This window comes from Cervus elaphus, chromosome 17 (genome assembly GCF_910594005.1).
Source record: "Cervus elaphus chromosome 17, mCerEla1.1, whole genome shotgun sequence".
Lineage (NCBI taxonomy): Eukaryota > Metazoa > Chordata > Mammalia > Artiodactyla > Cervidae > Cervus > Cervus elaphus.
Genome location: NC_057831.1, coordinates 26,167,468 through 26,311,646, shown reverse-complemented (window position 1 = coordinate 26,311,646; position 144,179 = coordinate 26,167,468). Strand labels below are relative to the sequence as shown.

General features: G+C 41.6%; 1 protein-coding gene across 2 annotated transcripts; it reads left to right on the top strand.

Moving 5' to 3' along the window:
- Positions 1-85,241: 85,241 nt before the first annotated feature.
- DAPP1 (dual adaptor of phosphotyrosine and 3-phosphoinositides 1) lies at positions 85,242-140,632 on the top strand. 2 transcript variants are annotated; one of them, XM_043871430.1, is made up of 9 exons: positions 85,242-85,534; positions 107,404-107,526; positions 109,908-110,041; positions 126,977-127,107; positions 131,891-131,938; positions 133,512-133,574; positions 134,266-134,351; positions 137,477-137,564; positions 139,076-140,632. In XM_043871430.1, the coding sequence occupies exons 1-9, from the start codon at positions 85,434-85,436 to the stop codon at positions 139,130-139,132; spliced, it is 831 nt and encodes a 276-aa protein (XP_043727365.1). In that variant the 5' UTR covers positions 85,242-85,433; the 3' UTR covers positions 139,133-140,632. The 2 variants fall into 2 exon arrangements, with proteins under 2 accessions (XP_043727365.1, XP_043727363.1); XM_043871428.1 differs by having other exon boundaries at positions 138,896-140,632.
- The last annotated feature ends 3,547 nt before the right edge of the window (positions 140,633-144,179 follow it).

The following is a 144,179-nucleotide window of genomic DNA, read 5'->3' as shown; positions in this document are numbered from 1 at the left end:
GCATCAATGCCATTTACTGAGCAGTTTTTAGGAGCCAGCAATGTGCTAAGTGTTTTATATGTGTTATCTAATTAATTGTTATATCAGTCTTCTGGGTTAAGTTCTTTTTATAATCATGATGCTGACAGATAAACTGATGCACATCTTTCCTAAGGTCATATTGCTAGCAAGTGGTATCAGAACAGTGATTTAACTGAACGTAATTCCAAAGCCTAATTTCTGAATCACTAAGCTCTATTGCTAAACTGTGGTAAATGTAAAAGTAAAGGGGTAAAAAGTCCAGGAGTCAGAAAATATTTTCAAATGGGAATTCAACTGTACATGAGAGGCCAGACAAATAAAGTTGATGACTTTTTAGCGCTGTAGGATTTGAGGGAGAATTCAAGTTCTAGGTGACACTGTGTTCACTATCAATTGTGGAGTAACATATTCTGCCACAACTTAAGGGCTTAAAACAATACATGGTTATTATTTCACACCATTTCTGTGTGTTAGAAATTTGGAAGTTGCTGAGTCCAAGTGTTCTGGCTGAGGATCGCTCATGAGATTGCAGTGAAGATGTTGGAGAGAGCTGAAGATGCACGAGGCTGAGCTGGGGCTGGAGAATCCACTTCTAAATGGCTTACTCACCCATTGGGAAAGAAATTTAGCTTCTCACTGGTGGTTGGTAGGAGGCCTTAGTACCTGACCACGTGGACCTCTCCTTAGAGCTGCTTGAGCGTCTTCCTGACATGGCACATGGCTACCCCAGAGCAAGTGATCCAAGAGCAAGAGAACAAGGCAGAAGCCAGGATGTCTTTTATGACCTGGCTTTGGAAGTCACATACTGTCACTTCTGCCACATTATATTGATTACAATGTGGGAGAGGACTTCTCAAGAGTGTGAATTCTAGGAGGGAGGGATGGCTGGAGACCACAGACTTCTTCCAAAATTCCCCATCACTGTCCACTTAAATAAATAGTGAATTTTACACACAGTTTCTATTAAGATGTTTAACCTAAACACCATGATCATTCTCAGGTATTATCATGTTTACTTTTAGGAAGCTTTCATAAAATATTTGGACTAAAGATCATGAACAAAGAAAACTCATTTGAATGTCTTCTCTGGATATCCTTTAGCAGTCATTATTCAACAACCTTCCATTTTTAATGCATTATTACTTTATTTTTCAAGGATGTTTAGTCCTGGGATCTACTGCCAGCATTATCATTATGGTTTTATCTTGGTATTGAATGAAACTGTAATAAACATAAAGGCTAACATAAGACACTGGCAATTACTCCTTATCATGCTATTTTGGATGACAAATATCTATGAGGACTCCTCTTGACATTCTTTTCATTTCTGTGTCCCTGGCATTACAGTATATTCTGCCACATAGTGATGCAAATAAGATATAAGATAGAGCTGATCTTGGTGACAAGAAATTTGTGGATGTTCTTATATGAGATAATCTTTGAAAGAGCAAGTTCCAAATTAGCTTCAAAGATATTCACAGGCAGATAGGCTAATAAGGGTATAGAACTCTCCATGGAAGTCACATGACTTTGAAGGGAAGCTAGGCCTTGTGCCAGCTCAAGTCATGAAGGGTCCCAACTTCATGGAAAGGTTGGGCCAACTATTACTTCTGGGTTGGCGAGTGTCAGGAAAAATGGAACAGACTGAGTTGAAGAAAAAAAAAGAAATGTGATATGATTCATGTACCAGGGAAGCTTTGCCAACAGTCCAGGCTATGGTAAGCTCTTTCATGCTTGTACAAAACCAGGACAATTCCAGTAGTAATAAATCATGAGGATAATGTCCGAGTGGAAAGGGTCAGGGTCAGAGAGCTGGGAGAGATTTGTATTAGAGGCTTCTAGAGGCAATGTCCTGGAGGAGGAAATGGCAACCCACTCCAGTATTCTTGCCTAGAAAATTCCATGGACAGGAGTCTGGCAAGCTATAGTCCATGGAGTCACAAAGAGTTGGACACTACTGAGCGACTGAGCACAGAGGTAGTGTGGCAGGGACACAGAGTCCTTGTTCAAAGGAGTCAAAGTTGTTACCATGGAAATGGGGCCAAGCAGAAAGCCCAAACTTGGTATGAAGACAGAAATGAGAGAACAGCAAGGTAGAACAGCAGAAGAATAAGATGCAAGGCAGAAACAAGAATAGTTTGGGGAACTTGATTCTGAAACAGAGACTGCGCATGATTTACTCTGATCAAACTTTACAGTCACCACTCCATCAAAACTGCTCTTTTAAGAGTCAGCAATGAGTCCTTGGCTTTAACATGAAGCCTCACATGGTTAAATACAAAGATCAGCTCTCTACTTATTTCAGCTACATTGGAAAGAGTTGACTATCTTTTCTCCCTTGATTATATTGATAACTTTCTTCATTTGGCTTCCAGGAAACTATATTACTTGGCATACTTCCTACCTCGTTGATCACTCCTTTTAAGTGCTTGTTACATTATTTTTTTCTCAGTGCTTGGTCTTTTCTCCATATATACACATTCACTTGTGATTTCACCCAGTACCATTCAGGACTTTCAGTATGATTTACATACCAATGATTTCCAAATTAATATCTCCATTCTAACTTCTCTTGTGAGCTCAGATTCATGTCTCTGCTGGGGTGTCTAATAGACATCTCAAACTTCATACATCCCAAATGGAACTCCTTATCTTATCCTCAAATCTGTTTTACATGTAACCTTTCCCATTTCAGCTGTTGGAAGCTCCATCCTTCCAGATGCTCAGGTCAAAATCCTTAGTGTCATCTTGGAATCCTCTCATTCTCTCACCTTATGGCCAAATCCATCAGCAAATCCTATGGCTCTTCCCTTAAAGTATATCCAGAACCCTACCTCCCTCACCACTTTTCTTGCTTATTCCTTTCCTTTTGGCCTCCATCATCTCCTCCCTAGATGACTGAAGCAGTCTCCTAAGCATTCATCCTGTTTCAGTCTCCCCACTCCCCACCTTTGCCGGCAATCTATCCCCAACACAGCAACCAGATGGTTTCTTTTAAGTCAGAGCAGGTCATTCCTCTGCTCAAAACCCATTTCCCAAAAGAGTAAAAGCCAGATTCCTTATAATACCCAAATAGACCCTTATGAGCTGACCTCTCCCTTATTTTTCTGATTTATCTTTATTTCTCTCTCCCTTACTCTCTGTTCTAGCCATAATGGCCTCTTTACTGTTTTTTCAAAATGTGAGGTACTTTGCACTTTTGTGGATCACATTGGTGATTAGTTCCCTCTCCTTCTTCAAGTTTTCGCTGAAGTGTCAGTTTCTCAAGGTCTGACACTTGAGGTCTGCCTGGCCATGCTGGTCAAAATGTAAACCTGCCCCGAACTCTTTCACCCCTAATGACTTTTCACCCCTGATGACCTGTCACCGCTGATGACCTTTCACTGTTCACGTTATTAAATAGTACTTACTACTTTCTAATACACTACGAAATTTAGTTATTTATGCTTATTTATTGTGTCCTTCATTGTCTGACTCTCTCCACAGCTAGATGGAGAGAGAGCAGGGGTGTCTGGCTGTTAAGTTTACCCACATTCCCAAGCATTTAGCAGAGCATCTGATGTGAAGTAGGTGCTCTGTAAATGTGTTAAGGATATAAATGATTTTACATATTAAAGGGATGAGAGGTGAAGAAGACCAAGTAGGAGCCTAGCTTTCCAGCTCAGGTGAGAGGTGGCAGCAGCTGGGTAATCCAGTTTCTGGCCCAGTTGTCTGGCCCGAACAGAGCTGGCCTCACTGGGAGTGATTGCTCACTGTGTCCTCATTTGGTCCTGGCCTTACTCTTAAATCTTGATGGATAGCATCTCTTTAAAGCCTGGCTTAAATGTTAATATCTATGTGAAGCCACAATCAACTTCTCCCCCATCCCACGCCAAGTTCATTACTGCTTCGCTTGTTTTCACAACAACATGCCCATCCCTTTTATATAACACTAGCTGCACTATATGAAAATTCAAATACATGCCTTTACATAGCCGTGACTGTATGCTTTTCCTGCCAGACTGTGAGGCTCTAGAGAAAAAGTGATTAGTTTTTTATTTTTTGGTCTTTATCTTTGTAACTAACCTGAGAGTAATACCTGACCATTGTAAATTGTCAGGAAATAAATGACAATTATTTTCAATCCAGCTGAATTAATTTTACTTTAAAGACGAATGTATTTTTGTCTTAAATAGTATTAGTGTTGTCATGTAGTAGCATAGATGCAAAATAATTCTGAAAGAAGTTGTGCAGTTTTACAATTTTTAAAATTTTTTTAAGCAAATAAGAGGGGCTACAATTAAAAAAAATTTTTTTAATGTATAATAGTTCAAGCTTAATAGTTTGTGTTTTGGTTTTGTTATTTTGCCAGGGGAAAAAAAATAAGAATTTCAGGTGATCGCTCATTAAATCCCAAGTTTCTGGTCTGAAAGGTGAAGCATGTCTTCAGCTACAAAGAAGCAAATTAAACCAGCTGTGCTGTCAGCTTGAAGCATTTGGAAGCTGGCCAGAATTGCCTAAGATTTTTTTTTTTTCCTTCTTACTCTCTTCCTTTCTGCCAGGCTCACTCAGTGAATCCATTTGCAGAATCAAATGAAAATCAATCCCTTTTATGCAAACCTTCCTGAAGCAACAGGGCTATGTTTGGTCACAAGAGTGGAGGTTCGTGCAGTGAAAGCCCTCGTGGTGATTTCTCCCCACCCAGGGCTTGCCAAGGTCCACTCCACCACGTAGTGATGAAAGGGAGGATCAAGCAGCTTTCTCAAAGCCCAGCTCCATCAGACAGGCCTTTTCTAAATATAGCAGACTTCAGTAAACAGCACTGTGAATGTGCAGTGTGTTTGCTGGAGAATATATCTACCCCCATCAAAATTTTATGCATGCATGTACATATCTAGATCTTGTTGGGCCTTTTTTTATCAATTAAAATGCTAAGTAAATTCTCTTTTTATTAAAAAAACTGACATTTGATCAGTTTCTGCTCAGCGCTTTAGATCAATTAACTCGAGGGAAAGGGCTCTAAATGAGGGAAGGTTGACTAAATGAAGCTTAACCACAGACAAAGCTGAGGTCTCTGGGATTCTTGAAAGTATCACCATAGACCAGGTTACTGTGTCCAGGATATGAGACTTCCACCAGTCAAAAGAGGACTGGGTTAATCAGATTAAGACATTGCATTGCTATAGACAGATTCTCCTGAGCAGTGACTCTGATATAATTACAAAAATGTATTCTGTTTTATTGTCTGAAGCCCCCAGTGGTGAAGGTACCATCCTTATTTTTGGTTTGTGTTCACCTTTGATCCTGAAGGAAATTACAGATCTTTGTTCTGGAGCCAGCACCTGATCCTTGGGCTTCAGTTCACCCTCACCTGAAAAAAGATCAGTAGAGAAAGCATACCAAGTGCAGAGCTCAACAATGGTTTAGGACAGGCACCAAGGACATGATCTCTGAGGGATCCCTGGGGATCACCACCAGAGGATGTGAAGGTTCAAACTGACTTTGGCCCATGAGGCCTGCATGCAGGTGGGAGAGACATGGAAATCTGAGCGATAACGCTCTCCGATATCAGCTTCCCTCACCACTGAGCTCAATCACTTCAGCTTTCACATAAAAGAAAGTTCAAAACCTCAGTGATTCATGACTCCTTCCATCTACTGTTTTTAATACTTGTGATTTGGGGGTGGGAAGTTTTTCATATACATCAACTTCTACTTTATTCATCTATCAAGTCAACCCAGCAAATTAGGATCCCAGTTTTAGAAAACAAATCTTTCAGTTTTGAACCAGATAGAAAAGGAAATAAAACATTAGATAATGCTACCAAATATGAGAGAGGTAGATTCTGATAGACAGGACCAAAGAGGAAAAGTTAAGAAGTTTAATTTCTTTTTCTTGCACTCTGCTTTTATCTTTTTTTCCTTTTTGTGCCGACCAACTATTTGTGTAACCTTTATGTGCTTCAGTTACTCCATCTTCAAAAAGAGCACAAAGTAGGGATTTATGCATTTACAAGGTGAGAGGTCCACTCTAGGAAAATCCAAAATAACACCTAAAAAAAAAATAACTGACACTATATACATTAATCGTGGTTTTTTTTTGTTTATAAAAGGATTCCTCAGTAGGTTCCTTTAAATCGGAATTACACAGATCAGAGCTTTTACACACAGCTGTTAGCAGTGGAAAGAATCAAGAGGCCTCAATTAGAGTCCCAGCTACACCATTTATTAGCTGTGTGACCTTGAACACTTAAGCCAGTTAACCTTTTTGAGCTTCTGTTTTCTCTTCTGTAGACGGAGATAACAACACCTACTTCACAGACTGGTTAGGATCAGATGAGATAATTTGTGTAGAAGCTCTTGGTTAACATCACTCATTTATCTGTGAGTTCAGTGAACATTCAGGGAGCGGGTCCCACGTGCCAGGCACCATTAGGCACTGATATTGTGATCAACAGTGTGTGGCACTTTCACTTGCAATTTTCATCTCTTAGAGACTTCTGACTTGATTTGTATGTAGTAAAACCCCAACTTCTCAGAATTATATCAACTGGGTAAAATGAAAGACAATTACACATATTCATTTACTTCCTTGTATGTTTCATATGCACCATGAATTTATGAACCAAAGACCTACTTCTAGAAGACTTATTGTCTTGATTGGCTAATGTGAATTAAGAGAAGGTGTGGGACCCTCAGCCTTTCCCAAACAGAATGGAAGGGAAATACCTCTGGGTATGTGGATGCAGATGTTACTGAAGGGCTGGCCATTCTGAAGATTCTTCCAAGTTTCTCCGCGGCTCATATCTGGGGCCCTGGAATTGGGCACTATGGCAATGTGTCCTTGTTTGGGCTGGTTCCTATGTTCCAGAGCCAGGGTGTATTGGTGGAAGTGCTCCCTCAGGCTGTTCTCATGCCATTGCCTTGTATCACCTCCTTTGTCCTTCTTCAACCACCTGAGGGCCCACTGCCGTATGCCCTCCTCTTCTCTCTCAGCTCCTGTGTGAAGCAAGGACGGTCTCAGTCTTGCATTAGATCCTAAGAGCAACTATCCAGAATCTTGCATTACCTTCACCTCTTCTATTTAGTGGGACTTGTATACCTCATATAGTATTCTCAAGCAGCTGTGTAGACTATCTCTAGAAATGTTTGTTTGCACAGCCATAGGGAGCAGGAAGGTAGCGCTGCACAACTTCAGGAGGCTTTAAACACATCGTGGTCTATATCAGCAGCATCTCTGGGAGTTTCTCAGTGAACAGCCTATCAGCCACATCTGGTAGCCTTGATAGGAAAATTAGAAGCTTGGGAAGAGTCCCTGAAGTTGAATCTGAAGCTTGATCACATGTGAGGGCCACACTCTTTCATGCTCCCCAAATTGTTTTGGCCACTTCAATCTAGCTTTCTAGTCAGCAGTCATGTCCTGTCTAAGAACAGACATGCTTAATGTCTTGGAATCTATCTCCTCCACTCCATCCAAATTGTCACCACCTCAGGGCAGGTCTTCTGTCATCTCTCGCCTGAATTCCTATAGCCACCTCTTCTCTGGTCTCCCCTGCTTTCTGTCCCCCCTCCCACCACCATCCATTTGCTACTGTTGACAGGGTGACCCATCTCAATCACAAGTCTCATTTTGTCATGCCCCTGTTTGCAGTCCTTTAATATCTTTCCATTGCCCTCATGATAAAGCCCAGAGTCCTTGGCACGGGTACAGAACCCTCCATGATTCTAGCTCCTGCTCTGGTTTTCTGCTTCTGAAATACTGTACTGGCCCGAGTCAAGTCCAGGCCTTTGTGTCTAACATCTGCTCTGCCTAGAACGCCCTTCCATCTCCCGCCCCCTCCTCCTGACCAAACCCAGCTCAGTGTTGAAAACAAAAGCAGGGACTGTGCATTTAACAATGAAAATACCTCTTAAGCCCCAAAAGTGTGGAACCTTGAAGAAAGGTCAGGAAGAAAAATCATGGCCACACCTGCTAGTTCACAGGGGTTAGATGCTGGTGGCAGGAAGTTCAGAGAGCCCTGCGGAGAGCAAGTCCATGCTGAGTCTATGGCTCTCCACTCCTTCCTGGCCTCTGCACCACCATACAAAGATAACCAGGTGGTGGAAAGGCCCCATGAGTGGCAGCCTCAAGTTGCCTGGGAAATAAGTCAGAAAATGCAGCAGAAAAAGTTCAGGCTTAGGAACCAGAAAGACTGAGTTCTGGTCACAGTATCTTCAGATCTCAGCTTATCACTTTATTGTGAAAGAACTGGACTCTGTGGGATGTTTTCATATTGTGCTTTGTAGAGCCCTAGGGGTTCCAGATGCTTTTCAAGGGCCATCTCAAGGGAAGAGAAGGGATGTAGAGAAAAAGGAAGCAAGCCCCCCAGAGTACCCACCTCTTGTCCTTCATTCTCTTCTGTGTAAGAGTGCCTCTGAAAGAAGGGTTATGCTGCTTAAAATGCATTGGAAAGCCCAAAAAGAGGTGAATGAACAGCTGACATTCCACAAACTAACCTATGCTTGAGCTTCTCCCAGGGTTAAGTTGGACTTGTTGACTGATGCGGTCAGTAGGAACCAGGCAGTGCTCATGACTACTCCCCAGGCCACCTACCCCCTCTGCTAACTCCAGCTGGGCTGCTTATGGTTCAAGGATCTGTTGGATTTTGTCCCCAAACCAGTCAGCACCAATTATACTTGTTATTTTGATTGTATTTTTTTCAGTTCAGTTCAGCTCAGTCGCTCAGTCATGTCCAAGTCTTTGCATCTCTATGGACTGCAGCATGCCAGGCTTCCCTCTCCATCACCAACTCCCAGAGCTTGCTCAAACTCCCATCCAACGAGTCAGTGATGCCATCCAACCATCTCATCCTCTGTCATCCCCTTCTCCTCCTGCCTTCAATCTTTCCCAGCATCAGGGTCTTTTCTAATGAGTCAGTTCTTTGCATCAGGTGGTCAAAGTATTGGAGATTCAGCTTCAGCATCAGTCCTTCCAATGAATATTCAGGGTTGATTTCCTTTAGGATTGACTGATTTGATCTCCTTGCAGTCCAAGGGACTCTCAAGAGTCTTCTCCAACACCACAGTTCAAAAGCATCAATTCTTTGGCGCTCAGCTTTCTTTATGGTCCAACTCTCACATCCATACATATGTGGAAAAACCATAGCTTTGACTATACACACCTTTATATTCTTTTAATTGCATATTATACAAGCCAGCAAAATACAGTGAAATGAGTTTCATGAGTATTTCTGTGAATACTAAGGAGAATGATTTGGAAAGACTTTTTAAAAAGTCACTAACAATATTGCTATGAAATTACATGTAGACAAGTTAATTCTTTGTAAACATCTAGATGGAATCTACTCTCAGATGGTTTAAGTCTCTTGGAGTTCCAATTCCATTCTAAAGAAATTCAGCCTGGGAATTGTGCACAGTGCATTGGAAAGTGAGTTTCACCCACAAGAGGCAGCAACACAGCTCCAAACAGTGTTTCCACACTCAAAACAGGACCTGGCCTTCCATTAGACACTGGAAAATAAATAGACATCTATGTTTTAAGACAACATATTTATATATATGCATATTATTTTTGTCATTCGGCCCTTTGACTTTTTCAGTTGGCTGTTAGCCCAACCACCTATGTGCATATGTGTGTGTGTGTGTGTGTGTGTGTGTGTGTGTGTGTGTGTATCTAGAGATAGACTAGAAAATATTCTTTCTGCAAAAACAAACAAACACAAAAACAAAACCAGAGCAACAGCCCCGGATCTGAAGTTCTGTTGGCATTTTTCCTCCAAACAGAGAAGACACTTGTATTGAAGTGGACCCTGACTGGCCTTGCATTTGTGCAGCTGCCAGGCTTGGTGGCCACTACAACGCAGACAACACGGTCGTTTCCAACTACAACAGGTGTCCCTGATTTTCAGTCTTTCTTAAATTTCAGCAGAGACTGCAGTATGATCACGGAAAAAAAAAAACATAGTTGGACAAGAGGAAGAAAGATAGTCCAGGGTGCGAAGTGAATGGTGTGTCCCGGGGGCCTCTCTAACTGGTTAGTACATTTGTGGTGCCAGAGGGCTCTGCTTGGTGAGTTCAATATTAGGAAGATTTACTGATTCTGCTTTCAGCTGTGATCAGTCACTGAATGGTTTAGTTCATTTGGGTCAGGTAGTGACAGCACATCGGCCACACGAAGCCATCTTTGCCCAGTGATAGTTGTAACTGTTTCCAGCAAAATCAGCATTACTAGAGGTCAATAGAAATGTGCCAACTGGGTGTCTTAAAAAGAGTAATACATTAGTGCGAGAAAGATGCCCTACCTCCATTGGTGGAGGTATACATATCCTGAAATCTGAGTATGGATCCCTAGTGTGCGAAGCAGTTTTGTGAAAGACTAATAATTAATTTTATAAGGAGTCTCTATGACCTGTAATTAAATTACAACCTTTAGTAAACAAATCAAGAACTTAGTTTCTTAAATTACAAATATGACAGGAGCTTTCAGAGTGGAGGGACTTCCTTGGTGTCTCAGGTGGTAAAGAATCTGCCTGCAATGCAGACCTGGGTTCAGTCCTTGGGTCAGGAAGATCCCCTGAAGAAGGGAATGGCCGTCTACTCCAGTATTCTTGCCTGGAGAATTCCATGGACAGAGAAGCCTGGAGGGCTACGGTCCATTGGGTCGCAAAGAGTTGAATATCACTGAGTGACTAACACTTTCAGAGTGGCATCTTGGCCCATGTAGAATTCCACTTGGGAATGTAGACTAGGTCTTTTAAAACCTCCGAAAAGTAAATATCTCCTACATCCAACAACTCTCCCACCTCCTCAGCCTCTCTTCCTCATGATGGCCATTATCTCAGTCCAGACAGATTTTATGTGTATCAAAATGTATTTTCTTTTTATAACACAGTTGAAATCACATCTTATATACTGTTCTGTGACTTGCTCTATGCATCTTATTTTTAAAGCTATGCCACAGTGGATAGTTCTCTTAATAATCATAAATTATTTAGCTAGCTAGCTCATGTCATACTTTAGAGAGGGAATATGGGCATAAAGGAAAAAACATGATACAACACAGAAGGATATAATTTTTTCAAAAACTGCTGACAATATAGGAACTACAAGGGGATGGGGAAGGAGCTGACATCTGAGGGTTAGACATACCTTTTAAGAGCAAAAATAGGCCTACTGTGATGAATTGTACCACCATCTATAAATTCAGAGCTAACTTCAGTCTCAGTGAGAATGTTTAATTTTCCAGGGGGAAATCTGTAGAACAGAACTTGAGTAATATCAGGACAAGCCCTTTGCATTGTCATTATCCCTAACTGATCTCTGCTAGCTTATAGCAATTCAGCTAAGGTACTAATTAAATAGGAGTCAGAGTTTTTGAAAGCCAGCCTTTCTGGTGGAGGAGAGTCAAGCTGTTACAAAGGCTCTTTATTCCTTTGGTTAATATTTTTCCTTTCATCCAGGACTGTGCTTGCTCTTTGAGGGTAAGTTCAGTGAGCTTAATGGAGTTCTCTAAATTAAAGGAGCCAACTGGAGCACAGCTCTTGGGGGATGAACAGTTGTGGTGGTCTACAGCTTCTATCAGTAGGATGTAGTCCTTGAGTTCCACAAGAAAGGCATTGGGTTTGGAGTCAAGTCATGTGCTGAGTTCAAATCCGGGATCTACCATGTACCATCCATGTGACCTAGGCATGACTCAACCCTCCGGCCTCTATTTATTCATGTGTAAGATGAGTATATTCACCCCTCCATTATGGGCTGTTGGGAGAAGTCACTAAGATAACATTATCACAAGCCAGATCAATGTGCACACTGTTTCAGGCACTATGCTAGATTTAGAGAGACGGGATACATGCTAAGCATGTGGTGGGCAGTCATTAGAGACTTGTTGAGCTGACGTGATCCCATAAAGTTATAGGGAGACTCAAAAATAGTCAAAACATAAGACAGTCATTGAAAGGGCTTTGGAACTGTGCTGCAAGGTAATAGATTAAGTAACTCTTTCCACATAAGCTCCATAGGTCTTGTTCCCTAGAAACAGAAATGGAGAGAAAAAGCAGGGAGAATAAAAGTAAGACACTTCTTGAGACTAAAAGAAATATTCATAGAACTAATATCTAATCTATCCACTGCAGCATAATTATTAATGAAAAATTCTGTAGTGAAGGGTCACAGCTTAAGCTCTGTCGTGTCTGACTCTTTGTGACCCCATGGACTGTAGCCCACCAGGCCCCTCTGTTCACAGGGATCCTCCAGGCAAGAATACCGGAGTGGGTTGCCATGTCCTTCTCCAGGGGATCTTTCCGACCCAGGGATCAAACCCAGGTCAACCACATTGCAGGCAGATTCTTTATCATCTGAACCACCAGGGAAGATATTAAACCCTGGCCCTATTCTCCTCAGATGCAGATATCAGATCTGTATTTCTCAACCTCAGCATTATTGACATTTGGGGATAGATAATGCTTTGTTGTGGGGAGCTGTCTCTTGCATTTTAATGTGTTTAGCAGCATCCCCAACCTCTGCCCTCTAAATGCAGTAACACCCTCCACTGCATTGTGACAACAAAAAATGTCTCCATACATTGCCAAATATCCCATGGGGAATAAAACTGCTCCCACCTGAGAACCACTGCTCTAGGGTCTATTTGACAAAAAAACTTAAGCAAAGATAATGTTCCCAAAATACATCCCCAGTGAGGAGACTCAGTACCCAGGCTTAGCTCTACACCAGCACCTCAGTTGCTGGGACACTTCTGAGTGCAGATGCTTCTGCCACCTAGGTTTGACCTCCGGTCCAGCTGCATATTTGTGCCCAAAGGGCAAAAAGACTACAAAAATGGAAAGATCTGCTTTCACTGAAGTCTCTCTGAGACACTGAGATATATCCCTTCTTGTTACTTCCTCTTGCTAACCTTCCTATAGCCACTTTGCCCCTTTGAGACCACAGTGTCAAAGTAGTACTGTAGTGATCATATCTTCCACACTGTACTTTGGATGCTTTGGCATCTTGGAGCTTGCTGGCCCTGAAGGGACTCCTATCCCAGGCGTAGGCAATTTCTAGAGGTATCAAACAGCTTGCATGAGTGTGCCTTTCAAATGTAAATCAATCAACCCAGAGCTCAAACTACCAACCACCTCCTTGCACGTGCAGGGTTACTATTTCCCAGCTCTAACCATCTCAGGACCAGGTACCAGACAAGCAGGGACAGCCCCCGTTGCCCAGAGCCCACTGTTGGGCTGAGCCATTCAAACCAGTCAATTCTAGGCTGCATACCCTCCTTGCCCATTCCTTCCCACAGAAACCATGACAAAGGCTCTTGCCCACTTTCCTCCCTGGCTCCCTCAGCCTCTGACCCTCAGGCTTCCCCATGTGCCCCATCCTCTTGGAATCTGTGAGTGTAAGTAACGATCTTTTCAATGGCAATTGTCTCCTGACCTGTCAGCTCCTCCATACCTGGAAAATAAAATCCATAGTTTAAAAAGTTAAAGTGTTAGTTGCTCAGTCGTGTCTGACTCTTTGCGACCCCGTGGACTGTAGGCCTCCAGGCTCCTCTGTCCATGGGATTCTCCAGGTAAGAATACTGGAGTGGGTTGCCATCTCCTCTCGGGATCTTCCAGACCCAGGGGCTGAACCCAGGTCTCCTGCATTGCAGGCAGATTCTTTACCACCTGAGTCACCAGGGAAGCTGTGTAAGACTGAGGGTAGGAGGAGAAGGGGGTGACAGAGAATGAGACGGTTGGATGACATCACCAACTCAATGGAAATAAGTTTGAGCGACTCCAGGAGATAGGGAAGGACAAGGACACCTGGCACGCTGCAGTCCATGGGGTTGCAAAGAGTCGGACATGACTTAGCCACTGAACAAGAACAGTTTTAAAAGACATCATATGGCACACACTCACAGCCTCAGGAAAGTGAAAGTGAAGTCGCTCAGTGAGTCCGACTCTTTATGATCCCATGGACTGCAGCCTACCACATTCCTCCCTCCATGGGATTTTCCAGGCAAGAGTACTGGAGTGGGTTGCCATTTCCTTCTCCAGAGGATCTTCCTGACCCAGGGATCAAACCTGGGTCTCCGCATTGTAAGCAGACACTTTACCATCTGAGCCACCAAGGAAGTCTCAGCCTCAGGGCCTTTCTTCAGTTCAGCAAGCATGCTGAGGCCCCACCTTCCTTGCCATTCCTTCTGCCAGAGATGACCCTCTTGCTTCAGAAAGACTTTCCCCCAGGCCTAGCAAGCTTTTGCACATCCAAATCTCATCGCAACGGGATCTACCTCAGAGACCTTACCAGAGGTCCAGCCGGGGTCAAATCCCTTTGCCATTGTTCTCAGTGCTCTCTACTTTTTCTTCATGGCACTTCTCATAGCATGCGTTTGATTCCCTGGTGATTACACGATTAAGGTTTGGTTTCCTGCAAAAGATTGAAAACACCTACATAGCTATAGTCATGCCTGATTTTCCTCACTATTGCATCGTTAGGGCATTGCCTGGTACATGCTATGTGTTCAATATTTGTTGAGTGAATGAAGATGAATCCCTTGGGGCCTCCTAGAAATGAGAGAGAGAGTCTTTGAAGAGAGCCTGAAGCCCAGCAAAAGAAAGTTGGAAGAGAGTCAGAGAAACATATTTTATTACCGTTAACATGGCTTCATTTTCCCCAGGCAGCATACAGTTGGCAACATAAGGTGTCAAATAAACTGTGGAATATCATACAACCATTAGAAATCATCTTCGTAACCCAAGTGTTTCATACATATGTCATAGTTATATAAAAAAAAACACTACGTAGTTATTCAAATTATATTGCAGTTTGATGTTTGTTAACATATGAAAAGGATCCTATGTATTATTTGCTTTTTTTAAGAAAGCAGGTTTTAGAACAATTTATAGAGATTGAAATTGCTTGGTTTAGAATTAGTATAAGGTTATATGCATGTGCCTTTTATATACCAGACACTATGAGAAACATTTTGTCTTTATATGAAGTATCTTATAACAACCCTGTAAGGAAAATATTATCATTAGTGAAGATTTTGAAGATAAAAAAATGAGGTTTTTAGAGGTAGAACACTTGTCTATGGCTTAGAGCCAACTAGATTAAAAGTTCTTGTCTCTGGTTAGTTAGGACTGTTTATTCTATACTTGCTAAATTTTTTCAAATAAACATGCATTAATTTAATTTTGCAATAAAACATATTTGATTTTAAAATATATTTAAATGGTTTTAATGGCAAAAAAAATGTTCCTTTTTTTTTTTTTTTTAAAGTTGAGCATGTGGGATCTTTAGTTGCAGCATAAAAACTCTTAGTTGAGACATACGGGTCTAGTTCCTAGGCCCAAACCTGGGCCCCCTGCTCTGGGAGCATGGGCCCTTAGCCATTGAACCACCAGGGAAGTCCCAGAAAAAAAATGTTCTTTATGCCATATTAATTGTCAGATAAGATAGTAAGACAAGTGTATATATATATACATATGTATATGTGTATATATGTGTATGGTGTACTTTCAGTTATATTTTCTAAAATGCTGAAAGAACATACTGGAAGGAAATGGATACAAATGTTATAAATGAGTCTTTCTTTTTCTCTTTATTTATGTCTTTTTTATTTCCCAAATTTCTTACAATGACTTTGCATTTGCCTTCACTATTAAGCAATTTGCCAAAGTTGCCAGTGAGCCCTGAGATACTGCAGCTTCAGACCAAATCCCCAGAAAGTGTCTGAGCCAGTTTCAACTCTCCTCCCACAATGCCAGGTATGCAAGAGAGAGATTTAAAAGGTTTTCCTATAGCAATGTTAATTTTTATTTCAAATCTTCATTTTCCAAGAATGGAAAATCTTCGTCTCAGTACATTTGACTCTCCTTCCTTCCCCCACCCACCTTTTCCTTCACCCCTGTCCATGCTCCCATCATAAGGATTTACCACCGTGTTTTAGTCCATCTCAAATATCAGGGAAAGAGTACCTATGTTAATATCAGAAATATTATCCCCTGTCACATCAGTGGTGCTAAAACACTGAAACAAGCAATCTGATCCCAAACAGACCACGCTGGTTTACCCATCAGAGTGACTGGCCTTTGCAAGGCCGACTAGGTTGTAAAATCCACCCTCCTGTGACTTCAAGTCAGCCAGGCTGACAGAAGATCTCTTTCCTCAGGTTGAGGATTTATTGTCAAATGGAGATAGAATCCTCTTTACCTAGAAAGGGTGGTCACCCCAGGTCATCCTGGAGGGAACTGAAAGAGTACATTGAAGCCTCAGCTGGCAGCTGCTGTTGCCTGGTAAGTAGTCTCTCTGCTCTAGAGCAGATGGCGTTGGCCACGCCACCTAAGTCATTCTGGAAAGTCACAAACACATTTAAATGCTGGCTTTGATTTTCTACGTTGAATGTCCTTTGAGCTTATACATTCATTTAAAATATATATATATTTTTAAGTTTACATATCTATATCTTTTAAGTTCAATATATGCATGATATCATATGCACATATCACTAGCATTTACGCGGTGTTTCCTTGACAGGCTGGTCTGTCAGTGAATTTTCAGTATCTGCCTAACCCAGCGCTTGACGGCTCCTGCCTGTGTGCTGAGTTGCTTCAGTAGTGTCCGACTCTGTGTAACCCTATGGACTGTAACCCGCCGGGCTCCTCTGTCATGGGATTCTCCGGGCAAGAATACTGGAGCCGGTAGTCATTCCCTTCTCCAGGGGGTCTTCCCAACCCAGGGACTAAAACCAGGTCTCTTACGTCTCCTGCATCGGCAGATGCTTTATTTACCATAGCGCCACCTGGGAAGACCCCTGGCGCCTCTTGGGCACTCACCTCTCTGTTGTATTGATGATAAATAAATGAACGGTAAATGAGTCCACCCTTTCACAAAAGGGAAATATCCACAGATAACATGCACACACCTAGGACACAATTCAAAAATATTTTATCTATAAAAATGACACCTGGAAGTCTTAGGGATAAGAGTGTAACTAGCTGCTTTTCTCAGAGCTCCAGAGCTGGAGCGGACTCATCTGGCTGTGGGGATCCATCTGGAGTAAAAAATACTTAGAGCTGAGCCATGCTGAGTGTGGGGAGGAGGTAGATGCTTCTTCGTCCTCAGGTGTACTAGGTTCAGATCAGAATGGAGGCAAGCCAGGGAACCTGCAGAGAGTCAGCCTCAAGCTTAGCTTATCTCACAACTCAGGAAGGCCTCAGGTAGAAAAGCATCCTTAGGTACCCAGGACCAGCCAGGCGTGCCCAGCTGGCGACTCCTCATAGTGGCTGTAGAGTATGGAATCAGCCAAGAATCCAACCTCAAGTACAGATCTCATAAGAAGTTTGGGAATTTGTAACTTGGTGCCTGTGGACATCCTCTGTTTTTGTTATCATTGTCATGGTCATTGACTTTGCAATCACATTTATTTGAATACCTACACACCAGTCACTGTACCAAGTCCTTTGGCTCTAATCGTTGCAACCTCTCGGGAAGGTTTTATTATCTCCACATTACAAAGGAGAAAATAAGCCCCAGAGAGGGCTCACAGCTAGGAAAAATCTTGCCTTCTCAGCTCAAAAATCCATTACTGACTCCTCATTACCTGAAGTTCCCATTTACATGTATATTTCAAAGAATCCTAGAGGGTGCCACAGAGGCACTTCCGGAGCCATCTCAAGGCAAGTTACAGGGTTCTGCCCTGAAGCACACATCTGATGAAGCTTTCCTGATTTCATCTATTCTCAATAATAAGCAGTCACAAAAGATTTAATTTCATTTCTTTAGGGCTGTATTCTGATATTTGAAAAAAAAGAAAAACAGAAAGAAAGAAAGGAAGAGATTGAAGTAGAAAGGGAGGGACGGAAAGATTCAAAACCACCAGCCTAAACAAAGAAGAAAATCTAATCTTAATTTTGGCATTTCTAGACCTTCAAAAAATTTCCCCAGGATATCATTCCTTAAGGAATCACAATGTCTATTCTTGAACACTTTACTCCCATTTTAAACATTGTAAACTGAAAATAACTTTGAAGTTCGAAGAAGTGTAGAGTAAGAGAGAGGGTTTAAATTCGTTGTCCTGTCTGATCTTCAACAGATCGTGTCCTTTATTTTCAGTTACAATCTGTTTAATTCATCCCACTGTTTCCTGAGAAAATCCAAATGTTAAACCAAGGTAGACAGTCATGTTTCCTGTAAAATTAAAGGACTGTTCTGCTGGTATGGCCAAGAAGCTATTATCTGTTGATGCAGAAATAAGAGGGCTACTCATGTTATTTACCTTTAGAAAGTATCCCTTAACCATTTGCATGCCACACATGTCCTTTGACTACCACTGCCCTGCACTCATGCTCAGGGCTGCCCTCATCACAGCTGACACTGGTGGACACAGAATCAGTTCTGGCTGGCTAACTGGCTATGTCGACTCCTCAAAATATGGAGCCTCTAATCTTTCTTAAGAAAATAATGTGGCAATACAGAATGTTCTTCAATTAAACCAATTGCAAAAACATAAACGACCAGAGAAATAAATTTTCCAAAAGAAAATAAATCTTAGAATTATAGATCATGCTTGTGGGTAAATTAAACCCCATACACTAAATAGGTGCAATGTCTAAATGATGCCAACACTGTGTGCCAGAGGTCAAATCTATTCTAAAATAGATCTTACTTTCCCTGAATCATTCCTTTTGCTGTTGTAAAACAGTGGGGATTAGAGGATTCCAGAAAGTGACATCTTAGAGTTTCCCCAGTGATGAGTCACCGAGCAGAACCTGGAGCTGTTTACAGGAGTTTGGTCACTCATTGAGAGCCTCTCTTTTCTGATAAGCTAAGATTTAAAGGCCTCTTTTAGAAAGGAAATAGGGAATTTAGTGGAGACCCAGATGAGAAAAGAAAAAACAGAGGTTTTGCTTTTCACTGTTACAAGTAACTGATAGAGATTTGAAACGAGAATAGATGGGAGCAGTCATTAAAGGCAGATAGATGATACTACTAGGATCTGATGCTAACTTGGGATAGTAGGTGAGGAAGATAAGCTTATTTTGAGGGTGAAGTGAATCCTGGCATATCACTATCTAGTGAATACGTGTCAAATAAATCACTCGAGAGAATGGATGAGGACTTGAGGTGGAACATCTACGGCCCCAAGTTCACAGAGCCCTTGCTGAGTGGAGTTAATGTAGTGGTGATGGCGCAAGAGTGCCTGAGGGCACACAGACCCTGAGAAATGTCTTCCTCCCCAGGGGCCGGTGAATAGGCAGAACCGAGGACAGGGCGACTGAGCTGCCGGGGACCAAACCTGGGGATGCCATTTGGAATCAACTGTGGGGGAGACGATCACCATATTTTAGTAGGGCTCATCCAAATGTGTGTGATTTACCCTAGCCAACTCGGAGTGGGATCAGGGACAAAAAGAAAAAGATGAGGGCTTCCCTGGTGGCTTAGTGATAAAGAATCCGCCTGCCAGTGCAGGAGACACGGGTTCAAACCCTGATCTGGGAAGATCCCACATGCCACGGAGCAATTAAGCCCATGCACCACAACTATTGAGCGTGTGCTCCAGAGCCAGAGAGCCACAACTACTGAAGCCCGTGTGCCCTAGAGTCCGTGCTCTGTGCTGACAGGCCACCACGAGAAGCCTGCACACCACTCGGGAGTATCCCCCACTCGCCACAACTAGAGAGAAGCCCACGAAACAGTGAAGACCCAGCTCAGTCAAAAACGATAAATAGAATTATTTTTAAAAATAAAAATAATAAGATTTTTAAAAGTTGGATTGTCTAGCTAAGACATGTGGGATTCGCTTTAGTCAGATTAAGGGACGAAATCTCCACTTTCTGTGTGAGCCAATTCTATGCTAGAGTCAAAGAGGACCCCTGCCCCAGATGGACTAAAAGATGAGGTCATTCTCCAGCCTGGTGACAGTGAGGATGAGGAGAGGAGGGTACCATGTACTGCAGATGCTCTGTGCAGGTGACAGGGGCCATCCCAGACAGGAGGCTGGAAAGAGACAGCAGTATAGCAACAGGAAGGGTGAAGGTCGGGAGGGAAAGAATCAGGACTGCTTGAGGATGTTTACCCTTGCCCAGTCTGGAACTTCCCCTGTACACATGTTGATGTATTTGATCTGGTCATTCAGTAGCTGGTGGGAAGTGTGAAAGCTCCCAGAGATTTCCAGTGATTACCTCTACCGTCACACAGCAAGGATGAAAAGAGAATTTATATAAGCAACATCTTTGTGAACAGAGCAGTGGCCCACAGCAATACTCTTCTTAACTCTACCTCAAGCCTCATAAAAGATATACAGATTTAATTTATAATAGAAATCTTGAAACAGGATGTTCTCTTGAGCAGAAGGATGAGTGATACACAAAGTTCTGCCTAACTGCCCCCTATTCAGCGAGGGCCTCTTTCCTGGGATAGTTTTCTAAACCCAATCTCTGAATTTTTACTTTTTCAGTGAGGATCGAATGTCATTTTTTCAAATATAATCCTTGCTGAGATTGTTGCTACTGGCCAGTTTTATACACTTTAAGTGAAGCCATAACCACAGATGGTTTTGAATGAAATAATCCTTTATGCATAAGTTATGCTTTGTATCACATGACAGTGTTTGCATGAGTACAACTAACTGGTCAAGGGCAGGCCTTTGAGCCAAAGGCAGTCATCTATAGTCTGATCAGCAGCTTATGAGTTGGCTGGAGCCAAAATGATGCATGATAAGATTGTTCCCTAGGTGTTCCAGGCACACTGCAGTCAGTTGCTCTCTCTCAGGGGCTTTAACTTAAAGAGAGATGGAAAGGAAGAGAACATGAAGGATGCAGAAGTAAAGCTTTACATAGAAGCCTAAGACCTAAAAAAAAAAAAAAAAAAGAAGAAGAAGAAGCCTAAGACCTCAGGATGGTAGAGGCTGTCAGTGGCAGCAGAGACAAAATGCTGAGTCACCAAAATGGTGGAATGCTGGGATAGACAGCGAGAGATGTGTCCTGTTGATGGAATGTGGACATAACCGAAGGACAACCCAATGAGAGCTAGCAAAGGGTATTTACTCTGAGTGTGCTGTAGCAAGGGAGTTTGCCACTGTCACTTGCATTTTGGCAGATAATCAAAGGCAGGCAGAGGTGTGGGAAAGCTTCACAGTGGAAAAAAGAAAGGCTTCAGCTAGGCTCTGATTGGAGGCTATGGCATGGAGAAGCTGTAGGTGGGTTAACTATTCATAGAAGTGGGCCATCCTATGTGATTGGTTAGGGGTGCACACTTGACTGTCTCTAATTGGTTCTAAGTTGGAAGCAGGGACAAAAATTAGGGAAGCTGTCAGTTATTAATCAGATTCCGGGCATATTGGGCTGATTGTTACAAAGGTTATCATTTAGCTTCCTAAACTGCTGCTGGAGATAGCAACAGGCTTCCTGCAAGTGTGATTTTTAGCAGATGGGTTGCCTGGGTTGTTTATTGCAGACAAGGGGTTGGTTTCCTGGGCAGGTTGCTGCAGGTTGTGGGTCATGGGTCTGTTTTAATAGGTGGTCTGGCCATTGTCCATTTATGTTCCATCTCACAGGGAACCTTTAGCATTTGTGTCTGAACAGATAATCCGGTTCTCTATAGTATCTAACTCTATGGTTGCTGAGACTATTCCCTATATTTTCTGTTTCTAAAATGCTTTCTGTTTCCAAAACTGGGGCTGTCTCAGGTTTCACATGAATTTGAGGAAAGCCCTTAGTTCCAGGCAAAACCAGGATGGTAGGCCACCTACCTGTATGTACTCTTTCAATAGCCCTAATTAACTGAGTTAATAAGCAAAGCATTGATGGTTTTTAAGTTCTCAGCATACTAGTATTTCTATCTCTTGAAAAATAAAACAGCCTAGCTAGTGCAAGGCAAAATGATATCCTCATGTTGAATAATCAGAATAGTGAAAAGTGCATTAGTCTAATATCATTTGCATGTGAGTGTGATAGCACACGGCCCTGGAAATTAGGAGGCCCGAGTTTGCTGCCAACCAGCTCTGTGACCTTGGACACATCACAGAGGAGCATAATGTTCACCTGTGCATGTCTGGACACAGTGTACAGGTTTGGTTTTGACAACTCCTTCTCTATAGCTTAGGAAAATATTTGAGCTCGTATTTTCTCAATTGTTAAATAGAGATTCTAACAATCTAAATTTAAGATGATTGTGAGAAGTCTATGAAAAATAATGTGTGCAAAACAGTTGTCCCATTGCCTGGCACATAATATGCTTTAATACATTCATGCTCATTGAGAATATATGTTCTTGCTAATACCTCCTATCATGGAGTGAGTTGTGCCCCTCCACTAACCCTCCCCAATTCATATGTTGAAGTCCTAACCCCCACCCCCATAACTCAGAAGGAGACTATTTGAAGATAAAATACTGAAGGAGGTGATTAGATAAAAATGAGGCCATAAGGGATGCCGCCTCATCCAGTAAGACTGGTGTCCTTATAGGAAGAGATTAGGATACACACAACTACAAAGGGAAGGTGATGTGAACACCAGGGAGAAGATGGCCACCTGCAAGCCAAGGAGAGAGGAAACCAATTCTGCTGACACTTTGATTGCATACTCACAGCCTCCAGAGTCATGGGAAAATTCATTGTTTTAGCCATCAAGTCCATGTTACTTTGTTATGGCCATCCTAGCAATCTAATGTACCACCTAAAGATGATACCATCCTGATTCAAATAAACAACTTAAGATAGAGTAGCAACGTATTGTAATCTGCCATTTGGTTGATTATTGCCTGATCTGATCCATATCTGATTTTTGTACATCACAAAAAAATATAATGCAAAATGTTTCTATTCAAGAGATCTCTGTAGCAAGCAAACATTTGAATGTCTCAGAATGAGTGGGTTTCTCACCATGCTGACTGAAATTACATCAATTTTGTGCTATATAAATCTTTAAGTCATCTCTTGGGATGTGAATTTCAATTTTTTCATAAACACCTGATTCCTAATCTTAATAAAAGAGAAAATCTGTGTTTCAAAGAGCAGTCTACACACTCCATGACAAGATAGAGTGTCCACATCACCAGAGGCAGTAAGATGCCTCTAGAAGAGATGGCTGCTGTCAAGAAGGATTCCCTCTTCCTTACCTGACACCCTCTGTTGCCAGGACTATAGGCTGGCCTGGTGTAGTCTTGTGAATCTTTAGGTACTGATGAGTTCAAGTGCATGACCAACCACATGTGGGGTCCTTCCTCCAGGGGACTGCTGGAGAGGGCCAGGGGTGGCCACTGTCCTGAATCTGTCACCCCTGTGATAGATTAGCTTCTGATAAAGCAACGAGTTAAGGGAGGGCTTAGCTGGCGGCTCATATGGTAAAGAATCTGCCCACAGTGTGGGAGACCCAAATTTGATCCCTGGGTCAGGAAGATCCCTTGGAGAAGGGAATGGCAACCCACTCCAGTATTCTTGCCTGGAGAATTCCACGGACAGAGGAGCCTGGTGGGCTATAGTCCATGGGGTTGCACAAGTCGGACAGAACTGAGTGACTAACACTTTAAGGGAGGGCAGACTATTTCAGTGATTCCAATTAAAAAGTCAAGGCTGCAACTTCATTAGACTTCTCAACCTTAAAGACTTGAATCCATTTCTTGCACAGGTTATCTGCAAATACCTGACTGGTTTTCAGAGAGACCAGGGCTGCTCCATTTCCTACATTCCCAGAGGACAGTATGAGCTACTCTCACTGAGGAAACAGCTATTTTCCTGGCTTGGGTGCCAATTTCCTTCAAAAAGACAGGACCAGAGCAAGAGAGTAAAATACAATTGAATTAAACATAAAAAAACACAGGCCATACAATGTCGTAACCACGACTAAAGCAAAGTAATATCACAGCAAATGTGCTGTAAAACACAGCAAGCACACCCTCTCAAGAAATACACATGGTAATTTGATGCCTCTCATTTGGAACACACACCAGAGCTTTGAAAAGCAAAACAAAAAAACCCCTGAGGAATCCAAACTGCTGGAAGTTTTTAAAAAAATAAAACAACAACATGGAGTGTCTAGAAAGGATTTCCCAGGCAAGAATATGGGAGTGGGTTGCCATTTCCCTCTCCAGGGGACCTTCCCAACCCAGGGATTGAACCCACATCTCCTGTATCACCTCCATTGGCAGGCAGATTCTTTACCACCAAGCCACCAGGGAAGCCCATCTAGGAAGGAAGAAAATGTCAAACTAGTATATGCAGAGTGCCAAAGCACCCCAGTGATTTGAAACCCCAGTTTAATCAGTCATCTATAACCATATGGGATGCCTTGACTGACTACAGTTTGGGATGTTTGTAACATCCACCTCTGTGTGACTTCTGAGCTCCCTTCCCTTCTGCTCCCCTGATGCTTGCTGAGGAAAAGGAATGACAGCTGAGGCTGGAGGGAGCCTGAATTTCTTTTCAGGCTGTCAGAGGAACAGCTATTCCCTGCTAGCAGGGACTAAACTTCAGTCTGAAAATTTTTGTCACAGTCCTCTTTACCTTTTTTCCAGCCTTTCAAATTTGAATTCTATAAACATTTGGGTGTTTTTCATTACTACAGAAAACAGCTACGCTGACTTACTTGTTAAAAATTTTAATTGGAGGGTAATTGCTTTACAATATTTATGTTGGCTTCTGCCATACCACAGTGTGAACAGCTATAAGAAAACATATGTCCCGTCCCTCTTGAACCTCCCACCCCTCTAGGTCCTCACAGAGTACTGCATTGAAATCCCTGTGTTATATAGCAACTTTCCATTAGCTATCTGTTTTACATATGGTAATGTATATGTTTTAATGCTACTCTTTCAATTCGTCCCACCCTCTCTAACCCCCTCTGCCCTTGAGTCTGATTTATTTTTAAATAGCCTTTCAAATATTTTGAAATCACTTAGTGCTATACTCTGAGAATCCTTAGTTTGGGAGATGTTCTGTTTTCCAAGGAGCCAGACGGCAGTTCCCAACCCACCATTACAAAGTTAAGCGAAAGTTGCCTGTGACTTTGAACGCCCCAATTTTTTATCAAATGAAAAGGAAAGTCGGCGGGGGGAAAGGTGTAACTCTTTGGTCTTTAGAATGTTCACGCTGTGGAGAAGGAAATGGCAACCCACTCCAGTATTCTTGCCTGGAAAAGTCCATGGACAGAGAAGCCTGGCGGGCTGCAGTCCATGGGATTACATGACTGAGCATGTGTGCACAAGGGTGGAGGGAGATGGGTTGGTAGCAATAAAGTGGTAGAACTAAAAAAAAAAAAAAAAAGAATGTTCACGCTGCCTACAAAATCCCTGCCGGTCTTTTCCTTTTTCCAGGGACTGTGGCAGTGAAGTGCCAGGATGATATTCTGTGAGCTGCAGCTGTGGGTCTCTCCACTCTTCTAAGCATAACTATAACTTGGAACAGTTTTAATAACCTTCTCCAAAAGTATAATGTTATTACAAATGTGAACTTCTGCTCTCCCAAACACTGAGTCTTTCACGCTTAATTTCTTTCTTACCTTGTGATGTTGTAATTATTTTAATATGAACCGAGGGCAAAAGGATCGAATTTTCCATCACATCCCTCTACTTGATAAAGTCCGACTCTACACCCAACTCAGAGCCCTCTAACAACCTTGAAGAACCTTCTCCAGGTGGATCTAGTTCCATCCTCTCAAGTGTCTTGCAGCACCATGTTTGTCCACCTATAATAGCACTCAACACATCAGAAATGTCTCTCAACACTGGCTTACACACTTCTTGAGACGAGATATGATTCTTCTGTGCATTCTCAGAGCCCAGCACAGTCCCTGGAATCCAGGGGAAGTAACTCTTTATTGAGTTGGATTTTCAAGACTCTATTGAAGTCAAAGACACCTTTGGACACCTCTGTTTTATGAAAACTGTTCCATGATCAAGATCTAAAAAATAAAGACAGCCCCAAGATAATGCTAACACTTGATATTCTGTCTTTTTGACAATTTTCTTTAAAATTACAGAAACAACCTCATATCTGTTTGTGCGTCCATGGGATTTCCCAGACAAGAATACTGGAGGGGGTTGCCATTTCTTCTTCTCTGGAATCTTCCCAACCCAGGATTGAACCCACATCTCCTGCATTAGCAGGCAGATTATTTACCACTGAGCCAACTGGGAGACTTATCAGAGTCATTGTCCTTGGGATTCATAAAAATTATTGAGGGAAGAGCTGATGTCAAGATCCTTGCAACTCTGAGAGTTACACTTACTAAAGGGAGAGCTGAAGTATGTTAAGGACCTTCTGAGTTCTCTTTCAATTTCATCAAGAAGGGCAAGATTCAAAAAGAATTAAATCAAGTTTTGCCTTGTATGCTTACCTCCATGATCATGAAATTTTCACAGTCACAAATATTAGTGACCTTGAAAAGAGTTTATTATTTTAGACTTAGACCATGCCTTTTCTTAACATATTAAGACCTCATTCAATAAAAATGTACAATTTACTATCTTCTGGGCACAATGATAGACGCTGAGATTGCAGCCGTCACTAATCTTGTCCTACTCAAAATCCAATTGTCTTGCCCCTTACTTCCTTATTAATTTTGTTCAAGGTAACAATGTGCTGGGCTTCCCTGGTGGCTCAGTGGTAAAGAATCCACCTGCCAATGCAGGAGATGTGGGTTTGATCCCTGGGTGGAAAAGATCCCCTGAAGAAGGAAATGGCAACCCACTCCAGTATTCTTGCCTGGAGAATTTCATGGACAGAGGAGCCTGGTGAATTACAGTCCATGGGGTCACAAAGAGTCAGACGCAGCTGAGTAACTAAACAACAACAACAACATGTTGAACTGAAAGTCTCAGCTTTGTGGAGTCTCAGAATTAAGGGTGGCAGAGCCACACCATCATGGACAATAAAATATAAACTAAAGGTTTCTGGGAGATCATCGTTATGCTCTTAAGTCATTTGGGGGCCAATTCTTTGTTACTTGCCGCTGAGTGAAGTTCTGACAATACAGCCAGGCAAGCCCAGTTGAAGAGTGGCAGTTATCTGCCGGAAGAATGATGGGGCTTAAATGTTGATGTTTCATATCCTGAGCCTTTTATCTCCCGACCGACCTGAAATCTTCTCTGTGGGTGGATGAATGAGAAGGATTGAGGAAATATACCTTCCTCTGTTTTAGGGAAGGAAGAGGATTATGGGCCATATGATTACCGTTATACCAAAGACACTGTGTGGGTGTTCGTTGCAAAGTAGCCTGTGTGTGAATGAATCCATTTGGGGGTGTGTTCTGGGGAGGGGTAAAGAAATGAAGTTCAAAATGAAGGTCAGTTCCCACTGTGCTATGAAATACCTCCAGGGCAGCAATCTGGCCCTTCCCAGGGAGGCAATATGATCATTGCAGGAGGATATGTGTGTTTGTAGTTGCTCAATCATGTCCGACACTTTGCGACCCTGTGAACTCCAGCCCTCCAGGCTCCTCTGTCCATGGGATTCTCCAGACAAGAATACTGGAGTGGGTTGTCATTCCCTTCTCCAGGGGATCTTCCCAACCCAGGGATTGAACCCAGCTCTCCTTCATTGCTGGCAGATTCGTTATCATCTGAGCCACCGGGGAAGACCACGGGAGGATACAGAAGGCGTTTATTTCTTATTTCTCTAAATCCAGATTTCCTTACAGACACTGTCACCAATGCCCTTGGAGAGAAGGTGGTCTGGGACAAGAATTTCCATCTAGCAAACAAATAAATTGTAGCTGAAAGCCAAAACCCCTGGTAGGGAGTCCTGGATGAGAGGAGGGGTTGATGTGAAATAGAGTGACAGGACTGCATTTCCTGCCTCTCCTTTGAAGTCACCTCAGTCCTTAGATCATCTTTGTAACAATCATTTACTTTTGCCTGGAGAAGCAGAGTCCCACTGTTACAGGTAAATAAAGACCCTGGAAACGCAGGCCTTTCGGGAGCCAGGATCCTCTATAGGCAGCCGCCTCATCCCGATGACAAAGAGATAATAAAGCGACTCCAGCTGGCCTGATGGGTGTTTAGGAACTCAAACAGCTGCTTCCGGATGGAGCGTTCCCACCTTTCACAGTCTTTCAGCGGAAACAGTTCTTGGCTCACTCGTGGGATAGAAAGTCTTTCCAATCAAGCATAAAGGCACAAGATGAGAGCTGGCAAAGTCTCCCGGAGGGGTCCACCTCACATGCAACCCGAGTCCCGGCTGAGGACAAGGGTGCTTCTATGCACATCAGATACTGTGGTCACAGACAAGAGACCACGGTGCTGAGGATGAAGTCCTGCTCATTCTTTCTGTATTATGTCATTTCTGGTGTTGGAGTCTTCAATAATTTTTTCAATCATAACCATAAATCCTTTCTGAGCAGCTATATGTGTGTGTGTGTGTGTCTGTGTGCATTTATCCTGTATGTTTGGAGAGAATGGAAAATGAGAGGGAAGAAAAAGCCTCCTTGTCCCTGGAGACTGACATATTTGCAATCATGCGAGATGTTTATAAATAAATATATTTACAGTATTTTCTGAATGGCTCACATATAAGAAACATAAAGAAGAAAGGATTGGACTAAATAAAAAGTCTTAGGAAAGGGTCTTGCTACTTACAGAGCAGGCTTTTTTTTTTTCTCTCCATCACCTGCCTTCCCGGTCTGGCCAATTCATGTTGCCAAGGCCAGTGACTCAGCAGAGAGTGCCTCCAGCAGCTACTGGATGACACCCTGTGAGCTGCAGCTGTGGGTCTCTCCACTCTTCTAAGCAGCAGAGTGACCGGCGAGGCATCCTGTCTTTGTTCTTCCTGTTTCCATCTTGACATGCATGTCCACTGCTGTGCGCATTTTCTATATGTTTCTACATTGCCTCCTTATTATAAAGTAACCCAGTAAAGTGCTGCTAGAGAGACTTCCTGCAGTCTCCAGTCTCAAGTCCGCAATTTTCTGATCTGACTTGGCCTTTAAAACAGTTGGATAGCTCCAAGCCCTGGCAAACATTGCTTGAAGCTGTGCATGGGGGGTGTGCTGCTTTATGACACGGTTAAGTGAAAGCATATGCTTTCCTCTGTGTTGGCTCTCTCTGCTCAGAGCAGCAGTCAGCCCAATCAGGTCAACCCTGATAAAGCAGATGAGAAAACCCAAGGCTTCTTATTGTTACTGAGAAAAGCCCATGCCCAGTTTCCTTGATCTCTTTAGGGGAGTTTACCGTTTATCTGGAGACCAGGAATTTCCCTCCATGCTGAAAATCACGGATTTACCATTAGATGGAGCTCAATGAAAGAAAGAATAGAGAATGTGCTATTTCTGTGTTAGAAAGAGGTTTTTCCTGGAAATAGTATTAGAAGTGTGAAGGGGGCAAGTTTCACTCTGGTATATGGTTTTACAGGGGAAACCTCCTCAGTAATGTAAACTCAGCAGACATCTGTATGACATTAATGTCTTAGTGCAAACCCAAGAGCATGAACACCAGAGAGAAAATTGTTAAGTGTGAAATATAAGGCCCTAGGAAATGATATCAAACCTAATAGAATAATCTAGTTTGTATGACAGGGTGTAGTGTATATGAGCAAACACAGAGTCCTCATAATTTATAAAGTGAGATCTATCTACATGTGTGTTCATGTTCAGTTGTGTCCGACTCTCTGTGACCCCATGGACTGTATCTTGCCAGGCTTCTCTGTCTATGGAATTTTCCAGGCAAGAATACTGGTATGGTTTGCCATCTCTTACTCCAGGGGATTCTTTCCAACCCAGGGATTGAACCCACAACTCTTTCATCTCCTGCATTGGCAGGTGGGTTCTTTACCCCTGTGCCACCATCCAGCTCATCCCACTTCTGTGCTTCTCAGTGAACCACACGACCACCTCCCAAATGGAGAAAACTAGTCAAAGAGACATGCAGCCTGAAGAGAGAAAGGCCACTGAGTGTTTACAGTTAAAAGGCAGTTTCCAGTCTGGCTCTGTGTGATGGGGGCATGATGGCTGAGCCAACTGCCCAACCAGGAAAGACTGTCCTCTTTGCTCTGCGGGTGGGGCCAAATCAGGACGTACAGGATTCTGTGTGATAAGGAAAATGTGCATGTCGTGGGAAAAATACAGCACTTCTGAGTGACACAGGGTAAAAAAAAAAAAAAAAAAAAAAACTTGAAGGGTTTTCTTAATACCAAGCCAGTAATATAATTTAATTGTATCATAACTATTTATATTCTATTGAGTGACACTGGGAATTTGTGAAGGACATTTCATCTAAACACCTCTGTGTGATGAGATTTTATATTACCATGAGATTAAAACACCAAGGGAAAGAAAATAAAAATAAATCATGTCACTGTATTTATTTGTACCCACACTAAACCATCATACTATAAGCATTTAAAAGGTGAATTTGGTTCTGTGAACTGATCTGTACCGATCAGTGTTTGAAAAAAGTCATTTTCCTTCTCTTTTCTCATATATACAGGTACAATTCTTCTCTTCATGCAGGGATGGGCCATTTATCCTTTTCTTTCTTCCTGTATGTGTCACTTGACATGTCATAAGAGATGTGCCTTTAAAACTTTTGCAAATCAAAATATGTTTTAATTGCTATGAGATAGTCTACTACGCTTTGGAGAAGGGAATGGCGATCCACTCCAGTGTTCTTGCCTGGAGAATCCCATGGACAGAGAAGCCTGGTGGGCTACAGTCCATATGTCACAAAGAGTTGGACACGACTGAGTGACTAATGCAACGAAAGTCTACTATGCTTTGGGCTTCCCTGGTGGTTCAGCTGGAAAAGAATCTGCCTGCAATGAGGGAGACCTCGGTTCGATTACATTATTAGGAATAATTTCAGAGGGAAAAAACATCTTTTAGGAGGTAAATAATTAAACTGTTGTAAATCTTTTCTCATAAAAAGTTCATACATGCTGCGCATAATATTAACTGTTCTACACAGGGTAATAGATTGTGGTGCTCTCTTTACATATGTCAGGTGTTCCCAACTTGGCCAACTAGCTCTTGTTTTCTAGAAAGATGTCTGAGAGGTCCTCAAAGATTCCAAAGGTCTAACCTCCTTTACTAGACTTCCAATGACAACCTCACACGCCTTCATTTACCTCCTGATTTCCACTCTAAGAGTCTCCAGGAAGATATTTTCTTCCAAAGAATCAGGGAAGAAATCTCAAGGGGCTGAAAGCAAGATGCAAGATTAGGAAGAAGACAAAAAAGCATAATTAAGTGTCATGGCACTAGTCTGTGATTCAACATTAGGCCTATCAGTGAGTACCTGGATTAATTCTATTCCTGTATTTACCCCCTTTAAAAAAGAAAAAAAAAAAACCATATAGATGCCCCAGGACTCAGTGACTGACTGGGAAATGAGACGGGAAAAGGGATCAGAAGGATGCGGGCTTCCTGACATGGATCACCAGTGGGTAATGGGCCCTTCACTGTGCTCACAATGGGCATTTCTACAAGTTCAGTGCTAGGCTGGTAGGTGCAGAACACATCTGTCTGCACTGGGTAAAAGACTGTTATAAAGAATGGCAGGACTAGGGCTAAATTTATATAATGTTTTGTAGTTTTCAAAGTATTTTCAAAAACACTATCTCTTCTGACACAGCAATCCAACAAAGTATGCAGGTTAGTTATCAATAGCCTTGTTTTAGAGATAAGAAAACTGAGGCCCCAAGTGCTGAATGCTTTTCCAAAGGTCACAGGGAAATAGGTGGTGGGGTGGGGCTTGACCTTTAGTCTGCTGACTCTAAATCTTCAGGGCACTGAATTTAGTATTTAATTATTTTTCATAACTTCATGAGTGTTAGGTTGCTGGTTTGCAATTAGAGTATAAATTCTCTGAAGCAGAGGATAATAGTGTATATGTAGTCCTGGAGTTTCTTGATCTTAGCCACAATTTGTCCTGTGCATTGTAGAGTGTTAGGTAGCAACCCTGGCCTCCACCCACTAGACCACTAAGGTCAGTAATGCTCTCCAAGTTGTGGAAAGTAAATATGCAAGCAGTCATTCCAAATATTCCCTGGAGGGCAGATCAGCCCAGTTGAAAATCAGTGATTTAGTCACTTTGCTGTCCTAGGCACAGAGGAGAAATCCAGTAAATTCCTGGTGGTTGACTGAAAGCTTATATGCATTCTGAAATGCTTTTAAAAGAAACCGGTCAGACAGCAAAGTTAAAATGGTATGTAAGGTCAAGGACATTGCCTGTTTCAGAGTTTGGAATGGTGCCTAACAAATCAGGACGGTTGTGGTGGCGACTGTGCTTCTGCTGATTAGCAGATTAGTTCTAAAGGGATCAATTTGGGAAGAGAAGAGGGACCTTGTTTCTCTCCTACATAGGTATGTGCACAATCCCGCGTCTCGCTGCACATGGCAAGAGCGAGTCTTGAGTACAGAATGCACTCATGTATATTGCATTTGTCTAGAAATCCCAGCCACCACAGAGGAGCTCATTAAAAGGCTGTGAGTAGAAGGAGCCCAGGATTTGAGCACCTTGGAAGTGGAGTCTATTTCTATCTACGCTGCTAACCGAGTAGTAAGACCTTTGGCAGGTCGCTGCCAGTCTCTGAACTCAGAGTCCTCATTCACAAAATGAGGTTGGAATGTATTATCTCATAGGCTTCCCAGGTGGCGCAGTAGTAAAAATCCGCCTGCCAATGCAGGAGACATAAGAGCTTCAGGTTCGATCCTTAGTTGGGAAGATCCCCTGGAGAAGGAAATGGCAACCCACTCCGGTATTCCTGCCTAGAGAATTCCATGGACAAAGGAGGCTGGTGGGCTGCAGTCGTGGGGTCGTAAAGAGTTGGACACAACTGAGCGATTGAGCACCCAATGTGAACATTGACTGAGGATTCCATGATAACAGGTTCTTGATCTTCTATCTTCAAACCTGGAGATTGCATGTGTTCCCGAATTCAAGCGTTTCTGTCTTTCAAAGGTAATAAAGTGCATAAAACATTTTAAATAACACTTTCAAGGGTGCTGAGGCAGCATCCTCAAATTAAACACATTAATGTTTCTCCATTAAACAGTAAAATGTTTAGCTGTTCACACTTGGTGAAATAAATGAATATAATGAACAGCATCACATCAATTCAGTTAAGATTTTGTTGACAAATGAGTTTGCCACAAACACAAACAAACAGAAATTCTTTTGGTTTTTACACCACTTTTAACATGAGAATTGTGGGTTTGTAATCATGGGAGTACAAGTCACTCAGTCGTGTCTGACTCTTTGAGACCCTGTGGACTATACAGTCCATGGAATTCTCCAGGCCAGAATACTGGAGGGGGTAGCCTTTCCCTTCTACAGGGGATCTTCCTAACCCAGGGATTGAACCCAGGTCTCCCACATTACAGGTGAATTCTTTAGCAGCTGAGCCACAAGGGAAGACTGTGTAATCATGTATGTGTCCTCAATTCTAATTAATGATAATTCATTACTAAATCAAGTGATAGGTAAGTAAAATCTGCTAAATAAGCCTAAGAATACTTATTAACCCTTTGGGAGACATTTTATTAAAAAAAAAAAAAAAGGTCTTTTCTTAATATTTATTCTTCTGGCTTCCAAATTTCAAAGTTAACACAATAGGCCTTTTTTTCAGGCCTTAATTTTGATTTTAACATTTAATTATAATGCAAAATTTATTATCCCGGGTAATGTGTATGAGAAAAGTATAAATGGAAAATGAAATGAATTCCTTCTTTCCCTTAGTTTTACATATAATGAATTTCATGAGAAGAATAACTTAATGAAAACTTATCAAAATAAAGACAACACAATTTAACATATAAAATAAAATATTATTGCTTTATTTATATTAATTAGGGTCATGTCAACCTGCAGCTTGGCAAAATGAAAAGGGAAGAGAATTCAGTGACTATCATTCCCATGGCAGTGCTGCGAGAAGGCTCAGATGGGTTGGACATGAGTCTCACCCTGTGGAGCTCTGTTTCCCAAATGTCTATTAATAGTGCTGCCAACCATGGCACCTCCCGTCCCCCACTTGGCACTTTCTGTCACGCATTAATAGTACTCTGCAACAGGAAAAACCCCTCTGAACTAAATACACTAAGAAGTACCAAGTAGAGCATGCGTGCTCATGACCCTGAAAGGGAAACTGAGGGAGGTGAGGAGCCAGCAGTGAACATCAGGCAATCTTCCCATCAGGAGCTGAGAGCAGAATACAAGTGTCTTGCGCTTTCCATGAGCCGCCCAGTGTGAAGCTGAAACTTTACACATTTCAAGCCACAGAGAAATGAAAGACAGAAAGTGTTGGGAAAGGGACAGAGGCAGGAAGACAAAGAGGGAGGGAAGAGTTTGTGAAATAGTGCTGGTTATGGAAATTTTCCATGAAATACCTGCCATTTAAGTCGTCCATTTCATCACATTCATGACTCTGCTGTTGATACTGATAAACGTCAATCAGTGTGCAGGGTGTAGGGAGTACACTGGGGAACAAGACGTTTGAAACTTAGAGCTTCGTGATGTAAACAGACAATAAACAAGTAAGAAAAAGGATTTCAGATAAAAGCTGTGAAGGAGAACAATTGTGTAATCAAATGGCACTTAACCTGTATGGGATACTTCTGACGGGATTTTTCCGTGGAGGCCTTTCTAGGAGGTCTTAGAAGGAGGAGAATAAGTCAGCCCTGGGAGGCATTCCCAGTGCCAAAGCCAGAACACAGGAGCACAGGAAAGTGTGCAGAAGAGACGGGAGGTGGGGGGATGAAGCGGGAGAGGAGGAAGGATCCAGGCTGCAGGACCTGTCAGTCACAGTGAGGAGGCTGTGCGTTATGGCAGGGACAGGGAGAAGGCCCTGAAGGGCTTCAGCAAAGGACAGATGATCTGGTTTATATTTTAAAACAAACATGTCAGCTGTCTTGAAAAGGGGCATGGGTGAAACTGAGAGCACTAGTTAGAAGGCTAATGTGGATGAGGATATTGCAAGAATTTAAGAACGCTCTAATACCCTAAGACTAAGGGCTAGTCAATGAGAGGATGAGATATTACCTTTTCACATCATTGTCTTCCAAGCTTATAATTTGTGCAACTTTTACATGTATCTATTTATGTTGTTGACTTGAAACATCTGTATGATTAAAAAAAAAACCATTTATTTCTTGGTGTGGATGCTTTTTTTTATATTCCAAATATGGACAAGACATCCACAAAGACCATCTTATTAAACACCTAAGCATTCACACTATCATCAGATGAACAATTCCTCTTTAACTTGTCCAGCTCCCGTAGGATATTAAAGACTTACATTATATTTCCTTTCAACACTTACCTTCCTAGGTTGAGAAATATCTGATTCATATAGATGCCCTTTATTATTGTAGCTATTTTTAGTCCTCTTGCCTCTTTTTTTTCCAATTGACTAGTGGATTTGCTTGAGGTGTAGAATTAGCACTGCATCTGAAAAGCTGAACATGAATCCTGTGTTTTATTGTGTTTCCTTTAGAGCAAAATTTTCCCTTGTTTTGGCATTTGTGTTATGCTTCAGTGGGTCAGAAGTTTGTTCCAGCTCAGAACCGTGAAAGGTAAGGGGATCAGCTCTGTTCAGTATAACCCAGGCATGAGTCAGGAGATGCGAGTCATCCAGGGCCACCTTGGAGGCCTCCTACCACAGGACAGTAAGCTAGAACAGGGAGGGGCCTACGGGGGAAGGGTACATCAGAGAACCAAACAGACCTCAAGGAGACAAAACAAATGCCCTTTAGGGGACGTCCCACTCGCCAAATGCAGAATCTGGAATGTGTGTCAGCCATGTCACGTCTAGATGTGGAGGGCCATGCATGTAGTGTTACAAGGGCTCAGATCAGGCATCAAAACATGGCCATGATTCATGTCGGAGCAGGAAGTATTCTGATTCAAATGGGCATGGAGCACCATCTGGGAAAATAGTTATCATTCACTTATTTAGTAAGTGTTTACTGAAGAACTATGGGCGAGACAGCAAAAGAGACACAGATGTAAAGAACAGACTGTTGGACTCTGTGGGAGAAGGCGAGAGTGGGATGATTTGAGAAAATAGCATTGAAACATGTATATTATCATATGTGAAATAGATCACCAGTCCAGGTTCGATGCATGAGGCAGGGTGCTCAGGGCTGGTGCACTGGGATGACCCAGAGGGATGGGATGAGGAGGGAGGGGGGAGGGGGGTTCAGGATGGGGAACACATGTACACCCATGGCTGATTCATGTCAATGTATGGCAAAAACTGCCACAATATTGTAAAGTAATTAGCCTCCAATTAAAATTTTTTTAAAAAGAAAAGAAAGTAATTGAATTAAAAAAAAAAAGAACTATGGGCACTAAGGCTACAATGCAAAGAGTGACTCCCTGACATCATGGCACTTAGAATCAGGAGGGACTGTGTCTAAGTGAAAAGGTCACTATAATGCGAGGAGGTCTGTGATAGAACACAGGGTGGTGGAGATTTCATAAGGGGAACATTTGACCAAGAATTAAAGATCAAGAGGGGTGAAAAGAAGTAACAGTGGCCCCAAAGCTTTAGAAGGAGTTGGAAGTGAAAGACAGGGAGACAGAGAATATTCCAGACCATGAGTATAGCACAGGGAACAGAGATGAGCCTGGAGCGAGAAAGAACCAGTTCCCCAAAGCAGCTGAAAGGTGTCCAGAGCTATGCATGCCACACTGAGGCGGCAAGATTGAAAAGAGAATGGCAACCCAGTGCAGGGTCCAGATGGGGCAACGGGGTAGGACCGCAACCTCGGGAGGGAGGAAAGCTCAAAGAGAGGGAAAGGAAGGTGCAGCCCTGGAGTCTTCCAGACAGGAATCATGAGGTTAAAATAGATATTGGGCGGGAGGTCTAGCCAACATGGGTAGCATCTAAGATGGGAGGTCTCTCGTTTGTTCATATCAGAAGCGGTCATTTTCATCAAAGTGCTGGTACAAGGAGGACCAGGAGAGGCAGAGGGGACCCTGAGAGGCAAGGTGGCGCAGGAGCTGAGAGGATGAGGCAGTAGATGAGCAGAGGAGACCTCAGACAGGAGTATCAAGAAGCTAATGCCAGAGTGAACACGAAGCAAATAAGGGTCAGGAGCTAAACTCACAATGTCTCGACAAACTTCCCTTCACACAGAGCCCAGAGCTTCTTGCAAGGAGAAGAGTAGCTTCTCAGAAAGCCCACCCCAGACCAGACAAGATGAGTAAGGGGGGAAATAGTCTGCTTGAAATTAATGTCACAAAGCAAGGCAGAAATGGTGATATTCCTGGTGCCTAAAGTCAGAGCAGACCTGGGGTAGTAAGACTGGATGCCATTGCCTCCATTAAATCAAAGATCTGCAGGAATACATTGGGAGACTGCATGGACTGAGCTTTCAACAAGGTCCATCAGTGGTCCTGATGGTGGAGAAAATAAGCAGGACCCAGCATCCGATGGTTCCTGACCCACAGAAAGTGAGAGGCTGTGCATTATTCCATACCGTGGTTCTTAAATTTTAGTCTGCATCAAAATAATATGAATCCTTGCTAAAATGCAGATTTCTAGGGCTCACCAGATTTCTAGGGCTGCCAATTCAGCTGAGCAGGAGTGAAGTGCGGATCAGTCTGGAGAAGGGAATGGCTACTAACTCCATTATATTCTTCATGTTTTAGTGTTTTATGAAGATTTGTGGGTAATTCTGAGGCCAAGAAGGGGCAGATCACTCTTTGAAAACAGTTATTTGGAACTTGAAATTTAGCCTAATGACTAAGAGTGTGGGCTCCACAGCAAGGCTGCATAGATATCAATGCCCAGGTCTGTCACTTCCCACAGGCTCCCAGAAGGTCAGCCTATGCCTCAGTTTTCTCAGCTAAAAAAGGGGGTGATGATACCTACCTAACTGGGTGGTTGCAGAGGTTAGACAAGTTAATAAATGTAAAGTACAGCACCTAGCACAGTTTGAATTCTTAATGTTAGCAATTAGCTGCAAACTTACACAAAAGTGCTTGAAAAACTAGCAAAATTTACATGTGAAATTCCAAGCCTCATGGATTTTTGCAGGGCTCAAGATTTCTGGTTAAAGAAGAAAGAATAATATTTGCATCAATATCCATCTCTGTCTCCACTGATCAGTCAAATACTTTATTCCTTTCTGCCTGTCCTGAAACTCCTGGACTCAGCATAATTACCTGAAAATGTTAAAAATGGGAGGAAGTCAGAAACAGTATTGGAAACACTGGTCAAATGGTGTAAAGATGATGATTGTCATTTGTGTGCTGTGCTTCTTCCCGGCCGCATTCCAAGGGTGGTGTGTGTGATGAGCACTGGTTGGGCCCCATCATACTGCTCAGTGGGCGATACCAAGGCCTCGCCAAACTCACTGCCCCGATGCTTAGGTGCTCAGATGTCATAATTCAGCCCAGCCCTCTGATTGGCTATGATGAAGACAAAGTTGATGACAATTTCCACCTCCATAATTCTCAGCCATTTCCTCTGTAGGGATAGAAGGCAAGTCATACTGTCCCTGTTCTTATGAATGAGGAAGTTGGAGCCCACAAAAATATATGTGGCTGATGAAAAGGATAGTCAGGATTCAAGCCCAGGCCTTCAAATGCAGTCTAGTCTTAAATATACATATCTACTAAGCTGTCCTTCTATACAATAAAAAGAGAGGCCATTAAAAATAACATTATACCTAGATATTAGAGTAGGACTTCAAAAAAAAAAAAAAGAGAAGGAAAGCAATACATTAAATTTTGCACATGAGGAATAGTAAGCTAGTGATACACAGTCTAAATGTTTAGGTACCCTCACTTGAGTGCATTTGTAGGATATGATTAAGATATATATATATATATAATCTATACCTATAAAATGATTTTTAGCTGTACAGATATGCAGAAGTAAACTTCATGACAGTTGTTCAAATTAGAGTAATATGATATAAGAGGGAGGGCATTTTTGATGGTTGTAAGGTGATTCTGATAGAGTATTTTCATACCTGCTTTTGAGAATTTGTAGGAGAACCATACTCAGTACTGTTTATTGAGCACCTACTCTGTACTAGGGATTTTGAAGAGGTGATTTCATGTAGGTCTGAAAACAAACAGAAGAGCTAGGAGTTGGCTTCCACATTTAACAGAATAGCAGCTGAGACTCAGAGTAGTTTGTCCACTAGGCTGGGACTTGTGATGATGGAGTGAGTTGTTACTTGAAGCCTGTATGTCTGACTCCAGTCCACACAGTGTTGCTTCAACATCAGCTACTGCAAATGAACAGAACTAAAAGGATTCTCATTTCTTTCTCTTCTGATTCCTTAAGGCTGAGTCTGTTAAAATCTATTCTCCTTCATAGACATCTCTCCCAAATTTGCTTCTTCTTCTGTCTTTCTCTCTGTGACTCCCCTGGCATTCATCCCAATTAGTCAGGCTTGATGCTTTTCTTCCATTCATCCCCCATCCAATCTGCTTGCAAGTTCTGGCAATTCTAACCCTGTCTTCATTTTCACATCACTCCCCTGTCTCTGCCTGACAGAAACCACCTACTGCAATGCTGCCCTATTTCTTGTTTACTAGGTTGAAGTAACCCCTCAAATGGCTCCCAATGATCCCTGCCTGCTGATATTTACACCATTGAATAATCCCCTCCACCTGCATGTGGCCTGGGCTTGGGAACTCACTTTGAATGAATAGAATAATGCATAGTAAATAGAATATAGCACATGGGTAGGAAATCATGTGATTTCCTACATGTGACCATGTAGGAAATCAAGCCTTCTGTGATTAGGCTACCAAAAAGACTGGTTTCCATCTTGCTTGCCCTTTCTTGCTCCCTCCCACACTGGCTTTGATGGACACTGGCTGCCATGTATGAGCTGCCCTATGGAAAGGCTTTTGGGCTTCCCTGGTGGCTAAGAGTTAAAGAAACTGCCTGCAATGCAGGAGATGCTGGTTTGATCCCTGAGTCAGGAAAATCCCCTGGAGAAGAACATGACAATCCACTCCAGTATTCTTCCCTGGAGAATTCCATGAAGAGAGGAGACTGGAAGGCTACCGTCCATGGGGCCACAAAGAGTCAACTTGACTTAGCAACCAAAACAAGAACAACAACAATGGAAAGGCTCACAGGGGTGGGGGAATAAAAGAGGTTTCTGTGCCAATGGCATCAAGGAACTGAGATTCCCAGTTCACGTGCCTATGAAGAGCTGAATCCTGCCTATAACTCCATCCAGATTTCTGAGCTACAGAAATTATGAGATAAAGAACACTTGCTCGTTTAAAATGCTATGTTTTGAGATAATCTGTCATGTAGCAATAGAGAGCCAGTACCCAATCCAGGAATAGCATTGTTAGTTTTTCTGCTGCCAAATTAAACTTCCTGAAATAAAGGTCTGATTCTGTCATTTCCATGTTCAAAACCATTCAATGACTCCTCATTTGCCTCTAGAAAATACCTAGAGTATTTTCTCATCTTGGCAATGATGCTGCTTTATCACCAAGCCCAGTATACTGGTTAATAATTGATTAGGGATTAGTTGAAGGCAATAATGTATTATTCAGATATCAACTGAGGCTGCTCTGTTCCCAAAGGCTGAATAAGATTGACTCCAGCCACTACTTCACAGCTTTGTGGAAGATTCAACATCCTTCCCAAGGTTCCTACCAATTCTTGGTAGGTTTTTGTTCCCACAATTACCTCTGGCTTCATTTCACCTTTGCTGAGTTAAGTCAGGGTAAGTGCTCAACTCTTTGAGACTCATGTCCAACTCTTTGCAACTCTATGGACTGTAGCGTGCTAGTCTCTTCTGTCCACGAAATTCTCCTGGCAAGGATACTGGAGTGAGTTGCCATTCCCTTCTCCAGGGGATCTTCCCAACCCAGGGATCAAACCCAGGTCTCCTGCATTGCATGCAGATTCTTTACCATTTTAGCCACAGGGAAGCCCCATGGATTACCTCTCCATCCCTCACCTGTTACTGTTCCACATCATGTCAGCCCATGTGGGACTCAGTCCCTTTCCTTGACACACATACACACACAAAACCACACCCTTATTCAACACTGTTGTGTGAAGCAGAGTTTACCAAATTTCAAGAATTTGCTTCACAGCTCAAATAACTTGAATACTAGACATCACTATTAAAATATATTTGGAAGGCAGAAAATAAAATATAAATTAATTTTGGTTTATATTTGCATAAACACTGGAAAGAAACACTAGGAAGTAAAAAAGGAATCACCTCGTGGGAGTGGTAGGAGTGGGGTGGTGGGTGCATAGGGACAAAAGTTGAACTAAGACATTTCAGTCTGTCCTCTATATTATTTTGATTTATGAATTATGTAAATGGTTTTATTTTTCACAAAATTAAAATTTAAAAATTAATTTAAGAAGTCATTTAGATGCCCTCCATTGGGAATTTCTCAGCGGCTGGATTCTGAACGGCCCTCTCCCCTCCCATTTCTTCTCCTTTTACACTCCCTCCAGAACTGAGTCCTTTTACTGCTCTAATCTAGATTTTTCTCTGTCTTAATTCAATCAAACTCTTTTTTGTCCATACTCTCCAATTCAGCTCCAGGCCCACATTTCCGCATTAAAAGACTCATAAAAGTGCTCATATGAACAAAGTACAAATGGAGACCTAGGAGTGATACTTTTAAATTCAATTCCTGCCCCACCCTTCCATTAGGATACAGAATAAGGGAGGGGATGGGGGAAGAGGTGTCAATGAGGCTGTGATATCACTGAGAAGTTGAAAGGGAGGAAACCCTAGTAGGTGAGGCTTTTGAAAGGATCTCAAAGGGAATCTGTGCTTAGTAAACAATTTTGCTTGTGTCCAGACACACTCAGAATGCCTCTTCCTTCAGCAAACTCTCCTCGAGTTCATCCTGTTGGATACCATCTCCCTCTCCTCTGACATCCTGGCATACTTAATCTATATGTCTCTTGTGGCAAGAGCGTCCTCTACCTTACATTTTAATTATTTGTTTTCATTTTGCCTATTTCAGACTCAGCTCTTTTGAGAGAAAAGTAGTTGCATTGCTTAAATGTACTCTGTCCATCAGAAATGTTTATGAAGGATTTGTTGAACTAATTAATTTATTTAAGAATGTTAATATTATCAAGGCACATCTTACATCACAAAAGAAATCTAAAATTAGAAAATTTCTAATATTAGAAAATTAGAAAAATCTAAAATTAGAAAATTAAATCAAAATATCTGAATCAAATGATCAAGAGGTTATTATTTTACAGATCAATATGTTTCTGCATCAAGGTTTGTCATATACAGTTAAATGGACTGAGTCTAATAATTACTATCCCATGAGGCTTTAATCTGGAGAGGACTGTGAATATCTGTTTAAGAAAGTGTGCATTCATTTCTGAGATGAACCCACACTCCCTTCCTAAGTAGTGCAGCAGGGATGGGGAAGAAGGGCTGACTCTATTTGTCTCAGTTTGGTCTTTTTTCTCTCTCTGGCCTCCTGTGTATAACAGATGCAAAAGAAAGGCTTTGCAGAGTTATAGCTAAGCCAGGAGAACTGTTTCCAGGGAGGGTTCAGTTAACCTTCAATAGTTCATCTTTGGCAGGTTGTTGCTAAATTAAGTTCTGTAGATTAGTGGGTTTCAGTCTGCATCAAGCAGACTGTTCTTGCCCCTGTGAGTAAGCCCTAAGGAAGTTATAGCCATGATGATCCATGCGGGGGTGAGAACTAAAACTCAAGGCTGGAGAAGTTTTCAGGGTAATAGTTTTTTTTTCTTTTTAATGTTAGAATGTAGCAATATGAAGAATGCTAGCAGGTATTAAAACTTGCAGGTATGTTTTAAACAAGAACCTTTACCAAATGATTTACAAAGACAGGTATGTCTGTTGCATTTGTAAAGAAATGATGACATATGGTAATCAAAGACCAGGAAGTAGGTGAGACCCTTCTTCCCCCCTTTTCACAGATTTCACTGTACCTGGGAAGATAAATGTCAGACCTCTTATTCCAGGGGAAGTTTCTTTGATTTACAGCAGAACTTTATCTTGTCTTGAGTCACATTTAACATTGTCAAGGAAGAAACATGATACATACTCAGATATGTTTTACTGAATTTGTTAAAAAGCATCTCAATTTTGAGTTTAGCCTTATTGGAAAGCAATATGAAAATAGGTACTCAAAGTTTAAAAATATGCCTGTGATTCAACCAAGAAACTTCACTTTTGGAAATTTAACCTAAAGAAACTGTTAAAGCTTTGTTCCAAATACATACCTCTAAGAATATTTGTGGGAGAACTATTTGTAAGCATGAAGAGTCAGAAATAACCTAAATGCCCAACAATAGAGGATTGATTAAATCAATTATAGCCCAGCCATATGCTTGAGTATTATCCAACTCTTCAGAGGGAAGTCATAGAAAAAATAGCACTGAAATTAAAAAATATTCACTCTACATGCTTAACTTTAAAAATAATATATGTTACACACTATTAAAGAAAAACTCAACAGCTAAAATGTGTTCAGTGTTTACATATACCAACATTTCCATGCATCTTCTGTATTTAAAACAGTTTTGTATTTAAACTGTTTTTAAAAGGTTTTATATTTTGTATTTGTATTTAAAACAGCAAACTGTACTTAAAATAGTTTTATCAAGTAGATATTACTGTTACTTTCACTTTACAAATGATGGATGTTCTCAAGGTCATAAGGGTAGTAAACAGCAGAACCACAGAAAAGATAGTGAGGGAGAGAAAGGGAGAGTTCAGAAGGTGGAGATAGATGTATACTCCACCACTTTGTTGTACAGCAGAAGCTAGCCCAACATTAATGCTCCAATAAAAAAGAAAATAAACAATAAAAATGGGCAAAATATTTTGACAAAAAAATTATCAGCTGCAAGATGTTAAAAGCTGTTCTTTCTGTTTGTATGGGATTGTGAATTTTTTTGTTTTCTTCTTTTTGTCCAGATCATCTGTAATTTTTTTCTCTAATGAGTCTGAGTTGATTTCATAATTAGGATTGCTTAGTCGCTCTAGTGTCTTTTCTTATCTTTGGTCATTTTCAAGATAGCTTCACATTTATAGGAGGGCACTTTGGCTCACATGATCTCACGGTTGAAGAGATGTTGGGTAAGACATGAATCCATGCAGAATTCTCTAAATTTTGCCATGTTCTGCTGCAGAGTGGCTGGTCTTGTAAGGCATAGTTCCGGCGAGGCAGAAAAGGAAAGACGACCTCAACAGAAGTAGGTTACCTTTATTCAGGCAAGGAGGGGCGACAGTCGGCCTAACGACCAGGCTGAGCGCCGAAAGGGATCAGGGAGGCTTCATACTTATAGGGAGGTTTGTGGAAGCGATAAGGGAAACGTCAATCAGGCTGGATATTTTGAGTGTTCTTTTGTTGAGATGACACTTGTAGTTGGGCAGGGGGTGATAAGTCTTCTGGGCGGGTGTAGGGGGTGGTAGGTTTCCAGACAGGGGGTGATAAGTCCCAGATAGATGCAACTGGCCTGGAGCATCAGGATGGAACTAAAGTTATGCTTTGTTTTCTCCGAAGTTAGATGATTCAGCAAGGGGCCTTTGAGACTGTTGTTCTCTTTTGTAGGCCCAAAAGACTCCTTCAGGTCTCAGGTGTTCCTTGATCCCTGAGGTGCAATGAGTCTTATCTGACTTTTTGGATAAAGTCTTCCATTGCCAGTGACTACATAGTCTTTGGCCACTGGGATCCTCATTCTCAGAGGACTCTTCTTCCCAGTCCTAGCCTCTATAGATCAATGATGCTCTAAGAACAGATGTGCTCCTATAAGTCAGCACCTGGGCCCATCTGCACCCCATGAAATATCTATGTAGACTCAAGTATTACCTCTTTTTTTTTTTTTTATTGTGTTGTTGGTTAGTCACTCAGTCATGTCCAACTCTTTGTGACACCATGGACTGTAGCCTGCCAGGCTCCTCTGTCCATGGAATTTTCCAGGCAAGATTACTAGAGTGGGTTGCTGTTTTCTTCTCCATTTGTTGTGTTAAGAGCAGATAACAAAAGTCCATGAAGTCAACTCAGATGTAAGAGGAACTAAAAGAGATGACCACATGTCACCATTTGCCATGAAAGCTGTCAAGTAGGAGTAGCCTGAGCTTTGAGGTCACACAGAACATAAGTTATAGTGGGGCTTTGCTAGTTCCTGATGATAAGATGACTGGAAGTGACTAAATCTCTCTCATCATCAGTTTCCTCATCTAAAAGGTGGAGATGGTCACACCTATTAAATAAGATGTCCGGAGAATAAAAGTCAGATAATGAGTAAATGAGAGTAAATAATGTGCAAACGGCATAGAATAGATGTTCAATAAACAATGGCTAAACAAAACAGATCATCACTATCAATATCACCATCATTAGAAAAGGCATTGTATGGAAAACTAGAAAGCTGCACCTGGTCCAAGCCTCGAGGAAGCTGTTAGAGGTCATTGCATGGATAATGGGTGAGAGCCAGAAACGAAGATGGGAGATAGATCAACCAGACACTTGATGAAATTTTGCGTGCATGCGTGCTCAGTTGCTCAGCCATGTGTGACTCTACGGACTGTAGCCTGCCAGGTTCCTCTATCCATGGGATTCTCCAGGCAAGAATACTGTAGTGGGTTGTCATTTTCTCTTCCAGGGGATCTTCCCAACCCAGGGACTGAACCTGCATCTCCCGAGTCTCATCCATTGCAGGATTTTTTACCACTTAGCCTCCACTTTCCTTCACCAAGGAACTTGGGGCAAAGGAAAATGAGCGTGTATATGGGATCAGTATAGATACAGAACCTGGCATGGTAGTAAAATCAAACTCCATGAAGCTGAATTTAGAAAGGTCATCCTGTTTCCTCTGCTGAACCACACACAAGCATCAGGGAAGGAGGGGGAGCAAGAGGAGAAAAAATAGCATCCACTATATTTAGACTTTCCCCTGATGGTGGTAAGGGCCATAGATCCTATAAGCATCCTCCACAGAGGTGGCTTCAGCATCCAGGCACAAAGCCCCCTCTGAGCACAGGATGCGTTGCAGCCTGGGTGTTCTCACGCTGCTTTTGCACAGGGCCTCCCTTCTTCATCCCCTCTTCTTCCTGTGCAAGGCCCTCTTAACTAGTGAGAAGCCGTTCCTGACGCCTGTGGCCGATGCTGTCCTGGAGACAACGCTCCAGACACACATAGGTGAGCAAGATGGCTTACCACTCAGGATGGACATTCCAAGGAAAGGTGAGCTGCCACAGTGAGGCCTTCTCTGGGCAAGTGGTCCCTCCCGTACAGGATCTAGGAGAGGTGTTCAACATTTGCCCCTGGTTTAAGCCTGCTCTTGTTCTTATTTCACTGCAGTTCTTTGAATTTATGGAGCTGTCGCCTGTTTCTGGCCTACAGTGAGGCAGGTCCTGGCCCCCATGATGAGTGCACAGGTGAAAGGCTCCATTGGTCTCTGGACTGTGCCCTCCAGGAACCAACTATCTGACCGATGAGCAGACATCTCTGCAGGCTAGATTGTTGTCTACTTCTCTGCTAGGCAGGAGAGCTCTAATGGGGAACATTCTATCCTGGAGTGAGTAAAATATTACTTATCTCCTCCAATATATATGTCTGTGCCCTCACCACTTACAGTTTCACAGCTGGGTTGCTGTAATGATAACAGAGAATTGTTTTTGATCTAAATTGACATTACTATTTGCCTACAATCTGTCTTTAGAAGTGTTTTTTCTTCTTTCTTTCTTTTTTTTTTTTTTAGGAAAAGGAGGCTGAAATATCTCCTCTTAATCTATGCATATCTGATGTACAGAGATTCAGGAAAAAGTAATTTTGCCCATTCAGAGAACTTGGAAAATGAAAGTTTGCATTATTTATACCATAAAAATGCTTTTCTTCCATAATGCGACTCCAGAAATCCTTTATTCAAATCATCTACTGTGATATAAATATTGTGACTAAAAGTACAAGCCTTTGGCTTATTCTTTCCTCCAAGTCTCAAAAGTATCTGTTCATTTAATTAATGAGGCAGTTTCAAATCACATTTATTAGCATATGAAAACACTGGCCAGGCTGAAATCCCCAAAGTCTTATGAAACTCAAACACGACATTAAAATCCAAAGTTGGCTTAATTGGTAGGGTATCATTAATTGTTAAGGATCTGTTAGTTTTGTTCCATTGCACTCAGTTCAACAAGTGGAATGTGCTGAGCCAGGCAGAGGGGAGACAAAGATGCTCTCAAACACTTGAAAGTCTCCTAGGGCAACCACATCATTTCAACTGGATGCCTCACACTAGTTGCCATGGGAACTCAGAAAGGGAACAAGACAAGAGAGTGAAAAAGCTGGCTTAAAACTCAACTTTAAAAAAATGAAGATTATGGTGTCCGGTCCCATCACTTCATGGCAAATAGATGGGGAAACAATGGAAACAGTGACAGATTTTATTTTCTTGGGGTCCAAAATCACTGCAGATGGTGACTGCAGCCATGAAATTAAAAGACACTTGCTCCTTGGAAGAAAAGCTATGACCAAGCTAGACAGCATATTAGAAAGCAGAGACATTACTTTGCCAATAAAGGTCTATCTAGTCAAAGCTATCATTTTTCCAGTAGTCATGTATGGATGTGAGAGTTGGACCATCAAGAAAGCTGAGTGGTGAAGAACTGATGCTTTTGAACTGTGGTGTTGGAGAAGACTCTTGAGGGTCCCTTGGGCTGCAAGGAGATCAAACCAGTCCATCCTAAAGGAAATCAGTCCTGCATATTCATTGGAAGGACTGATGTTGAAGCTGAAACTCCAATACTTTCACCACCTGATGTGAAGAACTGACTCATTCGAAAAGACCCTGATGCTGGGAAAGATTGAAGGCAGGAGGAAAAGGGGACAACAGAGGATGAAATGGTTGGATGGCATCACCCACTCAATGGACATGAGTTTGAGCAAGCTGGGGGAGTTGGTGATGGACAGGAAAGCCTGGTGTGCTGCAGTCCATTGGGTTGCAAAGAGTTGGACACGACTGAGCGACTGAACTGAACAATTTAGAGATATCTGGAGGAAGTGTTCACCAGACCTAAAATGTGAAAGATGTGTAGAAATTGACCTGGCTAGGGGAGAGGGTGGACATCTACTTTCCAGCAAAGTAATTTACCCATGTGTGACATGTGAGTTGGGCTTCCCAGGTGGCTCAGATGGTAAAGAATTTGCTTGCAATGCGGGAGACCTAGGTTCGATCCCTGGGTCGGGCAGATCCCCTGGAGAAGTGCATGGCAACCCACTCTGGTATTCTTGCTTAGAGAATTCCATGGACAGAGGAGCCTGGCAGGCTATATTCCGTGGGACCTCAAAGAGTCAAACACAAGGGAATGACAGTAGGTGAGGACAGAGAAGTTTTAGATTAATCATAAAACATTGCTAGAGTCAAGCATTTTGGTCTACAGAAATGACAATTTCATATGGTTCCACCAACGATCAGGAAAGTCAGTTTCAGACAACTTTGCACTAATTCCTGGTGGAAGAATTTTCATTTCATCTGGCTTGGGGTGGGAAAGTAATGAAGAATTGTAACTCGGTGAGTTTCCAGCTCAGATTTTAGACAGACTATTTTCACTAGTCTCAGATGAAGAAGATGGCCAGGACCACTATACCCCTCGTCTCCAGCTTCTCTCATTTTCTCCCATCTGGTCATAGCCTAGATAACAGATAGCAGAGGTCTTGACTAAGACTGAGGTACTAGCGCAGAGGAGCAAACATGTAATCACAAGAGAAAATCTGTTGGAGTCAGTGACTAATTTTCAGTGGAGAAGATGAGAGAGAAGAAAATCCCAGGTTTCTGGTTTGCTTCACAGCAGGGACTTTGGAGCCATTGGTGTTGATGTTCAGCCACTAAGTCGTGTCAGACTCTTTGCGACCCCATGGACTGCAACACACCTGGCTTCCCTGTCCTTCACTATCTCCTGAAGTTTGCTCAAACTCGTGTTCATTGAGTTGGTGATGCCATCTAACCATCTCATCCTGCCCTCAATCTTTCCCAGCACTGGGGTCTTTTCCAATGCTGGAAGGGATGGAACCTGGGTCTCCTGCAATGCAGGCAGATTCTTTACCATCTGAGCCACCAAGGAAGCCTCTTGGAGCCATTAACTTATACAGAAAAAAAAGAAAAGAGAGAGAGAGAGAAAAGGGGCAGGTCTGGGGTGAAAACAATGAGTTTTGTATATTTGGGTTATGAGGTGCTTGAGACAGTTATCGAGAAGGAAATTGAGTATAGGAGTGTAATCCAGGAAGGATTCTGACTTGGAACTGGAGATCTGGAAACTGTCAGATCATCAGGGGTCAGGGTGTCAGATAAGGCAGGGGGATTCAGAACATGAGAGAGGTTGACACTACTTAGAAGCATGCAGCTTTCCTGGGACTATAGAGATCTTACGTTTTCTTTAAATGCTTTTTAACTGAGGAGGCTTTAAAAATAATCTTACTTGGAAGACCAACATATGAAAAAGAGTTGCTCTGGCTGAAATGGGGGTGAAAGATGCAGAATTTCACTTGCTCAGGCTCCCCACTTCTTTTTGTTTCCTTGAGATGGTCCCAGAAATCTCTGAGGAACACTTGGAAAATGATTGATCTGAACCAGTGGTCAAAAAATACCTCCTGTGGGTCATATTCCACCCCACCCCTGCTTTTGGATAAAGTTATATTGGAGTCTAGCTGCTGCTACTGCTAAGTCACTTCAGTCGTGTCCAACTCTGTGCGACTCCATCCCTGGGATTCTCCAGGCAAGAACACTGGAGTGGGTTGCCATTTCCTTCTCCAGTGCATAACAGTGAAAAGTGAAAGTGAAGTCGCTCAGTCATGTCCGACTCTTCGCGACCCCATGAACTGCAGCCTACCAGGCTCCTCCGTCCATGGGATTTTCCAGGCAAGAGTATTGGAGTGGGGTGCCATTGCCTTCTCTGGAGCATAGCTACACACACTCATTGTCTGCATTCATGCTATAGCAGTAAAGTTACTGCTCCATGAGTTACTAATCCATGAGTGACATGGATTATGGAGACAACAGAGAGAAAATATTTCCTATCTGGTCCTTTACAGAAGTTTACTCAACTCTGATCCAGTTGCTGTTTAGTCACTCAATCGTGTCCAGCTCTTTGCGACCCCATGGACTGTAGCCCACCAGGATCCTCTGTCCATGGGATTCTCCAGGAAAGAATACTGGAGTGGGTTGCCATTTCCTTCTCCAGGGCCTCTGATCTAGACTAAATTCTTTATTTCACAATTGAGAAAGCTGAAATCCTGAGAATTTAAATGACACTTGAAAAGCTTCTTAGGCTGGAATCCAAATCTTGAGATACAGCCTGCATCGTCTTTTAAAAAGAGAAAAGCAATCAATTTAAAAGAGAATTAGCAATCAACTTGCCAAAGAATGAACTGGATACATTGCCACAGTAATTCCAAATAATAATAATTCTAAACAACAATAATAAAAACAGCAAATAGCTCTGAACCTCCTTTCACTCGCTGTTGAATAAAATACAGTTTTTAGCATTTTGCTGTTATTATCTCTGAAATAAATTCCCTTTGTCCTATATTACTAATTATTCTTCCTTAATTCAATGACCAACTTTATGTTAAAATGTGAAGTACGGATGGGGAATAAGTGTAAATCTATGGCTGATTCATATCAATGTATGACAAAACCCACTGAAATGTTGTGAAGTAATTAGCCTCCAACTAATAAAAAAATTAAAAAAAAAAAAATGTGAAGTACTGTGTAAATTTTTTCCTATAGTAAATGAATTGCCTGCATGCTAAATTGCTTCAGTTGTGTCTGACTCTTTGAGACCCCATGGACTATAGCCCACCAGGCTTCTGTATCCATCGGATTCTCCAGACAAGAATACTGAAGTGGGTTGCCATTCCCTTCCCCAGGGGATCTTCCCGCCTCCAGGGGATCACACCCGCATCTCTTTGGTCTCCTGTGTCAGCAGGTAGGTTCTTTACCACTTGTGCCACCTACAGTAAGTAGTAGTAGCAGTGTTAGTCACTCAGTTGTGTCTGACTCTTTGCGACCCCATGGACTGTAGCCCACCAGGCTCCTCTGTCCAAGGGATTCTCCAGGCAAGAATAGTGGAGTGGATAGCCATGCCCTCCTCCAGGGGATCTTCCTGACCCAGGGATCAAACCCAGGTCTCCTGCATTGCAGGCAGACTCTTTACTGTCTGAGTTACAGGGAAGTCCCACACAGTAAGTAACATGGTTTTCCAAGATAGAGGCACTATGATTGATTCACAGAGGTGGGACATCTGCATATTTATGCACTCTTCTTATACCCCAGGACATGCCTAGGTCCCCCATCTCTCCTCCCCACCCCACCCCCGCTTTCACCCTTTCCCTCATCACCTACCTTTCAGGCATTCAGAGACAAGCTAAGGGATAAGGGTGCAGAACCTTCAGAGCTGGAGATGTGAGGAGAGAGGCAGGGGAGGATGCACTGGGACCTGCCATCCCAATGGGGCGGGCGGGATGGTCCTTCCTCTGCATCCCTCCTCCTCCTTGGGTCCAGCTCTTCCGCATTTGGGTAGAGGAGGAGCACAAGGTGAGAGGCACAGGCTGCAGAGTCTAAATAGTTCAGGCAGCACCAGCTGAGAAGGAAAACTGAGCTTCCCGCAGCTCACCAGAAGGATTTTAATGGAGTCACTTAGAGATCTGCAGTTGAAGAGACCTGAATTTGGTCTGGGGACATCCACTGACAAAGCAATATTGAAAAACAGACTCCATTTTCTTCCATTTGTATCCTGTATTTCTAGAACAATGAAGTAAATATAGATACATGAATGGTAACTTTATTATGAGGTTTCTTTTAAGGATGAGGAGGGGGAAGTTATCTGTCACAAATGAAAAGAAAATGGTTACTTTTGTAGACATACAAGCACTGAGATGTTTAAAAGTCTCAGAATAAAATTCCCATTGTGTTTAGTTAAGCCCTTAATAGATCACACCAAGTGGAGAAGAGAATGTGAAGGAGAAGCATAGCATAAAGGTTATTATGAAAAAATGAGGCATTTAGCTCTTTTTGTAAGTGTCCCAATCCCCTTAACATACCCATCTTCACTGGTTTTGTAAACCATGAGTTCTATTTCATATCATTAGCCAAATTGATTTCAAATATGATGAAGAAAAGCATGCTGCTGCTGCTGCATTGCATGAGTCGCGTCCAACTCTGTGTGACCCCATAGACGGCAGCCCACCAGGCTCCCCCATCCCTGGTATTCTGCAGGCAAGAACACTGGAGTGGGTTGCCATTTCCTTCTCCAATGCATGAAAGTGAAAAGTGAAAGTGAAGTTGCTCAGTCCCCAGTCGTGTCTGACTCTTAGGGACCCCATGGACTGCAGCCCACCAGGCTCCCCCGGCCCTGGGATTCTCCAGGCAAGAACACTGGAGTGGGCTGCCATTTCCTTCTCCGGAAGAAAAGCATATGTAGGGTTAAATTCAGATGGTGAGAGTCGACATTTTAGTATCATGCATTTATTTATTAACTATTTATGGAGTTGTTTACTGTGTGCCAGGAACTGTTTTAAGAGCTTCATAAATACTGACTCAGGTAGTTACGGAGTATATCTGAAAAAGAACTGAACATGCATGTATAAAAATCGGTTCAGAAAAAAAGAAAAATATTAGAAGCAAGATTCAGGAAAAAGGGAAGCAATGTGTTGACAATTGGCCCTTCATTTTATTATATTCTCCTTCTACAGAGCCCCTCCTTTCCTGAGTACCTTGTTGCTTCACTTGGAGTATTTCTGTGAGAAAGATAATCCATGCCTAAAGGCTGCTTAGCTGGCAAGGGCATTTCATCTTCTTCTGGGGGTGCTCACATTAATGATAGGTTTTTTTGTGCTACTGGGATTTAAAAAAAAAAAATTGCTTACATTTCTGTTCTTTAAGTTATTCTACATACATCTTTACACAGATTTAAATATGTAACTTGTATTTAAGTTTGAATTAAATTACACTATAATTACAGATTCAAATATGAAAACTGTAATACCAAAAAATTTATTAAATGACCACACTTGTACATTTCCCAATTACCAAGAACTTTCCATAGGTGTATAGTAACCATTTCCTATAGCCACAGTGTCCTCAAGTCTCCACTATTTTCCTTTCCCTTTTAGTTCATCTGAAAGTGTCGTCCCATCCTCCCAGTTGGCTCTTCTGGATCTTTACAAATCTCTGACTTAGGCATTTCCACTAGATTTACAATCTCATTCTTATAAATGTGATTCTGTGTGTATCCTTTCCGCCTTCAATTTGCTCACATCTAACCAATTTATTCACAGAATTCAGAGACCTTGCAAGGTCATCTTTCCTCCAGCCCCGTCCATCATCTGGTCCGTGAGCTATTGGCCCTGAAGGCCTCATTGCCTGAAGCCAGCAGAGGGGTATTTGAGTTTTCCACGTATTTCTGCTGTCTGAGCCCATCTATTTCCTGAGCTCATGCCTCATCCTCAAGTCCACTCCCTTCTAAGGCTCTTCTTTATATTATATAAAACAGGTATTTGAATCTCCTTTCATTGCTTCATCTGACAAATACTGTTTATTGAGCTTATAGTGTATGCAGGGCACAGGTGTGTTATCTCTGTGTATCCAGTGATGAACAAAATAGACATCATCCCAGTCCTCATGGAGCTGGAGGAAGTAAACAAATGCTCTTGCAATTGGGTTAAATTCCTGGAAGGAAATAATGAAGGATCACTGAGAATAAAAGAGCAGGCCTATTAAAAGTGGTCAAGAAAGGCTTCTTAGTAAAATGTCATGATAGCTGGGATCCTAATGCTTTTTCTATGATACATTTCCCTGATTTTCTCTTTAGGGACTTTCACCCTTGTCTTTCTTTCATCTCCTAGGATCCTTTAATAGACGTTCCTTTCTCTGTGAGCAGAGCTCCTAGATTAACACACACCTTTGTGGGGAACTTAAAAAACTTACTTTCTTTGTTTTCATCTGTTGCCTTAGAAATAAAAGAGTGCTATCATCTGGTGGCCTACACACGGGTACATGAGCCACCAACTGTCCTCTACTGTGGGGTCAAAATAAGATGCCCCCCGTAGACCGTGGTCCTTACAACCCAGCCAAGCTTGGCCACTGGGAGAGAGATGTGGCTCCAGGGATAACATGACCAACTTTATCTTGTTTCCTGAAAACTCTTCTGATCAGTCTCTTTCTTCCCCAGGATTTTTTCTCAGGTTTTGATTTCTGAATTTCTTCTGTTGCCTTCATCTCCTCTGAATGGCATATCAATATTCTCTAAACCATCCTCCACCTGTACAGCTTTAATGACTTGAAGCTCCTTTATTCCCTGGACTCTTTGCTTTGGGAGGCAGGAGAGCACAGTGGTTAAGCACACAACCATACACTTGAACCCACACTTAACCACTTTCTAGCAGTGAGGTCTTGAACAAGTTACTGACTTCTTAGATTTCACTTTCCTCATACGTAGAGTGAGAACAGGTCATCTGTACTAATTTTCTATTGCCATGTAACAAATCACCACAAACTTAGTGGCTTAGAACAGCATGTGTATACTATTATCTCACAGCTTCTGTGGGTTAGGAGTCCAGGTAGAGCTTAGCCCGGCTCCTCTGCTCAAGTCCTCACCAGGCTGCAGTCAGGGCATCGACTGGGCTGCATTTTCATTTAGAGACTTGATAGGGGAAGAATCTGCTTCCAAACTCCCTCAGTTTGTTGGAAGAAGTTTTTTTCCTTGCAGCAACAGGACTGTGGACCCCAGCTTCTTACTGGTTGTTGACTGGAGTCTACCTTCAGGTCTAAGATGTCAGTTCCTTGACTCATGGCTTCTCTAACAAGGCCAGTTACTTCTGTAAGCAGGAGAGTCTCTAGCTCAAGTCTGCCGAACAGGAGTCTTAAATGATATAACATGATCATGTGACTTTCACCACATAATGTAATCTAATCAAAGGGGTGACATCCTATCACCTTTGCCACACTGTTTGAAGCAAGTCACACATTCAATCTGCATTCGAGGATAATAATGGGTGTGGCACCAAGGGGCAGAGACCATTTGCTCCTTTTAACAGCTCTGTTATGTCCCCACAGTTATCTTTGACTTGCTTTTCAGATTTTTTCTATTTTTTCACTTCTGTGTTTGGAAGTTGGGGAAATATTTGTTTTTAGAATTTTCTGCACCAAAGGGTCACTACTGATTCTTTTACTTGAGAAAATTTTGGCATGTTTTAAAGTATCAGTCTCTGATATTTAGAAAAACTAATTCAGAGTTCTCTCCATTGACCTTGCCTCTTATAGTAATAGCCTATATAGTATGTATATCTCTTTCCAGGTGGTGGAGTGGTAAAGAATCTGCCTGCCAATGCAGGAGACACAAGTGATGTGGGTTTGATCCCTGAGTTGAGAAGATCCCTTGGAGGAAGGCATGACAACCCACTCCAGTATTCTTGCCTGGAAAATTCAATGGACAGAGGAGCCTGGTGAGCTACAGTGCATCGGGTCACAAAGAGACGGACATGACTGACCATGTGTGCATGTCATCATAATATGTATGATGTTCTAGGCACTATTCTAGATACTTTATCTATATTATGCTAACTCAATTACTATACTGAAACATTTGATGAGATATATACTATTATTATACACATTTTAAAGATGGAAATGAGGTATGGAGGAAAGAGGAAACTGAGGCACAGGGAGGCTGAGTAACTTGCCTAAGGTCACACAGCTAATAAGAGATGGAACTGATATTCAGACTACAAAATCCATCCTCTTGAGTATTTTGTTATGTTCCCTCTCATATTTTCATATCTTCTTGTTCCAACATTTTTCTTAATTTACAATAATTTTTTACCCTCTCTCCTTTGTCCAAATTACCACTTTTTGAGAAACTATGCTGGTTAGATGGCATCACTGACTCAAGTTAGATGGACACAAGTTTGAACAAGCTCTGGGAGTTGGTGATGGACGGTAAAGCCTGGCCTGCTTCAGTCCACGGGGTTGCAAAGAGTCAGACAAGACTGAGTGACTGAACTGACTGATGTTGTGCTTCATTCTTCAGTCATGTATGACTCTTTGTGACCCCATGAACTGTAGCCCGCCAGGCTCCTCTGTCCATGGGATTCTTCAGACAAAAATATTGGACTGGGTTTCATGCCCTTCTCCCAGGGGATCTTCCCAACCCAGGAATCAAACCCACATCTCCCGCATTGCAGGTGGATTCTTTATAATCTGAGCCACCAAGGAAGCCCTTTGAGAATCTGTTTTCTTCTATTAGTACAGTAGGATCAGAAGAAGAAAGTATAGCATCTCTCATAATCTCTATTCTTCTAGGCACATAAATGCCATGAATCTTAATGATGATTACTCTTTTTTGGAAGAATATTCCTGTTTACTGCTATATTTTTCAATCCTCTATTTATGCAAGTTGATCTGAAGTATTTGATTTCAGCTTTTTGTTATATCTGATCTCACTTGAATGCTTTCTGTAACATAGTTAAGTCCTATTGTTTGATAAACAAGGCAAACACTATCGTCCAAAGTCAAACTCACTTTTACGTTTATTTTAGAGAAGGAGAAAGGAAATTAAAGCCTATCAATTGGCTCTTAGATCAGAAGAGAGGGTGCTTTTTCAAATGTCTTATTTAACCTTCACAGTGAAGCTATGAGGCATGTGGTTTCATCCTTATTTTACAAGTGAGGAGTGAGCCCTCATAAGGATAGTTACTTCTCCCATAATTACTGATGGCTTGCTTTGATCCATCACTCTGTTTCCATACATTATCTTATTTAATCTTTGGAACAACCAAACCAGGTGGTATCACTTATGTCCATTTATAGACAAGGTTAAATAAATACCCTAAGATCATACAGCAAACCTGGTTTATCTGACTTTAAAGACTATTTCCTTTTCTCTTTGCCACATCTTAGCTCCAAGTTCTGCTGGAGAATCTGTTATTATGTTCTTTAATCCTTCTTTATATGAATTTCTCAAAATTAGGGTAAATTCAAATGTCTACAGGACCAAACAGGTGAACAAAAGGGAGTGAGGCATGCCATGTGTCAGAAACACAACGGTGCAAACTATGATGCATGGAAGTGGCCACAGGTCCTAGACCATATTGTTCTAGGGGCGCATGCACAGTACGAGCTTGAGGCTGGTCTGTGCAGAGTACACATTTAGAAGCGCTGTATCATTGAGTGGTGGAGTCTCTCTGAGGACTCAAGGGCCCACACTTCCATGTGGGAACACGCTTTGGTCTCCAGATCTTCGGATTTTTTAAGGCGAGACAGAAAGTTATACTTTTAAATTATACTTCCTAATTTACAATGACGGCAATTAATTCAACTCTTTCCTCTTGAGCCACCAGTAAAATTTCTAAATGCTCTCATGTTCCTTCTGGTTCACTTTACTTTCCTCCTTCTTTTCCCATAATTTCATGAAACTTATTTTCCTTATTTCCTATATAACTTTGTTTGTGTGTGTATATTTGCTTTACAATGTTGTTAGTTTCTGCTGTACAATGAAGTGAATCAGCTACGTGTATACATATATCCCCTCCCTCTTGGACCTCCCTCCCACTTCCACTATCCCACCCCTCTAGGTAATCACAGCACTGAGATGAGCTCCCTCTGCAGTACAAATACAATGGAATGTTACTCAGTCATAAAAAAGAATAAGATTGGGTCCTTTGTAGAGATGTGAATATATGTAGAGTCTGTCATAGAGAGTGAAGTAAGTCAGAAAGAGAAAAACAAATATCATATATCAACATATATATGTGGAATCCTATTGTCAGGTGAGTGTATGCTCCTTGGTTCTTTGTCTCATCACAACAAAAATTTGGAGTGACGGACATTAAAGCCCCCTCGGCGGGTCACAGCTCTCGGTCTTAGAGAGACCGTGGTATAGCTCTTAGAGAAATCAGTGTTACAGCTCTACTTTATTCAGAAGATAGCAGGAAAATCCATCTTCGAGGCGTGAGGGCACGTCAATCCAAAGATGCGAAGAGAAGAGCACCCCATTGCGCGGGAGGGAGGGAGAGAGAGAGAGAGAAAGAGAAAGAGAAAGAGAGAGAGAGAGAGAGAGAGAGAGAGAGCGCGCGCGCGCGCCCTTTGGCTCCTCTGTTTATAGGTTTTCCCTCCCCGCTGGGCCTGTCCTATGCAAATCGGGCTGAGGCAGGAGTGCTGTTCTTCCTGAAGTCCTCACTCCGGTCCTCGGACCTTCCCCTGACCTTCCCCTGACCTTCCCCTGACCTTCCTCTGCTCTATTTTCATGGGCTTTTCCCTTCCTGTCTTTTAGCCACCGCCATTTTGGACTCCTTTTCCCTATTCTAACTACCTAACACTATATAACTTTCTTTCTTTTTTTTTTTCATGTATTTTTATTAGTTGGAGGCTAATTACTTTACAATATTGTAGTGGTTTTTGTCATACATTGACATGAATCAGCCATGGATTAACATGTATTCCCCATCCCGATCCCTTCTCCCACCTCCCTCCCCACCCCATCCCTCTGGGTCTTCCCAGTGCACCAGCCCTGAGCACTTGTCTCATGCATCCAACCTGGGCTGGTGATCTGTTTAACCCTTGATAATATATATGTTTCGATGCTGTTTTCTCAAAACATCCCACCCTCACCTTCTCCCACAGAGTCCAAAAGTCTGTTCTGTACTTCTGTGTCTCTTTTTCTCTTTTGCATATAGGGTTATCGTTACCATCTTTCTAAATTCCATATATTTGTGTTAGTATACTGTAATGTTCTTTATCTTTCTGGCTTACTTCACTCTGTATAATGGGCTCCAGTTTCATCCATCTCATTAGAACTGATTCAAATGAATTCTTTTTAATGGCTGAGTAATATTCCATGGTGTATATGTACCACAGCTTCCTTATCCATTTGTCTGCTGATGGGCATCTAGGTTGCTTCCATGTCTTGGCTATTATAAACAGTACTGTGATGAACATTGGGGTACACATGTCTCTTTCAGATCTGGTTTCCTCTGTGTGTATACCCAAGAGTGGGATTGCTGGGTCATATGGCAGTTCTATTTCCAGTTTTTTAAGAAATCTCCACACTGTTCTCCATAGCGGCTGTACTAGTTTGCATTCCCACCAACAGTGTAAGAGGGTTCCCTTTTCTCCACACCCTCTCCAGCATTTATTGCTTGTAGACTTTCGGATAGCAGCCATCCTGATTGGCTTGTAATGGTACCTCATTGTGGTTTTGATTTGCATTTCTCTGATAATGAGTGATGTTGAGCATCTTTTCATGTGTTTGTTAGCCATCTGTATGTTTTCTTTAGAGAAATCAACAGTATTCTTCACAGAACTAGAACAAATAATTTCACAATTTGTATGGAAATACAAAAAACCTCGAATAGCCAAAGTAATCTTGAGAAAGAAGAATGGAACTGGAGGAATCAACCTGCCTGACTTCAGGCTCTACTACAAAGCCACAGTCATCAAGACAGTATGGTACTGGCACAAAGACAGAAATACAGATCAATGGAACAAAAAAGAAAGCCCAGAGATAAATCCACAAACCTATGGACACCTTATCTTTGACAAAGGAGGCAAGGATATACAATGGAAAAAAGACAACCTCTTTAACAAGTGGTGCTGGGAAAACTGGTCAACCACTTGTAAAAGAATGAAACTAGAACACTTTCTAACACCATACATAAAAATAAACTCAAAATGGATTAAAGATCTAAATGTAAGACCAGAAACTATAAAACTCCTAGAGGAGAACATAGGCAAAACACTCTCCGACATAAGTCACAGCAGGATCCTCTATGACCCACCTCCCAGAATATTGGAAATAAAAGCAAAAATAAACAAATGGGACCTAATGAAACTTAAAAGCTTTTGCACAACAAAGGAAACTATAAGCAAGGTGAAAAGACAGCCTTCAGAATGGGAGAAAATAATAGCAAATGAAGCAACAGACAAAGGATTAATCTCAAAAATATACAAGCAACTCCTGCAGCTCAATTCCAGAAAAATAAATGACCCAATCAAAACATGGGCCAAAGAAATAACTTTTTAAAGAAATATTTCATCTCTAACTTTTCATATGACCTTTATTACATAGGGAAAAGACAACCTTCTTTGAACCAAGTTGAGGGGCTTAGAACAGATTCTTCCCTCACAGCTCTCAGAAGGAACCAACCGTGCTGCCACCTTAGTCTCAGATTTCTAGTCTCCAAAACTGTGAGAAATACATTTCTGTTGTTTAAGCCACCCAATCTGTATGCTTTGTTACAGCAGCCTGAGGGGACTCATACATCCTCCTTCACCTTGTTCAAGAGAGCAGCAGGGTAACTCTGTGACAACATGAGTCTGTTGGGATATGGAAAAAGAAAGAAAGGAAAATAAAAGGAAATAGAAACTGTAATTGAATTCTAAAAAACAAACAAAAAAAATCCTGAGTCTGTTGGGAGGGGGATTTCTACCCCTTGTGAGTTCTTATTGTCAGGCGAGTGTATGCTCCTCGGTTCTTTGTCTTGTCACAACAAAGATTTGGACTGACGGACATTAAAGCCCCTTGGCGGGTCACAGCTCTCGGAGGACAGACCGTGTTACAGCTCTTAAATAAATCACTGTTACAGCTCAGTGTTACAGCTCTATTTATTTAGATGATAGCAGGAAAATCCATCTTCGAGGTGTGAGGGCATCCAAAGACGGGAAAAGAAGAGCGCCCCATCGTGTTGGGGAGAGACAGAGAGAGAGAGAGAGAGCTTTGGCTCCTCTTTTTATATGTTTCTCTGTCCCTGGGCCTGTCTTACGTAAATTGGGCCAGCCAGGAGTGTTATTTGTTTTACCTGAGGTTCTCACTCTGGTCCTCAGACCTTCCTTTGTTCTATTTTCACAGGCTTTCCCTTCCAGGTCTTTTAGTCACCACCATTTTGGACTCCCTTTCCCTATTCTAACAACCTAACATTATGGTGGCACTAATAACAAAATTGATGCAGGAAAGATGAACAGAAGAAAAAGAAATTTTAATCCATGTCACAGAGGTCTCACAGAAATGGGACCTGAGAGGTGGCCAAAGCAGGAAACTTTTGTACTTTTTAGACAAAGAAACAATACTTTTGAGGAATGAAGGACCGAGAAACTTAGGTTTGCAGTACCCAATTAGTGAAGAATGCAAACAGAGCATGGGCTTGAGGGAATACATTAAAGAAGTTTCCAGGCTGATTTGGACTTTGCAGGTGGTGCTAGTGGTAAAGAACTCGCCTCCCACTGCAGGAGACATGAGACGTGGGTTTGATCCCTGGATTGGGAAGATCCCTTGGAGGAGGGTATGGCAACCCACTCCAGTATTCTTGCCTGGAGAATCCCCATGGACCAAGGAGCCTGGAGGGCTACAGCCCATAGGGTTCCAAAGAGTCGGACACGCCTGAAGCAACTTAGCAGGCCTGCATGCAAAGCTTATTTATACAGGTTTCTCAGCCCGAATTCCCTTTCTGGTGATAAGGGTATCCTCCTGCCTCCGAGTACGGGGGAGGGTGACTTTCCCTGGAGATATTTGTCTCCTGCTTTCAAGGATATGGAGGAGGGTCAGAGTGTCCCTCTTGCACTGGCCATTTCTTAAATAACTTTAAGTCAATATAATCAACATGCCATTGTGGTGTATTTGCGGGCCACCTGCCCTGGGCCCCAAGAAGTCAAATCACATCTCTTCTCTATTAAAACTCCCCATCGCCAGAGTGATCCACACTCCCTCCCGTCTTCCCAATATCCTGTCCTGCAGCCTTCCGCTCACTCCCTCTCTGGCCTCCCCTGTACTGCTGGGCCTTCTGCCTCAGAGCACTCTTCCCAGGCTCTTCACCCGGCTCAGGTACAGCCTTTCCAGTGAGGCCCTTCCCAGCCATTTGATTTAAATTTACAACTCCTCACATCCTACTTTCTATCGGCCTTGGCTGCATTCTTGTGCTCTGTAGCCCATGTTAGTCTCCAACATAGGATATTTTAATTTTAATATTGTCTGTCACACGGCTAGAATAAGTTCTATTGAAGGCAAGGAATTTTGACTATTTTAGTCACTCCTTTATCTGTAGTTCCTAATACATAATTGGTACTCAATAATTTGTTTTTGAATGAATAAGTGAATTCATGAATGAAGAAAATTTTAATATAAGTTAGAATGTTTCTTTCTTCCTAAATAAATCTTCATTGATATGACTGACTTCATCCTTCCCTTTCCACAGTTTACAGCACATTGTAATGTAAAACTTTGTCTGATAGTTTTACTGTTGCTATTAACTTTTCACACTATATTTAACCACAACTTAATACCATTTGAAACTTCAAATCAGGGGTTAGGGGGTGGGAGGGAGGTCCAAGAAGGGGGGGATATATGTATACTTACAGCTGATTCACATTGTTACACTGCAGAAATTAACACAACAATGTAAAGCAATTATCCTCCAAAAAAAAAAAAAAATCCTAATCAGTTCTGAAAGAGGATGAGAATTTTTTTCCCCTTTGTAATGGTCAATAGCTCTTTTTATTATCCCTTTTCCTTGATAAAATAAATCTAATAAATCTAAAGCAAATCTAGTTTCTTTGCTGTTCCAGAGTTCCCCATTCACAATGTTTGTTCTGGCCATAAAGTTCTATTCTCCTGCACATCTATTCTTTCTTCACAGAATTTTGAATTGCTACAACCATATTCTTTGGTTTTATCTCAATGGAACTAGTAATCAAAGTTCTCACTGCCTTGCTGTGGCCAATGTACAATGTTTACTTCCCTAGTAATAGAGTCATGCTTTCTACATGAAAAGAAATTCCGAACAATACTAAAACCATTATACTTTAATAAGCTGCTAAGGATAAATAGTAAGAGATTTCTTAATCTCTGAAGGTTGAACCACATTCTAAACTTGATGAAAGTTAGAAAGGCTGTATATATATATATAAAGTTTCAGATTGATTTTAAGCATTCAACATCTTCAGTATATCCTAGAAGCCCCTGGAGCTCATTCTGCCCTTAGTAAAAAAAAAAAAAAAAAACAAACAAAAAGAAACTTTATTTATTTTTGGTTTCATGGGTCTTCTTGCTTGCACAGGCTTTCTCTGGTTGTAGTGAGCAGGGGCTTCTCTTTGTTGTGGTGAGCAGTCTTCTCTTGTGGAGGATGGGCTCTAGGCATACAGAGTTCAGTAGTAGCAGCACATGGGCTCACTAGCTGTGGCTCGTGGGCTCTAGAACCTAAGCTCATTAGTTATGGCGCAGGATTAGTTGCTCCACAGCATGTGCAATCTTCCCAGACCAGGGATCAAACCTGTGTCCCCTGCATTGGCAGGTGAATTGCTATCTGCTGCACCACCAGGGAAGTCCTCATTCTGCCTTTTTTGAAGGACTTCTCTGATGGCTACTTTTCTCTCCATCATGTGACTCACAAGATTAAAAACTGTATCTTCCCTAAAGTCTCCCCCATCGAGAGTCTATGACTGTTACTCACGTTGGGTAAGGAACTGCCTATAAATTATTTAAGCTGTCATTGGTATAAGAGTCATTGTTGAAATATTTTTGGTCTTTAAGTAAATATGTTTTTAAGCAACACTTTAGCTTTCTTTTCAGTTTCTAAAGGAATTTTAGGAAGCAGATTTATCAAGAGACTGTTCTAGCCATTGAAGCTTCTGACTTAATTTCACTTGATTTCAGTGGCTTCTGACAAGTATTTGCCAAGTGAGACCATGGTGGGAGGCAGAAGAGATGCATAATCTCAGCCTTAAAAATGCTTGCATTCTGGCAGGGAAGATCAAATGAACTAACATCTTTAAAACAGTGAGAGGCCAAAAATGCAAATTGGATGGTACTGATGAGAAGTGTAAGAGCAGTTCAGGGAAAAGACAGAAGCGGGGTCTGCACAATCAGGGTAGGCCTCAGGGAAAGAGGCAGCATTTTAGATTGAATTTAGGAGTGCTAGGGTTGATGAGGTAGGCAAGAGTGAACCAGGAGGGAAGGGGACAGGGCACAACCTTTGAAAAGAATGACATAGCCTGAGAACACAACATAAACTGATTAGAATCAAATGGGTCCAAGGTGGCAGATAAGTCCACTTTGGCTAGTTCTTGAGTCTCAGTATACGCTTACTGTAATACTTTAGCAAGCTAAATGACACAGTCAGAGGTGCCATGACAGTTCCAAGGCCAACCATCAAAGACTAAAAACTACATGGTGGACGGTTCCTGGAAATCTCCGCCTCTTCCCCAGAATGGTTGGAATAATCCTCCCACTCAATAGCCTTTTGAAATTACCCAGCCCATAAAAGCTAACCACACCACATTTTGAGGCCACACTCCACTCTCTGTGATGGCCCATACTTGTCTGTGAAGTGTATTTCTCTCTGAATAAATCCACTTCTTATCTATCACTATCTCTCTCTGAATTCTTTCTGCGATGAGACAGTAAGAACCAGAGCTTCATTAGGTCCTGAAACCAGGTCTGTAATCTCAGTTGGAAGAGCGTGGGTTTGGCTGGGTTTGAGTCCCTACTAGTGTAAGTAAGTGTTAGTCGCTCAGTCGTGCCCGACTCTTTGCAACCCCATGGACTGTAGTCCACCAGGTTCCTCTGTCCATGAGATTTTCCAGGCAACGATACTGGAGTGGGTTGCGATTTCCTTCTTCAGGGGATCTTCCCAACCCAGGGATCGAACCGGGTCTCCTGCACTGCAGGTGAGTCCCTGCTATGTGGGTTCAAATCCCAAGCACAGTTTTGACCAAGTTTAAGTCCTGGCCTTGTGGGTTCAAGTCCCAAACTGGGTTTTGATTGGATTTGAGTCCTACAAGTGGTTTCAAGTGTCAATCTGAGGTAAATGGTTTCAGGAGGGCATTATAGTCAAGCAAAACAGCACAGGCAAAGCATGGACATCTTTCCTGGAAATCTCAATGGAGAAGAAAAATCTCCAGCCTTCAGTCCTTTCCTCCCTTCCTCCAAGATGTCTGAGTGCCTGCCCCATGAGTTTCTGAAGACACACGAAGACTTAAGCCCACGTGTGTCAAGTGAGAGAAGACATTTGATGTCTATCCCCAGAATAGCTATGAGTAGTCTCTTGACTTTTCCATTAGATTTTGAAGAAAATAAATGAGCAAATGTCAGGTTCAAATAGATCCCCCAAGAAGGATAATTTTAGTTGACTCTTTGGAACTGGAAGCCTGTCTGGGCACGTACAAGCACACAGATATCAGTTACCTTTGGTTACTGAGGAGGAGCAGGTGTCTAAACAAAGCTTCTGCTAGCCAAACTGTTTTAAAATGGCACAGTCCTCCTCTGCAACCCCAGGGATTAGAGAGCATGCGGCAGGCCCAAGATCATCTTCTCTGCAGATGGCTTCTGAGGACACCTCTACTTAATGAACTGTCACAGTCTATGGCTACATTTAACCCTGACACTCTGTCCCCAAAGGGACACAGAGTTATAATACTATGCCACCATTGAGTGTAGGGCCTGGAGAAAGTGACTCCAGACTATCTGTCCTGGGTTCAGTGACTTCTGGAACAATGCTGGGTCTCTCTGAGCTCCCATGTAACTCGAAGTCAGGCAAAGGCGTAACTTACTTCTGCATTATTACTTTTTCAATTTGTCCAAACATGTTTACTGAGCATTTACTCTGTGCAAGGCTCCCTGCCCCATGTTTGAGAGAAAAGCTGAGTGCAAAAAGGTGACTGAGGAAACTTATATCTTCACACAGTGTAAGAACTTTGGTAGCTCTATAGGAGAGAGTAAGTCTAAAAACTTTGCATAAATCTTTGTTTGTATATAGAAAAAAAATTCTATCTCCTTAGCCTGGCATTCAACTTCCATTCAACTTTTGGCACAGAATACGCCAAGAGGAGACAGGGAATGGCATGGTGAATTTTGAGGGAAATTTTCTGGACTGTCACCTCATACATATCTTTTTACTTGTATTTGTCAAAACAGACAATATTTCTGATTGGGAAGAGAAACATTCTACCATAACAGAAGTGTGTAGACAAAGGTACAGGAATATGCAAATACATGGTGTATTTGAAAAGAATCAGTAACCCAGTGTGGTTAGAAGGGCTATAATGTAAAATATGTTTTTAAAAGTGGGTTGAAGCTAGATGATGGGGAACTTGAATGCCAGGCTAAGGATATAGGTTTTTTTTAATATATATATATACAAATAATAAAGAGTTACTGAAAGTTTTGAGCAGGAGAATATAGCAAGCTGACGTGTAAATATTAGTGTATGAAAGATAGCAGCATAGGCTACCCCAAAATAGGTCACTTTGGCATATGGATTGTTTTGAACGGAAGGTAATTGAGAAAGAGCAGATTTGAGAAAAAGTCCCCACCCTCCCGCTATTTGTCAGTCTAATTTAAGGGCCCCCTTCAATAGACCTAAGATGGGAGGAGAGAACTAACTTTCCCCTACCTTACAGGTGCTACAGGGAGCGGTAATGATGGACTGGAGACAAAAAAGGCCAGTCAGGACCAGGGATCACCTTATTCTAGAGTGAGACGGTGGAGGCCTGACCTGGTCCAGAGAGAGTGAGAAGGCCTACAGGAGAGGCTGGTTCGCAGTGTGGGCCAAGGCCCAGAGAGGAACAGAACAAGGCTCTGAGTCCACCCGGAGTTGATGTCTGAATGCCATCCTCCACCACACTTTTCATGAGCATCTCTATAGCTGGGACCTCAACCTAGTCGCAAGCAAAGAAACAAACTTACAGACATTCTAGAGTTTCCCAGACCACAGCTAGTGATGAGAAGATGAAGGCTGGCCAAGGAGCTGACTTCAAATCAGGAACTGGGAGAACAAAATAGTTGTAAATGAGGAGGAGGAAAATCTCAAAAACCAGGTCATGAAAGAAGACATTGACGGACACACTGGGTCTTCAGCTGCCAGGTGGCCATCAGGGTAGTGACCATCCAGCGCTGATTAGAAATGCTCACTTATTCTCTCACAGCAATGGATAGAGGTGTTATGGTTGTTCAGTTACTCAGTCGTGTCCAACTCTTTGCGACCCCATGGGCTGTAGCATGCCAGGCACTCAATATGCCGGTAAATTTGGAAAACTCAGCAGTGGTCACAGGACTGGGAAAGGTCAGTTTTCATTCCAATCCCAAAGAAGGGCACTGCCATCACACAATTGAACTCACTTCACATGCTAGCAAAGTAATGCTCAAAATTCTCCATGCTGGGTTTCAACAGTACATGAACCAAGAACTTCCAGATACACAAACTGGATTTAGAAAAGGCAGAGGAACCAGAGATCAAATTGCCTGGGGAGTTCAGTTTCAAGATGGCGTGGTACAAGGACCTGATCGAGGTGATGGCTGCTATTTCAGAAATTTTCAGAACATTTAGAGTGATGTTTTGTTTTTTCATTCATTTATTTGCTTGGAAAGTCAACTGTATAAGAAGTCTAAATATATTTATAAATATGTTTATTTTGATAAATGTAAGTTTCATTTCTGGTGAATCTCCCAAACTAAAAACAAGAAGAAAGAAAATACTCTGAGGTCAAATCTCTTCTGGAAAACTTCAGCAGAGTGTAGAAGCAAACATTATGGGAAATCTTGTTAACAGAGCTACAAAGGTCATAATCATTTGTCTTTGAAGAGGGGAGACCTGGCCTTTGGCCTGAAGGCACAGGATGAGGTTCATTTATTTTAATTCCATCTATTAAGACCCTTATCTACATAAGCAATTGTCTTTAGCCAGTTATCATGGGTTATGCCTTTCCTGAATCAAATCCTAGAACTTCCTTTTTCCCAAAGATCCTGAGGAGCAGAATTCTGTTCTTGGGGAGCTCCAGAGAGGTGGTCTCCCAGGAACACACCTGTGTTCTGAGTAGCCTGCAGGCTTTGCCTCAGGAACAGAAGGAGAAGCGACCCTTTGACCAAAAAGCTTATTCAGGAGCAGCGGGAAGTAAAGCAGTTTGATAGAATTCATGTAGACGAGTTTCAGATTGCTCTGAGAGTAACGCTAATGTGCCCAAGTACTTCCCGAGCAATTATTGAAGTATTTATTGATTGAAAACTTTGGAAAGATTCAGATTACTAGAATCAATACCTTGAAATTATGTTGCTCAGCATCTAGATAATTATCTTAGCTTCAATAATAACAATTGCTTTCATTTCTTCCAAAACATTTCTGTAAAACAGGTTTGCAAAACACATTCCTGAATGACAAAAGCAAAAACATAAAGCAAATTTGGTACCTAGACGCAAGCATTTTGATACGTTCATTCATAGTTATAATTTAGCAGTGTGTTGGTGCAATTGACATTCATGATTGTTGTTGTCTGCAAAGAAGTATTCATAGCCTTGGATTTCAAAGTAATTGTGAGTGTATGTATATATGCATGTGTGTGTGTGTTTGAGGTTTGCTTCAACTTACAGAAGAAAAGTTGTATAAATTAGTCATATGGGAAACTATCTTTGCCTCACAAGAATTCTTGATTCCTGTCCTGTATCATTACCTTACAGTTTGAGGAAGATGAAAACATCATCTGAAAGGGAAAATGTGCTTAGGAAATTCACTATGCCTCTTTTTGATTTTTAGGTAGTTTCCAAAAAGCTGACATGGGGTTTTTTCTTTGTGGCTGTTTCTCTTACAAAAGAAAGAGACATATACATACATACATACATACATACATACATATATATATATATATATTAAGAAGATGTTTTTTAACAAGAGTGAGTTTTGCCCCTTATTTGGCCCTAAAACCAAACACTCTCGAGATACAAACTTCCCTAGCAAGGGAAAACAGATGATAATATTCTTTGTTACGATGCCATCTTGTCACTAATGAATTTGGGTGATTATAGCTAGCCATGACGCAAATTCCCATGGTGCAGTGGCAGTGTGATATTAGGAATGGAAGGTGCAGGCCGGTTCTCAGAGCCTTGGATACCCTCTCAGATCCAGTCCTCTCTGCCCCAGGCCTCCTCCTGGCTCATTCCCAGCCGTGGCCTCTCATGTGGAACCTTGTGGAACCTTGTCTAAATCTGCCAGCCCCATCAGGTCCTATGCTTGGTGGAAACTTAGCATCTGCACATGTTATTTCCCATCTTCCCTGCTGGAAGACGCTCCTGACATGTAATACTCCAGGCTTCCAGAGTCACTTGCCAGGAATTCACTATTTTTCATGGCAGGGGTCCATGAATCACTCTACTCTATAGATGGCCAGGCTGAGTCCCCAGGATTGAATGACTTGCAGTCTGAAAATCCCTCACAGAGCCGTGGCAGAGCCAGGTTCAGAGGACAGGAGGGCCCCCAAAGAAATAGGTCACCCCAAAGGCAAACTCTGGAAGTGAAAATGTAGCCTCAGGCTCCGTGGCAGGAGAGAACTTTGAGTCAGGCTAAATATAGCGACCTGAACTGGAGGACAGCCAGTGCTGGGGCTGCCAGACTCATAGGAGCATTCTAGGATCCTTAATTGCCACAGGTGGGCTGCATAGTTCTTTTAAAGCTCTCCTAAAAATAAACCTTCAATGAGTCTAACTCCAAGGGTTGATTGTATTATCATTAGAAAAGTCAGCATGAAAAGAGGTAGTGGTGAGGAGGAGGAAGAGGTGGGTTATTCTTGGGAAATTGGAGGAGGTACATGCCATGAGTTGCTGGGGAGTGATGTTGAAAGTTGAATTTTTTTCTTCTTTTTAAAAAATGTCTTAACAGACAACTACGTCCTTTACTTTCTGTCGACCTGTGATTCCTCACTGCTGCCAGGGCTCTGAGGGTCAGTCCGCCTGACCCGTGGAGTTGTCTGTGTGCATCCTGGGGTGTGCGCCCCACGCAGGGCCAAGTGAGCCCACCGCTGGGCCAGCAAGATGCCTTCTCCACTCCCTGGGGAGCTCCAACCTCCTTGGGTACAGCAGGGTGATGGAACAGGGTGGGGATGAAGCAGGCTTTGGAGCCAGAGAAACCTAGAGTTGGAACCAGGGTTTCATGCTCACTGCCGTTTCCAGATGCAAGCCTCAGATTATTCGTTTCTACCTTGGAAATAATAACACCAGCCTGCAAACAGTGGCCGTGAGGTCAGCAGGGTGACTTCCAAAGGGTCTGGCTCGTCATGCCATCAGTCTGCCTTCAGGAGTCCTTGCTTAGCATCTAAATAATCACCCTGAACAATTTAGGTCATCGCAGTTGCTTTTAGTGCAATGAAAACCCTTTGGTAAAACATGGTCTGGTACTGGCAATAGAGTATGGGGGACAGCCTTAGTTTTACAATGGCTGTGGCTCCATGGGGTAACACCCAGAGAATAACTTACTTTATGACTACCAGAGACACAGGGAAGAGACACTCTCTGCATTGGTATTTCAAATGTCCTCTCTTTTTTTTTTGACTCCCAACTAATATGAATTTCTTTCCTTGCTAGAAGGTAAGAGGGCCGGGGCCCAGCTGTACCGAACTGGCTCCTTGTGGTATGTTTGCCACTGGAGGCCCTGCATATTTTCACATGCATGTTCCGCTTTCCCCAAAGCAGAACCCATGTTCTCTGCTTCCCCAGCCTACCGACTCCCCAGTTTTCTGTGAACTCTTGGTCGATCAACACTGGACTCAGTGGGACCATTTTTTGCTGAGGGATTTCTCCAGAGGCCCAACCTACAAGCCGAGTCTCCCAGTTCATCAAAGCTGCTCTCGCCTCCCACACTCCTGCTTTTAAACATAATCCGCAATAAACAAATAGCCTTTTTCCCCCACGAGTTGGCCCCTTTTCTCTTTGACTGTTATTTCCATCCAAGTTGACTCCTTTGTGTTTTCTTCCTATAAATTCTTTTTTTTTTTTTTTTTTTAAAGCTTTTACTCTGAGACTTTGAGCTTTTCTGAAGCTAGGGGGGTGGGATGGGTAGACATCTTTGGCTTGAATTTTGTTTATGTGCTTTTAAAAATTCTAATTATAACTCTCTGGGGAGTTGCTCTGCACAGGGCTATAGAAGAGCTGGACGGGTGGCCAGACACACCGGCAGGGATTAAACAGACATGTCACTTTGGGGCTGGACGCAGTTGCCACAGCTAGTGCCCCAACCAACAACCCTGGGGGGAAAGTTCACTAGAATACATTGCTGTGTTTTCCTGGGTGCTTGGAAGGAGACCGGTGCAAGGAAGGAGATGGCAGGACCATTGATTCGGGGAAAGCTGGCTGCCTCTCCCAGCTGATTTATGGGCACCAAAGAGTCCCCTGAAATAATTCCCCTACCTCGTTCTCTGAAAATGGTCCAAGCCTTTCAATCCATAATAAAAGGTCAAGTGTAGAATCTAAACACCCCTGCTAAAGTCACGCTGTGTGCTTCGCACTTTAAAGTCAGAGCCTCACCTGACTGCTCAGGGGACTGTCATCGGAGACCGCACGGCCTTAGAAGCCCCCTTAGAAGGAAAAGCTTTGGAGAAGGGAATTTATGAATGTGTTTTTCCTGGGCCAGATCAATGAAGTTAAAATAGGTTTTCTCATCAAGGACATCCATGGAGGAGTCTCAGGACAGTTACTCCCACTGCTCAGCTCCCACCACCCCTGCTTTACAATCCACCAAGAACACCCAGCCCTTTGGGATAAGAATCGTCTATTTCCCTGAGTGTATTATTTGGTTGTTGTTTGCAAATATAGGGGCTTGCGGGGAGGCAAGGAGAACACCAGATTGCTTGTATCTTCACTTCAAACTCTGGCTGTGTGCCGGCAACATCAGCATCTCATGGGAGGCTGATGAAAAATGAAATATTGATGATTCGGAATTGCAGTCTGTATTTTAACAAGATCCACAGATAACAAATCTGCATATTAAAGTTTAAGAAGCACTGACTCACACCTTATTGTAGACTTACTTATTCTAGGTTTGCAAGTCAGAAAGGCAACGGACTGTTTCTGGAGGTTGAAAGGGGATATGAGGACACAAGAAAGGGGACCTCATTCTATCCCCTGGGAGATTTACCTGAGGTCTCCATGGTCTATCGGCTTGGCCATCCCAGGCAAAACCCTTTCCCAGTTTGTCCCCGGGCCTGCTGGATCCACATCCTCCACCCGCCAATGCCGGCGTCCCAGTCACTCTTCATTCTCGTGTCTGTCTTGAGGGTCCTGGAAAGGAAAGGGGTTCCCTCACAGACACTCTACCTGCTGCTCCAGCTGCTGCCTGGCTTTGGGGCAGCCTCTGTGCCCGAGCCCTGAAGCTTTAACGCTGCTGCAAACATGTCTCCAACCACCCTCAGAGAAAGCGGATGTGTTCCGGACCTCTGAGCCCAGAGCGGCTGCGCTCTGTTCTGCTATCACCTGGAGTGCCTTGCCATCTGCTTTGTGGTCTCAGATACTCACCTCTTTTTCAGGTTAAGAACATCTTCCTCCAAGTGGCCACCTCTTTCCTGGAGAGGAGGCCAGGGACTGAGAAGGGTGGGAGAAGGAAGGAGCCTCATGCAAGATGGTGGAGAATCTGGCTCAGCTCAGCCCCAGGTGATGCTCTGGAGTGGTGCTGAAGAAGACATTCAGCATAGACTAGAGTTCAGCATGAAGGTTTTTTCCTGAGCCAGGCCATAGTATGAGCCTCCCTCCATTTCTCCAAGCAAATCTTTGGTAAAGTCTTCTGTCTCCAGCTCTTTGTCAGGAGAGCTGAGGTTTGAAGGACCATGTATAGACAGAGGTCAGGGGTGGTGGGGTGGTGGGGTGGGTATAGCCAGAGGTCAGGGTCAGGGGGGTGGGAGTGGTGTTGAGAGAAGGTGTCACTGGCCTGAGAAGGCAGAAGAGATGAACATTTCAGCGGAAGCCAAAAATGGAAGAGAACAGTAACTATGAAAGTGTCAGTGCTCCAAATTCATGGAAATCTTGGGGATATCACTGGATTTGTCACTGAATAGGGGATGGGAGCACTGAAAAACTGGTGCTTTCAAACTGTGGTGTTGGAGAAGACTCTTGAGAGTCCCTTGGACTACAAGGAGATCAAACCAGTCAATCCTGAAAGAAATCAACCCTGAATATTCACTGGAAGGACTGATGCTGAAGCTGAAGCTCCAACACTCTGGCCACCTGATACAAGGAGCTGACTCATTGGAAAAGACCCTGATGCTGGGAAAGACTGAAGGCAGGATGAGAAGGGGACGACAGAGGATGAGATGGTTGGATGGCATCAGTGGACATGAACTTGGGCAAACTCTGGGAGATGGTGATGGACAGGGAAGCCTGGCATGCTGCAGTCCATGGGATCGCAAAGAGTTGGACATGACTTGGCAACTGAACAGCAATGGGATGGGAAAGCCTGGAACAATTACTTTTTTAAAGGAATGAGTGTCCCCCAGACAGACTTGGATCACCTAGGAAACAGTTACACGCTGAGTATCCCGGGCCCTTTCCTTCCAGGACACAAAGGTGCAGGAGAGTGAGAGAGATGAGGTTGAGTGGAGGCCAGGAAACACCACTGCTACCTGCCTGCATCCGCCCTTGAGGACCCCCTTTCTCACCCCCTGAAATTCAGCTTCTGCCCCTGTCAGGCATGTGTGTGTCTGAACCCTAAGTCTGGATAAAGTTCAAATTCCTTTTCATGGGTCTTCAGGGCCCCAGAATTATCAGTGATACTGAGTAACTCCTGACCCACGGGAAGGCTTGGAGCACATGGGGAAGATCTCTATGGGGAGGCAACCGGTCCTGACACCTGCAGGATTCAGCTGCTCTGAGAGACGCGGGCACAAGAGACCGTGGGTTCATGTTAGCTGCCTCCAAGAAAACAGGGCTGGCCTTTTCTGTTTCTGGAAGTTCTCCTTTCTCCTCATCCCCAGCTCCCTGCCAGCCAACACAAACAGATGTTTCCAGGGAATGACCGAGCCTTCCTTGGTGCAGAGTGTTGACCTGTGTAAACACGGCCAGCTTCTTTGGCTCAGGCTTATGGCATGCATCCTTTACCCAGAAGTCCCCAAATCTCTTGCCATATCACTCTTGGTCTGCAGGCCTGTCCATCATCTCCAAGTGTCCTCAACATTTGGAGGGTGTATGAATCACCAGGGGTGACAGTCACAGATGCCGGTCCTCGGCCCTGGGTGTGGCTGGGATTCTGGGGCTGTGGACACCCTGGAGAGGCCCAGCTCTAGCGCTTGGTCTCGGTTATCCAGTGTACGAGCACAGGCTCTCCACCCTCCAGGGTCTTCTGGAGGGAGCCACTCAGTTTTCCTTCTACATGGCCTCCGGCTCCTTAAATTCCCTTCAGTTTCCTCCCTTTTGCTTCTGGTATTTTATTGTTTGGGGTTTCCCTGGTGGCTCACTGGTAGTGAATTGGTCTGCTAATGCAGGAGACACAAGTTCAATCCCGGGGTGGGGAAGATCCCCTAGAGAAGGGAATGGCAACCCATTCCGGTATTCTTGCCTGGAGAATCCCAAGGACAGAGGAGCCTGGCAGGTACAGTCCACAGGATCACAAAGAGTTGGATGTGACTGAACGACTAAACTTTATTTCATCAGCTTACCCAGAGCCCTCTTCTTTAGTTTCCCTGATCCCTTCATTTCCCCCCCCTAAAACCCTCTTCTCGTTCCTCATAATTCCACCCTTCCTCCTGCTTCCTCTCTCCACTTAACGTTCTAGAAAAAATTCAACTTCATAACAGTCCCCTTAATGTAGACCAAAAAAGCCAAAAAAACAAAATAACACAAAACACAATTACATTTTAAAGGAAACTTCTCTTTGTTATCATTAGAATTCTTAAAACACCCCAAACTCCATATTTATATGATTAACTTATGGGCCAGGAAGGAGCAGTGACATGCAATCTAGTTCAGAATTGCTGCTGTGGCCAAATCATGTTCTCTGTCAAGGCGGGCGGGGGGACTGCCCTCAAATTGCTCTCATTGTGAGACTAAGAACCTTAAAGGTGTTGTCCCTGTTCTCAGTTACTGATGGTGACTGGAAATGAAATGAGATTTCACTTCGTGAAGAAAGGAAATGTTTTGAACATTTATATTTACTAAATGAAATTTCATTCAGTGAAAGGAGTCTGCTCTAGTAGTTTCACAGTTAACATGTAGTAAAAAAAAAAAAAAAGATTTCTGCTTTAGCAGTTTGTCACCTACATGCTTTATTTTAAATGAAAAATGAAATGTTTTGAAGATTTATATTTACTAAATGAGGGGGGAAGTAAGTTCTTAAAATATTTTGTAATCACAGGGACAAAGATCATTTTGAGATAAAAACTGAAATCTTAGATTCAAATCACTTTTTACTTATTCAAATCCTTTTGGTAAAGGTCAGAAAGCTTTAAAAGGAAGGAGAGCAGAATTAAGAATTAGGCCATTTAAAGCTTGATGAGACAGTGAATGATACTTGAATCATTTAACGGTTTTGAATATATCTTCTACAAATGAGGTGTTGGGTAGTAGTCCTTAAATTCAGCTCTTTAATAAAGAGCTATACCTGCTTTTTCTACTTTCCTTATACGTGCTTTTATAGATGAGGGGAAGCAACGGAGCTAATCTCCACTCTGGATAAAGTAGCAGAGCCCCTTAACTAGATAGAGCTTCCGTGGTGGCTCAGATGGTAAAGCGTCTGCCCGCAATGCGGGAGGCCCGGGTTTGATCCCTGGATCGGGAAGATCCCCCGATCCAGGAAATGGCAACCCACTTCAGTACTCTCGCTGGAAAATTCCATGGACAAAGGAGCCGGATAGGCTGCAGTCCATGGGGTCGCAAAGTGTCGGATACGACTGAGCGACTTCGCTTTCTTTCCCTTAACCAGTGCGGTATGACTGCCACCTAGTGGCAGAATATCCTCATCACAGGCATCCTGCCAAGCGGACGGCGAGGAGCTGGGTGCTGAAAGCTTCCTGACTGCGGGGCTGATCTGCAAGCTAAAAGCATCAGGTGACTACAGTAAAGTTAAACTTTCTACCATGTCAGCTCTTACAGCTTCTATTTTAAGAAATACGTCTTTATTGATACAGTTTTAAAGGGGGTTATATAAGGACATGTAAACTTTGATTTTCATTCTTAGGGAGTTTATCTTATTTCATACAGGCTCCAAATGGACAAATAATATATATCATATATATACGTGTGTGTGTGTGTGTGTGTGTGTGTAATATATACCTTTATAAAATATAAATCGCTATGAATTTAATTCTAGCCATGAAGACACTTTGTGACTTAAAAAAAAAGGCTGGAATGGGTAAGGAGAGAACCATGAGCCAAGTCAGATCCACTCAGCTCTACCACTGACTTCAGGCTGGACTGAGGCAAGACTGCTCAAGTCCAACTGCTGGACCTCAGGCAAGAACTTTATGATGTGCCAACCCACTTGCCCAGCCTGTTAAACAGGGCGTTGAAATAGCATCTTAAGATGCTCTCCATGAAATTTCTAAGACCTCTCCTATTGATTCATTTCCTCCCTAAGTGGGACCAAACGTTTTGAAATTTTAGCTGACCTGCTCCATTCCCTCGGCATGCTCCACCCCCATCTTATTATGGGTGATTTCAAGGCTGACCCATTTTCATAACCTAGTTCTATCCTGGAGCCTCGAGAGAAATGAGAATATCTCAGAAATATCTCAGCTGGCCAGCTGGTTCGGCAATTTTTCCTCTTTGCTGTTTGCACCTATTGGTTCATATAGCAATCTCTTCAAGTAAACTCAGACCAAGAAGACAAAAAGGATTAATATAAGGCCCCCAAGATCTGAAGGTGTGTAACTTGACATGGTTTCATTTTGTTGAGTTAGCAGCTAATTTTGCAAACTGAAAAACAAAAGCCGGTGTGCTCAAGGTTTCATTTCAGTCGTGCTTTCACTATTCAGCAATCAATGGAAAGACAATCAAGCATGGCCTTTCTGTACAGATGGCGCCACCCTTCACAAGCAAATAGCACCATCACATTAACCCTCAAATGCAGATGTTTGCTTATTTTTGAGACTTTAATAAGGTACAGTGAGTGCTGAAGTAAAGGCATTGCTGAAGAAAGCTTAATATCATTTAATCTGCCTGTATCACTTGTGAAAAAGATCGTACTGCAGTTCTAGGAAATCAGGAGACACGCAAAACAAAGCACTATTCTTAAACCACACAGACATGTGCTTTCTTCAAATTATTACAAACACCGCTCCATCTGAAGGTATGTTGATCCCTGTGATAAGCAGTGCTTGGTTCAATGCAATGGTCCCCGACTTCAATGCAAAGCATGATATGTACTGTGCGTGGGCAGGAGAGCTTCAGCAACTCTGTGGGACTGTGGGAAAGTCACAAAATCTCAAAGTTCAAAGGAATCTTAAAAGCGATTTCCTCCAAACATTAAGAATCGTTTTATCAGTAGCTACAAAGTCAGAGTGAGGGAGAGAGTGAGAGCGGTCTAGCCCCGAGGATAAGAATTGAGAAACAGTGACAAACCTGAGTGAGACAATTTATTTGGGGGGCTCCAAAATCACTGCAGATGGTGACTGCAACCATGACCTTAAAAGGCACTTGCTCCTTGGAAGAAAAGCTATGACCAACCTAGACAGCATATTAAAAAGCAGAAACATTACTTTGCCAACAAAGGTCCATCTAGTCAAGGCTATGCTTTTTCCAGTAGTCATGTATGGATGTGAGAGTTGGACTATAAAGAAAGCTGAGCGCCAAAGAATTGATGGTTTTGAACTGTGGTGTTGGAGAAGACTCTTGAGAGTCCCTTGGACAGCAAGGAGATCCAACCAGTCCATCATAAAGGAGATCAATCCTGAATATTCATTGGAAGGACTGATGCTGAAACTGAAACTCCAATACTTTGGCCACCTGATGCGATTAGAACTGACTCCTTGGAAAAGACTCTGATGCTGGGAAAGATTGAAGACAGGAGGAGAAGGGGACGACAGAGGATGAGATGATTGGATGGCATCACTGACTCGATGGACAGAAGTCTGAGCAAGCTTCAGGAATTGGTGATGGACAGGGAAGCCTGGCGTGCTGCAGTCCATGGGGTCGCAAAGAGTCGGACACGGCTGAGTGGATGAACTGAACTGAAGAGCACATGCTTGCCTGCTCAGTCACTAAATCATCTGACTACTTGCAACCCCATGGAGTGTAGCCCACCAGGTGCCTCTGTCCATGGAATTCTCCAGGAAAGAATATTGGTGTGGGTTGCTACTTCCTTCTCGAGGGAATCTTTCTGACCCAGGGGTGGAACCTCTGTCTCCTGCTTGGCAGGAGGACTCTTTACCACTGAGCCACCAGGGAAGTCTGACTCAGAGCACACTTCTTTCTAATTTTTTAAAAACGGGTTTTCAACTTCCCATCTCCTAATTATTAACATGGTATTTTATATCTTAGAAGATACACAAACAATATTAAGAACGACTTAAGAAGTCATGTACAATTTCACATATTCATAGCTGTTTCCAGCCTACCTTTTGGAAAATTTTCCTACATTTCCTTCTATCAAGTTTTTCTTTAAATGATTAGTATTATTTGTATATCTATTCTAAAGACTCCCTGGAAAACTGTATTTTTAAAGACTATATAAAAATCCACTCTATGGCTGGGCGATACGTTTCTTAACTATTCTGTTAATAATAGGCATTTAGGCTCTTTCCAGCCTGTCCATCTTATAAGATGAAGATTACTGTATTATTATTGTATTTGTCTATTTTGGTCTATGTGGTAATATTACCACATAGACCAAATTTGGGTTGAGCCAAATTTGAACCAAAATTTCAACCATTATTTGGGTTGAAATTCCTAGAAATGGAAATACTGGGTCAAAGAGCGTTAAGAAATGTTTACAAAACTTCCCCAACGGCTTCCCCAATGGCTCAGTGGTTAAAGAATCTGACGGCAGCGACTTCCCTGGTAGACCCAGTGGTTAAGAATCCACCTTGTCATGCAGACGATGCCAGTTGGATCCCTGGTTGGGAGACTAAGATCCCACATGCTGCAGAGCAGCTAAGCCCTCTTGCAGCAACTACTGAGTCTGCATGCCACAACCAGAGAGCCCATGTGCCACAGCGAGAGACCCTGCATGACTCGGTGAAGATGCTGCGAGCCGCAACACCTGACAGAGTCAGATAAATAAACGGATATTCAGTTCAGTTCAGTCGCTAACAATAACAACAGAAAAGAATCCACATGTCATTCAGGAGACACAGGAGCCTTGGGTTCAATCTCTGAGTTGGGAATATCTCCTGAAGAAGGACATGGCAACCCACTCCAGTTTTCTTGCCTGGAGAATCCCGTGGACAGAGGAGCCTGGCGGGCTACAGTCCCTGGGGTCTCAAAGAGTCGGACATGATTGAGCGACTAAGCACGCACACACAGACTGTAGCCCGCCAGGCTCCTCTGGCCATGGAATTCTCCAGGCCAGAATACTGGAGTGGGTTGCCATGCCCTCCTCCAGGGGATCTTCCCAACCCAGGAATTGAAGCAGGGTCTCCTGTGTTGCAGGCAGATACTTTACCAGCTGAGCTTGGAAATTAAAAATAAACTACTAAATGGCCAGTTTTCATACCCAGAGCAGTGCATAAAAATGTTCGTTTATACCAGACCTCACTGGTATTGTACCAGACCTCACCAGACATTGAACACTGGCTTCCTGTAACCATGCAGGGCTCATGAAACGCCATGAATGGGCTTGGGCACAGAGCACATGGTGGACACGAAGGAAGAGTGACTGTAGTATCCCGGGGTAGTGCTCCCTGACATCTACTCACCTCTAGTCACTCTCTCCGGCTCTTCCTAGAAGGGGCGGGGCCTTAGCCTTTATCCCGCACATCCTCACAGTTATTTCTCTTTCCAGAAACATCAGCTTACACCTGCAAAACCAAGTCTCCTGCTCTACTCTTGGTGGAAGGGTTTTGCCAAAGCCCTTTAGCCCTCGTCCTCCTTAAGGTTGCTCTATGTAGCACAGGACTCCGCCTGCTCCCCAGAACACTACTTTTGGCTAAGCCAGTCTGGCTCTTTGGAGGCAGTTAGTAAAGTGGACAGAAGCAGGTGAGAAGGGCTGGCTTTTGGCTGCATTTCAGCTCTCTTGTTAGTTAAGTGACTTTGCATAACTACCTTCAGTGGATCTGTAGTTTCATTGTTTATAGGATACTCTTGGTGTGAGAAAAAAAAAAGAGACGGACCCTTTTGATGTTTTGGTGAGACGACAATACTTTGTTGTGTGTTATGTGTGTGTGAGGGGGGCGCGTCTCATGCACTGATGCTCACTAGATGCCAGGAGTTCCCCAAGTTGTGAAACCAAACCATCCCTAGATGCTGCCAAACTGGATGGCAAAATTGCCCCTGTTGAGAACCATAGTTTTAAGGCCTATGGACACTGTATTAGGATTCTCCAGAGAAACAGAGTCAATAGCATATGTATGTATATATCTATATATCTGTATCTATTTATCTATCTACCTATATTTATAAAGAGATTTATTTTAAGTAGTTGGCTCACCTGATATTGGAGGCTGGAAAATCAAAAGTCTGTAGGATGAGCTGGCAGGCTGGAGACTCGGGAAAATTGATGTTCCAGTTTGAGTTTGAAGTTTGTCTGCTGTGGAATCAGGGAGAATGCTGTTATGGATGAAGTCTGAGGGCAATCTGCTGGAGAATTGTCTTGCTTTTGTTCTGTGCAGACCTTCAACTGATTAGATGAGGCCTGCCAAATTCGAAAAAGCATTTTACTTTACTCAAAATCCACCAATTTAAATGTTAATCTCACTAAAAAAAAAAAAAAAAAATGCACTCACTAAAACACTCAGAATAATATTTGACCAAAGCTCACATGCATGTGAAGACAGAGATCACATTCTGGGCAGTGACCCAGAGGGTAAACAAGTGTTTCAGTTATTGATCCCTGGGTAACACACCACCCCAAACTCGGGGGCTTAAAACAGCAGGCTTCTTATCATGTGTGTGTGTTCCTTAGATCTGAAATTCAAACAGGGAGTAGAGGGGAGGGTTTATCTCTGCTCTTCAGCATCTGGGACTCAGTTAGCGAGACACAGATCCCTGGGACTGACAGTTGGGTGGAGGCTGGGGTCATCTGGACGTTCTTCAGTACTGTTTGGAACTGGGACTGAGATAGCTTGAGCTGGGTCTCCTAGGACTGTAAACAGACCACAGTCATGAAGCATTTGGGCTTCCTGACTCACGTTTCTCCCAGTGTTACTGCTGGGTTCCACAAGGGAACACTCTGGGAAGGATGTCTGGAGAATGGGTGTTCGAGAGACCAGGCTGAAGCTGCAAGGCTTCTGATGACCGCCCCTCGAAAGTCATGCAGCGTCACCACATGCCTAGCTGACATCTTCACTTGCCTGCTTTGTAACTCTCAACAACTAAAATTTATCTCTATGTAATATTTCCTAAGCAACTTGGAGCCCACACTGTGGGTCTGCTGATCTTATTTTTTCAGAATGTTAAGTTACCCAGGAAAACATGTTTTCTCTAGGAGTACACTAAGAAAGTAAAATCTAACGTGTTTATATTCTTCCTTTCCCTTTCGAGAGAAAGCACGTTTTATTTGTTTCCAGCTTCCTGCTCTCCTGAGAAAGAAGGGATAGAGTGAATTTTATACCTTGATGTTGGTGAGTTATGGCCACATGCGTGTGCTCAGTCTTGTCAGTTGTATCTGACTCTTTGTGACCCCATGGACTATAGCCTGCCAGGCTCCTATGTCCATGGGGATTCTCCAGGCAAGACTACTGAATGAGGTTGCCATGCCCTCCTCCAGGGGATCTTCCTGACCCACGGATCGAACCCACGTCTCCTATGCCTCATGCATTAAGGTGGAGCTGAGCCAGCAGGGAAGCCCGAGTTACAGCCACTTACAGACAGCTTTATCCAGCAAAGAATCTAGTACTGCTTATCTAGACAAGAGAAGAAAATGAAAGTGTCCCAGTTAATTCACATGACCTTTGATATTGTATTAAGTGATCACACAATTGTGGCAGAGGACACAGAGATGGTGGCTTGAAATAAAACTCCAACTGACATAGTTTTAAAAGCAATATGGCAGCACTGAGCTTGCCACAGTTAGAGTGAGAAGCCTTCCCTGTTGGAAAGCTGGCCTGCAGCCGAAAAACCAATGGTTAGTTCTTTCTTCCTCTACTGTTCCTCTCTTCTAATTTTATATGAAATGATAATTTCTTCTTTTTCATGAGTGGGAAGAACAGCCAGCAAGAAATAGTTAGGGTCCCTCAAGCCCAAGCAATGGTAACCTCAGTTCATGGTAATCCCATATATTGTTTCCTTTTCCAGAATGTGTTATTTATTTCCCACTGACATAAATGATGGAGATGAAGAGATCATGCTTATGTAACAGTTAATCAACCAAAGGAACCAAAGGACCATTCCCCTTGCACTCTGAAGAGCATGGGTAGGGTTGCTATTGCCAGTAACCAGGTGCAAAGCAGCATTGTGACATCTGAGCTTTCCATAGAGAAAAATAGATTAGGGAAGATTTAAAAGTTTCTTCAACCACATGGAGTCGTTTCTTTTAAAAAACTTCTTAAGAGTAGTCCCAACTGTTAGAAAGCTATTTTTCTAATAAATGAATTCAAATCTGGACAAACTAACTCTCCCTGAATCCTCTTAATGAGAATATTGACAATTTGAATGTGATAGTCATCCCGATGAAGGTTGATAAAGAAAATAACTTTCGGTCAAAGAATAATAAGATGTTCCAAAATTGTCAAAACAGCTCAAGACTGTTTGTGCCCATTTCTATGTCCAATACAGTGTGGAAAGAATTTACTTCTATGGACCAGCATCATGAAAAGAGAATAATGAAATAAATATGAAGTGAGCTATGCGCTTTTAAAAAGTATTCTTTGTGCCTGTTTGACTAAAAATAAATAGAAAAAAATTTAAAAATAAAAAATATTCTTTGTGCCTGTTTGGAAGGTGTTTGAAAGCAAAAATTGCAGTTTCTTTAATAAATATATATGCATGTTGTTGCTATTATTTAGTTGCTAAATCGTATCTAACTCTTTTGTGACCATATGGACTGTAGCCCGTCAGGCTCCTCTGTCCATGGGATTTCCCAGGCAAGAATGCGGGAGTGGGTTGCCATTTTCCTCTCCAGGAGATTTTCCCAACCCAGGGAGTGAGCCCATGTCTCCTGCACTGGCAGACTGATTCTTTACCACTGAGCTACCAGGGAAACCCAAATATATATTATATATTATTAATATATATATAAATATACAAATATATGTAAGCCTATATATATGGCATGTGACCAATTTAATATTAAAAATTACAAATATTTTATGACTGTTCAGTATTTTGTTGAAACCATCTAGTGATGCTGGGGGAACTGGTCTCCCTACAATGCTTAATGCCAACTCAGTGGAGCATGGGGATGGTAAGGATGAGAGGGGTCCTGGAGGACATGGGATACGTGACCAAAAAAAGTATGACATCAAAGGCAAGAGCAGTGGATGGGACAGTAAGATCAGAAAGGGAGAGGGGAAGGGAGAGTGAAAAGAGGAAGACAGTCATCTTAGTGAATGCTGCTACTTTCCTAAAAATTAAAAAAAAAAAAAAAGATTGAGTGAAAGGAAAACCAGAATTTGCTAAAATGGGGTCAGAATAGATTCTAAAACCCTGAACAAAGAGCAGTCGAAAGGGAACAGGAACTGCCCGACTGTTCCCCATCTCTGCAGTGTTCACATCCAGCGCCTCCCTGGCCAGGCCTGGCCTCTGTTCCGAGTGGACACTGTTCTTCTCTCTGAACCAACTGTAGCTAAAGGAATTTTAAGTATAGATGTGTTATCAGAGCTTAGTCTCCCCCAGGCTATCTCCAGACACACAGGAATCCCTCCGCAGCAGGCAGGGTAAGTCAAGATCTCAGACAACAGGGATGAGCAGAGGCCAGAGGGAAGGCCGGGGGCGGGGGGGGGGGGGGGGAATGCTAGAATAATGTCAGGTACAGACTGACCTCTTCTTGCTGGTGGTGGTGGTTTAGTCCCTCAGTCGTGTCTGACTCTACGACTCATGGACTGCAGCCTTTCAGGCTCCTCTGTCCATGGAGTTTTCCAGGAAAGAATACTGGAGTGGGTTGTCATGCCCTTCTCCAGGGGATCTTTTCAACCCAGGGATGGAACCTGGGTCTCCTGCATTGCAGGCAGATTATTTTTTTTAATAATTTAATTAATTTATTTATGGCTGTGCGGGGTCTTCGTTGCTGCACGGGCTTTCTCTAGCTGTGGTGAGTGGGGGCTACTCGGGTTGTGGTACACTGGCTTCTCGCTGCAGTGGCTTCTCTTGACGAGCAGCACAGGCTGTAGGAGGCTAGGGCTTCAGTAGTTGCAGTGTACGGGCTTAGTTGTTCTGCAGCATGTGGGATTTTCCTGGATCAGGGATTGAACCTGCGTCTCCTACATTGGCAAGTGGATTCTTTGCCACCGAGCCACCAGGAAAGCCCCTGCAGGCAGATTCTTTACCAATGGAGCCACTGGGAAGCCCTTCTTGCTATCTTGGTTTCCTATAAAGTAGTCTCCTCAAACTTTAAGGCACTCCAGAGTCAGCTTAGGGATATTGTTCAAATGTCGAAACTGGTTCAGAAGCGCTGGGTTGAACCCAGATGCTACATTCTAACAAGCTTCTGGTGATGCTGCTGGTCTTCAGACAGCACTGGGAGGAGTGATTTATAGAGCACCCTGACGAACCCTGATTGAGTCCGGTGTCACAAGAGGAAGGGAGAGAAAGAGAGAGAGACTCTTTCCTGCAGGTTCCTATAGAGAGTATTCGGGGAGCAACATCTGTTCTTTGTTCCCTTATTACAGTACTTCGCCCACTTCCCCAGGATTCAGAGTGATGACACTTTCCCTTTAGAACTTTCAGGCAGCTGTCGTTCTCTGCCGGTGAGACTGGACACAGAGCAATACCAGACGTGAGTCACCCAGGGAAGGAATCGGAACTCAGAGATTCTGGGAGCTCTAACCTGCCCTCTTAGCTGGGCACCGGGCTGGCCCCTGCAGCTTTTCTACTTTGTTCTCACTTCATCCTTCTTCCATGGAGGAACAATAATTATCTGAATCACGCTCAACCTGAACATCAAGTGTATGTTGGAAAGCCTGAACGATGGAAGCAGAAATATTGAGAAAGTGATAAAAATCAGACTTCAGGACAGAGGCTAGTGGTTTGAGTCTGATTCCTTTAACCCCTTGAAAGATGTTTCTGATCTAGAAGCTACCTCCATGCTCCTTGTGTGAGACAGAAGGCAGGGGTGATGGAATGCATCCTCTATAAACCAGAGGCAAACAGCATTAAGAAAAACGATGCTTTGGCCTCCCGAGGAGAGTCGGAGTTACTCGTCAATCTCAGTTGGAGTACTTTCATCTTTATTTTCTTTGACAGAAACTGCGTGTTGCGTGAGGCAGTGTGGGTGTCCTCGGGGTGGCTACCTAACTTTGCATGTTTCCTGACTGACACAACAGTCCTGCCAGTGCCTCAGGGCCGGGGTGGTGAGTGTCAGTGGGAGGAGTAACCAAGTTTCACTTCCTTGCTGGTTGGAGACTTGCAGCTACAGCCGGCTTGGGTCTCACCAAGGAGGGGAGACTGTGAGGAACAGCAGAGCCGTCCCTCTCTGCCTCTTACCCAGAGCACCTTGGCAGGGGCTTCGTGGACGTGAGGGGCGTGAATGGGCAGAGCAGAATCTCCAGAAGGGAAGATGAGCACCCAGGATCCTTCAGATCTGTGGAGCAGGTCGTGTGGAGAAGCGGAGCTGCTCCAGGACTTGGGGTAAGAGGGCAGGTCCCCATCTCCAAGTGCTTCTTGGGTGACCCTTAACTCACTGCTTCCACCTGAATGCTCAACTTGATGAGTGATTATCCTTAGTACTGTCTCTCTCTGCCTCCCCAGTCTTCTATCCTTTTTACTTAAAGGACAGTAGATACTCATCTCTGTGTGGGGCCAATTCCACTGTGAAAGCATGTATCATCTTTGCAGATCTAAAAATAAGTAGGTGGAGAAAATGGGACAAAAATAAAATATTGGAGATTCTTTGAGATTAGGGACAGAACTGGGCTGTGGTCACTGATGTTGCTGGGTTTCCTTGTTGTTATTGATCTGGTTTATAAATAAATGTGCTGTTAAACAGTTCTGAGCTCCAAGCTGTGAAATAAACAGAAAGCCTAGACCCTGCTGTAAGGGACAGGGACTTTTTCAAAAGAGAAAGAATGAGGAAGTGTGTGCAGCCGTGTCCCATATCTGTTTCTTTCTCCCGACACTGCACTTGTGACCTCTTGTATGCATGCATGTCTGGAAGGGCAACTTTGAGCCGTTCAAATACTAACAAGTCAGGAAGGGGATAAACTTTCTGCTCCAAACAGGCTGTACATTTAAGTAGGTGAAGTCACCACAGTCCCATCTTTAGAAAGGGACCAGATGAGACAGTTCATCAGGATACTTAATAAAAGAAGCTAGAAAAAAATAAAACAAAAGAAGCTAGGATTGCACAAGAGAAGGCTGGGGGATTTCCTAGAGAAACTGCTCCTTTCCCGGGATGCACCAGGAATAGACTGGTGAGGCTGGTTTTGACACCTGTGATTCCAGAGAGGCAAGCCCTGCACCTGCTGTCCTACTAAACAGCTCTGATCTTCACAAACACCCAAGGACAGAAGGGCTTCACTTGTCTGCATCTTACAAAGGCAGATAAGTTCCAGTGGTCACCCATCAATTACGAGGCAGGTTTCCAATCTGCCAGGTCCATGTTCTTAATCAGAGAAAAACTAAAGTAGGGATGAACTCTCTCTCCATGAAGACCGCAGAGATCGTATCTTTTGGAGTTGTATTACTAGAAGAGTTCTCAACAAGTCCTGTCTTTATTAATAGATTTTAAATTGAGGTCTCAGAATGGAAATCTACCTTCATAAGGTAGATCAGACATAACAGCTAGACTTTTCAGTAAAGTGGAGTGGAGTCAGAGCTCCAGGACACTTCTAGCCTCCTGGACCAAATCCCCAAACAGCAGAGGTAAAATGCCCCCTGGGCATACAAAACAGTCATCACAAAGCCGGGGCACGAAAGCTAGAAGCTGAGCTCTCACTTAGATCTTTATTAACTTATTGAATTATCATTTTTTATGTGATGGGTTATCTAGATTCCCAGCCCACGATTGGTAGGAAGCCCCAAAGGAGAAGAGACAAAGGAAATACTCTGCTCTGCTTCCTTATTTCAACAATCCTTGAACCTAGGCTCTGTGACTGAGTACCCTTGGCACTCACTTCAATGACAAAGATGAGCTAATGCTGTCTCTTCTCCCCACCTTAGTGCCCATAGCAAGAAATGACTGCAGGTAAAACCCACAAGAAAACAGGTGTCTTTCCTCTACGTGTGGAGATGGACATCCACTACAACCCACAATTACCCCCAAAAGGTGCTTTTATGTCCAGACCTCTCTATTTCAGGAGGCCTGGAAATGTCTTAAACATTGGAGGATGGTTTCTGTAACAACAGGCCAGCTACAGTTATCTAGGGAAATTGCTCTACGGTTGTGTTTCTTAACCGTGGCCATGAACTAGAATAACCTAAGGAGTTTAAAAAAATTCCCTGCCCAGGCCACCCATCAGACAAATGACATCAGTGTCTTGGGAGGTGAGCGTTTTCTTTGTAAAGTTTCCAAGCGATTCCAGAGGGAGACTGAAGTTGAGAATCACTGCATGGAACAGAAATCCGTCAGAAGCACTGAGTCAATGTGCCCTTGTTTTTCATTTGTTGAGTATGTACATTAGGAATCTTAAAGCCATGAATAAATAGATACTGACATTTCATTTGTGGGTTTGGGAGCACTTGTTTACCAGTTTTTTACGGATCTATTTAACAGATCATAGAGTTCACTCATTATTAGTGTACAGTTCAATAATTTCTAGTGGCTTTAAAGAGTGCTACAACCATCACCATAAACCAATTTTATAACATCTTCATCATCCTGATAAGAAACCACAAGAGCATTTTTTTTTTTTAATACTCAGTGTTGGGTTAATATATAACCTGGCTGATGGATGGTCCTGTTTCCCAGGTATAAATACTCCGATCATGGGCATTTTCAAGTGGCCGATGGTTTAACAACAAGCTTACAAAATCCCTGAGAATTTCATAATGGACTTGAGCTCTTGTCCCTCTAGGACAATCCTGATACACTTCTCGTAGGCCATAGGATCTGAGAAAACTTGAAAATAACTTGTTGTCTCTGGCGGAATTCTGAATAAAATGAAACTTCTTCTTTGAACCCATAAGCTACTGGTTAGGTAGAATCTACCCCTCAAGTGGAATGTGGAGGCTCAGTGATGTCTGACTCTTTGCAACTCCATGGACTGTAGCCCACCAGACTCTTCTGTCCTTGGAATTTTCCAGGCAAGATACTGGAGGGGTTGCCATATATTACTCTAAGGGATCTTCCTGACTCAAGGATTGATCTGACCTGTATCTCTTGCATCACCTACACTGGCATGCAGATTCTTTACTACTGTGCCACCTGGGAATCAAGCTACCCTTAAACTTCTAATTAATTCAGTTTTTCAAATGCTCCCTAAAAACAAAATGATTTAATGCACTTAATAGATTAAAAAAGGGTGATTTTATTGCCTTCATTTAAAAGTTGTTTTTAAAAGGATTATTTGAGTAGTTAGGTAGATTCTTAATGTTTGTATTTTTGATATAGACAAACAGATAAGGTGATGGTTAAATGGAAGAGATGTCATGCATCTTTGTTCTTCGGTCCCTATTTTCCTCCGGGCTCTGGAATCTGTCAGCTCTGCAAATTAAACCTTGAACTGCAGCAGCTCCATCCCCTGCCTTTCTAGGACACACACGACTTGCACACAAGACATGTTTATTCTCTCTAAAGTACCTAAATCAAGCAACTTGGATGCAGTTCTGCGTCTCATTTGTCGAGTGTCAGCCTAAAAGCAATTTTTTTTTTCATCCTAAACATGTTCACACGGCCAGAAGCAAAGGGGAAATAACACAAGCTGCAAAGGTTGCTCACTTCACTTACACACCAGCTGAAAGGGGGTGGGGGGAGGTGGGAAGGGAGGGGCAAGGGCCCTGGAGGATAGTCTGTGTGAAGGGGAAGGCAGACAGGGAGCAGAGGGCAGGCTGTGTGAGGCTTTCAAAATTAAGTGATGGGGAAAGGAAACAAATAATGACTATTTAAGATACCACCTAAGGACCAAACTAGGCTAGAATTGCTAATCAGTTTTGTGTTGTCCAACTCTTTGGGACCCCATGGACTGTAGGCCCGCCAGGCGCCTCTGTCTGTGGAATTTTCCAGGCAAGGATACAAGAGTGAGTATTCCCTTCTCCAGGGGATCTTCCCCATTTAAGGGCTTCCCTGGTGGCTCAGATGGTAAAGAATCTGCCTTCAATGCCTGAAACCCAGGATCGATCCCTGGGCCAGGAAGATGCCCTGGAGAAGGGAATGGCAGCCCACTCCAATATTCTTGCCTGGAGAATTCCAAGGACAGAGGAGGAGCCTGGTGGACTACAGTCCATGGGGTGGAAATGAGTCAGACAAACAAAGCGATTAACAGTTTCACTTTCATTTTAACCATTTAAAATTCCTGCAATTCTTTTATTATAACAAAAGTTCCTACAAAACAATGTAGGAATGGTGTAGGTGTGTTGTTTGTTTAAGGATGCACCCTTGCAAACGGTATAACTACAGACACAAAAGGGATACAATGAAATAAAAATATTTTAGGATATTTTAAAACTAAATATTCATGGGGACTTCCCTGGTGGTCCAGAGATTACAAAGGACGTGGGTTCAATCCCTGGTTGCAGAACTAAAATCCCACATGCTGTGGGGCCAAAATGTGAAAAGAAAAGAAAAAATTATTCACATTATCTAGTCATACATATTCCATCAAGTGAGAAATGTAGTAAATATTCCTTTAAAAATATTCTTTTTTTAATATATACTTTCCTAATTCTCAAATCTGATAAGAAAGTATCTGTGTTTAGTTGTGTTGGCCAATGTCAAGAAAGTAGATTCTAAGCTCTGGGTATTAAAATAAATTCATTAAAAAGTCTCTCACTTCTCACCTCTAAGAGAAGGTTAGATCAGATGAAGGGTCAGTAAACATTTTTGTCAAAAATCAGGTTATAAATATTTTAGACTTTGCAGGTTTTATGACTTATGCTTCGGCTACTCACATCTGCCCCTGTGGGGTAAAAACAGCCATAGATAACACAAAAACAAATGACTGTGCTGGTGTGCAAACACAATGTTATTTAAGGACCTACCCTAAAATTTGAATTTCATATAATTTTCATGAGTCACAAAATATTCTTTTTGTTCCCCCTCAACTGTTTAAGCATAAAACTCCACTTGGCTCACAGTCGAAACAAAATCTTGTACATTGGCAGGAATTGGCCCTCGGATGATGACTTGCTGACTTAGGGAATGAGTAATAACAACTAAAGCCAGTTCTTACGGCAAGGCAGGCATTTTGCATACACTCGCTCTGGTCTTTGAATGATACTGATGTTCCAGCTCTACATCCAAGGAGACTCATCAGCAGAGCAATCAGGCTGCCTGGCGTCCTAGAGAATCTGGGTCCCCGGTCCATGCTTATCCCGTGGAACAGGTTGCTCTCTTGTTCTAAGAGTCATGTGCCAACCCCAGGCCATTCACATCATTTGACCTTCACAACACCACCATCAGCAGAGTGCGGTTGTGCTCGTTTCATAAACGCAGGAGATGACTTCAAGTCAGTCAAGTGAACTGTCTCTAGGTCACAGACCTCATGGTTGGTGCCCTGACATTGCCTAGGAACTTGCTCCAAAGCTGCTAGTCCTTCGCGCGATGAAAGAAGGTAAATGTTCTAAGAATGGCAATTAGTCATTGCTGGTTGGTCACCACATACCAGGCATTATTTTAAGCCCTTTGTTTGTGTGACTTATTAAATTCACACATCACTGTGAGATAGATACTACCACTCATGTCATTCTTGTTTGCAAACGGAGAAATGAAGGACAGAGCTTTTATTAATATCACATGCCCAAGTTTACAAGCTCACAAAACTTCGAATCCAGGAGTTTGGCTCCAGAGCACACATTTTTCTCCACTAATATCACTTCCTAATTTCTGTCAAACTTCTCTCTTCTTATACCTGCACTATTAGTGCTAGTGAGAAGTGAGAGAAAAAAAAAAGTTCTGTGATGACTACCACCAAAACATTTTTGTTTTTTACTAAAGACATTACTCTTTCACATTCTTCATATAATAAATATGCACACAAAGCCAGATCAATAACTTAATTCATCAGAACTTTTAAAAATTGAGGGTAGATTCCTTTCATCTAGGCTAGACAAATTGAGTAGGCTAAGAAAAATATGGTAGAGTCAAAGCTTTAAAGGAACCCGTTTACTTGATACCAAGTAGAGCAATGAAGCTTGTTCCCCTTCTGGCACAATTCTGTAATCTTGGGCTCTAAAAATGAGGGTGATTCTCTTGTGGCTGAGAAAGAGTATGTAACTTGTAGTGAGTACACAGTTCGATCTCTGCTTGAAGAAATCGAATTTCCTCTTCAGTTGTTGTGTTTCTGTTCCTCTATGGGTAACGGTGACTTCCTCCTACTTACATGTGGAAGTCTGGCCACACAGGTTCTCCACACTGAGTGGGGTCACTTTGTTTCACTCATTCTCCCTTCTATTTCTTCATAGATCTGTCTGTTGAATGATGACATTATGCAAGGCAGTGTGGGAGATGCTGGCAGTAAGAAGTGGCTATTCCCTGGAGGAGTTTGCAGCGCAGAGAACAGGGAGTGCTGGTGTGGGTGGAGTTAGAAGGCAGGGTAGCGGGCCGGGGGTTATCACTGTGTCTACATAAGGCACGCAGCAGATGGCCTGAAGGAAGGAGATCCATAGGATTTCTGTCAGTTGAAGGCAGAGAGACAGTTTCTAAAGAGAAAATGTCATGAATAACACAGTAGAAGTGGAAAAACATGTGAATATTCAGAAAATGAAAACCATCCACACGGACTCAGACCCTCCCAGCCCCTGGGACCCAGTCATTACTCAGCGTTCAGCCTGACTCTGGTCTCCTCCTCTGAAAGACTCCACCTTCAGCTACTTTCTATGAGAACCCTTAACCTGGCTGTCCTCCTCTGGCTTCTAGTGTCATAACCTTACCCTTTTTTTTGTCAAACCTGGGTTAATTTCTTGTTCCCACCAACTCCCTCCCCACAACTATCCCATCAGCTAGGATAAAGTCCTGGTCTGAGCCCACACAGTCTGGCTCCTGCTCCCTGATGCGGGCCCGTACCTGAACCCACCGCAGCCGGGTCGCTGAGTCTTAGCTGTCGCTTCCTCACTTCTAGGCTCTCTGTGGTCCTGTCCTCCCAACTCCCTGCCCACTAGGGTCTGCTCCCATTGTCTCTTGTTAGAACTGCTCTGTTTAAAAAGCCTTAAAGTTTAAAAAGCATAATGGCAAGAGTTCAATTTGTTTTAAGAAAAATATAGCTATGTCAGACAAGGTTACTTTTTGGAGGCACGTGCTGAATTACTTCAGATTAAAGTGCTGTGATTTCTGTAATTTACTTTCAAATGTTCACCCAAAAACATAGGAAGAAATGTGGCAAAAAGTTAAAAATTATTTTACCTAAAATATGGATATTATTTAAATATGTGGGTATTATTTATACTATTTTTCTACTTTCTTATATATCTGATATTATTCATCACAGTTTAAAATGATAATAAATGCATTAATTATTGAAAATTTGGGGAACAAAGAAAAGCACCCAAAATGACCCCCAAATGACATATTATTCAACTCTTCTCCAGTCTTTTAAAAGCAGTTTTCTGTAAACACACACAGATGGAATTGTGGTCATACCAGGTATATAATTTTGCTCTGGCTTTCTGCTACCGTATATCTTCTTCATCTACTTGTTCTTTCTCAAAGTGGATTCTGGGTCTGGTCTTTCCTCAAGCAGCCTGTTTCTCTATTTTAAAATCTGAATATTTAGACTGGTCCAAATTCCAGAAAGCCTTAAATAGATTAGGAATTTGGACTTTGGTCAAACTTCATTTGACAGTATGGAAATATTGAACATTTACAGGAACATGGAATTGTGTGGCCACCATGCTTTGTTTTGGGATAGATTAACCTGGGAGTTGAGCATGATGCGTAACATTGAGTTCAGAGCCAAGAAAGCTAACGAGTGAGGAAGTTTACAGATCTGTGAATAAGAAACTAGAGTGAGGACCTGGGAATAGTAAGGAAGGAACAGGGTGGAAGCCAGTAATTCCACTGAGCTAAAAACATAAGGGATTCATATCCAAATAAGAATGAGTTCTGCTTTTGTATAGTTTTTCAAAATGACATCAAAAAATTTTTGACAGTCTTATTCTTATTTATGTCTTATTTGACAGTCTCGTGTCTTATGTCTTATTTGACAGTCTTAATGTCATGAATGTCTTCTAATTCATCCATTGTTTGCTCTATCATTAGAAAAATCTAAAGTTGCCTGGGTCTCATTTTACTGCTCATAGGATTCTGATTCACCACCAGTTTGGTCTATGTTTTGGATTAATTCTCCACATAGTCTTAGAACCTTTTCCAGATGTCAGTCCTAAGGCCCTAAGAGGTTTGGACAGCTGCTCCAGGCTGAATGCTGAGTACACTTTTTGACAATGAGCACCTTAGGGGCAGGGCTGTAGGTTACACATCTTTGTAACCTGGGCTGGAAGCCCTGGGCTTCCATCCAAGCCCAGCACTTGACAAAGAGCAGATACCTAAATATCTGAATTGTCTCAAGTTGGGTCAAAACCAAGACAAGAACTCAAGGTCCCTGACTTCAGTTTTCCCCACCAACACTGGTGATGTACTTGTATATATTACCCTCAGACTCACTCAGTGCTCTTAACAAATGATTTATCTGCTGGGAAAAATTGACCTCAGTTGGAGGCATCATCTAAACAATGAAATAGACAGGAGATAATGAAATAAGGATCTTTCTTTTTTACATTCCCCCAAAGTTTGGGACTTTTTCCCTAGAGATATAGCTTCCTGAAAGTGGCCGTCTCTGTCTCCTGTCCCAGCCCACAATGATAGGTTGTCAATGGCAACTACAGTGTGAGGACAATTGCCCACCCTGAAGCAGCATTTCATGATGTTTAGGTTGTTAAGGGTAACCAGACTAAGTGCAGAGTCAAGCTTGCTTCCACTCAGATATGAGCCTTCTTGAAAGAGCCTCTGGTTTGAGAGGTCTGCCCAGTCATTGAAGTCCCCCTCAAGCTCTTATCCGTGAAGTAGTTTTTCTAGTCAGTCTCTGAAATTTGGCTCCGGTCCAAATCACACATTCCCTGATCCCCAGCCACGGGGAGAACAATGACGCTCTTTTGGTTTTACAGCCATTTGTGCACACTGCAGGCGGACCTGGGGACTGGGCAGGATCTCCGCTGGGGTGAGATGCACTTTGCCCTCATCCCCCACCCTCCCCACTCCTGGTGGCTCTGCCCTAGGGTCTCACATGCCTCTGACCTTCCTGGGTCCACTGACCCACGTCAGCCTCTGTGGGTCTGCGTCCTTCTGGCACTTGGGGTTCTCTACTTCTGTGTCCTGGATCACTCCTGTGTCCGGATCACTCTGGGTGGGTCTCTGTTAGTCCCTATGTGTTTCTGGCTACCTGTGTGAGCCTCTAATGTGCCTTTCTTGGTCTCCAGGTCCTATATCTCTCTTTCTACAGTTCTTGGCTCATGTGTCTCTCTCTGGCCTTTGTGTCCCTCTGTGTCTCTGGATTTCTGAGTCTCTGTCTCTCTTTCTGTGTTTCCACCTCTCAGGACTTCTTGTCTCACTCCTCGGGCTCCTTCAAGGACAGGTTTAGCCTGGTTTCCAACTCCCACAGAATTATCACACCCCTTCAGTCTGTTTCCTTTCAGCTGGGCCTTGACTCCACAAAAAAACACTGAGGCCCCACCTTTAGTGCGTTGTGTGACAGATACCTACTCTGGCTCTGTCATCACTCAGGTATGCTTCCTCAAGCCTGGGACAGCTGGCCGCCCCATTTAGCTCTGCTACTATCATTTGTAAATGTGGGCATTTAGAATGGCAATGGACGGTGCCTCGGACCAGCTGGTTCCATCACAGAAAACTCCTGATTGGAAAGACAGTGGTGAGTCTTTCTACAACTGCCCCCTGTATCACACTATGATACACAGAACTTTCAAACTTCTTTGCCAAGCCTCTGCTTGGTTCTCTTTATTTGGATGGGATCCTTTGCTATGATCAAAATGGAAAGATGAGCGCATGTCTGCGCACAGTGGTCTTAACATGCTCATGTGGACCATACCACATTGTCACATAAAATATGCCACAGCCTGACTATGGTACCAGTTTCACTACTGACATCTTCTGAGCTGATCAGACATTTCCTTCTCCTTAACCCACGATTTCTAATGGCCAAGTGCTTCATTTTTTCAGGAAATCAAAGTATCTAGCACTAACCCTATGAAAAAATGAATACAAAAGCAATCCCATGCAGTGACTCAAGCACTGAGGATGAAATAGCCTGAGTTAAGATGGCTTAGATTGAGATTGCCTAATGGGTTCATTTTTTTTGTTGTTCTATCATCACTGTGTTCAGAAGGATTCTGAGGCCAAGCATAAGCTTAGCAAGGAAGTGTCTTCAATGAGCTATGTTATCCATGGATGTAAGAAAAGGAGAGTGCAGAGACTTCCCTGGTGGTCCCGAGGCTAAGACTCCGTGCTCCCAATGCAGGGGGTTGGCTCTATTCCTGGTCAGGGAATTAGATCCCACATGCTACAACTAAGAGTTTGTGTGCTTCACTAAAGATTTCAGATGCTGAAACGAAGATTGAAGATCCTGAGGGCCTCAACTAAGACCTGCACAGCCAAATAAATATAAAAAAAGAAAGAAAGAAAAGGGGAGTGCATATATGTTATGAATGTGCGATGTTTGGTCTAGAGAGTTCAGAAAGCATGTCAGTGCCATTCAAAAGTGAGAATAATTTCCAGAACTGTTTCTTTTGTATTCTAAAGCTTCTCAAATATAATATATTTAAGTTTTTGATTAAGAAGGCTTGCCATCTTACTTTTTGTCTAAAGAAAAAATGCTTGTCATGAACACACAAAAAAGTGAGCGTAATTTTGAAAATGAATAAAAAGTGAAAATTCTCTAAAGAAGAGTGCTTTTGTTGGCTGTTCAACTCCAGAGCCTATAAGCTGTTTTCATACAAGCAGGAATTTCTGTTATTGTTTTGGGTTAAAATATAGGTCCTCATAAGTCTGAAGGGACAGAATCTTATTTCTATGTCACTTCTTTTTGGCAGGAAGGGGGAAAATAGGTATTTAAATATGTGAATAATCTGTAGACGTGAGTTAGGAAGAAATTTTCTCCCCAAGATGTGTATAGTCAAAACCGGGTGTATGGCTCATGTTTTAACATGCAAGACCGGTTCCTGTGTCCACTTGTTCTTCCCCTGTTATTTTGCATTTTCCCTCAATATAGACCCTCTGTTCTAGGTAAGCATTGTGTTTTCTGTAGACCCATGCATATTTCAACCCCAGTGCCTTTTCTTATGCTACTGCCCCTGTTGGAATGTTCTTTTCTCTTACACTTAATGAATTCTGTGTCTATTCTTCAAGTTCCAACTCATAGTCTTCCTCCTCCATGAAGCTTTCCTTGGTCATTTCATTTCCTCAGGAGATCCCCCTTCTATATCATTTACTGTCCATATCACTAAGATAGCAGCTATCTGGGGATTTTTTAAAGTTAAATTAGCCACAGACCCTTCTCTTTTCTTCCTAAGTACTGTGAAGCCACTTAGCATGTTCTTTGCTCTCTTTGTCTCCCTCTTTAATACTACATACAGTACACTCAAACCATCAAGATTGTTGAAGTGAATTACAGTTTTTATGACCAAGAGTCCTTCAATCTGTGCTTCTCAAACTCTAAACTCATATCAATCATGTATAGCTCGTGATGAAAACTGATTATAATTCAAGGGGTCTAGGAATGTGAACGTGCTAATGTGAATTCCTAACTAAATCTCAGGGTTCTGAATGACAAAAGACTTCTCATTGTTTTTCAAACATCAGGTACAACCCAAGCATGTCCTTAAAGTTAATTTAGTGGATCACAATCAATATTTGTTGAAAAGAAATTGAAAATAGTAAATAGCATTTAAAAGGATAGTATTGTTTCCTATAACACTTCTGGGGGATTTTCTTGTATGTATGTTAATAAAGTAACTGTGTATACACACGCACACACACACAGAGATACAAAATATATTTTATGTTGTTGGTTAATTCAAAGAGCTTGAAAGCTTCTCTTTGAAAGGACAGAGCAGAATGAGAAATAATTGTATCAACAAATAATGAAGACAATTAAACTCAAAGGGATAAGAAACCATGAAGACTCCAGTATGGTGGGGCAGGTTCCCAGAAGGTTCTGGCACAAAGGGCGTGGAATGAAAGAAGGGGCAGAGCTGAGGACGGGGTTTCTGGATGGAGCTCGTCTGTTTTGTCTGTGGTTGAGCTTATTTCCTGTATCTGACTGAGAGGCAGCTATGAAAAGTCTTTAGTGGGTGGATGTTTCCTAATTTGTTAATGTATCATGGAAGGGATAACGCCACAGTTTCCTTCAAGGCCAGCTGCGGGTTTGACAAGCTAGTAAGCCCAGTACAAATATTCTTTGGAAGTTTGATAAGCTTTTGTTGACTCTATTACCCTTGAGCTATTTATGACAATGTGGGGACCTTGGGAAAAAAGAAAATACAACATTGCTTCAAATGTGTTGTTGTAAAGAATAGTTTCTGGCTCTTTTTCACTTCTTCAGGGACAATGAGACAAAACTTTTTTTTTTTTAAGTTTCTGGAAAATGAACCTTATCCTAAACAGCAGAGGAGTTGTATTCCCAGCAACCAACACAATGTCTAGAATACTCATAACTGTTGTTGTTCAGTCGCTCAATTGTGTCTGACTCTTTGCAACCCAATGGACTGTAGCCCTCCAGGCTCCTGTGTCCATGGGATTTCCTAGGCAAGAATACTGGATTAGGTTACCATTTCCTTCTCCAGGGGATCTTATGGACCCAGGGATCTAAACATGCGCCTCCTGCATTGGCAGGTGGATTCTTTACCACTAAGCCACCAAGGAAGCCCCAACGTATGTTGTATAAATTGCAGAGATTGTATCTTGCTCTCTTCCGCAAAAGTTAAAGAATCATATAAGAGGTTTTTTATAGAAGTCAATGTTCCAGCATGAAAATAAGAGAGTTTTCCTACCAGGTATTATTATTAGTCACCTTGACAGATGAGAAAAATGGAGGTTGCTACTTGCATGGGGTCACAACCAATGTGTCAGAAGTCACTGGGGCAGATGGACTTATCACTGAGGAAGTGAGTGGAGATAAAGGCGTGTTCTTGCTTCACAAAATTTTCACAGATACTGCATGGGTGTTTGTGAGCCAGGTTGACTGCTTATTAACATTCTTTTTCACTTGGCAGTTCCCAGCAGTAAAAAGGTCTTTTATTGCCCTTAATTCTAAAAACGTCATCTAATGCAGCTGGCAGAGATGTGGGAGGGCCACAGAGGAACATGACTTACTTTGGGGTTTTAATCAGCAGCAGGTCCAGCGTGAATCAGCAGTGTGATGCAACTACTAAGAAACAAATGCAATCTCGGGTTGCCTTGCAATGTACTTGACAGCCGGAATAGGGAGATCCTTTGGGCTTTGGGTTTTGCACATCAAGTCTTACCTTGAAGATAGATTTTAAATATTTGGAAAGTATTCAGAGGAGATAAGTTCTCTGGGTGATCAAGGGACTGAAAGTCTGTCATAAAAGGAGAAGTTGAAGATGATGAAAACAAAAGCGAGAACATTTTAAATACTTTTAACGATTTGTATAAGTGACATCTATATAACTCCGAGAAGTAGCTTTGAAACCATCTGTTGAAAGCTGTACAGTGGGAAACAGTAAACTGATGTAGGCAAGGGTTTTCTGGCCGTAAATCATAGAAGTATGTACAGGTTTGCCTGTACAAATAGTGAGTTCCCTGTTACTGGCAATATGTAAACAAATATTGGATAAGAATCTTATTAGGGTTTAGACTTTACTCACATATTGTACAAAAATTAGAAATATAAACCAAGCTGTTGGCGATTAGGGATTAAATGTAGCTTTTATTTACTAAGTCAAACATTTTAAATGTTTACTCTAAAAAAAAAAAAGCAGATGTGACTTTTATAATCACCAGAAGTGAGTTTGCTGTGAAGCCAATGAAGTTTTAGCTTCAGGGCCTCTGTCTTGTACAGACCCTAGTGATGTAGTTGAAATAAATGCATCAATTGGAAAAATATTTAAGATTAGTCCCTGAGCATTAAAATGTTAAATACCCTTACAGCTCATTTATGAAAGAAATTTGACAGAGGTTCTCAAATTTTCCAACAATCCTAAAAACGTCATTATCAACATCACATTATGAAGTTGAAAATAACTTTTCTCTGCTATCAATAATTTAAAAAATTATAGGTGAAAGACTGAATTATTCTGTTCTCTCTATAGAAAATTATAGTAAAACATTGTTTTACATGAAAAAATAACTAGAGATGATTTGGCCAGAAGTGTAGAAAAAAAGTATGGGGTGTGTTAAACAGGTGTTTAATGAATATAAGTTGTTTTCTCACTTTGTCAGCTTTTTATTTTTTTAATTTGTGACATAATTGACATATAACATTATATTTGTTTCAAGGGTACAACATAATGATTCGATATTTATGTATATTGCAAAATGACCACCACAATAAGTTCAGTTAACATCCATCACCACATAGGTAACAAAACATTTTTTCTTGTGATGAGAACTTTCAAGAGGAAATTTGTACCTTTTGATATTCTTTATTCATTTTACTACCCCCTCAACATGTATCTCTAGCATTCACCAATCTGTTCTCTATATCTGTGAACTTGGTGTTTTGTTTGTTTGTTTTTTGCTGTTTTATTTTTTCTTATTTTTCATAGTTAAATGTTGGTGTATTCCATTCTTTTTTAATTGAAATATAGGTGGCACAGTGTAAAGAATCCGCCTGCCAATGCTCAATCCCTGGGTCAGGAAGATCCCCTGGAGTAGGAAATGGTACCCTTTATTTTCCACTATTGTTGCCTGGAAGATCCCATGGACAGAGGAGCCTGGGAGAGTCCATGGACAAAGGAGCTTGGAAGATTTCATGGACAGAGGAGCTTGGCAGGCTATGGTCCATGGAGTCACAAAGAGTTGGACATGACTAAGCGGCTGAACACACACACACATATAGCTGACATACACTGTTAGGTTAGTTTCAGGAGTACTACATAGTGACTTGATATTTGTATACATTATGAAATGATCACCACAATAAGTCTAGCAACCATCTGACGCCTACAAAGTTCTTACAATATGATCATCCATATTCCTTATGCTGTATATTACATCCCTGTGGCTTATTTATTCTATAACCAGAGGTTAGTACCCTTTAATCACCTACACCTGATTCACACACAATCCTTTCCTTTCTGGAAACTAAACATTTGTTTTCTGGATCTATGAATCTGTTTTGTTCTGTTTGGCTGGTTGTTTTGTATTTTAGGTTTCCCATATAAGTGATATTATATAGTATTTGTCTTTTTTCTGTCTGACATTTGGTTTAGCACAAGGCCCTCAAGGTCCACTCATGTTGAAAATGGCCGGATTTAACTCTTTATGGCTTAATAACATTTCCCTTATCCATTTATCCATCAATGGACATTTAGGTTATTTTTACATCTTGTCTACTGTAAATAACGAAGCAATGAACATTTTTTTTTAACATATATGTTTTCTAATTAGTGCTTTAATTTTCTTCAGATAAATACCCAAGAGTAGAATTGCTGGGTCATATACAGCAGTCCTATTTTTAATTTTTTGAGAAAACTCCAATCTGTTTTATATAGTGGTTGCATCAATTTACATTCCCACCAACCTTTTTTTCCACATCCTCACCAACACTGGTTAGTTCTTGTCTGTTTGATAATAGCCACTCTAACAGGTGTGAGGTGATATCTCATTGTGGTTTTGATTTGCATTTCCCTGATGATTAGTGATGTTGAGCATCTTTTCATATATCTGTTGGCCATCTGTCTTTTTGGAAAATGTGTATTCGGATCTTCAGTCCATTTTAATATTGGATTGCTTTGGAGTTCTTTTTTTTTTTTTTTGCTATTGAGTTCTTTATCTAGTCTGAATATTAACCCCTTATTGGATATATGATTTGCAAATATTTTCTCCCATTCAGCAGGTTGCCTTTTCATTTTGTTGATGTCAGCTTTTAAAATTTGCAATCTATTATGATCTCTTACTCTAAATAATTTTTCTCTTTTGATAATTTAATATTAATTTTTCTTAAAGAAACTCCCAAATTTTACAAGCTTCAAGTCCCTTAAAATTTGAATCTTCCATCTAAAGTCAGAATAACAAAATGAAAACACTTTAGACACAGCCCCAGTTACAGGAATTTTGGCCCAGGCAGTTAGTACTCTATGTAATGAGCTGTTGTGTATGCATTTTAAGCCATAAAAAGCTCTGTAGACATTAGCCAAGAAACAGTCAGCATCCAGAGCCAAGTATAAGATAGCATCAATATCCCCCCAGCTTCATCTCACCATGCCTGGCTGCTGCCCTTGGGCACTCACCTGGATAATGCCCGCCCCTCTATGCAGGGCTCTGACCTGGTACGTATCTGGGTTCTGCTTGCTTCCTGGCCTTTGCTCCTGCTATTCTCTTTGCACGAGAGCTCCCTGAACAATTGTCGCTCCAAATTCCACCAGACTTTAAATAGAGAAAAAATCTCTCTCTCCCCCTCTCCATCCAAGTACTAGATCACTTCCAGAATTCAATAAACAGTAGTTGAATAGGTAAATAAAATAAAATAATTAAATACAATAAGCATTAACAAGGCCCTGGAAGTTGGATTAAGGTAGAAATACTGTTTTCTCTTTTTCAAATTATAGTTACCCAATTAATATATGTATGTATTTTTTTTAATTCCGTTCAGCTCAGTTCAGTTCAATCACCCAGTCGTGTCCGACTCTTTGCGACCCCATGGACTGTAGCCTACCAGGCTCCTCCATCCATGGGATTTTCCAGGCAATAAAGCTAAATTAGGAAAATGTAATCAAACTAAGGACTCTTAACAATACTCTCAATCATGGTTCTTTCCATTAAGGACCATTCTTATCAGTTTGGAGTATATTTTATCCACTTCCTATTTTGTGCTTTTATGCACTTTTATATGTGTATGTGTTGTATCATTTGGAGGAGATGAGAGAGATTTTTCTTTGGGTGGTTTCATACTGTACCTGATAGAACATTCTGGGATCTGTCAGCTCTGCCACGTGTGGACATAAGCAGTCTGTGTTTTCCCATGGGGTACCACTGGCATTCTGAGTGTGGCATTTCTCAGTTGTTCAGAACTACGTCAGTCTTCACAGGCTGGTAAGCATTTTGACATTCCCTCATGAAGTGCTGGGTGCACCTGACCTTCTTCCCCAAGCATTTGGTGACCAACACGCTCTCACCTTTTCAAATTCTGATTAACTTATTTTTTTTCATAGCTTAAAAGAAAAAAAAAAACTGGTGGATAATTGCTTTACAACTTTGTGCTAGTTTCCACTGTACAACAATGAGAAACAGCTATAAGGATGCATATATCCCCTCTCTCTCGAGCCTCCCACCCCAATCCCACCCCTCCAGGTCATCACAGAGCACCAGGCTGAGATCCTTGTGCTATACAGCCTCTTCCCACCAGCTGTCTATTGTATACATGATAGTGTATATGTCAGGGCTACTTTCTCAATTTATCCCACCCTCCCCTTCCCTACTCTGCCACCAGTCCATTCTCTATGTCTGCATCTCTATTCCTGCCCTACAAATAGGTTCATCAGTACCATTTTTCTAGATTTCATATATATGTGTTAATATTAGATTTCTGTTTTTCTCTTTCTGACTTACTTCATTCCATGTGACAGACTCTAGATTCATCCACATCACTGCAAATGACCCAGTTTCATTCATTATCTGATTAACTTTTAAGAAAATCTCATCCTCTGAGCACTTAACTTTATCATCTCACTGTTGGTGGAAAATTAGGATGGCTCCTAATTTTTATTCTCACAAATGCTCTACAGTAAACATCTTCATTCACACTTCCTTCTGCGTACTTGTGAATGTTTCACTAATCAGACATCAGAAATGGAGTCACTGGTCATGTGGGCATGTCCAGTTATACTAGATATGTAAGTTCCCCTCCAACTTAAACACCTGCCAACAGTAGATGATAATATCCATTGCCCCTAAATTCTCCAGTACGTCATACTAACCAGTCTGGTGGATTAAAAAAATACTACATTATTGTTTTAGTTTGCATTTCTCTGATTAATTGTGAGACTATTTATTTGAAATACATATTTTCTCTTCCGTGAATGACTTTCATTTCCTCCTCTGTATATGTACATATTTTAATTCTTACTACATATGCTTTGTTACCAGAAAAAAAGCACAGTTTTAAAATAACCTGTGTGTTCTTTAAGGCCTGCTTAGATATTGGGCCTTTCAAAAAATGGCCTTGATCTTTACTCTCTCTTCGGTGTAGTTCACAAAGTATTTCTCTTACCCTCTTGACTAGATTAATGGTTTCTTGAAGCCCAGCCTGAGTTTTTATTCCCTTTGACCTGCCTAGTACAATGCCTTGCACAGATTTGTATTCAATAGATAAATATTTATAAAGTCGAATGATAGAAAGTAGAAAAGGTTGACTATGGGAAAACTACTGACTGACCAAGACTATATTTTCAATCTTTTGATCTTTTTTAAAAAAAATTGTTATTTATTTATTTGTTGGTTTGTTTTTGGCCGTGCTGGGTCTTCATTGCTGTACATGGGTTTTCTCTAGCTGTGACGAGCAGGAGCTGCTCTCTAACTGCGATGCACGGGCTTCTCTTTGCAGTGGTTTCTCTTGCTGTGGGGATCAGGCTCCAGGGTGCATGGGCTTTAGTAGCTGCAGCACACAGCCTTAGTTGCCCTACAACGTGTGGAATCTCCCTGGACCAAGGATCAAACCCACATCCCCTGTGTTAGCAGGTGGATTCTTAACCACTGGACACCAGGAAAGTCCCCAACCTTTCGCTCTTTATGAACACAATCTTGAACCATCCTTACCAAAGATGGACATATTCCTACAAAGGATATGTAATGCTGTTTGGCTTTATAGTCACTTCCCTGAAAGATAACCTGATCTAAAGTTTCTGGGAAATGATGCTTAGCTCAATGAGGAGAGGAAGTTTAGGCATTTATGGAAGAGTTGTTTGGGGAATGAAGAGCCTTGTTGCTATGCAGATACGGTGAAGTATAGGTGGTTGCCTGGCAGGCTCTGTCTTAGATTTGCCTGGGTCCAGAACTCTATGAAACCTGAGATGGTCGTGCTGACTCTACCAAGCTGCTACCAGGAAATTAACTACCCTACCAAGAAATTAACAACCTCTGAGATGCTCCAAATTTAAGCACAGTGTAATGCTTTATATTCAAGGATTTCCTATGTGCTTATGATATATAGTTACTGTTTAAGGGATTACCATAAAAAAGCTCTCAGCTGGGACTTCTCTGGTGGCCCAGTGGTTGAGTCCATGTTGTCAATGCAGGGGATGCAGGTTGGAATCCTGGTCAGGGAACTAAGATCCCACATGCTTTGCAGCACAACCAAGAAATTAAAAAAAAAAAAAATCCTCAATAAAAACTGCTGTCAAGCTGTAATTATCAGAATTCTATAAATACTTTAAACAGACATCATTAGATCTTGTTGAAAAAAATTCCAATGTCCAAATTCTTTACATTTTAGAATTTTGTTGCTTCAGATAAGTAATCTATTGACTTAAACTGAAATGTCCATTCAAAATATAATTATTGGCAACATACATTTAAGAACTTGTGACCTCATAAAGATTTCATTTATCAAAAAAATTAGTATTCTGCCTGTAACCAAACCTGAAGTTTTTGATAGCCTCTCTTTTAGCTCCTCCAATTTCCCTTTGTTTTTTTTTTTATTCAAATATCATTGACATACAGCATATTAGTGTTCAGTTCAGTTCAGTTCAGTCGCTCAGTCGTGTCTGACTCTTTGTGACCCCATGAATTGCAGCACGCCAGGCCTCCCTGTCCATCACCAACTCCTGGAGTTTACTCAAACTCATGTCCATCAAGTCGGTGATGCCATCCAGCCATCTCATCCTCTGTCATAGGTTCCAATATTTAAAGAATTTGGTGCTGAGAAGATTTGAGCACATTTGGGAATTAGTCCAATGAAGGGGTAAATAACTCAATGGGATTTCTAATAAAGATGCTTTTCCTTGCCATTGTTTTTAGTTAGCAAGTGCATTTCTAACTCAGAATGGAGGCATCTCTGCCCCAAAGAGGAAATGTGCTAAAGAAGCAGACATTAGGACATGCTGATTTAGAAAACAGCTCAGAGGCCTATGTAGAAACTCCCTCTGCCTTTGGTCTTATGTTTAATTTTTATTATCAGGCTAAAATATCATTGCACAGGACACCCCAGCAGATCCATCACTCTCAGAGCAGGGCACTTCCTTGTACACCACTCACACCCCTGTAATAGTACTGAGTTCACTGACACGATCAACAATATTTGTGTAGCTGCTCCTGTCTCCTTCCCCTTTGCTGCCCTGCACTGTAGCTCCTAATAGCAGCTGCTGCCCACCACAACCTAGCTTCCCATATCTGAAAGAAGCTGACAGGAATCAACAAGTATATTTGAGCAACAAGAAAATCACACCTCAGAGGCAACATCACAAGTTATGGCTTTGGGGATCTCAACGGCTTCACGACAACTAATGTGTTTTGAGCTCAAGTTTGCCAAGACTGCTTTGACCATTTTGTGTGTGTTACAGCAAGCAGAACTTACTGCTGGCCCATGAGGTACTGCTGTTCTTAATTCTGTTTTAGAGGTGAGAAAACTGAGGCTTAGATTGGTTATACAACTTGCCCAAGGTGTTAACAGCTGTAAGAGGTTTCACGTGGATCAGGACTCTGGCAAACTGACGCCAGAGACCACAGTCCTAATCTCCACATTGAACTGTCTCTATTGACTCATTAAAAAGAACGGGAAAGGAAAAAGGAATGAGGTGCAGAACAGGGTGCCTGGGATGCTCTTGTCTCCATAGAACTGGGACTGGGGACATGCCTGGATGCCTCTGGACACAAAGGATTCCTCTCAGGAGGAAGCACAGAAAATGGGTAACACTGGGGCCCTCTGAGGAAAGGAACAGGGGTGATGTGGATTAAAGGGGGAGAAAAAAGCTTCATTTTAATTATGCCTTCTTTTGAACTATATAGATTTTTTTTTCTACCATAGATATATGTTACCTTTTCTAATGTGTTTTTGGAGTTTATTTATTTATTTATTTTTTAAACACATACACTAGTCTGAATATCCTTGGGACTTCCCCAACTCTGCAGGTATTTGTGAGTTTTAAACAATATTGAACGGGGCTTGCGTCTCTGTCTGAATTCCTTGTTTTCAGCTTCATGTCCCTCATGACAATGGACTCTGGTATAACAACTCAGTGGTTTTACACATTACAAAACATGGTACCACACTTTTAAAAGAGAGTGTGATAGATCAAAAGAAAGGAGAAAATTGGCCCAAGCCTATTCTTATGGTTATTTTTGACTTGAAATTTTAAAAATATTTCTGTCTACAAAGTAATGTGTGGACTTGCTAGGACTTGCATGAGTAAGTACCACAAAATGGCGGCTTAAACAGAGGAAACTGATTGTCTCATGTTCTGGAGATGAGAAGCCCCAAATCAAGGTGTCAACCCCAAGTAGGGCTGGTTCCTTCTGAGGGCTATGAAGGGGGATCTGCTCTAGCTCACCCTTCTTGACTTACAGATGGCCGTCTTTAGGGAGAATATTCACAAGGCACTCTCCCTGAGTGCAAGTCTATCTCCAAAAGTCCCCTTTTTATGAGAGGACACTGGTCCTATTGAATTAGGACCCACCTTGAAAATGGAAGTGTTAGTCACGCAGTCGTGTGTGACTCTTTATGACCCCATGGACTGTAGCCCACCAGGCTCCTCTGTCCAAGGGATTCTCCAGGCAAGAATACTGGAGTGGGTTGCCATTCACTTCTCCAGGGGGATCTTCCCAACCCAGGGATCAAACCCAGGTCTCTGAACTGCAGGCAGATTCTTTACCATCTGAGCCACCAAGGGAGACCCCTAGGACCCACCTTAAGAACCCCATTATGACTTGCTAAAGACCCTGTCTCCAAATAAGGAAGCATTCTGAGGTACCAGGGCTCAGCACTTCAACCTAAGAGTGTTCAGGATACAATTCAACCCATAATACTCTGGGATAAGGCAAATCCCTCCTTTACCCTTCAGCCTCATCCAGCGATTTCGTTTTCTTGATGTCTTGGCTCAGAGTTTGGTCTCAGGGCTACCAGGGTGGAGAATATTGCTGAGGTAACCTCTGAGAGGAAAACCCAGTGCAGGAAGAGTCCCTGCGTAGTTCACTCTGAGTGAAAGTGCTGTTGTCTCCTCCCCAGGTGGTACCATGGCAACCTCACCCGCCATGCAGCCGAGGCGCTGCTCCTCTCCAACGGATGTGATGGGAGCTACCTTCTGCGGGACAGCAATGAGAGGATTGGGCTCTACTCTCTCTCTGTGAGGTAGGATTCATAAGAACTTTGTGAATCTAGTGGGGTCCCAACTCTTACTTATATGGGCACTGACTTCAGCATCACATGCAGATTGCCAGAAAATGGAATTCTCTTGATTCTTGTTAGATCAGCAGGTCCAAGGATGCCAAGCTCTGAGTGGAGAGACTGCAAAAAACATGGCTGCTCCTTCCATTAGCAGGGAGAAAATTATTAGAGCTGGAACACCCCCCTCCAAAAAAATGTTAAAGCTGAAGGAGATTTTATGAATTATTTAATCCAAAACTCTTGCTTGACTGATGAAGAAACTAAAGCCTGAAGTGGTAAAGTGTCTTCCACCCAATAAAACAGTGCTGGAAACAGCACCAGAATCCTCATCCCTGGAGCCTGGCCCAGTACCCTTTTCACTGTTCTTTGCTTCCTCTGGAAAATCAAAATGACTTATGGCTATGCAACTTTCATAACCACAAACTCAAGCAGGCAACATGCAACTTTTAATTTTTTTCTATAAACAGAATTTCTCAAAGTTCCATTTCCCCCAACTGTTAAGAAAGTTAATCTAGTCCCCACCAGATATGCCTGGCCCAAAACAGTGATTAGCCAGCCCTTTCAGGATTTCTCCCCGACAGCTTCCCCTGGCTGACTTCCCTTTCAGAGAAGGTGACCTAACCACCTGATACTCAGGGGCAGTCATTGGTTGTCTGTTAGCATCTGTCACCTTGGCTTCCACTGTCCTACAGCAAGTCTCACTGGGTTCACAGGCAGTTGCTAGGATATGAGGACTCCACGAAATTGCCCTCGGCCACCCACTCATTAACCTCAAACCATTATTGTTTTATTTCATTTATAAATTTTCTAAACAACATCTTTGGGGAAATTATTAATCAAAAGTGGAATTCTGCTTGATGTAGGAATTCAATTCTGGGTTGAAGCAGGAATTGTGCTTTCTTGAATCAACAGCAAATGTTAAAATTATATTAAAGGTTGGATCATTGATCCTTGATTGCATGGATCACTCCAAAATCTCAGACAAAGCTATGGAATTGTTGACTCAAAGAAAGTTAACTTTTCACGTTTACATGTTTCATAAGCCTTACAAAGAGATAATACATATATTACATCTATATACAAATTTAAAATATAAATTGTTAATTTCCATTACAAGCACTTGGAAATGTTTTAAAAATTAATAACCACTACAAAATTAAGAAGAACCACAGACCAGCTCAGGAGAATGGTTGTTTTCATTCATTTGTTCATTCACTTCCTTAATAATATTTCAGAGCATCCACTCTGTGCCTACCCCTTTGATAAGTGTTGTAGGAGATTCAAAGACCTTGTCTTCAGGAAGTCTAGCCTCACAGGGGCAATAAAGCCATATATAAATACCTTACTACAAAGGAGAGTGCTGTAAATGACATGAAAGACAGCAAGGTAAGTGTGTGGATTGTTGAGAAGAGAAAAAACAAGTAACTCAAGCTGGAATATCATGCAATATTTGATAGTAAGGTGCATTTGAACTGACACAATCAAAAACAAAGTGGAAGAAGTCACAGGTGAAGGGAACAGTACAGGCTAAGGGACAAAGACAGAAGCTCTTAGGAGAATAGTATAGCCGGTTGGCCTATGGCAGTTGGCAAGACGTGGTCCCCAGACCAGTAGCATCACTTCAGAGCATGTTAGGAATACAAGTCTTGGGCTCAACCCCGGACCTACTAAAGCAGGAATTCAGGGGGTAAGGCCCAGAAGTCTGCACCCTCTAGGTGATTCTGACTTCTGATTTTTGCTAAAGGTGGAAAGTTACCTGAAAGAGAAGAATAGTGGAAGTGAGGCCATGTGTGTATGTGTGTGTATATGGTTATAGATATAGATAAAATTTAATTTTCTGCCTTATTCCAAAAACAGCAATGTAGGAAAGTTGGTATTTTATTCAGCAGGGAGTGGAGCAGGGGTGGGAGGCAAAGGACTGGGCTCACATAACTGATTAGGTGAAAAGAGGCAGAATTTGTACTGACTCCCAAGTAAGGAAGGAGGTCCAGGCACAGAGGAGAATATGGGGAGAGGGTGACTGCCATTTCTATCACCTCTATTCCTGTCTCTCTTACACTTATGCCTCAAGCAAAATACAAACAATCCAGTTGAAAAATGAGCAGAAGACCTTAATAAATGTTTCCCCAAAAAAGACATACAGATAAGCACATGAAAAGATGCTCAACATTACTAATTATTAGAGGAATGCTATTCTTTAAATGCCAGTGGTTTTGGTGATTGTGTCATAACTCTGTTTTGAGAAAGGCTTCATGATGATACTAATGCCTAAGGTTATATTTCCCTTCAAAAAAGATACTTGTTTCTTTAATAGCATTACATTTTCCCCCCTTTTTTTCTTTTAGAGCCAAAGACTCTGTCAAACACTTTCATGTTGAATATACTGGATATTCATTTAAATTTGGCTTTAATGAATTCCCATCATTGAAGGATTTTGTCAAGCATTTTGCAAATCAGCCTTTAATTGGAAGTGAGACAGGTAAGCTATGCACATATAGTTGACCTGAGAGATATTATTTCAGAACGGAGGTGGGACAAAATGGATTTCAAGTAAATTGTTGTCACTTCTATTGGATTATGTGCATACTATATACAATTGGGTATGTTTAGAAACGTATTTTTCAATTACTGTGCCATATGCTACATAAATAAATTACATATATATGTGTGTGTGTGTATATATATATATATATACATATATACACATTTCAGTATTATCTTTAGGAGAAAACAAGGTGCTTTGTACAAAATAGGTATTTTTCTCAGGATATATTATTTAATGGATTGACTAAAAGTACACATTTTTTTAATGGTCTAATGATGTATACAATAAACAAAGAAAGAACAGAGGAAAGAACAACTTTTTGATTAATCAGAAATTTAGGTATGGGCAGTTTGCATATCTGGGAGATACAAAATGGTCATTTTGAACAGTTTTTGAGCATTGTTAAAGATGAAATTTACACTTAAATTTCCCAAAGGTCATGGAACAGCGAAAATACTGACTAAAAATTGTTCTCCTGAGTCTTGGTTTCTTGTAAATTTTTAAATGGGGTTTAAGTATGCCTGAAAAAGTTTGAAATTTCCTTTTTAGGTGGTTAGAGTGAAACCAGAACATTCAAATTAAAAACAAAGCATACTATCTTGATTTTTTATTTATCTAACTCATTTGTCTGTACTATTTAAAGTAAGTAAAATATTTCCTTTGTATTTGTCTTAATAGAATCACAATTTTTTGTGTCCTAAATGATGATAATTCTCAGTTAATCAAAAGTTGGACAATTCCAAGAACCAAGCACAAAAGGAATTCAAGTGTTAATAACACAGTCAGTTGCTGAGAATTTGTACACACTCATGTTCACGGTAAACTTGGTTAGCGGGCTTTTTGTTAACCACTCTGGGGAGAGATACCACGATTGCCTTTTCCTCTTCTGCTATTTCTGTGGCCCGAACAGACCCTGATATGAATCATACAGTGTTGAGCAGAGACGGAAACCACAAAATATTTGCCTTACCTTATACTGACCGTACAAGGTCTGTAATAGAATATTCCAAACCATAAGACTGAAGTGATCATCTTTTTTTTTCTTTTTTCTGGTGGAAATTCTCCTAATCAACCCTGAAAATTACCATTTAACCAGCAGTAGCTCTCATAAATAAAGGGCAAGTGGGGATGAATTTATTTCCATTGCTGTTCACTGGAAGCAATGTTGTTCACTAAGTTGTGTCTGACTCTTTGTGACCTCATGGACTGCAGCACGCCAGGCTTCCCTGTCTTTCACTGTCTCCCAGAATTAGCTCAAATTCATGTTCACTGAGTCAGTGATGCTATCTAATCATCTCATCCTCTGTCATCCCTTTCTCCTTTTGCCTTCGATCTTTCCTAGCATCAGGCTCTTTCCCAATGAGTCGGCTCTTCCCATCAGGTGGCCAAAGTATTGGAGCTTCAGCTTCAGCATCAGTCCCTCCAATGAATATTTAGGGTTGATTTCCTTTAAGACTGACTGGTTTGATCTCCTTGCAGCCCAAGAGACTCTCAAGAGTCTTCTCCAGCACACTACAGTTCAAAAGCATCAATTCTTTGGTGCTCAGCCATCTTTATGGGCCAACTCTCACATCCCTACATGACTACAAACCGTAGCTTTGACTAGACGGATCTTTGTCAGCAAAGTGATGTGTCTACCTTTTAATGTGCTGTCTAGGTTTGTCATAACTTTCCTTCCAAGAAGCAAGAGTCTTTTAATTTCATGGCTGTAGTCACCATCTGCAGTGATTTTGGAGCCCAAGAAAATAAAATCTTTCACTGTTTCCACTTATTTCTCCTTCTATTTGCCATGAAGTAATGGGACTGGATGCCATGATCTTAGCTTTTTGAATGTTGAGTTTCAAGCCAGCCTTTTCACTCTCCTCTTTCACCCTCTTCAAGAGGCTCTTTAGTTCCTCTTTAATTTCTGCCATTAGAGTAGTATCATCTCCATAGCTTAGGTTGTTGATATTCCTCCTGGCAATCATGATTCCAACTTGTGATTCATCCAGCCCAGCATTTCTCATGAGGTACTCTGCTTATTAGTTAAATATGCAGGGTAACAATATACAGCCTTGATGTAATCCTTTCCCAATTTGGAACCAGTCCATTTTTCCATGTCTGGTTCTTACTGTTGCTTCTTGTCCTCCATATAGGTTTCTCAGGTATAGTGTCTGGTATTCCCATTTCTTTAAGAATTGTCCACAGTTTGTTGTGATCCACACAGTCAAAGGCTTTAGTATAGTCAATGAAGCAGAAGTTATTTTGGAATTCCCTTGCTTTTTCTATGATCCAATGGATGTTGGCAATTTGATCTCTGGTTCATTTGCCTTTTCTAAATTCCAGCTTGTACATCTGGAAGTTCTTGGTTCATGTACTGCTGAAGCCTAGCTGAAGAATTTTGAGCATTACGCTAGCTTGTGAAATGAGCGCAATTGTGTGGTAGTTTGAACATTCTTTGGCATTGCCTTTCTTTGGGATTGGAATTGAAAACTGACCTTTTCCAGCCCTGTGGCCACTGCTAAGTTTTCCAGATTTGCTGGCATGTTGAGGGCAGCACTTTCACAGCATCATCTTTTAGGATTTGAAATAACTCAGCTGGAATTCCATCACCTCTAGTAGCTTTGTTAGTAGTAATGCTTCTTAAATCCCATTTGACTTGACTTCACACTCCAGGATGTCCAGCTCTAGGTGAGTGACCACTCTATGGTGGTTATCAGGGTCATTAGGACATTTTTTGTACAGTTCTTCTGTGTATTCTTACCATCTCTTCTTAATCTCTTCTGCTTCTTAGGTCCTTACCATTTCTTTTCTTTATCATGTCCATCCTTGCATGAAATGTTCCCTTAATATCTTTAATTTTCTTGAAGAGATTTCTAGTCTTTCCCATTTCCTCATTCAATTGTTTTCCTCTATTTATTTGCATTGTTCACTTAAGAAGGCCTTCTTATCTCTCCTTGCTATTCTTTGAAACTCTGCATTCAGATGGGTTTATCTTTCCCTTTCTTCCTTGCTTTTTGCTTCTCTTCTTTTCTCAGCTATTTGTAAATCTTCCTTAGACGACCACTTTGACTTCTTGCATTTCTCTTTGGGGGGATGGTTTTGGTCACCACCACCTTTACAATGTTACAAACCTCCATTCAAAGTTCTTCAGGCACTCTGTCTATCAGATCTAATCCCTTGAATCTATTTGTCACTTCCACTGTATAATCATAAGAGATTTGATTTAGGTCATACCTGAATGATCTAGTGGTTTTCCCTACTTCCTTCAATTTAAGTCTAAATTTGACAATAAGGAGTTCATGATCTGAGACACAGTCACCTTCCAGTCTTATTTTTGCTGACTATATAGAGCTTCTTCATCTTCGGCTGCAAATTATATAATCAATCTGATTTTGGTATTGGCCATTTGGTACTATACCTGCGTGGAGTTGTCTCTTGTGTTATTAAAAGAGGGTGTTTGCTATGACCACTGCATTCTTTTGGCAAAACTGTTAGCCTTTGTCCTGCTTCATTTTGTACTCCAAGGCCAACCTTGCCTGTAACTCCAGGTATCTCTTGACTTCCTACTTTTGCATTCCAATCCCCTATGTTGAAAAGGACATCTTTTTTTTTTTTTTTTGTCTTCTTATATTAGTTCTATAAGGCCTTGGAGGTCTTCATAAAACCATTTAACTTCAATTTCTTTGGCATTAGTGGTTGGAACATAAACTTGGATTACAATGATGTTGAATGGTTTGCATGGAAACAAACTGAGATCATTCTGTCAGTTTTGAGATTGTACCCAAGTACTGCATTTTGGGCTCTTCTGTTGACTTTGAGGCCTACTCCATTTCTTCTAAGGGATTCTTGCCCACAGTAGTAGATATAATGATCATCTGAATTAAATTTGCCCATTCCTGTCCATTTTAGTTCACTGATTTCTAAGATGTTGGTGTTCACTCTTGCCACCTCCTGGAAAGTTTTTAAATTTCTTAAATCTCTTCCCTTCAGGCTTATTTCCTACTTGTGTTCCAGCCTACACTTATTTTTGTCAATTCTTGGGCACTGGCAATGGACAGTAGATGTTGAAGCTAAGGATTCTGTTTCACCTGCTTTGATTTTTGTCCTTCTGTTTGTCTCCCAGGTGCTGGGACTGTGAGTGAATGAGTGACTGAATGAATGATGACGGTGAGCTGCAGCTCTTTGTGTCCTTCAAAGCCAGTATCATTGTTACTTTCAGCCTTCTTTTCTCTCTCCAAGCAAAGCTGACTTCCTTCTTTTAAACTGTCCCTCTAGATTCTATTTTCAATCTCTTTGGTCATTCTCCATGCTCCTGTCTGGATTTTCTCCAGGTTAGGAAAAGGTACATATTCTGCATACCGGCAGATTTCAAAAATCATTTTTTTAAAGGTTTTTTTAAGCTGAAGTGTAGTTGATAGATAATACTATATGTGTGCATATAGTGATTCATAATTTTAAAGTTTTACTCCATTTATAGTATTATAAAATATTGGTTATATTCCCTGTTCTATATAATTATCCATGAAGCTTATTTTTATACATATAGTTTATACCTCTTAATCACCTACCCCTCTGCTGCCCCTCCCCTTTCCCTCTCTCCACTGATAACCACTAGTTTGTTCTCAATAACTGTGAGCCTGCTTCTTTTTTATTTTATTCACTGTGGTGTTGGTTTAGTCGCTGAGTTGTGTCCAACTCTTGCGACCCCATGGACTGTAGCCCACCTGGCTCCTCTGTCCATAGTATTTTCCAGGCAAGAATACTGGAGTGGATTGCCATTTCCTTCTCCAGGGGATCTTCCCAACCCAGGAATCAAACCTGGGTCTCCTGCATTGCAGGCAGATTCACCAGTTTGTTCTATTTTATAGATTCCACATATAAGTGATATACAGTATTTATCTTTCTCTGTCTGACTTACTTCACTTAGCATTATGCCCTCCATCCATATTGCTGCAAATGGCAAGATTTCATTTTTTATGGCTAAGTAGTATTTCATTGTGTGCATATATGTGTGTCTTATTTGAAATGGATATTTTAAGAAAAAAAAAAATGAAATGGATATTTTGCAGTACTTTCTGGCTGAACCTTTCTGGCACTGATCCAATCACTAGGTGATTGGGACAATGTTGGGACAAACTTGGGACAATGTTAAGCTTTTCCAGCAAATACAGTCATCTGAATAAATGTCTGTGGCTAATACAATAGGGATTACAAAGATTTGTAACCCAGACTCCTATAGTAGATTTCTCCAAATCTAAAGCTTGCTGTATCTCTTGTCATTAATATAATATTTATTTTATTTATTGCAATAAAACTTGGGAAACTGCAATTTTCATACTCTCCATTGCCTCTCCTCTCTTTCATTCATTACCAAGTTGGGAATTTGCTGCTATTTAAACCTCTGCTATAGACTCCAGGTGGTGATAGATATACACTTGACAGTCTGGCTTCCAACCCTTGAGTTATATTCCAGTAACTATAAAAATTCCTCTTATCTGTCCCTGCCAGCTGATGGCAAAGCCACCAAAGCCGGGAACAAGAGGCAAAACCCATAACTTATGAGTGTTCCTGTTTTGTCCTCGGGGGGTAATAGGCCTCAGGAGACAAGATAACATGCCCGACGTGCTGAAGCTGTGACGGCTCTTAAACCCAGCTGATCCTTGGAAGTCACAGAGGCAGCACTGTGACCTATGAACAGCAGTGAACAGAAACTGGGATTCCATCTCCTAAAAACCAAACTCTTGTTGTTCATTTAAGAGCTGGCTCCTGCAAAATTGTAATTCAACAGGATACATATACCCTATATTCATAGCAGCACTATTCACAATAGCCAAAACTTGGAAACAGCCTAAATGCCCATTGGCAGATGAATGGATACAGATGTGATATACATGTATATCACACACACACACACACACACAATGGAACACTACTAAGCCACAAAAAACGAAACAAAGCCATTTGCAGTGACAAAGAGGCAACTAGAGATCATTATACTAAGTTAAATAAGTCAAAAAAAGAAAGACAAATACCATGTGATATCACTTACGCATGGAGTCTAAAATATGGCACAGATGAATCTATCTATGAAACAGAAACTGACTCACATAGGGAACAGACTTGTGGTTGCCAAGGGCAGGGGGCAGTGGAAGAAGGGTGAATTGGGAATTTGGGGTTAGCAGATGAAAGCTATCATATATGGAATGGATGGGCAACAAGGTTCTACTCTAAAGCACAGGGAACTAATATTCCATGTCCTGTGATGAACCATAATGGAAAAGGATATAAAAAGAATATAGAACCATAATGGAAAAGAATATAAAAAAGGATATATATATATGCCTGAATATATATGGCTGAATCACTTTGCTGTGCAGCAAAAATTAATATAAATTGTAAATCAACTATACTTCAATAAAAAATTTTTAAATTAATAAAAAAGAATTGGCTTCCAGTGATCAGGAGACCTCTAGCTAATGATTCCTTGCTCACTATCAGATGAAGTGCAAATTTTAATTAAAATTTTTACTTGGTTAAGGATCACCTGGGGAAGCATTTTCCTGCCTCATGAATGAGACCCTGTCAGGGTCCTGACATCCAGATCTCTGGAATGGGAAGGACTAGAGCTGGGTATTTCAGGCCTCTCAGTCCAGAGCCCACTCAGGCCAGCCTCACTCGGTAGAGCCTGGGAGTGAATTTATTTAAGAGAGACTTTATCTTTGAGGGCAATGGGAAAGATAATCAAATAACCAACAGCTGTAAGCTTTTGCTTTACAGCTTTCTGTCTATATAATGTCTTCGGTAGAGTGAAACCAGAATGCTTGGTTCTGGGTCATCAGAAAATATTGGCACTCAAGATAGGTAAAAGTGTTAACCTATAGAGATATATAGTCTTTTAAGATTATTTCCCCTATTTTATTCTTATTTATTTTATTTAAACTCCCAGGATTTCTGTTTCCTTAATAAAGAATGATAATTCTTGTTAACAAGATCTAACCCTCCTAATAACCTTCAGGATTCTATTATTCTTTTTTTTTCTATTATTTTTTCCTTAATTCTCCTTTTCCCTTGTTGTAATCTCTCTAATCGCCATTAAAGTTTCTGTTCACTGTAATTTCTTCTTATTTCACTCTTAAGATACTTCTTCCCAAAACCCAATCATCTCCCAAGTATATCATAGAGATATACAGTGTACCCATTTGCTTTTACTGTATTCAATAGCCCTTTTACCTTTTTAAACATATTTTTATAAGATATTTTAATTGTTTGATGTGGACTGTTTTTTAAGTCTTCATTGCATTTGCTACAGTATTGTTTCTGTTTTATGTTTTGGCCACGAGGCATGTGGGATCTTAGCTTCCCAACCAAGGATTGACCCCTCACCCCCTGCATTGAAAGGTGAAGTGTTAATCACTGGACTGCAAGGGAAGCCCCTAACTATTTTTAGCCCACTTAGTTTTTAAACATCTTCACACTCATATATAAACTCTATGAGAAGAAGGATTCTTGTCATTTTCTTTCCCTGTTATGTCCCATCGCCTAAAAGAATAAATGCTACTCATGACCCACAGCATTCCGTAGAGAGTATACCAATACCAATGTCCACACTGCAGCTTTTGGGGCAACGTAACATCTAGCAAGTTGCTGGCAATTTTTACTTCCAAAATATGTACAAAGCATAATTTGAACATGATTTGTGTTGTATGTATGCTCAGTAGTTATTAAATTCAGACTCTACCTTTCATTTGTAATAGTAAAGTGAAGTGGCTCAGTCATGTCCGATTCTTTGCAACGCTATGGACTGTAGCCCACCAGGCTCCTCCGTCCATGGGATTTTCCAGGCAAGAATTCTGGAGCGGATTGCCATTTCCTTCTCCAGGGGATCTTCCCAATCCAGGGATTGAACCTGGGTCTCCCGCGCTACAGGTAGACTCCTTACTATCTGAGCCACCGGGGAAGCCCTATAATAGTAAGATGTTAAAATCTTCTCATATTTGTATATGGCTTCTAAATTCAACTCAGATAGATTTGAAAATATGAGAGTTTTTTTTAGTATGGACATGTTTGGTTCATTATTAATTTTTAATGAATCCTCTTGTATTTGACTCCGGAGAAGGTGATGGCACCCCACTCCAGTATCCTTGCCTGGAAAATCCCATGGACAGAGGAACCTGGTAGGCTGCAGTCTATGGGGTTGCACAGAGTCGGACATGACCGAAGCGACTTATCAGCAGCAGCAGTTTGTATTTGACTAAGATTTGTTTTGGAAAATGTACCCAGCATTTATCTTTATGCTTACGTGTCCAGATAGTATTAAAATAAAAATTGCCTTTTCCATGACCTTTTATCTGTATTGCAATACTTTTGTACATGAAATTGTCATGTACAATTTATTATAAAAATTACTGTGTTGTGACCTTAATCACCTAACTAGCATAAAAAAAATAATAAGTACTGTGTTTATGCTTACCCTTTATAGTGATTGGTTCTCAGTTTTGAAGATCCTATCTGGTTCTTTGTTAAATGTCAAATTTCCACTTCTCTTTTTGTTCTGATGTGGGGATTCCCAACCTTTTGATAACTGCTACAGTTATTATTATTTTATTTTGTGACTCTAGCCATTTCATCTAGGTGACATTTTAAAATGATGAAGTTAAATTTAATTTTAATTTGAGAATTACGTGACACTTCTGAAAATAATTGACGATAACTTGGAATGTTGTCAAATCACATCCAGGAGTCACTTCTTTTTTAAAAAAATACTTTTATTTATCTATTTATCTTTGGCTGTGCTGGGTCCCCAGTGCTGCTTGGGCTCCTCTCTAGCTGCAGGGCACAGGCTTCTCATTGCAGTGGTTTCTCCTGTTGCAAAGTACGGACTCCAGGGCATATGGGCTTTCGCAGCTGCAGCACGTGGACTCAGAAGTTGCTTACTCCTGAGCTCTTGGGCACAAGCTCAATAGTTGTGTGCACAGACTTAGCTGCTCCAGGGATGTAGGATCTTCTTGGATCATGGATCAAACTGGTATCTCTTGCATTGACATGTGAATTCTTTACCACAGAGCCACCAGGGAAGCCCAGCAGTCACTTCTTCAGTTTATGTTTTCCAGAAATAAAAATCTTCATTCGTAGATGAGGCATGTTTAGAAAAGTAAAAAGCAGGCAAGGAAGAGAATGAAACAAATCTTTGCGGAGTTTTACTAAGTTCCAGGCACGCTATTAGATATTTTCACACATACCAAGTTATTTAATCTTCTGGACCACCCACAATCATGGGTAAAGTGGTCCTATTTTCAGATTAGGAAATAAAAACTCAGAGATTTTCATTTATTTGCCCAAGTTGCAAACATAGAATACATTAGTGCTGAGACTGGAATCCAGGCTAACCTGGTTTTAAAGTCTGTGTGTTTTCCATTCACTTTGTGTTCTCCTAAAACTGGTGTCCCAGTGACACTACGGGCAATATTGCCACAGCACAGCATGGCTTTGAATGGATTAGGATGGAGACAGTCCATGCCACGTGATGCAAAAAATACTTGTAGGATATGGCAGGCCTATAGTACATGGTTTAGTCCTCAGTCTCCTTAAAGCCTATAATAATATTATTGATATGATATAAAACCCTTGTTCTAAAGAATGTGACTCAATTTGAACTTTGTGTTTACTGTTATTCTTAATTTACTAACATGAATTTTTACTGGAGAAATTATTCTAGAAAATCATAAAACACAAAAAACGTTGACTAGGGCTTCCCTGGTGGCCCACTGGTTAAGAATACACTTTGCAAAGCATGGGACATGGATTCAATCCCTGGCCGGGGAACTAAGATCTCACATGCCTTGGGGAAACTAAGTCCGCATGCCACAACTACCGAGCCCACACACCCTAGAGTGCATGCTCCACAACAAGAGATGCCACTGCAAGGAGAAGCTCGCCCTAGCAACTAGAGAATCAGCAATAAAGACCCAGTGCAGCCAAAAATAAAATAATAAAATAATTTTAAAAAAAAGTTGACTAGAACAGATCCCCCAAATACTTAGCCCCATCTCATGCATACCTCTCCAGAAAGGATATAAAACAGCCTATGTAACTACAATAAAGTAAAATAAAATTTAAAGTTTGAAGAGAAGGGGGAGGAAAAGAAACATGAGAGGCAAAAATAAAATGACATCAGAACTGAAGTGTATCAGATGAATATTGCACATTTACTGAGACAGGATAAACATTTGGTTACTACACATACTAATATTTCTTCACCTTCAGTTGGGCTTGTGCAGTGAACTAGATTTACTCAATGTTGGAATTGGAAGGGAGCTCAGAGACCATTTAATTGCTCCTTTACAAATGAAGAAACTGAGGTCTGGTGAGAAATGTTGAAGTAAAAACTCTCATTTTCTTTCCTTAAGCTGCTTCTTGAAGAATCCATTTCATCAAATTTTGATTGATACACGTGATTCTCTTGCCCACAATAGCCAAAGCACATTTCACACACCGCAGAGAGTTTCCATGGTGGTGATTATCACCAAGGCTAAGAAAAATGGACGGTATGATGTGTAAACATATGAACCTCAGGTCTAACTCCAGCCTTTGCTATGTACCAGTTGCGTGTCTTCAGGCAAATTATGTAACCTCTCTGAGCTTCAGTATCATCTTATAAAATTGAGCTGATGGTACTAGTTGATACCTTAATGACTTGCTGTGAAGACTGAATGAGATTAGGCATGTAAGATAGTGATATTTATAATAATTCTTAGTGTGGCAGAACTAATCATTATTGATGTTACTTTAAGAAGCCCTTTTATGGTAATTCATTCCAATAATTATATGCGAGAGCTATATATTTTTGACATATCATGAAGAGCTGGTTTAGAGACAATTGGACTAATGTTTTCGTTAAATCTTTGTGATGTCTTCTTCAAATTTTAAGTCAGTTCCATATTGCACTCATATGAAAGGTAGAATCAAGTACTCCCAAAAAAGTGATTTGATTTGACTTGGATATTATAACAGAATCTTCTCTTGCCCTGACTGTCAGGTCTGCTTTTCTTAACTCAGTGTATTTCTCCCTATGAGACTAGAAATCAAATATTAAAACTCCTTCATGTGTAAACAAACGTGATTTTACTAGCACCATTTTATGATGAGTTCAAGTCCATTTGCAGAGCAAAGAAGAAAACAGAAAGATCTTCAATATTCTTGTAACTCCCCTAGAAAGTAACTCTGTATTAGCAGGAGGAAATGGAGGAATCTACCATGCATATGCAGTAGCAAAGCTTGTTTTCTGAACCTGAGGGCAATAATAAAACATAGATGGATATGATCTTATTTTCATTTAATTCATAATTAATAATCTGCTGGCCACTGATAATATAGTGATGAAACGGGTATCATCCTTGCCCTCCAGCCATCTTACAGCCTAGGTGGGGAACCTGGTGGCAGCACTCACTTCAGTGCAAAAAAGAAATATTCTAAACAAAGTTTCCTTTTTAGGAGCTATGTGTGCCCTGAACTCTAGTTTAGATATCAAACCAGTGCCTGAGGCTTGAGACTGTCCTTACTTATTTTCTGAATTCCTGCTGGAATATAAGATAAGGAGTCTTTCAATGCAATCTCATAGTACTATACACTGAGTAGGTGTCTGTAAGTTACAGTTCAAAAATATTCCCCCACCAAGAGTTTCTGATACCAGGTTTCATGTCAAAGGCAGGAAACAACAATCTCCTTCATGTAGTTCAGAAACTGAAGTGAAACATAGCCAGGGTTCCAACATGTAGTTGCAGATCTTTCTTCTCTCTCTACCAGCCCCTGCCTCCTGTTTGTTGCCTTTCGTCAGAATCTTCTAACCAAGTCCTGGAGTTTTGTTTGGTGTGAATATCGCTAACCCAGAGTTCTTTTGTATGGAGTCAGCATGCTGTCATGAACCTTGAACCTTATAACTTAATAATAAATCTGTGGTGTCTACATTAGATGAGTTTCTTTCAATTGCCAATGACAGAAACTAACCCTAGCTAGCTGAACTTTTCAAAAAAAAGATATGGGGAGAAAAGTGGGAATTGTTTGGAAAGATATTCCCATTCAGAATTTAGGGGCAAGAGAAACAGAAAGAGACAACAAAGACTCAGCCAGGTGATCATGAGGCTACTCTGAAGCTTGCAGCACATTGAAATACCTGCCTTTCTCATGCTCTGATCAACTCAAAACTGTGCCTTCATGGAGCTGTTTCTGAAACCAGCTTTCATGTCAAAGGCAGGAAACAACAGTCTCCTTTGTGAACTCAGAAACTGAAGTTAGTGAACCGTCTCTCCAGAGAAGTGACTAAGCAGATCCCTGGGTCAGTCCAATGAGTGAGTCCAGGTGGGGGAGGGCTAGGATCTCTGGGGGTCTACCTCTGTGTAAGGGGATGGGATGGTGTTTAGAAAAGAGGAAATCATTGTAAGCCTAGCAGCCATGCCAAGAAGTCCATATATTGGCCCTTCCTTGGGCAGAATGGTTGGTTAAGGAGACACGTCTCTCAGGAGACCAGATTTTTATCAGTGGAAGTTAGCATTTTATAAGTAGCTTGTTATTTTCTTCATGACACCATTCAAACTAGCCTCACGCATGGTCTTAGTAGTTAAAATTAATATGTCAGTTCTACTTTCCTGGTTGACTCAGTATCATTTACCTTAGTTTAGCTATTTATTGATTAAACTTCAGAGGATGATTTCAAAATAGAATTTGAGTGCTCCCAGTGGAGATATGGGGCTTCCCTGGTAGCTCAGTTGGTGAAGAATCCGCCTGCAATGCAGGAGACCTCAGTTTGATTCCTGGGTTGGAAAGATCCCCTGGAGAAGGGATAATCTACCCACTCCAGCATTCTTGGGCTTCCCCGGTGGTTCAGTTGGTAAAAGAATCTGCCTGTAATGCTGGAGACCTGGGTTCAGTCCCTGGGTTGGGAAGATCCCCTGGAGGAGGGCATGGCACCCCACTCCAGTATTCTTGCCTAGAGAATCCCCATGGACAGAGGAGCCTGGCGGGTTACAGTCCATGGGGTCACAAAGAGTCAGACATGACTGAGCAGCTAAGCACAGCACAGTGGGGATTTGGAGAGCTGAACTTGGGTTTGTTATCCTGTCCTGTCCTTGCCCTGGCCAAGGTAACTGTGAACCTGGAAGCCTGGTTCATTTCATGTTCTTCCTGCCTTACACCTGAATTGCTGTGGCATTTGTTCATTCATTCATTCACTCATTAAGCTTTCCCTATGTCTGAAACTCTATCAGGAGGTGGGAATACAAAGATAAATTTCACACCATACCTGCTCTGAAAGGACTCACAGGGCTTGGAAATGTGTTGAAAAGGCAACGGCTTTATGGTCCCAAGTGATCAGAGTGCGGCAGGCTCAGGCAGCAGCCCTGGCCCAGAGACCTTTACACTGCAGCACAGCGGGCCCCTGTGGCTAAGCTTACCACCCAGAGACTGATACTGCAGTAAACAGAATAATGACCCTCCCCACTTCAAAGGTGTTCAGATCCCTTCCTGGAAGTGTAAATGCTGTGTTCCTGGCAAAAAAGAATTAAGTTTGCTGATAGAATTAAGGCTACTGCTTATCTGACTTGGAGATGCAGAGCTTATCCTGGATTGCCCAGGAGCATCCACCATGATCGCGATGGTCCTTATAAGATGGAAGCAGGGGAAGGAGACCTAGAGAGACAGCAGCATGAGAAGGACCTGACCCACTGCTGCTGGCTTTAAAGATGGAGGAACGGAGCTGCCAATCAGGGAATGCAGGCAGCCTACAGAAGCCAGAAAAGGCAAGGGAATGGATGGTCTCCGAGAGCCTCCGAAAGGAAAGCAGTTCTGCCAATACCTTCCCTTTGGATTCATGAGAGCCACTTCAGACTTCTGACCTCCAGAACTGTAGGATAATCTGATCAAGTTATGTCACTGTGTTTGTGATGATTTGTTACAGCAGCAATCACTTCAGTTCAGTTCAGTCGCTCAGTCGTGTCCGACTCTTTGCGACCCCATGAACTGCAGCACGCCAGGTCTCCCTGTCCATCACCAACTCCTGGAGTCCACCCAAACCCATGTCCATTGTGTCAGTGATGCTATCTAACCATCTCATCCTCTGTCATCCCCTTCTCCTCCTGCCCTCAATCTTTCCCAGCATCAGGGTCTTTTCAAATGAGTCAGCTCTTCGCATCAGGTGGCCAAAGTATTGGAGTTTCAGCTTTAACATTATAGGAGACTAGTATAGGCAAGTATATACCTGGGTGATGCTTGGTTCTATGCAAAAGGACAGAGGATTGACCAGGGGCATCTTTCTAGGGCATCATTTAAAATATTGTTTTCAAATTAAGCATATGAATAGAATGATAATTTAGCATCAACTCTGAATTTGAATGGCAACCCACTCCAGTATTCTTGCCTGGAAAATCCCATGGACAGAGGAGTTTGGCAGTCTACAGTCCCTGGGGTTGCAAAAAGTCGGATACAACTGAGTGGCTAACACTTCACTTCACTTCAAGATGAGGCACAAGATTTCACTTTTTTTTTTTTTTCAAATTTGTGAGCTGCATTGAGCCCTGAGCTCCGGTCTTCTTCTCCACTGTCAGACGGAAGTGTTAAGAGGCACTTGTCTGTCTGAGTGCTATAGTCAGTGACTATCCAGACTGCTGCCATTGTTATTCTTAGCACATAGTTACATTTAGGTCTTTTTTACCTAATTTTAAAATCCATGTTTGCAAAGATGGCGCTCACTGGCATTTCACTTAAGAATTTAAAAATATATCAGAACGTAACAACATCTAACATTTTTATAATCCTTTCACAAGCCCTTCTTTATTTGATGCTTAAAACAGCTTCATGAAGAAAGGGTAATCATTCCCACTTGTCAGAGGAAGAAAGAGATGCTTGGAGTAGAATGTCCAAAGGTACAGGGGCTGAGTGGCCACGGTGGCTCTTTCCACAAAGCCAGGGTGGCTGCCAGAAAGTGCTTCTCTCGCGTAGGTCACTGAGAAACTGGTCCCAAATTCACCAAGCATCTGCCCTGTCGCAGCTGCATCCATACGGCCCCTGGGCCCGCACAACGGCTGCTCTTGGTTTAGGTGTTGCAGTTTTCATTATGACTATAAGCCTGTAAGCGGCCCCTGGTCCCAATATGACTGGATCTGTCCTCATGAAAGAATCGCTTCAACAAAAGCGGGTGCAGGCCGTGTGCCAGAGCAGGACTGGGCCTTCTGAGAACAGCAAAAGCCACTTTTCACTGTGATCCCAGTGCTCCTGAGATGAGTTGGGTACAGAGCGAGGAGCAGGCCACGGTTTGGGGGCCAAGATGAGAGCCCCTTTTCCGCAATGCCCCTTTTCACTTTCCAGCAGGGCGTTACTGGGCCCCGTGTCAGAAGGCACTGTTCGTTTTTGCAGTCAGTTCATTGTCTATACTCAAACCTCACAGAAAGATTTTGCTTTGTTTGTGGGTTTATCATTATTATTACAGGTCTTTTTTTAAACTGCAGAGGAGGTATTTTCCTTTCCTCATTGCCTCTTTTTCACTCCAATTCAAAGTCTATACTTTCTATGGGCTTTCTGTCACCCCACCAAAGAAGATTTCCCTGACCTGATATAAATGTCACACTACCCAGACCCCTTTCTCTTTTCACTATTCATTCCTTCACTTTGCTTTGTTAGGGTTTTCATAACAATTCTCTCACCTATCTTTTCTTTTTTTTCCAAAATGTTCCTGTCTTTGCAGCCATGAGAGTGAATGCTACATCTCCTTGGTCTGCTGGTATATCCCCTGGATCTAGACAAATGCCTGGCACTCAGGAGAGCTCAGGAAATATGTGTTGAATCAACTACTGAAATCTTTGCATCTCCCCCAGTGTCTGGTATAATCCTGGACCTTCCAAATGAAAGACCCAAGTGAAATAAAAAAAATTAAAAAAAAAAAAAAAAAAAAACAAGAAACCAGAGCAAAGGGGAGAAAACCCTTAACTTACTCTTTTTGTAGTCACTTTCTAGTTTCTGATTGATTGATTGATCAGGGGAAGGGAAGGATGCAGAAGGGGGAAATATCAGTGTTGAGTTGAAAGCTCTCAACCCCCAGTACCTGGCCCACCCAAGCCGGGGGTGGGGTGGGCTTTTCCTGCCTGAACCACCTCCTTCACTTGGAAGTGAAGGTAATTACACAGTGGCCTCAGCCTATTCACTTCATATCCACCAAAGAAAAGCAGAGCCTTCTTTTCCTTCAGCTGTCAATGGGGTGGTAGGAGACAGTAGGGAAAATGCTATGAGCTCATATTTTTTAGGTTCACGGGTTTGTTACAAGTTGTTCTGAAAATAGTACAAAGTAGAACAGTGGAATAAATCCTCCTATACCTGGTACATTATATGGTTTTGTTTGCACAACTTTTGTAAACCCACCTGGAAAACCAATAGTTATTGCTAAGGTCTAATGGAGGCTAATGGTGTCTGCCTCCCCTAGGAAAACATTTCTAAAGCATTGCATAGAACTGCACTTCTCATGCATGATCTTTTTGCCTTTGCGGTACTTTTTATACCCTGCCACCTACAGACATCTCTCCTAGAAAGCAGAGTTACCACATGCATAGCCAGCATGTTTGGCTCACACTGCCGACAGTGGTCTCATCACCCTGTTCAGTTAAATGACTGTATTCATGGCTAATTCTGTCCCAGACTAGGAGGGCAGAAATTATCTCACAACACTTTATATCTCCAGTGTCCAGTTTAAGAGCCTGGAATGTAGTTTGTACTTGATAAATGTTGAGACAATGAGTCAGTGAATCCATGAAAAACAAGAAACTTTATGATCCAGGCACAGTGATCTGGTATTAGCATTTGGACTCCTTTCTGGGACTTATATTTGACTTTTTTTTTGTCTACATTCAGGCACTCTGATTGTTCTGAAACACCCCTATCCCAAAAAAGTGGAAGAACCGTCCATTTATGAATCCGTCCGGGTTCACACAGCAATGCAGACGGGAAGAACAGAAAACGACCTGGTGCCCACTGCCCCTTCTGTAAGTGGCCATCTATCTGCCCACCGGGCTCACTGTCTAAAAGCAAGAACGTGCAATAAGTTACACACATTTTACAGTACATCTGTTCACATAAAATTCTACCTTGGGATATAAAACTAGAAAAGGAACGTAAAGTTCTAAGCCTGTGGCTCATCTGGTCCAGCGTAAATTGTAAAAAAAAAAAAAAAAAAATTACTATGCGATAGTGATAGGATTTTAAAGACTTCAGAAATGGCACTTAAATCCTGTCCTTACTTCACCAAACAAGTTCATGGTAGAATGTGCCAAAGATGTTTATGGTCACACAGTTGTCTAAACGGTTATTCTACAAATTCATTAAATTAAAAAAAAAAGTTATTTTACATTTCAACTTTCTCTGAAAGAAAAAGATTCTCCATCTTTACTATAAATTCTCAGGATATTATTTTTTTCCCTGGCTTTTTTATTATTTATGTTTTTCCTTCACTGAATGAGGGGTCCAGACAGAAGACAATTGGACTCCTTTGCAGCGTGTGAACCACTGTTCACTCAGCAACGGGGGCTTTCATTGCTCTCCTTGGAGTCCACTGACGTTTGTTCTGTGAGCTGTGACCCTGCAAAGATTCCTCTCCAGCACCTTCTTCCCTTCGTTGTGCCCAGGGCACCCTGATTCTTTTCCTTTCTCACTGGCTGCATGCTCTCCTATAAGGTACCTGGCTGTGTCCTCATGATAAAGAGGATCACACCTAAGTGAAATGTCAAGCGCTAGTTCTAGATAGCAATCATTATACTTGAAGATATTTCACTACAGATTAAATGAAAACATGCCTGACCTTTTTGTCTCTGCGGCCATACTTTTTTTTTCTACCCTGCCACCAGAGACATCTCTCCTGAGAAGCAGATTTACCGTGACTTCCAGCTTAACAGCTTTTGGCGGATGCCCACTGTCTTTATCCGCCTGGATCCTGCTCCCCTCCCTGGCCTGACCTTATGCCTCTCCCACATTCACGCTGGAGGACCCCGCGTTTCTGAATGCTCCTCCTCTCCTTCCTGCATCTGAAACCCTGCCAATGTCTCTACTGTTCCCTCATCCTTGGAGCCTTGCATCTGGGATCAGTCTCTTCCAGGAAGCCTTTTTGACCCCTTCTAGCTTCCTCTAACACCCCCGTCCTCTGTCCTTGCTCTGCTCACCTTTCTCCTGGAATCATCGGACAGGAGGCTGGCTACCTGCACAGAGTCCGTCCTTCCCAGGAGCCTGGGACTTTGCCCGGGACTGGAATCATAATCAGTAGCTTTGTAGGCTAATCAGGTTCACGACACATTACACTGTTACTATGCTACGTCCACTCAAAAATAAAAATCCTGGAAATTGGCTGAGGACGATGTTTTAGCTTTGTTACAGAGGGAAGTAGAAGACCTCTGAACTAGAGAAACTTTGGAACGCAAGACAGTAAATAGTCTCAAGTCAAAAGAGACCAGAGAACACATCAAGATCTAACCAAGCCTTTGTTTTCCGGTCGACTATACTCTTCCTGTCCTTCCTCTTTACCATCCTACCCATCACTTCACCATCATTTTCATTTGTATTCTCAGTTTTACTTTACATTCTTCTCTGTTACCGTCGCCTAAAGATCTCCACTTAAGGTCGATCAAACCAGGCCCTACTGCGTGCGTCCTTTTTCGATAGTAGAATGCGGATAAGACTGAACTTGTGGAATTGGTGCAAGCATGAGACACAGGCATACTTAGGTGGAAACAGCCTCTGCAAGCTTTATTGCTTGCCTTCTTTGCCCACTCCAGGCGTCAGATGGATTCACCTGCCCAAGGATCCAGCAATGAACATGCGCAGACGGTTCTGCATAACGGCATTTTAAAAACAAGGGTGGAATTCCCTGGGGGGTCCAGCAGCTTGGGGGTTCAGTAGTTAGGACTCAGCCGTTTTCACTGCCCAGGCTGGGTTCAGTCTCTGATCAAGAAACTAAGATTCTGCAAGCCAGGGACAAGGCCAAAATTAACTAATTAAAAACAATGAAACAATGGTGAGTGGATAAGTTGAAAATGTCTTCACTCACACTGTATAATGAGGAGTCCATGATATTTCTTGTGCATTGATATGGACAGAAAACTAAAAAGGTTTTCTAGTGGATTCTTGTGTCACAGTACTCCTCACTACAGAATGGATGGACCAGCCAGCTGGGGAACAGTTACCGTCTTATCAGGGCTGTCGCCCCTGGCTGAACACAGGTGTTCACAGCTTTGATTGAGGGCTTCTGGGCTTCTGCCTTCTCTTGTGGAGATACCCTTCTTGCACAAGCTTCTGGGCTTCTGCCTTCTCTTGTGGAGATGCCCTTCTTGCACAGGCTCTGGCAGTGTAAATAAGTATAGACTATTTACAGGAAAAAGAACCTCTTGCTTGAAGTGAAAATGAAAATAGGTGTCCTATTGCCCAAAAATGTAGATGCTTCTGTAAAACTGTTTACCATCCTTTGGCAACTGCATTTGGGGAAATGATTGTTTATATATTTCATACACAACATAGGATTGGGCTTCTGAGATAGGATGAATTTAATTAATTCATTTGTTTAGAAAACTTTTTTTAAAAAAGTGTCTACAATGCACCAAGGACTGTTTTAAGCACTGGAGGGTTGGCAATAAATTAGGCAAATGCCCTGCCCTCACTGAACTTGTACTGTATTAGGGGGATCATGACAATCATCAACAGAAGAAGAAAAACCCAGATTCTAATAGGACATTTGCTGCAGAACCACCCAGAGACATTCAAATCAGGAAATTAACATTGATGCAGCACCACACTCCCATCCACAGATCTCATCTAGGCATCAGTCATCAGTTTTCTTAGTAAGGCTCCTTAGAGCAAAAGGATGCAATCCAAAATCACAAGTTGCCTTTATCTGTCCTGCCTCTTGAGTAGTCTTCATTCTGAAACACTTCCTCAGTTTATCCCACCTGACGGCTTTTGACTAAAATTAAGGCAGGCAGGGCTTCCCAGGTGGTGCTAATGGTAAAGAACCTGCCTGACAATGCAGAAGACACAAGAGATGCTGGTTCGTTCCCTAAATCAGAGAAGATTCCCCAGAGTAGGAAAAGGCTACCCACCCCAGTATTCTTGCCTGGAAAGTTCCATGGACAGAGGAGCCTGGAGGGCTACAGTCCATAGGGCTGCAAAGAGTTGGACATGACGGGCATGAGCACACACAAGACAGGCAGATAGAAAGGATGATAGACAGGCTAATGCTTTAATTTTAAAATATTTAGGTTGTTTCCAATTTGGGGCTATTAACTCTCTTCTTCTAGATGAGGAGATTTAAAAACTAAATCTGCTGCTCTATAGATATTTCCATTCTTACCTCCTGAGACCATGAATAAAATTGGTATTCTCAGCCCTTTTCTCCACAGTCTTCCACTTATCTATCAAAACCTTAGAAAAATATTAGATTCATCATATGTTGTTTGGATGGAGGTAAGATGGAGTCAGTAGCATGATTCCTTAGTGCGATTTCAATTCTATCAGTATCTTCTACAAAATAACTTACCTTTATTTTATTTTGCCTCTGTAGACTCAGTAATCCAAAATGGTAATTTTTTCTGTTTCCATAATATAATATCCAAACTCAACTCAGCCAGTTCAATTTCTTTTAATGTCAAAATGAATCAAATTAATTATTCAATATCAAATTCACCAATGTTATTAAACATTATTTAAATGAATACCTGGGAATCTCATTGTTGTTTCAATGCCCTAAGAATTTTAAAGGAAGTGGTCATAGTCATATGTTATTTCTGGCTTTAAATCTTTATTTTGATGGTTGCTGTTCCTCTTTTTATTTGGTAGGGAGAATTCATCTCAGGAACAAATACTGTGGAAACTCCCATGAAAAAAACATTGACATCAACCAAATCATTTCCCAGTTTTTATTCATTTTTTTCTTACTAATAGAAGATGTATTATGATATTATAGAACAAAATAGCCTACCACAAATCTAATTTCTTCAGGAATGTATGAATTTTGAAATTTTTTCACCTGAGGGTCCTGGTTTTATGCAAATTGCTATTCATACTCTTCCCTACCGTTCCTTATACTTCATAGGTGCCAGTTATGTGTCATATTGTTACTGTTGAATTATCAATGGGTGAGATAAAAGAAATGACTCATTCTCACTTTAAATCCCTTCTGGATGAATCAAGTCTAAATAGATATGCAATCTTGAGAGTCTATCCCATGGAATATAGGTCTCAAGAGATAGTCTGTGAAAAAACAATGGGGTGGGGTTGGAGAATTATATGATAAATTGTAGAAAATGCGATTTCTAATTCACAAAGCAGTTTAGCAGAATACAGACTCTGGGAAGTGCAGAAATCCCTCTTCTTTGCTTTATCCAAAGTTGCCCACATATTGACCTTATGGCAGTGTGTGTGGCCATGTCTATGAACATAACACCCCAGCAACAATCCGAGCAGCTGGGATGCACAGATGCCCTTTGCCCAATGCAGGCTGTTATAAGTGGCATAACTTACATAACCTGGTTGACTGCAAAGTGCTAACTCACATTAGAGGAGAGTCTGTGCACTGCTGTCTGTTGCTGCAAAATCACACCGGACAATCTGGTCTGAAAACAGTCTCCACCACATGGGAAGGATTTTCAAGTGCCTCGATGAAGAAGGAAAGGCAATTACTTACAGATCAAAGGCAAATTCTTGTTTCATTTTAAAATAGGACAGAAATAGACAAAATTCAAGTTGTGATAGTTCTGGGCTTCACTCGAGTGTTTCTTTCTCTTTCAGCTGGGCACCAAAGAAGGTTACCTCACCAAACAGGGTGGTCTGGTCAAGGTAAGGAAGCGCTGGCCTCCAGCATCAGCCACAAAGAGAGAGAACGCATCCTGGGGGCTCAGTCCTCATTTCGACTTTTAAAAAGCAGAACTGCCTACTCATTTTGACCCAGTTATAACATTTACAGAGCTCATCTTGATGGCTAATGTTAGTCAAATTCTATAAAATATCTTGACTATTCTTTGGCAAAGTGACATGTATGAAAATAGCCTACCTAACAATAATACTCAAAACTTGAAATCCTTTTGATGCAATAATTGAGGATTAAAGTAGCAAATTAACTCTAGCACATATCTTTTTTTTTTAATGCAGTAATTTTTTACCATCTTAATCATTTTTTAAACCTTTAATTTTATATTGGGATATAGCCAATTAACAATGTTATGGTTGCCTCAGGTGAACAGTGAAGGAACTCAACCATTCATATACATGTATCCATTCTCCCCCAAACTCCCCTCCCATCCAGGCTGTCATATAACATTGAGCAGAGTTCCATGTCTAGTACATACCTTTGCTTTTTAAGATTTTTTTTTAGTAAAAAAAAGTCAAAATTTTATGAAATGTTTACCTAACAGTAGACAAAAAAAAAAAAAAATCCAACCATCTCAATGGTACTAATGTAACTATCTTATAAAATCCTGAAGAAAACAAAACTTAGAACTTTACTAGTTGGGAGGTGTCCAACTGTTTCCTGTCTATGTGTCTGTACCTTTAAAGTTACTCAATTTCATATTCATGGGCTTAGAAGACCTTCATGGAATGTCTGTTCTTTCTCATTTAAAGTGTCAGGGCACTAAATCTCTCAAGGGCACTGGCCTGCTTGAATTTAACCTAAATATTTAGTTATTTTGTCCCGACTCAAGTGGATTATTCCTGGGAAGAGAAAGTATTCATGTTCATAGCATTATTTTTAAATCCATTGTTACTTCATTTAATTGGGAACATTGCCACCAAAGATGATGAGCATTCAGTTAGTACAGAAGAAAGAGACCAAAAAAAAAAAAAAAAAAGGAGACAGTGGGTAACATTTTTCCGCCAATGCCCTGGAATTTCTAGGCAAGGTTTAGAATAGCATGTGGTTTGAGGTTCCTAAACCTGTTTGTTTGTTTGTAAAACAAAAATAATAATATTTGGCATTGAATGAGGACTGTCTATAATGTATATAAACCTCCAAGAATAGTATGAAGTTTTCAATAGATGCTCAAAAATTGTATCTATTCTTACCATAGTTTTATTAAGATTATTAAGTCTTATTAAGATGGAAATTTTAGTGCTTTATTGTAATGCAAATCACCTTGAATATTTATAATAGGTTATTTCTTTTTACTTGCTTACAAATGTTAATGATATCTTTGCCTCTGTTATGAGCTTAAGGCATGGAATCATTTTAATTGTTTAAACTTTAAAATTTTAAGGTTCACTTTGAAAGTTTTTTTTCTCAGAAATAACACCACAAGAATATTTCATTGTATCTAATCTTTTAGGTACTTTTACCACAAAAGGAAATTATCCAGTCCAAATATTTTAGTCGTGTATGCAAAGCCTACATGTTTCATTTTTTTTTTTTTTTCAGACCTGGAAAACGCGGTGGTTTACTTTGCACAGGAATGAACTGAAATACTTCAAAGACCAGATGGTAAGAAACATGATCATTTATTTTCCCTTTAAAAATGAGCTCTCTAAACGAAAGGAATATCTGCCTTTAAAATCCCTGAAATTTATAGGAAACATCTATAAATGACCGGAGTTCTTGATTCCTGATATGAGCAGAGCTTTCTTGCGTAAATGAGACCTGTATAGCAGACACTGTTCTCAGTCTGGCTAACCTCTAGCTCTCTGGGGCATGCCACCCCCTATGTTTAGAGTGGTGGGATTGTTCTCTTACCATGCTGGGTGGACTGTCTCTGCAGCAGCATTCTCCTCTATTAAAAATATGTCCATTTATTAGGTCTAACTCCTTAAGCAAATTTAAAATTATTTCATCTCTTCTCATTTTTCCTACACAAAATTTTTGAGAAAGTGGATGTCTAAAAACATGGGAGAAAAATATGACTCCCTTCTATGTGTTAAAAATCCATCTCCACCAAATTTGAATTGACAATGAAAGTATCTTCCTAATGTCCAATTTCATGAAAAGCCAATCCCCAGACAAGCATATGGCTTCCCTTAGGAAGTTTTTCTATTATCAATTCCTGTAGTGGAAGTAAAGTTAACAGTCACCCATAGTGGAAACTTGTTTGGGGAATAAGTGATGAACAGATGTGTGTGTGTGTGTGTGTGTGTGTGTGTGTGTTTTATGATGACTTAGTTTGTCCTTTTGTTTTAAGTCACCAGAACCAATTCGGATCCTAGATTTGACTGAATGTTCAGCTGTACAATTTGATTATTCACAGGAAAGGGTAAACTGCTTCTGGTAAGTTGTTTTAGAGAGGAAATTTTTTTTTTAATCTTCTTGCCAGACACTTACTTTAGCAGAATAAAAAATTGTATGTCTAATGTATACAGATGTTTTGATCTGAGGCGGTACATGCATATTAGGAGTCCTTTCAGCTGAATGTGACATAAAATCTTGTTTGTTGTTGTTTAGTCTCTAAGTTGGGCTTCCCAGGTGGTACAGTGGTAAAGAATCTCCCTGCCATGCAGGAGACATAAGAGACGGGGGTTCGATCCCTGGGTTGGGAAAATCGCCAACTCGTATCTGACTCTTTTGTAACCCCATGGATTGTACCCAGCAGACTCCTCTCTCCATGGGATTTCCCAAGCAAGAATACTGGAAGGGGTTGCCATTCCCTTCTCCAGGGGATCTTCCCAACCCAGGGATCAAACCCACATCTCCTGCATTGGCAGGCACATTCTTTACTACTGAGCCACATGGAAGCTCTATACTCATTTAAAGTGGTATAAACAAATAAGCAGTTCTGCTGGGTTTGATTCTTTATGTTGTACACTGCAACAAGTATGATGCCCATGACAGGATGCCAATCACACGTTAGGCAGTTTTCATTCCTTTGAGATGTTTTATTTAATTTTAATTATAATTTTGTTGACTCCAAGAATGAGTGATTTGTGTAATTATGACAATTCTTGCAGATGGCACAAAAGTGTTTTATTCTAACACAGTCAGTGTAACATGATAATTTTCTAACTGGGAGGAGTAAAGTGTCTTGAGAAAAAAGTGTTTTATTTCCCACAAACAATTATTTTAAAGTTTTTAAACATATAAAATTTGAAAGACTTACATGGACCGCTGCTCAGTGTTATGTGCCAGCCTGGATGGGAGAGGGGTTTGGGGGAGAATGGATATATGTACATGTATGACTGAGTCTCTTTGCTCTTCATCTGAAACTATTATAAAATTGCTAATCAGCTATATTCCAATACAAAACACAAAGTTTGAAAAAAAAGAATAAAAAAAGTTGAAACTTATATACCCATATACCCTTCACCTAGATGCATCAATCATTAACATTTTGCATATTTGCTTTATCTCTATCTATTCACTTTCTTTTGTTGAACCAATTGAAAGTAAGTTGCAGACATCATGGCACTTTCCCTGTGAATATTTAAATTTGTATCTACTAAGAATAAAAATATCACCTATAGAACAATATCATTGTTCCACCTAAGAAAATTAACCTCAACTATTGTTAATTAATGATTGGATAGTATCAGCCAATGATGGAAATCTTTCTTAAATTCACATAAAGTTTCCATACACACTAACAGGGGTTTATATTTCTCTTATAACAAGCAATTGGGAGGCAGGCAGCTACATTGACAAGGTCATGTCCAATATCTATAGAGTTCTTTTGGTCTTTTCCTCATGCTCACTACTTCAGGGTCCAAGAGAGCTAGTCCAGCTATAGTTCTCATATTTTCATGTAAGCCATGAAAAAAGATGTTGGGCTGGGATAAGCCAGGTCTGCCCATTTTATCAGGAAAGCAGATGTTTCCTCAGAAACTCTTCTATCAGATTTTCCCTCCTATCTCATTGGCGAAGACTGTGTTCCATGGCCATCGGCAGCAGGAAGGGAAGCTAGAAAAGGGTATTAGTATGATCATGATTGGGCTTCCCAGGTGGCTCAAGTGGTAAAGACTCTGCCTGCCAATGCCGGAGACACGGGTTCAATTCCTGGGTGGGGACGATTCCCTGGAGGAGGGCACAGCAACGCTTTCCAGTATTCCTGCCTGGAGAATCCCATGGACAGAGGAGCCCGGCAGGCTGCAGTCCATGGGGTCACAAAGAGTCGGACACGACTGAGTGATTGAGCATGCACACATGCTTATAATTGGCTCCAACTAATCGTAATTTATTGCCCGGGGTTCTGTTAGCAAGAAGAAAGGAAAAATGATCTGTATTAACAGGCAATTAATCATGTTTCTCACAAGGAGTACCAAACAATGACAATTTCAGCAATCAGTTTTGTTCAGTGTGTGCACAATATCACACCCCCTCCCAAACTTCCCCTCTGTCTAATTGCCCAATCAGACTTCACATCAAGGTTTACCTTTCATACACAGAGACTTACCTCTTGTCTATTCAATATTATTTACTGGTGTAGACAAGATACATCACTTTGGTTTTAGGGTGTAGAAACACTATGGTTTCAGTTCAAGGCTTTCTTTTTCTTTTTTCATGAAAAGAACAAAAAGCTTTTTTTAGAGTTTTGTGTCTCAACTGTTAGGACAGGAAGTACGGGCAAGATACAAATCAGATGATTTTTTTAAGCTAATTAATTAATTAGACTGTATCAGGTCTTATTTGTGGCATGTGGGATCTTTTAGCTGCAGTGTTCGAACTCTTAGTTGCGGCATGTGGGATTGAACCTGGGCCCCCCTGCATGGGAGCTGGGAGTTTTAACCACTGGACCACCAGGGAAGTCCATAAGTCAAATGATTTTGACTCTATAACCCAAGACACAGTCAAAGGAGGAGTTAATCCTATTCCTAGAACAGTCTTTCATGCCAGTAGGCAAGTTTGTCTTCCCTTCAGCAAATATTAACTCATGGCAAGAAGGAGGCAAAGTGAATAGTTGAAGAGATTTATTGTCTCCTTTGCCTGCTCTGAAAAGTTAAAACCGCCTTCATCCACAGAGGCCACTGTCTTCCTTGTTGCAGCCAGCTAACACAATTGAATTCCTTCAGCAAACTCTTTTATTTGTGTTGCTTGTTCTTTGAATCGTAGCACAAGTTCTGAATCATTTAACAAATCAGTGGAATAAACACATGTGTGTATTCAGCCTAGATCATGAACAATAAAAGGATATGGGTTTGCCCTGGACCTCTTCCCCACCCCATCCCACCCTTTGGACTTATTAAAATATACAAATCTGCCTGTAAAAATAATAATGTGAATCTACAACATCCTCAACATTTCTGCAGTTTGCCAGCAGGACTAGCTCTATATATACCAACTCCTGAGGTTTTTACCCAGGTTAGATGTCAATTCTTTTTCCGCTAGGAATACTTTAATGAGTGCTCAACTAATAGATGTTCAACTGTCTAGAATATCTTACATTCTTTCTTTTGTCTTATCAGCTTAGTATTTCCATTCAGGACATTTTACCTCTGTGCAAAGACAGGAGTAGAAGCTGATGAGTGGATCAAGATATTACGCTGGAAGTTGGTGAGTTATTCGTGTCTCTGAATGCCTAGTACTCACAAATTACATGTTGATGATTTCAAACTTATTTCTATTGGAAGAGTCAGGGAACCCCTGAAAACCAATGAGAAGTCAACATGCAGGCTTGTGGAAGAGTCTGTTCATTCTTCTTGAACATGGAAGTGTTGAAGAAAGGAGTAAAGGCAGAAGAATGAGGCTGCACTGGGGTCTCATCGTCAGAGCCTAGCCTAGTGTCTATCAGACGTCTGATATCTATCAGACTTCCTGTTAGTGTGTGGGTGGTCCAAGTTGGCCTGGAGGAGGACGTGTGGTACCAGAAGGACAGATAGAGGGACGCTGACATAACTCTATGGTAAAAAGTCCTTTTATATTGTCAGAGAAGGTGGACTTGCCAGAAAGACTTAGCTTAGTGTCCTGTATAATCATTACTTTGTGCAGGTCAAGGACAAAAGGTATTTTAATTTATCTGCTTTCCATATACCTCCTGGGAGGAAGACAAAGTGCTTCTAAAAACATACTAGTCTCATGCAATTTTTGTGCATGTGTGTGTGTGCAAGTTAGTGAGTTGTTAACCAAGAACTTGTCAAAGCTTTCTCAAATTTCATATAAATACCATCTTTTGAATCCCTTGGTGTTTTCAACTATAGACAGTAATCTCCAATTTTCAAAAGGAAATTAGTTTATATTTAGAATCTTACTAAATAGTCCTTTCTAAACAATGGGATTTTTGCTTTTGGTTGTCTTTTCAGTTTTAGATCCAAAGAACTATAGCCCTCCTTTTGAGATAGTTCCAATGTATTTGATATTCAGTGGAGAAATACTTTGCCATATGAAGTCTTTGCTTGAATAGGAATTATTTTTTATTGTTTCTGTTTCATAAATTTGAAAGTGACACATAATCATTGTAGAAAATTTAAAATAAAAACAGCAAATGAACATTTCAGATTTCTCCCTTTGCATATAAACATTTAAAACAAAATTTGATCATTCTGTAGTGTTATCTGCTCACTTCACTTAATATATCATGAACATTTTTCCATATCAATAAATTTAGATTTATATCTTCATTTTGATTCATTAAATAGTGTCGCTGTTACTAAAAGTGCTAGGCCAGTTCCCAGTTTGTGCATGTTTTAGCAACCACTTTATAGTATTTCTCCTGAGAAAAAAACAGAAAACAAGAATAAAACTTGGGGAAGTGGGGACATGATAATTACTTGTTGTTGCATAGTTTTCCTACCAGTCAGGATTTCGTATTTAATATTTGTTAAAAGCCAAAGTTTGTTATCCTAAAGTTGCTCATAGTCCATACAGGTGGGTGTGCTTTCTTACAGTCTCAAATAAGAAAACAGCTTGATCAAGGGGATGGCACAGTCCGATCTCGGTCATTCATCTTTCAATAGATGGATCTCCCTCGGTGAGGGAGACCCTGACTCAGGAGCAGGGTGGAATGCCCCCATTGCTGGGATCCACGGCACACTTCACATGAAAACTGACTGAGGGTTTTTCTGTAGAAACAAATCAAAAGCAGAGGCAGATTTGGACCATCCAGAAGACACCACATTTGCTGACTCGTGGAAAACTGCTGCCCTGCCCTTCAGGATCTTTCCATCTCCTTGAGAATACTGAAGCATCCTCGTTCTGATGGGAATGGACAGACCACTGCAACCAGGCGTGCTGGGTCTTAGAACACGCAGTAGGAGATGGTTCTGTATTCTCTCATTGCTGTCCCCAAGCTGGTTGACATTAGTCCCACTCTGCAACATAGTCAGCTCATCTGAGTTCCAGATTGCGCTATTAACCAGGAGGGAAATGGCTGTATATGTAGCCTGAAGCTTAAGACTGCTTCTTCAGAAGGTATATTGGACTAGCAAACGTCCAAGATTGCTGGGAAGGCAGTGTTTTGTTTTGTTTAATTTTTCCCTCATTTATACAAAAAACAAAGCAATTTCCAAAACATAAATGGAAAATATTTGTAATATTTATTTTCTCTTTGTAAACAGCTCAGATATCTACTGGGTCCTGTTTTCCCTTCTAATGATAAACCTGTGAGAACTAAATCTCCTGTGGGCTATGAGGCAGAATGATAAAGATAACAGGAGGTACAATCTTAAAAAATCACCTCTTTTAGTCATTTTGGGGGAAATTTTATAAAGAATGAGAAAACAAATAGAGGAAGAGTGATAAAGTCATAGGTAATTTTTAGTTTAATAATAATCATCATGATTATTATTATTGTAACAATAAGAGAGGACTTGTAAGCACTAAGTTATCTTCATCCCACACTTCTCAAACAGCCTGAAAGAGACTTCTCAAGGAAAGTGTGTTGTAACAATGCCTTCCAAAATGTGAGTGGTAGGTACTGGCCCAAGAGAATAAGATGTATCCTGCACTGCAAGGAGCATCCTACACCTTATTCAAGGGCAACTTCTTTTGCCTACTGAGGGAGCAACACTAATCCACACACGGAGTGTAATGATGTGTTCGTTACACAGCATTTTCAAGCCAGATTAAGGGGGTTGAAATTGGGAGATAAGATACCATCATCCAGAGCTCCTAAGTATATTCTAACTCCTTCTAGAATCTTTATTGATAATGCTTTAATAGGCTGAAGTTTGAAGGGAGACGAAAGTGTAGGAAGAAACCAAATAAAAATGTTGTGGGGCAAAGCTATAATATGACATTGCTCTTGCAGTCCAAAGGGCAGCTTTGTTGATTGAATACACTTCTTCTGTTATTTGAACATCTAAGGCTTAAAAATACATTTTATGTGTTTCAACAAGGTTTTTAATGTATTTTGTAATGTTTGTATCATATGAGATAAAGCAAATGTCAAGTTAAAATGTATTGTGTTAAGTTTTCAAAGTAAGAAGTTAGACATAAATGTTCACCCAGATGTAGTTTCATGTTTTTTTTTAGATCCAGACGTGTTTCTGTAGGTAGCATTGTTTCTATGTTTTGTAAAATATGTTGTTTATTTATATCCTTCGGTTGTATCAAAAAGAGCATGATTTTGCTGTGTCTGTAATATTTTGCTATTAAAGTGTTTTTAGTATCTAATTTAAAAGAAATACAGTTGATTAATATCATAAATAGCAATGAAGAATCCACTTTGGTTACACTACGAGTTACTAAGGATTGAAGGATTCAGAATTGAAGAAATAGTCCCTGTCCTCAAGGAGTTTTTAGTTGAATATGGGCAAGATAAGAAATACATGCATAATAATGCATAAAAGTAAGCACAATACATGCTGAAAGTGAGGCAAAGCTAGATAATGGGGTGTGCTTTAACAGGACGGTTGTTCTTGTTTAGTCACCAAGTCTTGTCTGATTGTTTGAGACCCCATGGACTGCAGCACGTCAGGCTTCCCTGTACCTCACCATCTTCAGGAGCTTGCTCAAACTCCTGTCCACTGAGTCGGTGATGCCATCCAACCATCTCATCCTCTGTGGTCCCCTTCTCCTCCTGCCTTCAATCTTTCCCAGCATCAGGGTCTTTTCCAATGAGTCAGCTCTTTGCATCAGGTGTTCAAAGTATTAGAGCTTTAGCTTTAGCATCAGTCCTTCCAGTGAATATTCAGGATTGATTTCCTTTAGGATTCAGCATGGGGGAAATCATTCTTTGGGAAGCTTTTGACATGAAAAGGGCAGTCTAACACATGCTATATAATTAGTCCTACCCCAGATGCTTTACCTGCTCTCAACAACCCAGGAAAGTGGTCGTGATTCCACCTCCTGAGAGACATCAGGAAAAGGGCCTCAAACAAGGGAGGATGTTTCGTGCCAATGGCAGACAAGTGGGGTTGTTTGAGATTATAGCTGTCTGTGTCAAGCTCTGTCACTAACAGTACGAGCTCGTTGTGAAGGAAGTACCTCAAGACCCGGCCGAAGGATCAGCAGTTGTTCTCAGAATTCCTCCGGGGAAAATCTTGCCCCACGCAGCACTGTTGCCTCTGGATGAGGGGAGCCCCCCTCAACGATGGGAATGGCTGTAACTGCCTCCAGGGAAACCTGCCCTTATTCCAGGGCCGCTGGGCAGAACACTTAGTGCTGAGTCCTCTCATCCATCCCCAGGTGGCACCCACGACTGGGCTCTTTGATCCTCTCCCCTCACTCACGCTGGGAGTGCAGCTTAGGGAGTTACACTGTCGATTTCAGGAAAGAGCAAGAGTATTACAGGGTGAATATAAATTCTGCTCCCTTCCTCTACTGCTACTTCAGGTCAACTGCAGCAAACCTGTATTTCTGCCCGTCTTTCCAACCACATTCAGCCTTACACACTGCTTACCACGGATTCAGGAGTTTCTTAAATTAGCTGTGGAAAAGGGCCAGATTTTTTTTTTTTTTTAATGATTACTGGGATTTTGTAAAATCTAGTTAAGTTAGTCGAAAACTGAAGAAAAAAAATAACAACTATCACAATCCTATTTTTAAAACTCAATTCAATAGACTTGGGACTTCCCTGATGGTTCAGTGGCTGACTCAGCTCCCAGTGCAGGCAGCCCAGGTTCAATCTCTGATCAGGGAACTAGATCCTACATGCTGCAACTAAGATGGACGATTCCGTGGGTTGCACTTAAGACCCAGTGCAGCCAAAAAAATAGATAAAATATTTTTAAAAATTCAATAGACATAGTATACCTGTTTTTTATACCCTTGACTCTCAACTTCTGTAACTTGTCATGTACTAACAAACAGAACAGCAGTGGACTGCCAAGGAAAAGACACCAGGGCCTTCTTGAGGAAGAATTCATCTCGATGTTGCTATTAATGTGCTTAATAACATCTACAGTCCCCTGAATTTATATAAAAGAGGTTACTCTCCATAACATGGGTGGGCCTCATTCAAGCAGTTGAAAGACCTTAAGAGCAAAACTGGGGTTTCCACACAGAAGAAATTCCCCCTTTAGATGGCGGGCTCAGCTCCTGCCTGAGATTTTCCAGCTTTCTGGCCTGCCCTACAGATTTGAGGTTTGCCAATTTCCAAACTAAGGTAACCAGCTCCTTGAAATTAATCTAGTTCATATATATCCTACTGGTTGTTTCTTTGGTGAACCCCGAGTGATACAACTTCCTTTCCCAAGTACCTCATCATTATTTTATTATATATTGTTATTATTTGCTAAAGTATTTTATTATTTTTGAATAAAAATTTAAGAAGTGCAATAAAGTTTACAGTGAAAAGGGTCATTTCTGGGATCTCTGTTCCCCAAGTACCCAGTTCCACTCCAGGGAGGTTATCAATGACACCCCACTCTGTGTATCTCCACGGACACCATCATATCAATACAAGCAAGTATCAACATGCACATGTATTTTTTCTTCCTATACATAAACTGCAGCATTGAACAGTTTCACTGAACACTATTTTTCATTGAATATTATGTTTTGGAGGTCATTCCATCTCAGTAACTAATGTCTTCATTCTTTTTTTCCATTGAGCCAATGCCGAAATTTCTCTAACCAATCCTCTATGTTAGGGTGAACATATAATTTATCTAAAGTGGGACACTTGAGAGGTGAAAGGAGCACGAATGATTACACCAAGAACAGCAGGTATAAACCGACAGTGTTTAAAAAAAAAAAAGTCACCTTATCTGATAGATACTTCAGCTGTTTCTAACCTTTAATATTACTAAATTGCAATGAATATACTTGTAACTATGTACTTCTCACACGTCCATATGGAGTGGCAACACAAATATCTAGAAGTGGAATTGGGGGCTTTTGTGTCAACTTCACCAGTCATGGGGTGCCCAAATTAAACATTTTGTGCCTGTGGGTTCTGTTTCTCTGGAGAATCTTAATACAATGTGCATTTGAGCTTGGTATAGATTGCCAAATTGTCCGATTTAAAAGGACATAATAATTCACATTTCCATCAGTGGGGAATAAAAAATGTCTGTGCTTTTTGAATCTTTCCCCATTGACTTATGTCATCTTTACAATTTTTTACGTCTTATATGTATGTACTAAAGTCTGTTTCTGGGTTATTCTGTTCTACTGATCTGTCTAGTCATACATCTGATGTAGGTTTATACTATCTTTAAAAATAATCTAGTTTTATATTACCTTTTCAAAAATTCCTTAAGTGTTTTACCTTCCAGATGAACTATAGAATAATTTAGGTATTATACCTCTTAAAATGGAAATTTTAATAGTAGTACTATTCACTATGCAAAGGTTAAGTATCTCCATTTATTAGTTCTCTCTCCTGGGGGGTATGTATGTATGCACATTGTGTGTGTGTGTGTGTGTGTGTGTGTGTGTGTGTGTGTACAAAATATATAATATATAGATAAAATCACAGTTTTGGTCACCTCATTTATAAAAGACTTTCTTGTCTCATGCATCACTGCACTGGCAAAAACTTCCTGGACACTATTAAATACAAATCGGGATAATGGGAATTCTAGAATTTTATTGGTATGTCTAATGCATCATTAGGTTGTAACAACTGTTTATAGCCTGCTGCAGGTAAAACATTTCTCTTGTCCTTATTCCTTTGTAAAGACTGTTGTCCTTGTTAAATTTTAATGCCTCATACTGTGTTTTCTATAGCATCCTGTACACAGCTTCATCGCAACACTTCCTATGCCTGTTTTGTTTACTGAGCTG

What these genes read in the sequence shown, in the direction of transcription:
- DAPP1 (XM_043871428.1), top strand. Translation starts at nt 85,434, where the DNA reads ATGGGCAGAGCAGAATCTCCAGAAGGGAAGATGAGCACCCAGGATCCT. An exon ending in AACAGGGTGGTCTGGTCAAG is followed by an intron (nt 131,939 to 133,511) that starts GTAAGGAAGCGC and finishes TTTTTTTTTCAG; the next exon opens with ACCTGGAAAACGCGGTGGTT. An exon ending in GAAAGGGTAAACTGCTTCTG is followed by an intron (nt 134,352 to 137,476) that starts GTAAGTTGTTTT and finishes TTGTCTTATCAG; the next exon opens with CTTAGTATTTCCATTCAGGA.